This window comes from Erinaceus europaeus, chromosome 4 (genome assembly GCF_950295315.1).
Source record: "Erinaceus europaeus chromosome 4, mEriEur2.1, whole genome shotgun sequence".
In the NCBI taxonomy this organism is placed as follows: domain Eukaryota; kingdom Metazoa; phylum Chordata; class Mammalia; order Eulipotyphla; family Erinaceidae; genus Erinaceus; species Erinaceus europaeus.
This window is the reverse complement of record NC_080165.1, coordinates 42492274-42636452: the sequence shown is the minus strand read 5'-3', so window position 1 is coordinate 42636452 and position 144179 is coordinate 42492274. Positions and strand designations below refer to the sequence as shown.

The 144179-nt window shown below is 40.8% G+C and overlaps 1 protein-coding gene across 4 annotated transcripts; it reads left to right on the top strand.

Moving 5' to 3' along the window:
- The first annotated feature begins 26560 nt into the window (after positions 1-26560).
- On the top strand, positions 26561-127788 carry E2F3 (E2F transcription factor 3). Of its 4 annotated transcripts, none has more exons than XM_016189119.2 (7): positions 26561-27025; positions 114123-114234; positions 115908-116109; positions 117927-118085; positions 121346-121460; positions 122799-122934; positions 124208-127788. In XM_016189119.2, the coding sequence occupies exons 1-7, from the start codon at positions 26639-26641 to the stop codon at positions 124468-124470; spliced, it is 1374 nt and encodes a 457-aa protein (XP_016044605.2). In that variant the 5' UTR covers positions 26561-26638; the 3' UTR covers positions 124471-127788. The 4 variants fall into 4 exon arrangements, with proteins under 4 accessions (XP_016044605.2, XP_007525217.1, XP_060045286.1 ...); XM_007525155.3 differs by having other exon boundaries at positions 115890-116109; XM_060189303.1 differs by lacking the exon at positions 26561-27025 and adding an exon at positions 27506-28250.
- Positions 127789-144179: the final 16391 nt, after the last annotated feature.

Genomic DNA, 144179 nt, shown 5'->3' with positions numbered 1-144179 from the left:
TTTCATAGGTTAGAGTTCACTTCCACAAGACTGCCTCCCCTATTCCAACTTCAGAAGTCAATAACAGACCCAGGTTGTCACTTGGAGATCTCACTAAACAGTAATACATTATAGGTTGGAAGGACACCATCAGTAAATTCAGTTATTTATTTTTATTTTGTCATTTTTTAATATTTATTTATTCCCTTGTTGTTCTATTATTGTAGTCATTACTGTTGTTGTTATTGATGTCATCATTGTTAGATAGGACTGAGAGAAATGGAGAGAGGAGGCGTAGACAGAGAGGGGGAGAGAAAGACACCCGCAGACCTGCTTCACCACCTGTGAAGCGACTCTCCTGTAGGTGGGGAGCCAGAGGCTGGAACCTAAATCCTTACTCCCAGTCCTTGCACTTTGAGCCACGTGCCCTTAACCAGCTGCTACCGCCTGACTCCCTTCAGTTAATTTTTTTTAAGATGAGTATGGGATGATCCCACTCATCAACAGAAGCTGACTAAGAAGATCTGAAAGGGAAACTAAAAGCAGGACCTGATCAAATTGTAAGTAGGGCACCAAAGTAAAAACCCAGTGGTGAGGGGTAGACATGTAGCTTCCTGGGCCAGTGGGGGGTGGGAGTGGGCGGGAGGGATGGGTCACAGTCCTTTGGTGGTGGGAATGGTGTTTATGTACACTCCTAGCAAAATGTAGACATATAAATCAGTAGTTAATTAATATAAGAGGGGGAAATCAATTGTATGTCTCAAAGTTTCTCAAAAGACAAACTGAATCTTTTTAATATATAGGCTATGTATTTGATATGCGGACTCTCTCAAAAGCCTAGACCAAGTAGATTAGAAGCATCCAATAGCACAGCTATATACAAGATACTGGGTACTGTACAGCAAACCATAACAAAGGGACTTTTCAAAGTTAACCCAATTAACAAATAATGTGATGATAATATTAACTATCGATTGTCTTTTTGAACCCTAAGACAGCAGGAACCTCACATCTTCACTATAGAGCCCCTACTTCCCCCAGTCCTGGAACCCTTGGATAGGGCCCACTTTCCCGTAGGCATCTCCCAATCCAAACCAAATAATATTGCATCCGCCGATCACAACCTAACCAAAGCAATGATTGCCACCTCAACATGCTTCACCTCAGACTGTATCCAGAGACTTCACGTGTGGAATGACAACCCTTCAACTTCATTACTCGGGTGAGACCTTTCCTTTTATAGTACACTCTAATTTCATCTCAGGTAGTTCACTTTCTAACAAAGTCCCATAATCTAGATATACACCAGTTTCTGTGAGAGAGAGCTTATGTGCACACGTATCCATAAACTACTGCAAAATATATACCTGAAAGCAGAAGTACACTAGAGTTTGCAGTTCCAGATGCCACCAGGATGCTGGCTAGGCTTCCCTGGATTGAAGACCCCACCAATGTGTCCTGGAGCTCAGCTTCCCCAGAGACACACCTTACTAGGGAAAGAGAGAGGAAGACTGGGAGTATGGACCGACCAGTCAACGCCCATGTTCAGCGGGGAAGCAATTACAGAAGCCAGACCTTCTACCTTCTGCAACCCTCAACGACCCTGGGTCCATGCTCCCAGAGGGCTAGAGAATGGGAAAGCTACCATGGGAGGGGGTGGGTTATGGGGATTGGGTGGTGGGAATTGTGTGGAGTTGTACCCCTCCTACCTTATGTTTTTGTTCACTAATCCTTTCTTAAATAAAAAATTAAAAAAAAAAAAAACGAAAAAAAAAGAGATTCATCAAACTCGGAGAAATCTTTTACTTACAAAATAATTGACTCATTATAAAAGTGCATAATTCAGCAACAGATAGGCCGGAAAGATAAGAAGAAAGAGAAAGTTTCATGTGTTCACTAATCCCTAATCAATTTTTTTAAGGTTGTGTTTGTTTGTTTGTTTGTTTTGCTTCCAGGGTTATCGCTGGGGCTCAGTGCCTGCACTACGAATCCAGTGCTCCTGAAGGCCATTTTTCCATTTTGTTGCCCTTGTTATTGTTAAAGCTATTGTTGTTGTTGGATAGGACTGAGAAAAATTAAGAGAGGAGGGGAAGGCAGAGAGGGAGAGAGAAAGACATCTGCACACCTGCTTCAGGGACCCTGCTTCACCATCCCAATGGGACACCCCTCTTCCCCCCCCCCCCCCCCCCGTGATGGGACACACACCCCCGCAGGTGGGGAACTGGGGCCTCAAATCCAGATCCTTATTCCAGTCCTTACCGCTTTGCCCCATGTGCACTTAACCCACTGAGCCACAGCCTAGCCCCCAAGATTTTATTTATTAATGAGAGAGAGAGAGAGAGAGGAGGACAAGGAGGAGGAGAGAGAAAGTGAATCAGAACATTCCTCTGATATATGCTGCCTGATACTGAAGTAAGGATTTCATGCTTGAAAGTCCAGCACTTTGGGGTGAGGGTAGACAGCATAATAGTTATGCAAAAACACTCTCATGCCTGAAGCTCTGATGTCCCAGGTTCAATCCCCTGCACCACCATAAACCAGAGCTGAACAGTGTTCTGGTGTTTCTCTCTGTGTCCTTCTCTCTCTGCATCTCTCTCAAAAATAAAAATAAAATAAAAATTAAATTAAATTAAATTAAAATACTTAAAAAAAAAGAAAGTCCAGCACTTTGTCCACTCCTAAGACTGACCTAATCCATTTGAATCCCATCCTTCGGAGAACTTATAATAGCTTCATGGTTTAGGCATGACTGATTAAATCACTGACCACTTCTAACTGAACCAATTGACCACTTGTTCCTGCTCCTCTCTGTAGGTGGGCGGGCAGGGGTAGAGGGTGGGGTGGGGTACTGAAATTTCCAAATCTCTAGTCAGATTGTTGCTTTTCCTGGCAAACAGCCCCCATCCTTAGGTGCAGCCTAGAAGTCACCTCATTACCTTAACAAACACACCTTTGTCACTCTTTTTACATACTTGGGAAATTCCAAAGCTTTAGGAATTCTGCCAGAAGTAAAGATGGAGAACAAATACACATTCTTTATTATAAAGAACACTGTCACAGGTTTCAGCAGTGAAAAGGACAAAGTTCTGACTCTTAAGAATTTGTCACCAATATAAATTGGACATCCAAGTCCCCCCCCCTTTTTTTTTTCTTTTTCTTTAAAGGAACTCAATGTTCTTCCCAAAAAGAATTCCATACATTCCTCCTTATCCCCACTTCCTTTCTGCCACCCTCCCTTTCCTCTAGAAAGTCATTTCTATTTATTTGCAAACATATTTTAATGTTTGTTCATCTGAAATATATTAGTCCCTGCATATTTCTGCTATTGGTTCTAAACCAGGCTATAATAAAACATGTCTGTGTAACATGTGTTTGTTGCATTATTTCATTGTCTTCTGCTTATATTTAACATGACATGTTGGAAATATAACTTCATTTATTTATGTATTTATTTTTATTTTCCCTTTTGTTGCCCTTGTTTTTTTTGTTTATCTTATTGTTGTTGTTATTGATGTCATCATTGTTGGATAGGACAGAGAGAAGTGGAGAGAGGAGGGGTAGACAAAGATAGACACCTGCAGACCTCCTTCACCACCTGTGAAGCGACTCCCCTGTAGGTGGGGAGCCAGGGCTCAAACCCAGATCCTTACTCAGGTCCTTCCACTATGCGCCACGTGCGCTTAACTAGCTGCGCTACCACCCAACTCCCAGAAATATATCTTAAGGCAGAATGCTTGTGTGTACAGCAGAGATATAACTTGATGAACAATATAGACATTATCAATCAATTGAAAAATAGTTGCAGAGACATTCCTAGATATATAAAATAATGTCCTTGTGCTCAAGAAGCATTTAAACTTCCTGTGAGGGGTAATTCAGCAGAGGTCTATCCTCTCCCTTTAGTAATCTGAGAAGAGGCAAAGGAAAGATTTTATTTATTATCCTTTTTTTCTTTATTGGGGGAATTAATAGTTTACAGTCAATACAGTAGCTTGCATGTCTCAGTTTTCTCCATATAAATTCAACCCCCTCTAGGTCATCTTCTGCCATCATGTTCCAGGACCTGAACCCTTCACTTCACCTCAGAGTCTTTTACTTTGGTGTAGTACACCAATATATTGTTATTATTATAATAACTGGAGCACTGTTCATCTCTGTCTTGTGGTGATATGAGGAACTGAATCTGGGACTTTGAAGTCTCTGGCATGACATCTTCTTTGCATAGTCATTATGCTACTTGCCCCCTCTCCCTCTGCACACAAAGGAGTAATCTTAAAGGTGACAGAAAAACCCTCTTCCTTTCTAATCTCCTAAATAACAAAAATACAACTGCAATAATTTAAATTTTCACTTAAGCTGGCAAGATAGCTCATCTGGATAGTGTACCTGTTTTGCATGGGTCCCAGTCAAGTTTGAGCCCTGGTCTCATTGCACTGAAAGAAGTTTCAGTGTTGTCATGTCTTCTTCCCTCCTTTTCTGTCTGTCTCTGTATCTTCTATCTGAAAAAGTTATCCTGGTCTGGTAAAGCCCTGGCAATGACAATAAAGAAAAAAAAAATGTCTAGTTGGCTTTTTTATTAAACAATTTATGAATCAATACAGCATCTCAATCTAGAAAGAAGAAAGTCTCTTCAAAAAGGCGTACAAAATGGAAGTTTAGTGGCGAGGTGGAACACACCTAGTTAAGTGCACATATTACAGTGCAGAGGGATACAGGTTTAAGCCCCTGGTCCCCACCTGCAGGGTGGAAGCTTCAAGAGTGGTGAAGCAGGGCTGCTGGTGTCTCTCTGTCTCTCTCCCTCTCTGTGCACCCTTCCCTCTCAATTTCTGTCTCTAAATATTAATAAATAGATAAATGTTTTTTTTAATGGAAGCTTATTTTGGACGGAATTGTTTTGTGGTACCAGAATCTTGTATATGCATGATTCCACTGTTCCCAGTCTGATTTTTTTCACTCATTTAATTTCAGATTGGGGGTGGGGATGAAAAGATATCACAGAACAGCCCCACCATCCAGGGAGCTTTCCCAGTGCTATACATGGTGCTGGGTAGTGGGACCAAATCCCAGACCTTGGACATGAGTAAATCAGCTTTGCTCTACTGGGTGACTTATCTCCCAGCTCCAGAACAGAAAGTTGTTGTTTATAGTCAGAGAGAGCATGGGGAAAAACAAAGCCAACTTCCATGAGGGGAAAATTGGGAGGGTTTGTTTGTTTGTCTGCTTTTAGATAGAAAAAAGAGGTAACAAGGTAGAGAGAGAGAGAGAGAGAGAGAGCACTATCATGGCACTTAAGCTCCCTATAATGTGGTAGGGGGCAGGTTCAAATCTGTGTTACACACATGGTAAAACCACTGCACTATCCAAGGGACCTATTTCATCAGCCCAAGATGAGGCGGATTATCTCAAAGGGCTGACTGTGGTTAGTTTTATTCACTTAAATTTCCAACTTCTAGATAGGTTACAACTTCACTTAGGTTAGGTATTAAGTCTTGCTGGGGAGTGTCATAAATGACTCCATTTTTAATCTGTTGTTTCTTTCCTTTTTTTTTTTAAATTAGTGATTTACAAAATTACAAAATAACAGGGGTACAATTCAACATCTTTGTCACTACCAGAGTTCTGTGTCCCCATTCCGTCCATTGGAAGCTGCAATAATCCTCCCAAGGTCACAGATATTGGTTAACTACTATTTCTATAACTATGCGTCTATCTATATATCTATCTATATATACTTTTGCCTATTTTTCTATGGTTCTGCCTTCTCTTCCTTTTAAAGTTACACCTATTACTACTCCTGAGTATCTTTCCTTTTTTTCATCTTCTCTCTCTGGGTCCTGATGGAACTGGAGTTCAGAGCTTTCTTCTTTTTATTTTTTTTATTATTGTCTTTATTTATTGGATAGAAACAGTCAGAAATTGAGAGCGTAGGGGAGATAGAGAGGGAGAGAGAGAGACACCTGTAGCCCTGCTTCACCACTTGCAAAGCTTTTCCCCTGCAGGTGGGGACCAGGGGCTCGAACCTGGGTCCTTGTGCATTGCAACATGTGCGCTCAACCAGGTGTGCCACCACCTGGCCCCAGTTCAGAGCTTTCTAGTTGCCGTCCCCTAACATTTCTCTCCCTCTGGCAGTATGGACCAAAATTCTTTTGGGGATGCAGAAGCTAGGAGTTTTGGCTTTTGTAATTGCTTCTCCATTGGACATAAAGATTGACAAATTAATCCATAACCCAGCCTGTTTTTATCTCTCCCTAGTGGAAAAAGTGGGCTGAGGAGAGGTGAGGTTCCAAGACACATTGGTGAGGTCATCTGCCTATGGAGTTCACAATGGAATCATAGTAGTATCTGCAATTTGGTGTCTGTAAAGCAGTAAGTTATAAGGCAGAACAAAATGTTTAATAAATAGGAACCAGAAAGTAGTAATAGAGCAGGTGATAATAGGGGCTTTGTGTGCTAAAAAGTTAGAAATTCTATTTTAGGTATGATCCTAGGGGCCACAGCTTCAGTGATTTTTGCTAGGGCTTGACAGCTAACATGGAGGTGAACTAAAAATATTATATGGAAAGATAGTTTCTTTTTTTTTTTTTTTAACAGTTTCAAAGTCTTCCTCACAGTGAACAATCTCACACTGTGTGTGTGTGTGTGTGTGTGTGTGTGTGTGTGTGTGTGTGTGTGTGTGTGTGTGTGTTGCAAAAATAGGATTAACAGGTACTAGAAATAAGCTTTTCACTCTTTCTCATGAGCTTTGGGCTTTCATTCTTCAGTATAGTGGGCCAGAACAGCACCTCTGAGTGGAACCTCCTCCCTCCCTGCTCTGGAAGATCACCCTAAAGCTGGGTGGTCCAAGTGAGAGGATGATCTCTCCAGAAAAGGAAAACCTCTGTTTCTCTTTCAGTCTTCCTTTTTACCTCTGAAAAAATGGTATTAAAAAAAAAAAACTAACTTTGGAAGGCCATTCAGCAGAGATATCACTCCTCTGTGATACCTTGGTGCTACATTAAAAAAAAAAAAAATTTAAAAAAAAAGACCTAGAAAAGTTTCACTGGCCAAGCCTGGATCTCATCCCTACCTTTAGAGGGAGGTAACATGGCTCAACGTAACTAAATCCCATAGCTTCTCTCCTTTAGCAGAATAGGAAACAAAAGTAGCAGATGCTTTATATTTCCTATATACAGGTATCACACATAAACTCACACAAGATCCATATGCATCTGTTTATCCAACAAATATTTACTAAGCATGTTACACGTTACTATGTGATAAGCACTGAATAGGCAAAGTGGATTTAAGAAAAAGAAAAGCTACTTTTACTTAGAAAATAAAAAGTGGCCCAGAAGGTTGTATAGTAGCTACTGTAGTAGCCAGTATATTAAATTTGCAAGTATGAGGCCCAAAGTTTGATCTCTAGCATCACATACACCAGAGTGATATTTGGAATCTCTTTCTCCTCTCTTTCTCTCATAAACAAATATATATGTGTGTGTGTGTGTGTGTTTCTTCTGTTTTCACAGTTTTTTTTATTTATAAAAAGGAAACATTGACTAAACCATAGGATAAGATGGGGTATAAATATATTTTTAAACCTACTCTCAAGATGTTCACTTTAGTGAGAGGAATAACAATCTAAAACAATAAGAGATTAAGTATGATTTAAAAAAAATTTTTTTTTATTTATTCCCTTTTGTTGCCCTTGTTGTTTTATTGTTGTAAGTTATTATTGTTGTCATTGTTGTTGGATAGGACAGAGAGAAATGGAGAGAGGAGGGGAAGACAGAGGGAGGGGGAGAGAGAAAGATAGACACCTGAAGACCTGCTTCACCACTTGTGAGGTGACTCCCCTACAGGTGGGGAGCCAGGGCTCGAACCGGGATCCTTGCTCCGGTCCTTGTTCTTAGCGCCACCTGCGCTTAACCCTATGCGCTACAGCCCGACTCCCTAAGTATGATTTTAATTTATAGGCTATACAAAGGAGACATCTAAGTCAAACTGGGCTGTCTGATCTAATTCATTATAATGTCTCATCCAGCTAGATCAGAGGTTAGCAAATGTATTTCCTTAAAGTGCCAGAAAGTAAATATTTACTGCCTTGTGGGTTAAACTATCTGTTGCAATTACCTTATTCTGCCCTTGTTGCCTAAAAGCAGCCATTGATAATACATAAACAAATGTGTCAGGATGTGCTCTAATAAAACTTTATTAGTAAAGCCAGAACTCAAATTTCATTTAACCTTTCATGTCATGGAATATGGAATATAGTCTTCTTTTTGACTTTTTTTTTCTACCAAAACACTGCTCAGATCTGGTGGTCCAGAGAATTGAACCTGAGACCAGAAAGCCTCAGGCATGAGAGACTCTTCACATAACCATTATGCTACCTATCCCCACCCAATGTAGTCTTCTTTTGATTGAAAAATAAAAGTTTATTTATTATGGGAGTGGTGGGAGAGAAGACCAGAGCGCTGCTCAGTTCTAGCATAAAGCAGTACCAGGGATTGAATGTATGACCCCTGGAGCCTCAGGCATGTAAGTAGGTGTTTTAACAAGCTGAACGATTTCACAGCCTTTGGATTTTTTAACAATTAAAAAATTGTAAAAGTGTAAAAAAAAAAAATCATTGTTAGAATGTAGAATGTACAAAACCAGACAGAAGGTCTGATGTGGCCCAGGGGCTACAATTTGCTCATCCCTGACCTAGATGATTATTATTTTGTTAACTTTTTTATTTTTATTTATTTATTGGGTAGGGACAGAGAGAAATTGAGAAAGGAGGCAGAGATAGTGAGGGAGAGAGACAGAGAGACATCTGCAGCCCTGCTTCACCACTCGCAAAGCTTTCCCCCTGCAGGTAGGGACCATGGGCTTGAACCTGCAACCTTACAAACTATAATGTGTGTGTTTAACCAGGTGCGCCACTGCCTGGCCCCCTCACCTAGATTATTGCCACAGCCCTGGCTCCACCAGTATGTACACCCCCCATCCTACAGTTAGAGGAATCCTTTTAAGACCAAATCTTATCATGGCCCATACCTGTCTTTTCATTCATATGACATTTCATTGCCTTCAGGATGAACTCCAAATGTCTTGATAACTGCTATAAAGTTTTAAGATCTCCTGCTGAGTGAGATTCATTTCCTCTAGCAACTCATGTATTCATGTTTCCTACTTTCAACTGACATTACCTAAATAATACCAACCTATTTACTCCTCGAGGAAATGTTACCTAAGTTGCCCCCCAAACACAGGTTAGATGTCTTTCTGCAGTAGGTAGAGATAGCACAGTGTACTGCCTCCCAATCAGACTACGTCTTATTGTTATTATCATATCATTTATAATTATATTATGATTATACTTCTCTCTTTGCTGACCTTTATCTTCAAGTTTAATGACTGCACTCTTAAGTCTACCTGTTCCTCATTTATAGTCACAGATTACAAATCCAAGTCTGGCACAAATTATGTGCTCAATAACCACTTATTAGATAAATGAATACTACCGGAGAGGAATAATCTGAGGGGGCTTTACAGAAATATCTCCTGAGCCAAGTCTTTAAAAGGTGAGCGGTAGCTTGTGATGTTGAAGATTAGACTTTTTTCTTTTCTTTTTTTAAGCAAGGTTAACTGGTACTGTAGGCACAGAAGTGGTAGAGCACATTTGAGGAAGTCTAGATCTCTGGCATGCCTGGAGTGCAGGCTGCCTGTTGGAAAATGACATGAAATGAGGCTCTAGAGAAAGAACTCAAGAGTTTGTAGAATAAGGTAAGAAATTTTGTCCAAATTCTCCAGACAATGAGAGCCTCAGGTGAACAAACTTTGATAGATTTACATTTCAGAAATTTCACTTAGATCTCATTCCCCATGTCGATTGTCTAGATTCAATTAAAGTGTCTGGGAGAAAACAGATAATATCATTTTGGCAATAATCTTGACTGGAGTTTAGTGCCAACCTCACATTAGGAAATAAGTTTGGGGTCTTCAGCAATAATGTACATAAGAAATTAAGGAGTTAGTTGTTAGTGGGTGTGTGTATTTGAAAAACAGGGGAAATGGCCAGGATGAAGTCACAATACACCTATATAAGTTATCCTATTCACTATCTCATATCTGAGCTAGTTTAAATGAAAATTTATTTTAAAAATTAAGTTAAGGGTGGGGGGTTAGATAGCACAATGGTTATGCAAACAGACTCTCATGACTGAGGCTCCAAGGTCCCAGGTTCAATCCCTCACACCACTATAAGCCAGAGCTCAGCAGTGCTCTGATTAAATAATAATAATAATAATAAATAAGGTAAGGGTTGAAAAGATAGCATAATGGCTATGCAAGCCACTTGAAAAAAATTTATTTATTATTTATTCCCTTTTGTTGCCCTTGTTTTATTGTTGTAGTTATCACTGATGTCGTTGTTGGATAGGACAGAGAGAAATGGAGAGAGGAGGGGAAGACAGAGAGGGGGAGAGAAAGATAGACACTTGCAGACCTGCTTCACCGCTTGTGAAGCGGACTCCCCTGCAGGTGGGGAGCTGGAGGCTGGAACCAGGATCCTTCTGCAGGTCCTTGCACTTTGTGCTACCTGCGCTTAACCCGCTGCGCTACCGCCCGACTCCCCCAAGCCACTTTTATGCCTAAGGCATCAAATTCCCAGGTTCAGTCCCCAGCACCACCATAAGCCAGAGCTGAGAAGTGCTTTGGTAAAATACTACTACTACTACTACTACTACTAATAATAATAATAATAATAATAATAATAATAATAATTAAAATTAAGTATAATTTCATATTTTAAGACTTACTCTATTTTTAAATTTTTTTTAGTATTTATTTATTCCTTTTTGTTGCCCTAGTTGTTTAATTGTTGTAGCAATTTTTAATTTTTATTGTTGTTGATGTCGTCGTTGTTGGATAGGACAGAGAGAAGTGAGAGGAGGGGAAGACAGAGAGGAGAGAAAGATAGACACCAGCAAACCTGCTTTACCGCCTGTGAAGCGACTTTCCTGCAGGTGGGGAGCTGGGAGCTCAAACCGGAATCCTTTCACCAGTCCTTGCACTTTGTGCCACCTGCGCTTAATCTGCTGCTCTACCACCCGACTCCCTATTTATTTCTTATGAGATAGAAAAACAGAAATCAGAGCACCACTCCACTACATGTGGCACCAAGAGTCACTAACTGGGAGCCTCAGACATGTAAATCCAACGTCCTACTGATGGAGCTAGTTCCCTGGTCACTAAATATAACTTTAGATTTGGCTTATTAGTCACACTAACTACATTTCATGTGATCGTTAGCCACATGTGATTAATGGTTACTTATTAAGCAGTGTAGAATTACAGAATATTGGGAGTCAGGGCGGTAACTCAGCAAGTTAAGCGCACGTGGAGTAAAGCGCAAGGACGGGCATAAGGATCCACAAGGATCCTGGTTCGAGCCCCCAGCTCCCCACCCTCAGGGGAGTCAGTTCAGAAACGATGAAGCAGGTCTGCAGGTGTTTATCTTTCTCTCCCCCTCTGTCTTCCCCTCCTCTCTCCATTTCTCTCTGTCCTATCCAACAATGACGATAACAATAGCAACTACAACAATAAAACAAGGGCAACAAAGGGGAATAAATAAATAAATAAAAGAATTACAGAATATTTCTCTCAGTTTAGGTAGTTTTATTAGTCAGTATTATATATAATAATTGAAGTTGTAGTTAATGTCATGGAAGTCCAGGAAATTCCACAAAAAGTTAGCCATAAAACCAGCCTATGATCTGGAAATTCTACTCTGAAATATACATCCAAAAGAATTGAAAGCAGGAGTGTTGTTGTTACTACTTTACTATTTATTGATTTTCATGAGACAGGAAGAGAGATAGTGGGCGTGCCACTGTCAGATAACTCACCTTCTGGCAAATGGTGGTGTTGGGGATTAAACTTTGAACCTGTTTCCCCAGTCCCCATAGTACTATTATTACTCATGATAACAAAAATGTGAAGACAATTGAGATGTATAATAGTGATTACTAGAGACTGAAGACTGCTATAAAGAATTCTTGTCCCACACCTATGGACATCTAATCTTTGACAAAGGGGCCCAGACTATTCAATGGGGAAAGCAGAGTCTCTTTAACAATGGGTTGAAACATGCAGAAGAATGAAACTGAATCACTGTATTTCACCAAATACAAAAGTAAATTCCAAGTGGATCAAGGACTTGGATGTTAGACCACAAACTGTCAGATACTTAGAAGAAAATAATGGCAGAACTCTTTTCCACATAAATTTTAAAGACATCTTCAATGAAACGAATCCAATTACAAAGAAGACTAAGGCAAGTATAAACCTATGGGACTACATCAAATTAAAAAGCTTCTTCACAGCAAAAGAAACCACTACCCAAACCAAGAGACCCCTCACAGAATGGGAGAAGATCTTTACATGCCATACATCACATAAGAGTTTAATAACCAATATATATAAAGAGCTTGCCAAACTCAACAACAAGACAACAAATAACCCCATCCAAAAATGGGGGGAGGACATGGACAGAATATTCACCACAGAAGAGATCCAAAAGGCCGAGAAACACATGAAAAAATGCTCCAAGTCTCTGATTGTCAGAGAAATGCAAATCAAGACAACAATGAGATACCACTTCACTCCTGTGAGAATATCATACATCAGAAAAGGTAACAGCAGCAAATGCTGGAGAGGGTGTGGGGTCAAAGGAACTCTCCTACACTGCTGGTGGGAATGTCAGTTGGTCCAGCTTCTGTGGAGAACATTCTGGAGAACTCTCAGAAGGCTAGAAATGGACCTACCCTATGATCCTGCAATTCCTCTCCTGGGGATATATCCTAAGGAACCCAACACATCCATCCAAAAAGATCTGTGTACATATATGTTCTTGGCAGCACAATTTGTAATAGCCAAAACCTGGAAGCAACCCAGGTGTCCAACAACAGATGAGTGTCTGAGCAAGTTGTGGTATATATACACAATGGAATACTACTCAGCTGTAAAAAATGGTGACTTCACCGTTTTCAGCCGATCTTGGATGGACCTTGAAAAATTCATGTTATGTGAAATAAGTCAGAAACAGAAGGATGAATATGGGATGATCTCACTCTCAGGCAGAAGTTGAAAAACAAGATCAGAAAAGAAAACACAAGTAGAACCTGAAATGGAATTGGCATATCGCACCAAAGTAAAAGATTCTGGGGTGGGTGGGTGGGGAGAATACAGGTCCATGAAGAAAGATAAATGACCTAGTGGGGGTTGTATTGTTAAATGGGAAACTGGGGAATGTTATGCATGAACAAACTATTGTATTTACTGTTGAATGTAAAACATTAATTCCCCAATAAAGAAATAAATTAAAAAAAAGAATTCTTGTTTAATGGATTCAGTTTATTTTGGGACTAATAAACAAAAGGCTCTTGGCTTAAATAGTGACAATAGCTACACAATACTGTCAGCATATTTAATTTCACTAAAATGTACATTTATAAATGGTTAAAGAGATAAATATTTTTATTATAAAAATATTTTTTTAGAGAGAATTTTCATAACAGAAAGGAGGGCTAGGTGGTAGCTCACTTGGTTGAGTGCACATGTTACAACACACAAGCCCCTGGTCCCTACATGTAGGGGGAAAGCTTTGCCAGCGGTGAAGCAGTGCTGCAGGTGTCTCTCTTTCTTCTCTCTCTCTCTCTCTCTCTCTTTCTCCAGGGTTATTACTAGGGCTTGGTGCCTTCATTATGAATCCACTGCTCCTGGAAGCTATTTTTTCCCTTTTGCTGCCCTTGTTGTTTATTGTTGTTGTTATTGTTGTCACTGTTGTTGGATAGGACAGAGAAATGGAGAGAGGAAGGGAAGACAGAGAGGGCGAGAGAAAGATAGACACCTGCAGACCTGCTTCACCGCTTGTGAAGAGACCCCCCCCTACAAGTGGGGAGCTGGAGACTTGAACCAGGATCCTTACACCGGTCCTTGCACTTCACGCCATGTGTGCTTAACCCGCTGCAATACAGCCTGGCCCCCTCTCTCTTTCTCTCTATCTCCCCCTACCCTCTTGATTTCTGGTTGTCTCTAACAAATAAATATAATTAATTTTTAAAAGTTTATAGGAGAAGAATGTTGAAATTACTTTTTTTAAAGGAAATAAGGCCATCAGTAGGATCTAGTTCCTGAACAGAAATAGCACAGAGTAGTAACAATATGAAGAATTATGATTAAAGGTACTATAGAGTTTTCTCAGGGATTTCATTGGCCCCTCTGTACCTGTTGCTGTTTCAACATCTTCCTAAGAACACACATAAATAAAAATAATTTCTACACTTCTGAGAACATATATAAAAAAAAAGTGCAAGAATCCGGGTTTGAACCCCTGACTCCCTACCTACAGGGGGTCGCTTCGCAAGCGGTAAAGCAAGTCTGCAGATCTTTTTATCCTCCTCTCTGTCTTCCCCTCCTTTCCGTTTCTCTCTTCCTATCCAACAGCAGCAACAACAACAATGAGAAAAAGATGGCCTCCATCAGTGAAGTCACAGCGCAGGCACCAAGCCCCAGCAATAACCCTGGAGACCAAAAAAAAAAAAAAAGCAAAGTAAATCTGAATAAGATGAGGCACCTTTGTTCTTGAGTCTCTCCTTAACCTCCCACATGAAAACAGGAAGGAATTTAAGAAAGGAAAACCAAAAATCTAGAGTAATGTTTGCAACAAAACTTAGTCACAGTGCAATTGCATCAATTCCAAAATACAAATAAGTAGAGACAAAACACTAGCTTCCATAGGAGCTGTGTGATACTGGCACCTGTGTATGAGGAAGGAGGAAAGAACTAGATGGTGTTTGTGGGCCTAAGAACAAAAGAACTAGCAGATTTTCACTGGGGTGTGCATGGGCTAAAAGCCACAGGACTTTTGCCTTCCACAAATAGGTGAGATCAAGGAACTATAATAGGAAGGTCTCAAGGGACTATAACAGGTTAGCCAGCAATAGTGTCCCTTTCAAAACTGACTCTTAGGACTCCCCAACTTTAACAATAATTCTTTTAGAATCCGACTGGGCTTTATTTCACACAAAATACAATGTGACTGCAGAAATAGCAAACTGGTAAGTCAAAGCTGAAAAGACACTGCTCTATCTTAAAATTAAATTGTAGGAGGGCAAGTTCTTAAATGAATAGCAAAACAGTTAAGTATGCTGGAATAATTCTTTTTCTAGAGTCCATACTTTTGGAATTCCCACTCTCTGTCACCCACGGGTCACACCTGCAGTGCACAGTGGAAATAAAAAGCAGAGATACAAGGTAAGATAGCTCACCTGAGAAAGTGTCTGCTTTATCATGTGCACACTCCAGGTTTGAGCCAGGTAAACTTCAATTTTGTGGTGTTTTCTTTTCCTTTTGACTATCTGAAAAAATCAGCCTGGGGGTGGGGAGGGGTTAGTGCCATGCCTGGTTCAGTGTACAAATTACAGTGCACAAGGAACCTGATTCAAGCCCCAACTCCCAGTTCCAACCTACAGAGGAGAAGCTTCATGAATGGTGAAGCAGTGCTGTGTCTTGCTCTTTCCCTTCCCCCTCAATTTCCATATCTCTCTCTCTCTCTCTCATAAGTAAAATATTTTAAAAAGAAAAATCAGCTTGGAGCGGTGAAGCTCTGGTGGTGCAGTAACATAACAATAACAACAGAATAGGTACAGACTCTCTCATACAACTTACACTATTCTGAAGAAGTACAAGTCCATTGCTGCCATCATTTTGATAAACAGTGGGACTCATTTTCAAAATGGGGTACTAAAGAAATATTTTATAGAACTTCTGCAAGAGTAAAAAAAAAAATTATCAGGACAAGAGAGGAGAAGGGAAGGAAAAGTCTGGCTGTACTGAAGTGGGAAATCTCAGAAAGCCAGCCTTAGCATTTATGACAACAGAAGATTTTTTAGATAAGTAAATTAACTTACCTAAACCCTCCTCACTCTGAAAGCCCAAGAAAATAAATTGCACAAACAGGTAAGCACAGAAAATCACTGAGGACAAATGTTGTATAAATTACTATAAAAGAAAAAAGAAGGGACAATGAATAGCACAGTGGTTTATACACCAGACTTTGACGACTGAGGCAACAGAGGTCCAAGATTCCATTCATCACCATAAACTATAGCTGAACAGTGCACTGGTTAAAAAATAATATATATCATCTCCCCAGACAATAACTTGGGTCCACCTGCATATCAGAGGTCAGGCTCAGGAAAAAACTAATACAGTCATGGGCCCTTTGGAATATAACTAAAATAGGCCTACTAGCTATCTTCAAAATGGAGACCCCAAATCTTCATCTGCAATATTCTTGGTTCATGATTAGTCAACAATTTGTTCTGCTTTATATTTTAACTCTTTTTTCAGTCACCAGGTTCCAGATGCTACCAGGATGTTAACTGGACTTCCCTGGGCAGATGACCCCGCCAATGTGTCCTAGAGCCCTGCTTCCCCAGAGTCCTGCCCCACTAGGTAAAGGGAGAGACAGGCTGGGAGTATGGATCAACCTGCCAGCACCCATGTTCAGCAGGGAAGCAATTACAAAAGCCAGACCTCCCACTTTCTGCACCCCATAATGATCCTTGGTCCATACTCCCAGAGGGATAAAGAATAGGAAAGCTATCAGGGGAGAAGGGTGGGATACAGAGTTCTGGTAGTAGGAATTGTGTGGAGTTGTACCCCTCTTATCCTGTGGTTTTGTATTTCCTTTTTATAAATAAAAAAAATTTTAAATTAAAAAAGTAATAATATATACTATGGTCTTATCAGTGTTTCCATTTTATAAATAAAAATTAAAAATAATATATATATAATAATAATGAGAATCAGAAGCATGAGTGATTGCAAAGATCACAGACAAGGGACAGTCATAATTATGTACTTCATATTTGTCTAAGGAATCTAACCTGAGTCTGATCTTAAGTGTGTATTCACTTACAAATCCACAGGAAATGCTGCTGTGTAACAAATAAGCACAAATTTGATGATTAAAAAAAACTCCAACATGCTAGAGGTCAAAGAGGTGTCAATAAAGTTAGTTCCTTTGGAAGCTCCTAAGGGAGAATTTAGTCTAAGACTCTCTTAGTTTCTGGTGGCTGAGGCAACCCTTGATGTCTTTTATTTGTTAATATGCTACTTCATTCTCTGCCTGTTTTCATAAGATCGACTCGGTTTCTCACCTCCTCTTAAAAATGTCTGATATTTAATTTAGGACCCAATGTAATGCAATCTTGTCTTCAGGTCCTCCCTTACCTTAATTGTTCTTCAAAAAACCCTTTTCTAAGAGGTTAGTTCATAGGCTTCTTAAGGACATATATTTTGAGAGGGGCAATTAGTTTAACCCATTACATTTTTTTAAATGAAAAGCTATAATACTGATGAAAGGGACTAATAAAAACTATGGGTGAAAAGACCTGGTAGCAAAATGATAATAATAAGTTAAAATAAAATAATAAAAACCAATTCTTTGTAATTGGGCAAGACTTAACTATAATACCCAGAGGTACATATTTCGGCAATGAAATTCTTCAAAATTGTATGGGAGTGAATACTAAAAATATCAGGCTAATAATTACTTAGGTGGGAAAGGGATTATTCTCAGGGTGGGTCATATGAAAGGAACTGCAGGTCAAGTTCTAGTTCTTAACCTGGATGATGGTTACAAGAGGGTTCATCTTATAATCATGCATACATTCAAATTTGTTTCCTTTTTTTTTTTCCTGTATCTGCATTTTTGGTGACAATAAAAGTCTGTTTCAAAAGGGCAAGAAAGTGTGCAACTCTGAAGATAATGTTGTTCTTCTCCGTCTAATATATTTTGTTTGAATTACATCACTTGTTAACTGAACAGGACGAACTTTAGTTAAAGAAAAAAAGGCAATTTTCAATCACAGTACAGTCTAAATAAATAATTATGCTAACAATGGTAACATTAGTTGTTCAAAGATAATATATACCATGGATTTCCTATGACAAAAACCCAAGAAGTCAATTTCTATGCCACATAGCCAAGAAGCAGAGATTGCTAGCTCATGAATCACTAAAAACTGCATTTCTCAAGCTGTGTTTCATGGATCACCTGCACCCCAATTATGCTGTTTAGAATATCTCTCTTGAGGGAGTCTGGCGATAGCGCAGTGGGTTAAGTGCATGTGGCATAAAGCGCAATGACTGGCCTAAGGAACTCGGTTCGATCCCCTTGCTCCCCACCTGACGGGGAGTCGCTTCACAGGCTGTGAAGCAGGTCTGCAGGTGTCTATCTTTCTCTCCCCCTCTCTGTCTTCCCCTCCTCTCTCAATTTCTCTGTCTTATCCAACAATAACGAAATCAATAGTAACTACAACAATAAAACAATAGAGACAACAAAAGGGAATAAAAAAATATATCTCTCTTGAACTCCAACCAGATTTATGTTTGATGAACACAACTGAAAGCAATACTCCAGGATCAAAGAGATAGTTCACCTGACAAGATGTACCTAGCCATGTACCCTGTCATAATACCACATAGTGCTTCCACACTGAAGCACTAAGGAAGCTTCAGTTGTATTCTTGCACTCATTCTCTCTCTCTCTCTCTCTCTCTCCCTCTCTCTCTCTCTCTCTCTCTCTCTCCCCTTCTGCTCCTACCAGTAAAAAAGCAGCACAGACGAAGTGAAATCACATACACACAAGACCCTGGTTCTGGAAAAAGAGAGAGCATGTGTAAGCAGTGTTCTGTGCTGAAAGTTATCTACACTTCTTCACTTATTTAAAAACACACAAAAATTCCATCCAAAAAGTACCTTCCTGATCAAAGAATTAAAGATAAGAAACTATACACTGGTTCTTAAACTACTCTTTATAACAACTAATGTTCATTTTCAAGGTTAAGCACCTAGAAATTTTGTTATTAGTGTTTGATGTAGTAATGGCTTAAAGAGATGTTCCTCTTTCTTCCTAACCAAAGAGATCAAACACAGAACATTATTTCTATGTGGACAGCTAATTGAATTGCAATATAAAAGCCTTTAAGTCCTACACTGTTTTCTCCAAATCCTAAAATGTAAAACTGAATACTCCAAATCCAATCTGGTAACCAGATTTAACTAAACTAGAAATACAATTTAAACTTCAATTCAAGTTCCTGGGCATGTAACAAGTTTTCTTCGTCTCCTAAACCTATATTTTTCCAATTAATGACATTTATGTTAATTTTCCACAATACTTTTTAGAACCTTTTTTTTTTTTTCTTTTTTGCCTACAGGTTTATTGCTGTGGCTCAATGCCTGCACTATGAATCCACTGCTCCTGTTGGCCATCTTTTTTCCATTGTTGTTGTTGTTGTTGCTGCTGCTGCTGTTAGATAGGATAGAGAGAAATTGAAAGAGGAAGGGAAGACAGAAGGGGACAGAAAAATAGATACTTGCAGACCTGTTTCACCTTTTGTGAAGCTACCCCCCTGCAGGAGGGGAGCTGGCTACTCATACCCGAATCATTGCATTGGTCCTTGCGCTTCGTAGTATGTGTGTTTCACTCGGTGCGCTACCGCCTGGCCCCCGACAATATTTTTTAATAGTATTATTCTTTGGAGTTATTTATATAATTGTATCAGTGTTGAAAACATTGAATTTTGAAATAAACAATGAATACTTTTTGAGAAAACTTTAATGCCAAACTTTACATATTGTGTAGTAAATATGTACATAAACATGTGTGTATATGTGTGTGAATATATTTATGTGTGTGAAAATAGAGATTCAGAGATTGTTATGGTAAATGACAGATGAGAAGGGGCAAGAAGATTAGAAATAGCACCCCTTTTGGCACAAGAAGGACAAATTTCACTATAACATTGAAAACAATGCAAAGAAGTTCAAAGTGATAAAGTTGACTCTGGCCCTCAATTCATAGTGTTCAAAGAAAATAAATTAGGGGGCACAGAGCAAAGATGGTGGCTTGAAGACAACACCCGGTGTGAGCTGCTTTCAACCTGGGAATCTCGGCCACCAGGTTCCAGATGATACCATGATCCAACCGGACTTCCCTGGACAGACAACCCCACCATGTATCTTGGAGTCCCTCCTTCCCAGATCCCTGCCATACTAGGGAAAGAGAGAGGCAGGTTGGGAGTATGGATCGACCTGTCAATGCCCATGTTCAGTGGGGAAGCAATTACAGAAGCCAGACCTTCTACCTTCTGCATCCCACAATGATCCTGGGTCCATGCTCCCAGAGGAATAAAGAGTAGGGAAGCTATCGAGGGAGGGAATTGGATATGGAGCTCTGGGGGTGGGCATTGTGTGGAAATGTTCCCCCTATTACCCTGTAATCTTATCAATATTTCCATGTTATAAAAAATTAAATTAAAATTAAAAAAAAGAAATTGTATTAGGAGAGGAAAGGTGTTAAGACCCATTCTTGGAGCCTCAAATGATACTGATTACTGATACACTAGGTTCGGCACAGCCTAGGGATCTGGTGCTTTTTGTTTGTTGTCTATTTATTTGTTTTGACAGAGCACCACTTGTCTGACTATTGGTGGTCCTGGAGATTAAAACTGAGAATTCTCATCTCCAAGTCCTGTGTGCTACTGCTACAATATCTCCCAGCTCTGCCGCTGAGTAAGATTCACAATTTTTTTTCAGGGTCTCTAGCCCAGACTGGCAGTTTCATTGTCCAGTAAGGAATGCAACTGTGGCAACCCACCCACCCCCAACCATACCCCCACCCCACCCCCTTGAGTCCTTTACTTTGGTGCAATACACCAAATCCAGTCTAAGTTCTTTGTGTTTTCCTTTCTACTCTTATTTTTCAACTATCATCTATGAGTGAGATCATGCCATATTTATCCTTCTCTTTCTAGCTCATCTCACTTTACATAATTATAAGAACATTTTAAAATTATTTTTTTATTATCTTTAGTTATATATTGGATAGAGAAAGCCAGAAATTGAGAGGGAAGGGGGTGATAGACAGGGAGAGAGACAGAGACATCTATAGCCCTGCTTCACCACTTGCAAAGCTTTCCCCCTGCAGGTGGGGACCAGGGGCTTGAACCTGGGTCCTTGTGCACTGTAACATGTGTGCTCAACCAGGTGCACCACCACCTGGCTCCAATATAAGGACATTTTTTTAAGTATTGGATTTAGTGTTCACCCAGGTAATCCAGAAAAAAAAAATCTCAAAAGATTCTTACTACATCTACAAAGACCCTTTCCTAAATAAGGGCACAATCACAGATGCTAGAGATTAAAGATAGAAGAGATTTGGGGGGGGGGGGTACCATCCAACCAGCAATACTGGGACAATTAGCTGCCTTAGGCAACTGACAGAGCAAGAGATAAGGGAGTGAGTGGTGGTTGATAAGAGCAGCCTGGCTCTAGTGCTAAGAAATATTTTCTAGTACTCATCTTCCAGGAAGGTTAGGACAGATAGGTTAGAAGGCTAGAACTCAAGAACCAGTAAGAAATTGTTCGCTATAATATGAATAGGTTGTAGTAGAATAAACAGTAAAATTAATTGCATTTATCATAGCTATTTATTACCCTGAACTTCTAAAACATTCTATAATCCCTAGTAAGTAGGGATTATCTGCATTCCTATTTTGAAACAAAAGTTAAATAAATCAACATGCAGGGGCAGTAGAAAAATTAGAGGCCAGGAGCAAGAATGGACCAGCTGCAAAAGCAATCACACAAATAAGGAGGATCACACTTAACCACTACCTGATATAAGGACATTTACTGGCTTTCTTTATTTTAACTTTGGAGGGTAGAGGTAGATAGCATAATAGTTATGCTAAGAGACTGTCATGCCTGAGGCTCCTAAATCCCAGGTTCAATTCCCCGCACCACCATAAACCAGAGCTGAGTCCTGATCTGGTAAAAAACAAAACAAAATCTTCAATTTAACTTTATAATATGGATTCTCATTTAGTATATGAGAAACAGGTTTTATGTTTGTTTGCAATGCAGTGCTAGGGGTCAAACCTAGGATTTCATGATGCAGTCTTTTGAGTCACCATAATGGATCAAATTTTATTTTCTATTTTTATGAGAGAAAAACAGAAAGAAGAAAAGAGACCAATGCACTTCTCCAACATCCAGAATTCCACTTCTGTTTGTCCTTGATACTCTTATGTAGTAACAAAGACTAAAGCCTCTTTCTTCTCAATTTCTCTGTGTCCTATTAAAAAAAAAAAAAACTTTTGGGAGTCGGGCGGTAGCACAGCAGGTTAAGCGCATGTGGTGCAAAGCACAAGGACCAGCATAAGGATCCTGGTTCGAGCCCCTGGCTCCCCACCTACCAGGGAGTAGCTTCACAGGCGGTGAAACAGGTCTGCAGGTGTCAATCTTTCTCTCCCCCTCTCTGTCTTCCCCTCCTCTCTCTATTTCTCTGTCCTATCCAACAATAATAACTACAACAACAATGGAAACAACAAGGGCAACAAAAAGGAAATAAATAAATATTTTTTAAAAATCTTAAAAAAAAAAACTTTTAGAAAGTTTAATGTTATATAGCCAGTAAGTAGCAAATCTAGAACTCAAACCCATATTCTTTTTTTTTTTTTTTTGCTATTAAAAAGAAATTGGGGGCCAGGCGGCAGCACATGGCACGAAACACAAGGACTGGCTTGAAGATACTGGTGTGAGCCCCCAGCTCCCCACCTGCAAGGGGGCCGCTTCACAGGCAAAGCAGGTTTGCAAGTGTCTTCCACCCCCCCCCCCCCCCCCCCGTCTTTCCCTCCTCTCTCGATTTCTCTGTCCTATCCAACAACAACAGCAACAATAACAAGGGCAACAAAATGGGAAAAATGACCTCTAGGAGCAATGGATTCATAATGCAATCATCAAGCCCTAGCAATAACCCTGGAGGCAAATATATATATATATTACTTTTTCTCATTTTTTACTAATGATTTAATACTGATTTACAAAACTAAATGTCAACATGTGTATAATTCCATACCATTCCCACCACCAAAGTTCTGAATCCCCAATCCCTATTTTGTAAGCTACAGCAGTTTTCCTAAGGTTGCAAATATAGGTTAACTATTATTTCTACAACTATCTGTCTATATTTGTATATAACTGCTTCCCCTCCCCCTTTTTTAAGGTCCCATCTTCTCTTCCTTTCTGAGCTACATATAACCCTATTACTACATCCAAATGTCCCTCTCTTTTTCCTCTTCTCTCTCCAGGTCCTGATGAAGTTGTTTCAGAATAAGTTCAGAGCCCTCTTATTCTCTTCCTTCTATCACTAACTACTTCCCCATTGGGAGTACGGATCAAAATTATTTTGGGGGTGCAGAAGGTTAGGTGTTCCTGCTTCTGTAATTGCTTCTCTGCTGGACATGGGCAATGGCAGGTCGATCCATGCCCCTAACCTATAGAACAATTCTTTTTTTCCCCCAATATTTTATTTGTTTATTTGTGAGAGGGATAGAAGGAGAGAAAGAACCAGACATCACTCTGGTACTTGTGCTGCCAGGGATCAAACTCAGGACATCATGTTTGAAAGTCCAAGGCTTTATCCACTGTGCCACCTCCCAGATCTCAAACCTAGATTTTTTTGGCTCCAGAATCCAATATCCTTTTATTAAAATAGGATACCTTTCCACAAAGGAATCACCTAGCTTCAAGTTCAGCATCTTAGTTTTCTATTTAATATATTTGCTTTTCTTTTTAAAATTTTTAATTGGTGGATTAATGTTTTACACTCAACAGTAAATGCAATAGTTTGTATATGCATAACATTTCCCAGTTTTCCACATAACAATACAACCCCCACTGGGTACTCTGCCATCATGTTCCAGGGACTGAATCCAACCCCCCCTCCACTCCAGAGTCTTTTACTTTAGAGCAATACACCAACTCCATTCCAAGTTTAGTGTTTTCTCGTCTAATCTTGTTTTTCAGCTTCTGTCTGTGAGTGAGATCATCCCATATTCATCATTCTGTTTCTGACTTATTTCACTTAACATGATTTCTTCAAGCTCCATTCAAGATGCTTTTCTTTCTTTGAGTCCTTTACTCTACCTCCTTATCTTGGTGTTCACTAAGTATAAAATGAAAAAAATGTTCCTCTAGGGGGTTAGGTGCTGGCACACTGGGTTAAGTGCACATAGTACAAAGTGCAAGGACCAGGGCAAGGATCCAGATTCCAGCTCTGGCTCCCCACCTGCAGGGGAATGCTTCACAAGCTGCTAAGCAGGTCTGCGGGTGTCTATTTGTCCCTCTCCCTCTCTCTCTCTTCCTCCTCTCTCAATTTCTGTCTTACACAATAAAATGGAAAAAATGGCCACCAGGAGCAGTGGATTCGGTGACAGCACTGAACCCCAGTGATAGCCTGGAGGAAAAAAAATTCCTCTACCAAATACCCTATATTTAAAATATATCTTTTGGTTGAGCTAGGTGGTCTGCTCTGTAGAGCACATACATTATTATTATGTGAGAGGAGACCTGGGTTCCAAGTTGCTGGCCCCCATAACAGAGAGGAAGTTTCTGGAGTGGTGTAGCAGAGTACTCTTTTCCCGAAATCCTCACTACCACCACCAAATGCATGTAGCCAGTGATGTTTTCCAGGTGTACTATACACCTTATTGCACTACTAGTTGCCTCCACAATGATCCATATTGGAAACACTAATGAAATTGGGCTTGCTAATAGATTTTTACCTATAACGAGGAACTGATGCTCTTTGAGAATCACCTGATCTGCACTGAGATAATGTCACTTTTTTGATAAACTGATAAAGGTACTGTTCAGTTTTGCTTAGAAACATCACCAAGATATAAGCCTGATGTTTAACAGCACTTTCATCAATTTAGCTTTTTCATAGCGTGACCGAACTAAGTATTAAGTAGTTCTAACTATACCTGACATCTCTTCACTCCCTTCAAAGACTATGAGTTTCAGAAATTAAAGTTTTGCAAAAAGGGTTTGAGGGAATCGTCCCCACCCAATGAGCACCAGTTCAACTACTATTCAAAATGATGATCTTACACATATCTTTTTACATTCCTGGAGGCGTCCCTTTACCTGCTTCAGCCTCCACAGGAGCAATCTTAAATTTTAAAAACCATGGATATTGCACCAACAGTCAGTATGGCAATAATTCAATAACTATTTTTTTCGGTAACAACTTCGAGCTTACTACAAAAAAAACAAACAAATAATAATTTTTTTAAAAAAACTCTTAAACTATTTTGGAATATGGTTGGGTCATTCGGTTTGCTTAAAGTCAGAGGACTTGTTCGGAAGCCAAAAACTGTCAAATGTTGGTGGCTGGATGTGCCCCATTAGTAAAGAGCAAGACGTCATCATGAGAAGTATGTGCTTGTTCGGATTACAAGATGCCGGATTAGAAACCCGCAGATCAGTTCTAGGTTAGCCCTGATTAACTGTCCTAGGTGCTTCTGGGCCAAAGGGGGTGGGGGTGGGGAGGTGTCTACTGAACGCAAACCTATACTAGTGCTCAACCTATACTACTGGTCATTCAGAGTTAATTTTTACTTAAATCAAACAGCGACTAATAACGACGCTACTAGGAATAATCTTAAATGCTATCTAAACGGTGTCTACAATCATGTCAGTTGAACCTTCAGCTTCACAGTAATCTGCCCACATGCTTCTGTCGATCAGCCTCCGCCTCAGGATCAGCCCTCGCAGCGGCATTGGTTGGATTTCCGGAAGGGAAAAAACCCCGATTTAAAGGGCTCAGTTTCCACCTGCCAGCCATCGCCCGCAAGTCCAACTTGCCTTTGATTAATATTTGGGAGAATCTCCTGCCGCTGTTCATCTAGTATAGGGACTAGCCAACGGGAAAAAGAGTTCCCCAGAGTGTCCCCTTGGTCACCTTGACACTTCCCAAAAGTGAAACTTGCGCTCTAGACTATATTCGCACTGAGTCTGCGGGGCGCTGAGTCCCAGGCCAGGTCAGCAGAGCCCGCCCGGCTAGAGGGCGGGGACGTGGGCGGAGCCTGGACCAGGCGTGGTCTTCCGTGGGAGAAAAGGAAAGGCCTTACTCCACCCCCTAAAAAAATCCTCTGTAGCCTTCAGCCAACCAAGATGCTGTATGCAAATACGACCCTGTCGCCCGGGTAACCGTGACACACGACAGCCAATGGAAACCAGAAAGTCGTGGCCCTGCACCACGATTGGGACAGAAGTGAGGAGCTAGAGGCCCAATAAGCTGTGGGAACGGTCCTTGGCGGGTTGAGGGGTGGGGATATGCAAATATAGTTTGAAAAGCCGGCGGGAAATCTGAGTTTCGCGGGAGGACCTTGGCGCGTAAACCGTATCCCTTCATTCATTGTCAGCAGCAGCTTCCTGGAGCCATTTTTCAGCTGCCGGCCGCAGCAACCGGGCTGCCGCCGCCGCCTCGCAATCCGTTGCATCGGCCGCTCCCGACGCCTCCATCCCCCCTGGGGTCCCGATATCCGTGCGGCCGGGACCCTCCTCTCTCCAGAGCCCCGATTATTTTTGGCCCCCGGGGTCCGTGCGGTGCGGAAAAATAAAAAGAAAAGAGAGAGAAGGGGCTCGGAAGCGCCGGGCGGGGAGGCGAGAAGGAGGAGAGACTTGGAAACTCCGACTGCAAATAATAAAGAAATTGAAAACAATACATTCATAGACCATAACAATAAAAAAAGAGCAGGAGCGAGAGATGAGAAAGGGAATCCAGCCCGCCCTGGAGCAGTACCTGGTGACCGCCGGGGGTGGGGAGGGGGCGACAGTCGTCGCCGCCGCCGCTGCAGCTTCTATGGACAAAAGGGCACTGCTAGCCAGCCCCGGCTTCCCTGCCGCCGCCGCCGCCGCTGCCACCGCCCCGGGCGCGTACATCCAGATCCTCACCACGAACACTTCCACCACCTCTTGTTCCTCCTCCCTCCAAAGCGGCGCCGCCGCCGGCCCCCTCCTCCCCTGTGCCACCGGCGCGGAGCAGACCGCCGGCAGCCTGCTCTACACCACGCCGCACGGACCCTCCAGCAGAACCGGGCTGCTGCAACCACCAGCACTGGGACGCGGCGGTAGCGGCGGCGGCGGCCCTCCGGTAATGCCCTCTGGTTCCCACAGCCCCCAGCCCAGGCGGGAGGTGGGCTCTGCAACCGCGTGGGGTGGTGGGCGCGCTGCCCCTGGCGCGCGCAGGGCCGAGTGTGGGCCCGAGCAGCTGTCCCTGCAACGAGGGCTCATTGTTAAGACAAGTATGCTCGCCCCCCAAACCCCCCGTGCAAGGGTCGGGGGCCTCGGTGGGACGCTCTGGGCAGAGGGCAATCTCCTTGACTCCAGCCACCTCCAACACTCCGAAACTTTTCCCGGCCCCCCCAGTCTTTTCTTGCACTTTTCCCTACCCCCACTCTCCCCTCTCCAACTCGAAGCTTCCTCTTTCTCGGGCGTAGGAAGGGGTCACGCCCCGGATGGAGAAGGGGTGGGGGAGGGAGTAGTGTACTTGGTGGGAGTGGGGGGCCGTAGGGGGCTGGGGGTTGCAAACTGGGGGGCTGTTAGACTGATCGCCCACCATTGGCTTCTCAGGCCCTTTGGCGACCGGGGGGTCCTTAGCGCGTGCTCTGGAGCTCCAGGGTCTGCCGGGTGGCGCTTGACACATGGAGGGCTCGGCAACTCCTGGCAACAAAGGGGCTAGGGGAGCCCCAGGGGACTGGGGAGCAGAGGTGGAGCTGGGAGGCTGAGTGCGGACTGGGGCGTGGGCTGTCTGGGGTGAGGGGCCGGCACCCCGGCCTGGGCGCATCCTGACGGCGGCGGTGGCGGTGGCGGCGCCCGCGTGGCCCGAGCGCCCGGGCCTTCCTCGCCGGCCCCGGGTCTGCCCTTGACCCGCCTCTCTCCCCTTGCCCCTTCCTTCCCCGCCCTGTCCCCCTCTCCGCCCCCGGGCGACGGAGGGCGGGGGCAGCCGTGTTCCCGTCCCGCCGCCCGGGTCTGTCCCTCTCCCCGGGACCCGCTGGTGACGTTTCGCACACGTGCGCGGAGGACGCGCCTGTGACTGGGGAGGAGGCGGCGGCGGGAGGGGGCGCTGGAGGGGGAGAGGGGGGCACCCACTTCCTCCTGCTCGCCGGCTCCCTGGCCTGGGACGGTCCAGGCGCCCTCGCACCCGGCCCCGGCACGGCCACCCTCCCCTCCTGTCCCTCGGCCCCCTCCCCCCCCCACGGGCGTCCGCCCTCGCCCGGAGCCGCCGAGCTGCTCGGCCCTCCCGGCCCCCTCTCCAGCCGGTCCCCCACCTCCCCCCCGGAGCCAGCCTGGTTTCGGAAATGCCCTTACAGCAGCAGGTTAGTGGCCGGGACAGCTCGGGGGCCGCGGCCGCCGCGGGGGCACCGCATTGTATCGGGGGCTGAAGCCGTGAGGGTAGGCGGTGGAGCGGGGTTCTGGAGTGGGAACGGGGGGTTGGGTGCCTGAGGGAAATGAGTAAGCAAGAAAAATCTAACTAAGTAGATGCCCCGGTCTCCGGGGTCTAGCCACCTCGGGGCGGGAGTGCCCACCCCGGGGGGTGGTATGGTGTTTACGTGCATTTGTTTCGGGGTGCCCCCATGGATGGGCTGTGGCAAAGCAGAAGGGGGCTTCTCGCGAATGGCCGAGTGGAGCTCTGTTTTCTGTTCTCCTTGTGCCGGAGGGGGAGGGGGGCGGGTCAGAGTAGGGTGTCTGTAGGATTCCCAGGCCACCCGCCACCTCCCCCCTCCCTTTGTCCCTGTAATTTATAAAGCGCCTTTGGAGAGATGATTTAGGTCAGTATGCGGCTTCTCTTTTTGTTGATACTAGAAATAAGTGTGGTCCAGAGGTCTTTCCCACCCCCACCCCCTTTCTCTTTTTCTCTCCTTCATTCCCTTCCTCTCCGCCTCTTGTCTTCACCCTCGTGGTGAGGCTTGGCCCCCACAAGGCGGGGAAACGAACCAGAGACTCCAGGAGATAAATGGTGTTTGATGATGCCAGTCTTCGGCCTCACCTCGCCTCAGCTCCGCATGGGTTTATTCATTTATTTATTTATTTATTTATTTTGGAGAGTCGAGCTTCTGCCAGGGGTCTTGAAGAAAGTTAGCAAAGAGACAGCACATTGGAAAATGAGATAGGTTCATTTAGGAAAGATGAAGATCTAGATCTTACTCTTATCAATTTCTCACTCGGTTAGATCTCATTGCTTTCCAGCCTCTGACATACTTGCTGGGGATATGTGCTAGTCTCAGTCAGAGAAACTCAAATGTTTTACTGACTAGGGTCTGCCAGCAGGGGGGAAACAGTACAGTACCTGCTTGCATATACAATATCCAGTGGGCTGGATTCTCAGTGACGGGAATATTCCATACTTTTAATAGCACTAACTACTATTACTGATTTGACCTAAACATGCTTAGACATCTTTAAAGTGTCTTTGCCCCCTACACAGTCCTTTTATTGTATCATAAGCCTAATCTGAAACAACCAACTATTGACAGACTTCTTGGATTGGATTTAGACTTATGGCAGGGAAGTTTTGAGAATGGGAAATTGTAAGACCACTAGATTGCTGGAGTTTTTTTGTTTGTTTTTTCCCTATCTTATGCTTTGTGGCCAGGTCTCCCAAACTGGCCAAATGTATAAGGAATTAATTATATTTAAAGAGACCCACACCATTTTCCAAGTTATTTCAAAACTGTACCTCCTTGCGTTGAATTTATTATTCCAAAGTCACGAAACTGAATATAAAGTCTAATTCACTTTTCTCTTATCAAAATTACATTTAACTTTTTATGAGTTAAAATTTTGTCCCTGTTCTTTTCCTTAAGCAGGAGCCATCCCCCACCCCACCCCCCAGGATGAGCATAGCTAAATGACTTGAGCAAAGGGACACTGAAGAAGAGGTTGAGAGTTCCTATTCAGTTGACCAGAGTGACAGCCCTTCTTTTTCCAAGTTCTGTCTCAAGAGCATCTAAGAAACAGAAACAAATGCTTCACCTTCATTCAATGGCAGAAAGACACAGGAGTAAAACCTTGCTAGTTGTGTTATCTCTATCATTTGCAAGTTGTATGATCTTAAATAACTTGTCTCCAAAGTTTCCTGTGACATGGGGGCAAGAATAATGTTAATTATGGGAGCTGGGCGGTAGTGCAGCGGGTTAAGTGCAGGTGGCGCAAAGCTCAAGGACCGGCATAAGGATCTTGGTTCAACCCAACATCCCCCCCCCCCTACCTGCAGGGGACTCGCTTCACAGGTGGTGAAGCATGTCTGCAGGGGTTTGTCTTTCTCTCCCTGTCTCTGTCTTCCCTATCCATCTCCATTTCTCTCTGTCCTATCCAAAACAACATCAATAACAATAATAACTACAACAATAAACAAGGGGAACAAAAGGGAATAAATATTTTTTAAAACAAGAATAATGTTAATTTGCAGGCTCTTTATTTTAGAGGTAGAATGATGATACTTGTAAGGTGCCTGCAAATAGTAGGTGTCCAGTAAATTGGTATTGAAAAACATTCTTTTTTATATAGTTTAGAGAAGATAGTGTGAGACCACCCACCCTTTGCTAACACATATGTGAGTAAACTAATGAAATATTTTCTAAAGTAGCATGTCATTTATTTATACCTCATTAATTTGGGGCTTTATAATCTATAATACGTGGGCTACCCTAGCAGTGCTGTGAACTAGGAACATAATCAGCATGACAGGCCTGTGTTGAGGTAGTAGTATTGAGATGACTGAACATGAGTTTGTGCCTTGAGTTGTGACAAATGTAGGTCAACTCAGCCTTATGTTTTACCCTACCTGTGACTCCACTAACCTGCCCAGTTTGGGGTGTAATCTATGTTTAATGACTTTTGTAGAACTGTAATCTCTGTCACACTGAGTCAGATATACCCTAGAAAAAAAAAAGATCTAAGTTTAGGGTGGGGGTATAGCATAATGGTTATGCAAAGAGACTTTCATGACTGAGGCTCTCCAGTCCCAGGTTCAATCCCCCACACCATCATAAACCAGAGCTGAGCAATACTCTGGTAAAAAAAAAAAAAAATCCAAGTTTAGTTGGTGAACTGGACAGAAACCATAGAAGACGTCATCATTTTCTGCCTCCTGCAAAAAAAAAAAAAAAAAACAAACCTGAAATTATTCATTCTACTTCTAAAAATTTGGGGATCTTATTAATGCAAGAGACAACGGTTTGTCTGTCACATCTGATGTGATTTAATCCAGTCAGAGCAGCTGCTGATTATACTTTGAGAAAGAACCCGCAGTGCTTGAAATTTCTCCATAAGAATGAGGGAACACCATAGGTGCTATAGCTGGGGTCTTTTTTCTTCTTCTTCTTCTTCTTCTTTCTTTCCTTTATACAAGTATTTAAAAAAATGCTGAGTTCCTATGGCTCTGTACTGAATAGTCTTGCTGCTGCTGATGCCAAGTTTAAGCTAGTAGGGAATTTTCAGTCACTCTATACTCCAAAATGGAAGTTTTAATATAAAAGCAATGTCCAGACTTAGGCAGTACAAATAACTCCAGTATAATCAGTACCAAGGGCGCCACTCTAATCATCCTCTGAAACAAAGCACCCTTAAATGTGTGGCACAGTGAGCTAAGGAATACAAGCTAGCAAACAGGAAAGGATTTTTCTTTTCTATAAATCATCACCTTGTGTAATACTTGGAAGAGTAGATTCTGAGATTTAATGTTGTGCTATGTAAAGCTAGCTTGAAAACAAAATATTACTCTTGAGTTTAGACATAAGTTAATAACAGCACCTGGAGACTGAAAGATAGGGAGAGGGCTTATTCTTACTCTCATTTCTTACATATAGAAATCTTTAGTTTTTGCTTCTTTTGTCTTTCTTGCTATCCCCCCCCAAAAAATGTGCCATCCATATCCATTTGGCCGGGTTTCAAATATTCATAGTTAGTTTTCTGTCTTTTTCTATCTTACCAGGTTTTACAAATACTACATTTGGATGCATTTGGTTAATGTCTGCGTTCTCAGATTAACCAATTTTTCCATTTTCGAGCATTGACTTTCTACTAATAATTTTAACTAGAATGATTGAAAAATCAACACTTGCCAATGGTCATCACATCAAGTCCCTCATAGATGCCCTTTAGACCACATTATGTAAGACAAAGAAGGTAGACTTTAGTTTTTTATTAAGGAGAACTTCCTTGAATTCTTGGAAGTACTAATAGCATGTGGCTTAATGCACATTCTTGTGTTTGTTGGCAACTTAAAAATAAGGCTTCAGGGACTGTATTTACAATTGCTTAAAAGCATTTTTTTTTTCCTTACTAATCATTTTACATGGGACTAAGCAGGAAAGATAACTGGGAAAGTGGTAAATATAGGAAACCACTAATGGTTATCTCCTTCCTCCTACACTGATGCTCTCTTTGGCTTCAAAGAATGACTTGGAAAATGTTATCTTAGACAGAAGTTGCACAACAGAAGGTATAGACAAGCAACAATTGAGATGGGGACAGGAACCTGCAGTGTTGGGTGGGGTTTGTTCTCAAGGGATAATGCCCTTTTACTTCATTAAGAAGGAAATTGGTTTGTTTTCTGTTCCTTCTACTTCAGACACTCACCCCAAAGGACAAGGTGATTTTAGAACTCAAAGGATATCTGTGTTAAATGATGTGTTCTCAGTCTCCCCCCCATAACTCAAGGTGTCAGTCCTGTGGTTGTGGCCATCACAGTTATCTAAAGTATAATTTTGAACTAGAGCTTATAAGGCCAACTAGTTGCCAGGTTGTATCTTTCCCCTAGAGCCTGTGTTGAATAGATTAATGTGTACGCTTTTTAAACTAAGGCAAGAGTTTATGTAGCAGGATTTTGATAGCAGAAATGAGAGGAAAAGAGTAGTTGACTTTACTCCACTTCCGATTATTGTAACCCAACTGATCAAGGCAGCATCCTTGCAACTTGGAAGTCCACAAGAACAATACTTAATGTTAGTAACAATACTTAATGACAACTGATGTTTTAAATGACCTTCACATTATAACATCTTGGGAGATGTTCACCAAGAACCATCACCTTACCCAATCTTCTTCATTTTGCAGGTGGGAAAGTTTAAAACCCAGTGCAGTTAAGTTACTTGCCCAAGGTCACAACCTAGCTAGTGTCAAAGCCAAAACTGAAACTGGAGACTTGAATTCTTCTTGAGAAACCTCACTCACCAAGAAAAAGTCGACTACGGCTCATGTACCCTATGTGGGAAAATTGGAATGTGGAGAGTACATTTGAAATTGCCTTCACGAGTGGTTTCCATTCTTTAAAAATGTACACATACAGAAGTGTCATTTGAGAAAACTCATTCTCAAAGATACGAAATCAGACAAGCTACTTGAGATGTTAAAAAGGTAATAAAGCAAAATGGAAAGGCTGAAATTTTTAAAAACAATAGTATTTTTAAAGCTTGATTTGTTACTTTTACATTTGATCATTTTCTGGGGAGGTGACATTTCCAGTGCTTCAAAGGTAAACCATATGCTTCACAGAAAATGGAATGTAAAAGGGTTTTCTTTCTTTTTTGAACTTTCTTCAGGAAGAGGGTTCAGTGCCATTCTAGTATTGAAGCATTTGTTCTGGACCGTCCACATTCCAAGTGGCTGCCCTGGTTTTCCGAGGTGTCCTTTGGCCTTTGCCCACTGATTTAGATTAGATACTTCTCTCTGCCTAACTGCAGGGAGATTTCAGGTTTGACAGAGTGGCTGATCAGTTAACTCTTACACAAGAAGTCACCCCCTATAAACCAGAACTAATTTATTTAAAATGTCTTCTTTTACTTATGAAGCTGAGAAACCTTAAAAATAGAATCACTTGTAGCCCTGAAGACTAAAAGTGAAACATAATCTAACATGGCTGTAGTTCATCAATTCCTTAGAGGCAGAGATAGATGGTCTGTCTATATAGTCCACAAGCCAGAAAGGTGCCTTGTAGAGACACAGTCTTAGAGCCATTGAGTAGCAGTTGTTGGTGACAACTGCACTGAGCAGTCAACTCTGTTTTCCTTGCACTGACTGCTGCATGGACAACTTAGCACTCTAGTTTCCATGAATCTGAACATGGCAGCTTTGGGCACAGTGTCATTTTAGCTCCCCTTTGTTCTCCATTTCTGACACCTCGGGGCTCCAAGAAAGTTCATCCAGAGCAACAGCCCTGAGGTTCCAACCCATCCCTTTTGATTCTTTCTGGGCCTGCCAGTCCATCAGAAGAGGAGGCTCATGTATGCATAACCTGAATTCGAGCCAGGGTGCTTGGGTTCATATTCTGTCTCCATACTAGCTGTGTGACTTTGAGTAAATCATGTAATCTGTGTCTTAATCTCTTCACCTATAAAATGGAGTACCTACTTCCTGGGAGTAGGAAGATTAAATGACTACCTATTGTAAAGTGCTGAGACCGGTGTCTGGCATATGGGAAAGGCAAGAATATGGTGGAATTGCTTTTCCCTTCTCATCTGCCCCTTGGACTGTCTTTTGTGATTGATAAGAAAGAGAAACAGGATTGGAGAGAGAGCTTAATAGTTATGCAAAGGAAATTTTATACCTGAGGCTCCCAGGTTCTACCTCCAGCACCACCATAAGCCCTAGCTGATTTATGTTCTGGTCTCTCTCTTAAGTACCATCTATATATATATATATATATATATATATATATATATATTTTTTTTTTTTTTTTTTTTTTTTTTTTAAAGAAAGAAACAACTTCATTGTGGCATATGTGGTTCCAGGAGTTGAACTCAGAACCTCATGCGTGCAAATTGGATTCTCTAACCACTGTCTTGTCTTTATGGTTTATTTTTTAGCTGGCTCTAATGTTCACTAAAATCCCCTTTCACCTCTCTGGAAAAAAATGGTGGTGATGGGGAGGAGGAATGGACCACAGGGTAATTTTTCTCTTTTAGTGTGTGTGTGGCCTCCAGGGTTTTTGGGGCCCAGTACGAGCACTATGAATCTAATGCTCCTGGCGGCCATCCCCCCCCCCCCATTTTATTGGTTAGAACAGAGTAATTGAGAGAGCAGGGGGAGAGAGAAGGATAACTGCAGAACTGCTTCACTGCTTGCAAAGCATCCCCCTGCATGTGGAGAGCCGGGGACTTGAACTGGGATCCTTGTGTGGGTCCTTGCATATTATGTGCACTTAACCCAGTGCGCTCGCTAAACTGTCTGGACTTGGGAGAAAGAAGAATAAGCTTATTATAGTAGTGATTGTATTGTGACTAAAGTCTTTTATTTCTGTGATAAAGTGTGTTAATAAAGTTTCCCTGTGCACATGAATTGCACTATTAACATGATTTTACTTTTGCATGGTAACTGTGGCTTAAAACAAAGGCAGACGGCTAGGTGTCTGAGCTACCTGAGTGTTTGAAGGCCCCAGTTGGGGATGTAGGGAGCCCTTTCTCCAGAAGCCACAGAACCTGCTTCTGGAGCCTCCATTTCCCCTTTCTCATTGCCCCACCTCTTGATTTCTTAATGTTTCTTGTCCCCCCTTACTCCTCACCTCGGCGTCTGCCTAGCTTTTAGGATGCCAGAACTGCAGCATTCACTCTCTGCTTCAGTGACTTATCAAATTAATTACAGCCTTTTTCTTAGGTATGGTGAAATCTTGCCTTTCCCGTTTTGCTTCCCATTCCTCCCTACATGGGATGCTGTCATGGGGAAGTGTTTTAAGATTTCCTTCCAATGCTTTTATTTACTCATAGCTTCTTTTTCTTCTGACTAATATGTTCATTCCTCTTGCAGCTCACCTTCCGTTTCCCCTCTACCACCGCCCCCAGACTTGGTCCTCCTCTTCCCTGCCCCTTCTATTTCTTTCCTGGAGCATGCCTCAGTTTACCTTGGTATCAATTTACCTTTGAGCTCTCGACTCTACTCCTCCCCACATCCTTTAAGGTTGGAGGAAATGTGGTTTTTCTTCTATGCCTTCTACAGTCTAGATTGAAAATATTTAAGAAGAGGCACCCCATTTGTCCTGCTGGGAATGGGGCCTAGGGTTGGGTGGGGTAAAGTATGTATGATCCACCCACTCCTGAGTTCACAATCTGTTGGGGGAGGCAAGCTTTAAACACAAGTTGATTTGCAAGCAAGACTAAACAGGAGTCAGGAGGAAAACAAGACTCTAGTCTTCAGTTGTATGATGTCCACAGGAAGTATCAGCTGGGCCACAAGAATGAAGACACTACTGTTCCCATCACTGTCAACTTATTAGGGTGCATATTTAAACCATTTGTACTGTTTCTGATTTTAAAATATTGATACCCAGGTCCTCCTAGACTCATTAGAACCTCTGCTGTGAACTCCAGGCATGGGTTGCTCTTCAAAGTGCCCTATCATATTAACGTCCATTTTCATTTGAAACCACAGGGTTAGGCAGAGACAGAAGATTGAAAAGATTCTCCATTGGCTGGAGAAGCTTTATGAAAAGCAATGGTCAGAGGACAAAGAGTAGATTACACCAGTTGAACTAGAGTAAAAGGACTTAACCTTGGACATGTTGGTCAATTTGGTAAGAATAGAGATTAATTTTGTGTAATTGCTGGGTAATTGACAGTATGAGGGGCTAGTAAGTGGTGTGAGGGCTGTCTTGAACACAGGAGAAATGTGCTGTCCAAGGGTTCCATACCAGGTTAAGTGTACACATTATACCATGTACAAGGACCCCTGGGTTCAAGCTCCCAGTCCTCACCTGCAAGGGGAAGCTTCACTAGTGGTAGGGTAGTGGTACAGGTGTCTATCACCTCCCTTTCTCTCTGCCATATCAGAAAGAAAGAAGGAACGAGAGAGGGAAATGGTCACGAGGAGCAGTAGATTTCATTAGTTACTGAGCCCCCAGCCATAACCCTGGTGGCAGTTCAAAAAAACCTGGGGAGGGGGGGAATCCACCCCACCACAGTGGTTGCAAGAGGGGAAGAGGAGAAAGGCAGGACCGTGTATGCCAAATTTTTAACCTTCTTAAAATGTCAAAAATTTGCCCGTTCTTTAAAAAGGAAAATATACAGGCCAGACAAAATAGGTCTCCAGGCCAGAAATGGCTTAGGAGCTGCCATTCAGACTTATGGGATAGTAATGGCTAATGCTTATTGAGTGGCTGTGTATATAGAGGGCACTAAACTAAGTGCCTGACGTGTGTTAGTACATTATCTACATAACAGCCTACCAAGTGGCCATTGTTACATTTGTTCTGCACAGGGAGAAACAAACAGTGAGGGGTTAAGGGATTGGCTGAGGGCCCAACTCAAAATTGCACCCAAAGAGCCTGCCTCAAAAGTCTCAACTTACTCCTGGATTTTAGCCTTTCTGTTCTCTGACATTGTGTTATTTATTGCATAGAAGAGACCCAAGATAATCTGTCAGAAAGAAAAAGGTATTTCAGGTTTACCTGATAATAAGAGTTTTGGTCCACATTGCTCCTCCTTGGTCAGGAAAGCACGAAGATATTCTGATCTGGGACATCTGGAAAATATTGTAGGCAGAGGAACACAAGCAAGGATTCTTGTAATTAGAACGACCAGGCAAAAGCAGGAGCAGAATCACCACACATTTTGCTTGTCTTCTTTGGGCAAAGCAGCCCTCTAAATCACAGCAGCCTGAGCCAGGTCATTTGCACCCCATATCCACCCTTGTGGCACTTGCTGACTTAAGTGTTTCCAGGTCATTGTTAAGGCAAACTGTCAGAAGATGGGTTACTCCGAACACAAAGGAAATGAAACTGATGGACTTTCAAAGTGTTGAAAGAGTCTTTGCGCATGAGGTCAGACTGGATACTATTGCTACATGCTAGGCTCCAACGCTGGAACCTTGGCTGCGATCAGTGGACACATTTCCCTCCAGAAGTTTACTTTGTCTTTTAGCAGGAAGGCCTTTCCTTCTGTAGAACCTGAGGTTATCAGGAGCAGGTAACCAAGCAGGCAGAATTGTCTGAGTGCAGGCAGTTGGTGGTAGTGCAGTGGGTGACGCAAAGCTCAAGGACCAGCGGAAGGATCCCAGTTCGAGCCCCTGGCTCCCCACCTGCCAGGGAGGTCGCTTCACAGGCAGTGAAGCAGGTCTGCAGGTGTATTATCTTTCTCCCCCCAGCTCTGTCTTCCCCACCTCTCTCCATTTCTCTGTGTTCTATCCAACAACGACATCAATAACAACAATAATGACAACAATGAAATAACAAGGGCAACAACAACAAAAAAGAATTGTCTGAGTAGAGAACCAAAGCATTATAGTTAAGAGTGTGGGTGCCAGCTGGGGAGATGGCATCATGGTTATGCAAAAGACCTTCATGCCTGGGGCTCTGAAGTCCTAGGTTCGATTACCGGCACCACAACATACTAGAGCTAAGGAAAAAAAATTCAAAAATAGTAAAGGGCAGGGGCATAGGAAAAATGGGCATATAGATAGTTATAGAAATAATAGTCAACCCATATCTGTGACCTTGGGAGAACTGCAGTTTCCAATGGAGGGAATGAGGATACAGAGCTCTGGTAGTGGGAATGGTGTGGAGTTGTACCCTTGTTATCTTGTAATTTTGTAAACCAATATTAAATCACAAAAAAAGAAAAAAAGTCTACCTGCTTAGAGTTGATGAGTCAGCAACAGATACAGTACAAAATGACAGGATGGAAGTGAGGCATAGATTAAGGAGCTGAGATAATAAGACTTGACTCCAGCAATGCTTAATTCCTGGGCTGAAAAGATGTATGAACCCAAGCTTTCCTCCATACACTGTATGGAGGGAATTTTGGGTTAATTTGGTATGAGATGGTTGTTACCATCAAAGTGACTAGCACTGAGCCTTGGAAATGTGGCAGTGGTGTAGAGATTTTAATGAATAATAGCAATTGGAAGAACTGGTCTTCCTCGCTTTAAAATAGACCAAGTGTGGTGCTAAGAAAACCTTTCACAATTTTCACTTCTCCCCCTCTGATAAGAAAACAAGACAATCATCAGGTTGACATTGGAGGGATCAATGCTGTTAGGGCTGCCTTGAGACCTGTCATCGGATAGTATTTATGTTTTTCACAGATCTAGACCTGGCTCCTAGCTGCTTTGGGAGGGGAAAAAAAAAAAAGAAGAAAGAAAAGAGCCACTTTGCAACCTCTCAAAGCAAAAACAAAACAAACAGCTGTAGAGCATTGTAGAAAGCTATAGAGGATAAGGAAAAATATAACTGTGTGTCAAACTAAGATGACTCTTGACCATCATTTCCTGTGTGTTTTGATTTTACTCTTTGCAAAAAAAATTTTTTTAATTTTATTTTCTTAGGCTCTAGCATAGTAAAGCTTAAAACTGAGGCGTTGAGTATTCTGTAAGAATCCTGTAAATTCTGAGTATTTTATCATTGATTTTTAATGTAACTTGTATTTAAGCCTATCTGCATCCCTCTTTGACAGATTTGATTTGGTTGCTGTATTGAGTATCAACACTTGTGATGATCACACTAATAATATAGTGAGGTATCCAACCTTTCATGTTCCTGTTTTCCTTATTCACATCTCAGGCACCCTTATTGTGGGACTAGGCTTTAGGAGGCAAGGTTTTCAGCCCTGAGAAGCATGATGTGGTGTGGTTCAGAAGGAGCATAGAATTTAAAGTCTGACTGCAGAAGCATACTCTGTCACTTAGACCCAGCAAGTGACCTTTTACAAATTATATCTTATGAGCTATAGTTACCTGAAATAGTGTTCCTGTCTCCTTCAATAGTGCTTGGATGGATTAAATGAGGGGGTGTTTATAGGAAGTGAACTCTGTAGTCTTTAGTGTCCTCTGCCTCTTCTGAATGTTGGTTGAACTTAAAATTTTTATTCACCTCCAGGAGAGCAAGCTAGTGGACACTACCTGAAAAGGGACTTTGCAGATTTTAATTCCTCATGTTCAGGGTGTCTCAGAGGTGACTGACCTGCTCCTCTGCCCTTGGGGAGTTCATTAGGTGATAGAGGAGATGAAATATACTCTTCACCAACCAAGACAAGATAAAAGACATGAATGTGTAAGAAATTATTAATGAAGTTTCCTAAGCATTCAAACTTGAGAGGGAGAACAGGCTTAAAACTGGAGCAGGGTTGTAGCACCGTTAACATTCACCAGACCCAGGTTTTAGAAGTGGGAGGCATCTTATTCATTGTAGGGTGTTTAATAGCATCCCAGGTCTCTACTCACAGGTGCTTCCCCCAATTATGGTTTCCTCCAGTTAGGACAATCAAAATTGTCTTCTTACTTTGCCAAGTATAGGGTTGGGGGTGGGGAGATAAAATCAACATTCCTCCTCACCTCTCCCCAGCCCCCTTGAGAACCACTGATTTAGACATTTAAGAAAAATCAGAAACATGACTGGGTAGTAGTGTATCTGGTAGATCAGACATTGTACAATTACAATGCACAAGGACCCTGGTTCAAACCACCAGCCTGTGTGTGTGTGTGTATGTGTGTGTGTGTGTGTGTGTGTGTGTGTGTGTGTGTGTGTGTGTGTGTGTGTGTGTGTGTGGTGTGAGTGATGGAGTAGTGCTGCATGTGTCTCCTACTTTCCCCCTACCCCCACAACTTCTCCAAATGAAATGTAAAAGAAAGGACAGAAACAAAAGGTCATATGTATGCATCTTTCATGGACAGTGTCCATTTCCATTTAAAAATATAGTGTAAGGGGTCTGCAGTGATGCACCCAGTTGAGTGCACATGTTTTGACACCCCACACACCTGCAAGGAGGACACTTCATGAGCAGTTAAGCAGGTTTGCAGGTGCTTATCTTTCTTCCTCTCTATTTCCCCACTCCCCTCTCAGTTTCTGTCCTGTCCAATAAAATAGGGAAAAATGGCACCCAGGAGTCCCAGCACTGAGCCTTAACGATAACCTTGGTGACAATAAAAATGGAAGAGTGAATGAATGTAAACAAACATAGTGTCTAGGGGATAAGCAGTGGCAAACCCAGTTGAGCACACACATTATCATGTGCACAGGCCCCCCCTGAGTTTAAGCCCTCGGTCTCTACCTGCAGGGGGAAAAACTTCACCAGCAGTGGTGCAGGTATGTATGTCTGTCTATCTGTCTCTGTCTCCTCTTTCTCAATTTCTGTATCTCTATCAAAAAGAAAAAAGAAGCGGCTAGGAATAGTGGATTCATCGTGTAGGCACCAAACGCCAGCAATAACTGGTGACAATTATTGCATCTTACAAATGCGTATATGGTGTAAAGTTTGGAAGCAAACACACCGTTATAACGAGGTGTTCATTTTGGCATGTCTGGCCCTCCCATGGGATGCCAGAGCTGTGATTTACTGCTTGCACTCTTGGCTGGTGACACAGTGACTAAAATGTGCTGTTGGTGCCACGTGGAAACCCTGTCTTTTATGATCAGACATGATATGGATCCGCCTCTTTAAATCTCTCTGTAACTTGGAGAACAAAAAGGATCAAAGTCTGCAGTTCAGAAAAGGCCAAAGGAATTTTGCATTTATCATTTACTCAACTGACTCATACAAAAACTAACTTTTTACCTTGGGTGAAGCTCCCAGAAATTACCACTTCCTACTTAAGATGGAGATATATATATATATGTACATATATATATATATACATATATATGTATGTGTGTGTATGTATATATATACACACACACATATGAGTGCTGTATATGTCTAACCTTTGTTTCCTCACCTGTTACAGACTAAATGAACTATAGTTATGAAAACCAAATGTGATAATGTGTGAAGTGTTGTGCTAAACACTTTAAAATGTCTTGTTTTTGTTGTCTCATGTATTATTATTGTTGCTACCATAAATGTTACAAAGTTTTCCTTTCAGGGCAGTTCAATGAAATGGAATAAAAAATAATGGCATTTCTGGTTCATTTGTCCAAAGTTCATAAAAGCCCAGAAACCTTCAAATTCTTTCTTGCTGAGTTAAATCAGTAATTAGCAACTATTGCCTTTCTTGCTGGCGTGTCCATATCCAGTTCCCCTTGCTCACCCACCATCAAGCCATGCTGTTTTAGTCATGGGGTGTCCTGGTCCATTTGACATATTTACAGCAAAGGCACTAAGCATTTATATGGAGGAACCATCAATGTCTACACGACAAAATGCCCCCCCACCCGCTGCCGCCTTTGTGTGGCTAGCCCTAACCCTGCTCTAGTTTTTATGAATTCTGATCTGTTCGTTAAAACATGAACATTAGTTCTTACCCATGTAATATGGGACTGGCCGCTGCACTTTTGAACTTGTTAGAAATGCAGATTTTTGGGAGTCGGGGGTAGCACAGCAGGTTAAGTGCACAAGGCGCAAAGCACAAGGACAGTCATAAGGATCCTGGTTCGAGCCCCTGGCTCCCCATCTGCAGGGGACTCGCTTCACAGGCAGTGAAGCACATCTGCAGGTGTCTTTCTCTCCCCCTCTCTGTCTTCCCCTCCTCTCTCCATTTCTGTCTGTCCTATCCAACAATGATGGCATCAATAATAATTACAATAAAACAACAAGGGCAACAAAAGGGAATAAATAAATATTTTAAAAAAGAATAAAGAAATGCAGATTTTCGAGTAGGAAAGTTTTTAACTGCCCTTGCCACACACCCCCTCCCCAATTCTGACAAGCACCAAGTTTAATAAGAGCCACTGATTTGGAAACGCTACCTTCTCATGTAGGACTGGGGGGAAGCCCAAGGTCTTAACTGTAGAGAAGATGTTACTCATAGATACTAGTCCTCCCTAATCCACAGGGAACAGTATCCAAGAATCACCCCCATCCTAAGAAGATGCCTGAAACTACCCTTGATACCAAATCCTTTCATGTATGCTTTTTTCCTGTGCATATTTGCCTAAGATTAATAAGTTAGATACAGCAAGAGATTAACAACAACTAGTAGTAAAATGAAATGATTATAGTGTACTATAAAAGAGCTTATGAGAATATAGTCTTTCCATCTTAAAATAACTCATTATACAAAGCATTTTCGGATTGTTGACTGCGGGTAACTGAAACCTCAGAAAATGAAACCACAGATAAGGAGGGAACTACTGTACTGCAACTTTAGTAACAACAGGGCTTAGAAAAGATAGTTTGGGGGCATATCAAGATGGTTTGGAACTGGTGGGTACCCTGTGATCTTTTCCTGGAAATGAGAAGACTTTGGCAGGGTCCTGAGTGCCACCACACTGAACCCAGTAACAGAAATTCTTAACCTTTTTGGGGCCTTTTACTCAGTAAACAAGGAAATGATTTCCCTCCCTTTTCTCCAAAGATGCTTGGCATGTTTGTTTGGCAACTTGTTTTCCTTTCAACCCCTTCTCTATTTCATCTCACACCTAGCACCATTAAAAAACATCTGTCTGTGGCCAAGGAAGTGACTCAGCAGGTAGAGCACAACACTTGGGTGTGTGAGGTCCTGAGTTCACTCCTCAGCACTGCATATATGTAGTACTCTGCTCTTACACTCAATAGATTAAAAATATATATAGCGAATTGTCAGCTAGCTGGACTAAGCTTGTCTGGCAGAAAAAAGTGGTTGCGCCCCTTACATGTCTGGTAGTGTGGACATTTAAAAACAATGCATGGAGTAAATGAAATGAGAGACTATGGAAAAGCATCCAGTCTGGAACAGGGCACAGTGGCCATCCACTTGATAAATGTTGGTGCCACTCCCACCCCGTTGCCAACTAATTTAAAAAGCAAGGAATCGGGCGGTATAGCACAGTGGGTTGAGCACAGGTGGTGCAAAGCGCAAGGACCATTCTAAGGATCCCGGTTCCAGCCCCTGGCTCCCCACTTGCAGGGGAGTCGCTTCACAAGTGGTGAAGCAGGTCTGTGGTGTCAATCTTTCTCTTCCCTCTGTCTTCCCCTTATCTCTCCATTTCTGTCTGTCCTATCCAACAACAATAATAACTACAACAATAAAACAAGGGCAACAAAAGGGAATAAATAAATATTAAAAAGCAAAGGCATTAAAGTAGATACACAAGATACACAGTTCTTGGCTTGAAACAGCTGTCAACTACCCAAAGCTTGATCAGCATGAATAACCACCATATAAATTATATCCAATAAAATGGGATCAAAAGTTTTGATTATTAAAATCTTTATTGTATATAATTAACCAAACAACTTAAACTTAAAAAATCACAAGTGTGGACTGAGGAGATAGCATGCTGGTTATGCAAAGAGAATTTTACGCCTGAGGCTCTGAGATCCCAGGTTCAGTTTTTAAATCAGAGCTGAGCATTGCTCAGGTAAAAGATAAAATAACACACACATAAGTGATACCTTTTTTTTTTTTTAATTCATTGGGTAGAGAGAAAATGAGGGAAGGAGACAGATACCTACATTGCTTCACAACTCCTGGACCTTTTCCCTGCAGGACTGCATATTGACTTGAACTCAAGTCCCTATGCATTGTAGCCTATACACTCAATAGGATGTACTACTGTCCAGCCCCCTTCTTTTTTTTTTTTTTAAATAAGTGGGAGAGATCAGATTAGCTGAAATAGCTGCTTTTAAGTAAACATATCAGTCATACAGCCGTTTTCAATTTATAGGTGTTAATTACTACTCCCAATAAAAGGTGTTTGGGAGCTGGGGAGATAGCATAGTGGTTATGCAAAAGACTTCAGTGCTGTGGCTTCAGGGTCCCAGCCCCAGGTTCTACCTCCAGGATCACCATAAGCCAGAGCTGAGTGCCCTGCTTTAAAAAAAATGCTTTGGAAATGGAGTGATAATCCCTCTTGAAAAAATACGTGTTGGGGCTGGGTAACACACATTACCATGTGCAAGGACCCAGGTTAAAAGCCCCCTGCAAGTGGGAAGGCGTCAAGAGCCATGAAACAGAGCTTCCCCTCTGTCTCCATCAACAGAAGAACGGGAAAAAAAATTAGAAAATCTTTTTTTAATGCATGTGAAAGAATATTATGTCTCAGTTCAATGTTGCTGACTCTTAAATAGTGTCCCTCTGGCGTCTGGTGAACATTTCCCCTACCGTTCCATCTACCTTCAGCCCAACAACTGCTGGTTACAATGACAGTTTTAAGTTTGACACTTGTGGTTGATGATATTATAGAGGCTGGAAAAGGAAAGCAAGCAGTACTCATTTCTTGCTTCCTCCCTTGCTTGAGACTGATGATCAGCTATTCTCAGTCCTCAATTCTCAAAGTTTGCTGCTCTATATAGTCAGGTGGCCAAGGTGTGGTCCCTAACCGTCAGCCTGGTGTAAGGAGTGAGGTATAACATAGGCAAGACTTCCCGTGGCCTTATGGAGCGACAGAAATCAGAATAAAATGTTGAAACTTATACAGTTGAGATTTAATAATTATTTGTTGGATGAATCTAAACATGAGTTGCTAACTACATTTTGCCAAATTGAGCTGGGTTCAAGTTCCCAGTCCCTACCTGCAGGGGGAAAGCTTCACAAGCAGTGAAGTAGTGCTGCAGTTATCTCTCTCTACCTCCCTTTCCTTCTCTGTTTCCTGTCTCTATCCAAATAAATAAATGAATTATTAAAAAAAAGAAGAAGAAAAGGTATGATTTTTCAGTTTTTATCAAAAGTATTAGACCTCATTGATGTTGGTTATTTGTAATAATTCACTACTACCCTTTATATGGATATTGCAGAATATAGTTCTTGCCATTTGATGATTACTCCTATCTCTGATTTTAACTGTTGATGTCATAAATAACACTACATGAATATCTTTGATTTCATACACATGAGTATTTCCATATCCTAGATTTCTGTATATTAAATTTTGGTGTTGATGGGTAAAGTGCTAATAGATCTGGCCAAAGAGCCTTCCAAAAAAACTGAACCAACTCATACCCAAACACTATGTAGAGAGTCACAGAGGCTAGACAGTGGCATGCCCAGTTAAGTACACATAGTACTGTGAGCAAGGATATGGGTTCAAGTCCCTGAATCCCACCTGCAGAGAGGTACTTCACAAGTGGTGAAGCAGGTCTGCAGGTGTCAATTTTTCTCCCTCTCCCCTCTGTTTCTCTCTGTTCTATCTAATGAAAAGGGAAAGAAAAAAAAAAGCCACCAGAAGCAGTGGATTTATAGTGCCAGCACTGAGCCCTAGTAATAACCCTAGAGGCAAAAAAAAAAAAAGCAAATTTTTTCAAATGCTTTTCAACACTAAATAACCGTCTACTGCAGGTTGCTAGTGCTTAGTTTTGCTAATTTTGTGTTTCCTTAACTATTACCACTGTACCATAACCACTCACTGCTACCAGCTAGTAATCACTGTTTTTTTGTGCTAGGATTTTTTAAAGCACTTAAATTTTTAAATTATTATCTTTATTTATTTATTGGATAGAGACAGCCAGATATCAAGAGGGAAAGGAGTGATAGGGAGAGAGACAAAGACACCTGCAACACTGCTTCACCACTCGAAAAGCTTTCCCCTTGGAGGTGGGGACTGGGGTCTTGAACCCAGATTTTTGTGCATTGTAACATGTGCGCTCAACCAGGTATGCCACCACCCAGCCCCTTTTTAAGCACTTTATAGGAAATTTATTTAAATGTCAACATCTCTGTGAGTTGAGTATGATTACTGTACTCATTTTATAGATAGTAAAAAAAAAGTCAAATATCCCTAGCCTGATTTGCATTTTTGTTAATTGTCTCTTTTAATTCTTTATTATTATTATTATGTTACTTTTAATTTTCTTGATGTTAGAGGAAGGGAGATTATTCCAATTTAATTAACTCAAGTGATAATGAGCAATTTATGTGTTTTTTTTTTTTGTGTGTGTGTGTGTGTCCCATCCCACTCACCCCCGGGAAGCCGAATATCCACCCTCACCCTCACTCCAGGGTTTTTACTTTGGTGCCCTACTCCAGGCAATTTATGGTTTTAACTAGTACAATTTATGGTTTTAACTAGTACTGCTTCAGGTGATACTTGAAGCTGTACTAGTTTCCCAAAGTAAAAGAATTCGAGGAAATTTCCCTTAATCAGGACCTCCTACAGAGAATGATATCTGTGTGACTCTTCCTTAAAGGTTTTTTTGCTGTTGTTTGTTTGTTTTACCATTGCACTGCTCTACTTTGACTTATAGTGGTGCTAAGTATTGAACCTGGAACCTTAAAAGTCTTTGTTTTATGCTATCTCATCAGCCCACATACTTTTCTTATTGAATTACTGGGAACTATTAATGAATTATAGGTATCTACTTTCTCTGCTAGGTGAATTCTGTAGTAACTATTTTTTCATAGTCTCATTTAAATTTTATCTGAGATGTCTGCCTATTTTATTTATGTATATGTCTATTATCAGATTACAAGTTTAGTGACTTAGTTTTGGGGAAACCTTATCTGATCCTCAAATTATAACTACTGCAATTTTCTTATACTGACTACATAAAACTGTTAGTTTGATCTTTGATCATATTAGAAAGACATGCATGTTAAAATGTTAAAGACCGCAGCCAGGGAAGTGACACAGCAATAAACCACTGGATGTGCAAACATGAGGCCCTGAGTTCCGCATGTGCCAGAGTGATGCTCTGGCCTCTCTGTCCCCACCTCCCCTTGCTCTGTTTCTCACTCTTGTGAAATAAATAAAATCTTTTTTTCCCTTCTTTTTATCGCCACCAGGATTATCGCTGGGGCTTGGTGCTAGCACTACAAAGCCACAGCTCCTGGTGGTTAGCTTTCCTCTTTTTTCTTTCTACTTTTTTTTTTAATTTCTTTATTGGGGAATTAATGTTTTACATTCAACAGTAAATACAATAGTTTGTACATGTATAAAATTTCCTAGTTTTCCATATAACAATACAACCCCCACTAGGTCCTCTGTCATCCTTCTTGGACCTGTATTCTCCCCCCACCCCCAGCCACCCACCCCAGAGTCGTACTTTGGTGCAGTACACCAATTCCTTTCTACTTTATTTTTATTGATAGGACAGAGAGAAATTGAGAGGGAAAGGGAGATAGGAAGAGAGAAAGATACACACCTGCAGACCTGCTTCACTCATGAAGCACCCTCCCTACTGGTAGGGAGTAGAGGCTCGAACCCAGATCCTTGAGCATGGTACTATGTGCACTTAACCAAGTGCACCAATGCCCAGCCCCAAATGAATATTTTATTTATTTAATTAATTAATTTTTTTTTTTAAAAAGAGCTGCTTGACTTCCAACCCTTAAAAAGAAGTATTAAGGCTGTAAATTTAGACCTTTCTCAATTGAATAGCCAAGTTAATAGTGATGTTATTTAATGCCACTTTTACTATTTTAAATGCTGTGTCTGTTTAATCTGTCTGTATCTAGACCTGCTCCATTGATATATCTCTTTCAGGGGAAATAGCCCATTGCTTTAAATATAGTCACTTCATGGTTGGTATATTTTGCTACAAATGGGAATTTTCACTCCCTTTAATTTTTTTTTCCATTAAAACTATGGCTTTAATCATTGTGCTTCTTGCAGTTTTGCAAATTAGAGTTTTGTCTTGCCCTTCCATCCTGAGTTTAGGACAGTAAGAAAAAATGATGTGGGGCCAGAATGGCATAATGGTCAAGCAGAAACAATTTCATGCCTAAGTCTACAAAGCCCCAGGTTCAATCCCCTGCCACAGTGGAAGCCAGAGCTGAGCAGTACTCTGGTCTCTGTATCCTTAACATTAAAATAAAACTGTTTCGACAACCTAATATAAAAGCTCTTGATTATCTGTAGACAAAAGTGAAGCCTAGTGGCTAAGTAGCCAGTTCAAAGCTACACTTCAAAACAGTGGTTATGACCAGGATTCCACACCAACTCCAAGTGATATATCCCTTAACCTTGATGCCACCCACATACATGGAGGCTTCTGATAGGGTATTTCTAGGCCTTTGGTTAGGTTGAGCTAATCGGTGTTACTCTGTTGTTCTGTGGAGCAACCAGTGGCACTAACAAAGTGTTTCTTGTGTGAAGTGGAAAGCATAATGAAATCTTTTATAGGGATTCACATGTTGGGGGAGCAAGAGTGGCAAATTTCAGAACATTTGATCTGATGTAGGACATGTGTAAAAGCAGGACCAGTCTTAAGATCTTAAGTGGGAAGGAAAGAATCACTTAGAGGGTGCTTTTTTAGGTCAGATGACACCTATTAACCTTCTTTCAGTTCTCTGAGAGCCACAAGTGTATTTTGGAGCAGAAAGATGAGAGGAATACAGCTCTGTACATTAAAAGATGGGGTATTCGGGTAGAAGCAGCCATAGACACAAACCTAGGAGTTCTTTTTTCCCCCTTCAAAAAGGGCAGCATGTTTTATCTCGATAGTGGAGGAACAAAGTTCTATAATGGACCCAGAAATGCCCCTCTCTGGAGACACATTTAATCTTGGCACATTATTGATCTGTGTTTAAATCAGTCTACCTAAAGTCTTCTCTTCCCACAGGTGCTTCCCCTGGTTAACTTTCTCTAAGGTGCCTTCTGGTAATTCTTTTTTTCAAAGATGAACTTTCATAAGAGAGAACACACAGAGAGAAGAGGATCAGAACTCTGAAAGAACTCTGGTTTGTGGTGGTACTTGGGACCCCAAATATACTAACACTATGCTCTAATGCATTGAATTATTTCCTTTGGCCCTTTCTGCTGACTCTAAAGGTGAACATCAGGAAAATAATTTTCTTAAGAACTTTGGAACCACCTCCCAAGCAGAAGTCAAGCTGAGTTCCCACAGAAAGCCTTGGAAAAAGTAATCCTATTTATTAGTAGTAGGATATTGATTTTGTGTGTAAAATGGACCCAGAGGTCTGTGACAATGAGTCCATTTGAAATTATAATTTAAAATGTCTAACAGAAGAGCTGTGCGAAAGTGCTTTTGTATAATCTAAATGATTAGATGCTTAGTGAATTTCTTGTATGCATGTAATTAAATTGGCAATTGGTAGGTCAAGTTTATTGTTATATTCTAAATTCAGTTAATTTACTTTTTCTTCAACTATCACTGGTTACAAGGATGAAGGAATAGCTATTAAATCTCTCAGGCTATTATAGAAACATGTAGTTGTACTCAGTTGATCATTTATTTGTTTCATCAGTCCATATTTCCAGTCTCATAAATTCAAAGACATCTTCACATCAAAGTATTCTTGCCTGCAAGACTACACTTTTAAATTTGTAAAAGTCTGCAAAATTTCCTTCTAGAAAGTTGATTGCATAGTTTTATTATTGATTTAACATGTTGGCTTGACCTTGTTTCTTCTGTCTGAAGTTATGCCTGTAACATTTGCTTCCAGCCTCTTTGCTGTTGGTATCTCTCTGACCACCACCCCCCCCAAAGTGTCTCCTGATGATTATTACCACAGGTGGTTCTGCCCCAGTTGTGCTGATGACCGGAAGTAATACTTTTCCTTAACTGTCCAGCAATATCTCTCACTCCAAGGACTGAAGTGTTAACTCTACCCTCTTGGTTAGCAATTTTTTTCTCTCCATTCCCTTTCAACATACTTTCATTTCTTCCTTCCCATCCCCCCCCCCCAATATAACTGCCCTGGCATCCTGGCTTTTTCCATTCTTGACAAATGATCTGTCTGCTGTAACTGTAGCTCCACTGTGCTGATATCTGTTGAAATTAGACCTAGAATCTAAATGTGGCTTCATGAAACTATGGGTGAGACATTTTTCTCTTCAAATAGTCTGTGGTCTACTGGCACCCCAAACCACCTACTTATATCTTCTCCACTGTGATGTGGAGACATGGGGTTATGTGTCTGAAAGAGATTTAATTCAGTTTGTGAGACAGTGTTACCTGTTTTTTTGTTTGTTTGGGGGGGGGGGGTTGGGTTACCACCATTGCTGCCTGTTTCCCCTAAGCATATTGAACTGACTTCAACCTAATTGTCCTTCTTATCGTGTAGTAGAAATCAAGAGCCCTCCCTTCACTTTCCTTCTACAGCTACTTCTTGACCTAATGAGTCTTTGTAACCCAAAGATTTAAGTATTTCATTTATATTCTATTATTCCGTCAATAGAATATCGGAGTTACCAAAACAATTTGTACTTGGTCCTTTCTATCTTAAAAGTTTAAGACAGGGGGTCGGGCGGTGGCGCAGTGGGTTAAGCGCATGTGGCGCAAAGCGCAGGGACCGCCGTAAGGATCCCGGTTCGAGCCCCCAGCTCCCCATCTGCAGGGGAGTCGCTTCACAGGCGGTGAAGCAGGTCTGCAGGTGTCTATCTTTCTCTCCCCCTCTCTGTCTTCCCCTCCTCTCTCCATTTCTCTCTGTCCTATCCAACAACGAATTGCGTCAACAAGGGCAATAATAATAACCACAACGAAGCTACAACAAGGGCAACAAAAGGGGGGAAAAATGGCCTCCAGGAGCGGTGGATTCATGGTGCAGGCACCGAGCCCAGCAATAACCCTGGAGGAGGAAAAAAAAAAAAAAAAATTAAGACAATAATTGGGCCCTAAACTACTCATACAAAATAGGTACATGACAAATGAGGTCCCATATGTTCCAGAAGTCACAGAGATTACTTAAATGGAATAGGAGGCTTCTTAATAAAGAGTGCTTATCAGGGGCAGGTAGCAGTGGGGTTACATGTGTGAGTTGGATCCATTCCTTCACTTCTGTATGCCAGCTTCTTGTCTGCCAAATCAAAATGAATTTTTTAATTGTGTAGTGTTGGGGAATGAACCCAAAGCTTCTGTGAATACACAATACTTCCCTGGCTCAATTTTTATTCTCTGTTTTTAGAGAGACAGAGGGAGACAGAGAGCCACCAAATCACCACTCCAACACCCAGTGTCCCCACCCCATGTTGTTTCTCTCTCTCTCTTTTTTTTTTTTTTTTGACGAACACAGCTTAGCTCTGGTCTATGATGGTACAGGGGATTGGACCTGGGACTAGGACTTTGAAGGCTCAGGCATAAGAGTCTCTTTGCATAAACATTACGCTATCTTCCCCCACCCCTATCCCACGTTATCCAGGTGGCGCTAGAGATTGAACCCAGGCACTTAATTATGGTAAGCTTTACTATGCGTGCATTAGCTGAGGCATTTCCCAAACTCCCAAATGTAAGTGACTTTTTTTTTTTTCCTCCAGGGTTATTGCTGGGCTAGGTGTCTGCACCATGAATTCACCGCTGCTGGTGGCCATTTTTTCCCCTTTTTGTTGCCCTTGTTGTAGCCTCGTTGTGGTTATTATTATTGCCATTGTTGATGTAGTTCGTTGTTGGATAGGACAGAGAGAAATGGAGAGAAGAGGGGAAGACAGAGAGGGGGAGAGAAAGATAGACACCTGCAGACATGCTTCACCGCCTGTGAAGCGACAGGTGGGGGGGAGCCGGGGGCTCGAACCGGTGTCCCTATGCTGGTCCTTCCGCTTTGCGCCACATGCGCTTAACCCACTGCGCCACCGCACGACCCCCATGAAAGTAACTTTTATGGTCCCTTTCTGCATAGACCTACTATTGACTTTGCCAACTAATCCACTACTTCTTGGTGAATCTCAGAGAACTTTGCTGTTCACAGTGACTGTTTATCTGCTTTACATTTGGAGTTCCACTGAAGATGGATCTTTGGGGAAGGGTGTCCCAATGATACAGGGTCTCTCCAGCCACCCATCACATTTCTTCCCATGCCAGGTTGGATGTCTTTACACATCTCCCTCTTTTCAAAATTGTACGGGTTCATGATGATGTTTGCCGTTTACATTTGCATTCCTGATAGTGCTCTTTCACAGTGAGTTGGCACCAGTTCATGTTCCAGTCTGCATAGTTCTCAGACTCGGGGTGTGGTTCCTCTGGTCTTGGAGATGGCTGCTGCTCAGCTGCAGCACGCCTGGGTGAATATTCCAGTCCTTCAGAAACTACTTGCTTGGTCCCAGGAATTTGGGCCCTGTGCCCCAACAGTCTAGTCCACTACCTTTATGATCCTGTAATAATTCTGAGAAGTACTGAAGTGATAGTTTCTGGATTAAAGTTGAGGATGAAAGTCAGAGATACTTAATGACAACCTTTCTCCTCCTCCCCTCCCCCCAAGATGAGGGAGGAGGTTGGTTGGTAAGGGCTTAGACTTTGAAGTTGCTTAGGTTAGTATCTCATGAGGTGTGAGAATGGACAGGTGACTTCATTTTTCTAAATCTGAGTCTCCTCATCCTCTCAGGTTTACAAGAGAGACTAAAGAAGAAAGCACATCAGGAACATTGAAAGCTCTCAGAAAAACTGCTTGCATTTTGGGAAGATGTGAAATTGCACCTCCAAGGAGGGGAAGAAGTAATGCAACCAGTAGAGTACACGTTACAATGCACAAAGACATGGGTTCAAATGCTGCAGGTCTCTCTTGCTATCTCCCCCTTCCTTCTCAGTTTCTGTCTCAAATAAATAAATAAATAAATAAATAGGCTGGGAAAATAGCGCAATGGTTATATAAAAAGTTAACCGCTTAAGCAGGTTCAGCGCACATGGCCCAAGCGTAAGGATCCTAGTTCAAGTCCCCAGCTCCCCACCTGCAGGGGAGTCACATCACAAGCAGTGAAGTAGGTCTGCAGGTGTCTACCTTTCTCTTTCCATCTCTGTCTTCCCTTCCTCTCTCCATTTCTCTGTCCTATCTAACAACAACATCAATAACAACAACAATAATAAAACAACAAGGGCAACAAAAGGGAATAAATAAATATATATATTTTTAAAGTCAAACTAAAAAAAAAAAAGCCTCAGTAGTGAAAGGGCCCAGGTTCAATCCCCAGCACCACCATAAACCTGAGTGGAGTGGCTCTCTGGTAAAATAAATATCAAAGACCATTTTTTCAATAAAAACAAATTTAAAAATACAAATAAAAAGAGATCTCCAGACAAAAATTTACATTAGCACCAAACTTCCTGTGTATAAAAAGAATTGGGAGGGCTGGGGAAACAGTATAGTGGTTATGCAAAAGATATTCATGCCTGAGTCTAAGGTCCCAGGTTCAGTCCTGAGTACCACCATAACCCAGAGGTGAATAGTACTCCAGTCTTTCTCTGTATCTTTGTATCTCTCTAATTTAAAAGTAAATAAATAAATAGTTTTTAAAATAATTGGAGGGGACTGGGTGGTGGCACACCTAGTTGAGCTCACATATTACAATGCACAAGGAACCAGGTTCAAGCCCCCGGTCCCCACCTGCAGGGGGAAAGCTGCACGAGTAGTGAAGCAGGGCTGCAGGTATCTGTCTTTCTCCCTCACTATCTCCCCCTCCCTTCTCGATTTCTGGCTGTTTCTATCCAATTAATAAAGATAAGAAAAGTTTTGTATATATAATTGGAGGGTCCAGGTGTTGGTGCACCTAGTTGAGTGTACATGTTACAATATGCAAAGACCCAGGTTCAAGCCCCTGTGGGGAAAAGCTTTGCAAGTGGTGAAGCAGTGTTATAGATGTCTGTCTGTCTCCCTCTATCACCCCCTACCCTCTCGATTTCTAGCTGTCTCTATCCAGTGAGTAAAATTATAAAAAGATAATGAGAAAAAGAACTGGAAACATTTAAAAAAAATTTTATTTATGAAAAGGAAACACTGACAAAACCATAGGATAAAAGGGGTACAACTTTGCACAGTTCCCACCAACAGACCTCCATCTCCCCTCCCCTCCCCTGATAGCTTTCCTATTCTTTAACCCTCTGGGAGTATGGACCCAAGGTCATTGTGGGATGCAGAAGGTTGAAGGTCTGGCTTCTGTAATTGCTTCCCTGCTGAACATGGGTGTTGACAGGTCAATCCATACTCCCGGCCTGTCTTTCTCTTTCCCTAGTGGGGAAGGCCTCTGGGGAAGTGGAGCTCCAAGACACATTGGTGGGGTTGTCTGTACTGGAAATCTTATTTTTTTTTAGATAAGTAGGCTTCTTTATTTTAATTCTACTGCAAATACAATTATAATTTTTGTTAGTTTTACAAGCACCTGAGCATGGTTTATTAAAGTTAAAATCAGAAATTTGTGTTTTAAATAAAATTCTTATATATATTTTTTTTTAGTCTTATAATGTTATATTTTAGTGTTTTTTTAAATTTTTTTTATTATTGGGGAATTAATGTTTTACTTTCAACAGTAAGTGCAATAGTTTGTACATGCATAACATTCCCCAGTTTCCCATATAACAATACAACTCCCACTAGGTCCTCTGAATCCTTCTTGGACCTGTATTCTCCCCACCCACCCCAGAGTCTTTTACTTTGGTGCGATACACCAATTCCATTTCAGGTTCTACTTCTGTTTTCTTTTCTGATCTTGTTTTTCAACTTCTGCCTGAGAGTGAGATCATCCCATATTCATCCTTCTGTTTCTGACTTATTTCACTCAACATGATTTTTTCAAGGTCCATCCAAGATCGGCTGAAAATGGTGAAGTCACCATTTTTTACAGCTTGAGTAGTATTCCATTGTGTATATATACCACAGCTTGCTCAGCCACTCATCTGTTGTTGGACACCTGGGTTGCTTCCAGGTTTTGGCTATTACAAATTGTGCTGCCAAGAACATATGTGTACACAGATCTTTTTGGATGTGTGTGTTGGGTTCCATAGGATATATCCCCAGGAGAGGAATTGCAGGATCATAGGGTAGGTCCATTTCTAGCCTTCTGAGAGTTCTCCAGACTGTTCTCCACAGAGGTTGGACCAACTGACATTCCCACCAGCAGTGTAGGAGGGTTCCTTTGACCTCACACCCTCTTCAGCATTTGCTGCTATTACCTTTTCTGATGTATTACATTCTCACAGGAGTGAAGTGATATCTTGTTGTTGTCTTTATTTGTATTTCTTTGACAATCAGAGACTTAGAGCATTTTTTCATGTGTTTCTCAGCCTTTTGAATCTCTTCTGTGGTGAATATTCTGTCCATGTCCTCCCCCCATTTTTAGATGGGGTTATTTGTTGTCTTGTTGTTGAGTTTCACAAGCTCTTTATATATGTTGGCTATTAAACTCTTGTCTGATGTATGGCATGTAAAGATCTTCTCCCATTCTGTGAAGGGTCTCTTGGTTTGGGTACTGGTTTATTTTGCTGTGAAGAAGCTTTTTAATTTGATGTAGTCCCATAGGTTTATACTTGCCTTAGTCTTCTTTGTAATTGGATTTGTTTCATTGAAGATGTCTTTAAAATTTTAGATGTCCGTAGGTGTGGGGGCTCACTTCTGGGCTCTCAATTCTATTCCACTGGTCAGTGTGTCTATTCATGTTCCAGTACCAAGCAGTTTGGATGACAATGGCCCTAAAATACAATTTGAGATCTGGGAGTGTGATGCCTCTGGTTCTGTTCTTTTTTCTCAAGATTGTTTTGGCAATTCTAAGTCTTTTCTGGTTCCAGATAAACATTTGTAGCATTTGTTCTATTCTCCTAAAAAAATGTGCTTGGGATCTTGATGGGGATAGCATTCAATTTCTATATGGCTCTGGGTAGTATATTCATTTTGATGATGTTAATTCTACCAACCCATGAACATGGAATATCTTTCCACTTCTTTGTGTCTTTTTCAATTTCATTGAGTAGTGACTCATAATTTTCAGTATACAAGTCTTTCACGTCTTTGTTTAGGTTTACCCCTAGATATTTTATTGTTTTACTTGCTATAGTAAAAGGAATTGATTTCTGGATTTCAATTTCTTCCAGCTTAATGTTTACATAGAGGAATGCCACTGACTTTTGAATGTTAATTTTGTAGCCTGACACCTTACTGTATTTCCTGATGATTTCCAAAAGCTTCTTGTTGGATTCCTTAGGTTTTTCTGTGTATACTCCCATGTCATCTGCAAATAGGGAGAGTTTGACTTCTCTTCCAATCTGTATCCCTTTAATTCCTTGCTCCTGCCTGACTGCTATGGCAAGAACTTCCAACACTATGTTGAATAGTAATGGTGATAGTGGGCAGCCCTGTCTAGTGCCTGATCTTCCAGTTTTTCATCACTGAGTATGATGTTGGCTGTAGGTTTGCTATATATAGGCTCCACTATCTTCAGGAATTTTCCATTTATTCCCATTTTTTGTAGTGTTTTGATCATAAAGGGATGTTGTATTTTGTCAAAGGCTTTCTCTGCATCTACTGATATGACCATGTGGTTTTTGGTCTTGCTTTTGTTGATGTGGTGGATCACATTGATTGATTTATGTATATTAAACCAACCTTTCAGTGCTCTTGAATTGGCTGATGCTGTCTTTGTGGCCTAACATATGGTTTTTCCTTGAGAATGACCCATGTGGATTTGAGTAAAATGTATATTCCAGTTTCTTGGAATGAATGACTCTGAAAATGTCCAATAGTTCTAGTTTATCTCTCTCTTCATTTAGCTCCCTTATGGCTTTATTGATTTTCTGCCTGCATGATCTGTCAAGTTGAGAGAGTGGGATGTTGAAGTCCCCAACTATGACTGTGTTGCTGTTAACATATTGCTGAAGCTCTTTCAGTAGACATTTGATATATTTAGATGGCTTCTCATTGGGTGCCTAGATGTTAATAATTGTTAAGTCCTCTTGATTGACTGATCCTCTGAGCATTAAGTAGTGTCCATTCCTATCTTTTTTAATCTTATTATTTTAAAGTCTATCGTATCAGATATGAGAATAGCTGTTCCTGCCCTTTTTTGTGGGCCATTGGCTTGAATGATAGTTTTCCATCCTTTCACTTTAAGTCTGTGTTTGTCTTGTTGCGTTAGGTGAGTTTCCTGTAGACAACATATTGTTGGGTTGTGTTTTCTGATCCATCTTCCTACTCTGTGTCTTTTAATAGGTGAATTCAGGCCATTGACATTTATTGATATCAAAGATTGAAGATATTTTAACGCCATTCTTGTAGAGTTTTAGAGTGTTTTGATATATGTCCTATTTGTGGTGGTCTGGTTGTTTATAGGAGACCTTTCAGAACTTCTTTCAGGGCAGGCTTGGTGATGGTTGCTTCCTTCAACTGTTGCTTGTCTGAGAAGGTTTTGATGCTTCCATCTAGTCTGAATGACAATCTAGCAGGATATAGTATTCTTGGCTGAAAGCCTTTCTCATTGAGCACTCGACAGATATCTTGCCATTCTCTTCTGGCCTGTAGTGTTTGTGTGGAGAAGTCTGCTGCTAATCTTATGGGTTTTCCTTTGTAGGTGACTCTTTGTTTTTCTCTTTCAGCCTTCAGGATCCTTTCTTTATCCTTATTCCTTTCCATTCTAAATATGATGTGTCTTGGTGTCTTTAAGTCTGGGTTAATTCTTTTTGGGACCCTCTGGGCTTCTTGAATCTTTATGTCTTTGATGTTTTTTAGACTAGAGAAGTTTTCAGCTATTATGACCTGAAGAATGCTTTCTTCCTCTCCCTCTCTTTTTTCCTCTGGTAAGCCAATAATGTGTATATTGTTCCTTTTGAAGTCACCCCATAGATCTCTGTTGTTGTTTTCAGCATCTCTTAATCTCTTTTTGAGATCTCTTACTTCTTTTTTAGTTGTCTCTAATTCGTCCTCGATCCTGCTAATTCTGTCTTCAGCCTCATTGATTCTATTCTCTCTCCCCTCTACTGTTTTCTGGAGTTCATCTATTTTGTTACCCTGTTCTGATACTGTTTTAGCTTCTTCGGCTAGTTGTGTTCTTAGCTCAGCTATTTCAGCTTTCAGCTCTCTAATAACCTTGAGATAGTAGTGTTTTCTTCCAGAGTCTCATTTGTTGTTCCTGTATTTCTGATTACAATTCTTTCAAACTCTTTACTCACTCCTGTGATTATTTCCTTAGCTAATGTTTGGATGTTGACCTCGTTATTTTGTGCTTCACCCTTTGGGGGGCTTTTAGCTGGACTGTTGTCCTGGTTCGTTTCTCCAATATTTCTTTCGTTGGTTTACCCATTTTATATACTATGAGTTCCCTCTCTTAGTACTTTTCAAATTACTGATCACTATTTCCTGGATTGACTTGTGTCTAAGTAAGATAATTAAAGGGTTAACAGTGGTGGAAGTTAACAGTTGTTTCAATAGTCTTTTAATCCCTGAGTTGGAGCTCAGTGATTTAAAAGCCTCTTTTTTTTTTTACTTCTCTGTAGGCTATGGGAGCCTGAGGGCTTCTAAACTATAAGTAGGCTTCTTAACTCAATCATTGACTCCTGACCAAGAGATAAGGCAGGGTGTGGCAGAGATAGACCAATGGTTATACAAAGAAACTTTCACAGCCCCACAGCTATGCCACTGAGGTATAGGTCTTCTCCTGAGTTTCCTGGTTAGATCTCTGTCCCCTGGTGTCCCTCCCTGTCGCTGTTACAGATTCTGAGGGCAGTAGCAATGGAGACTTAGAGTTACACTTGGTGAGTCTCCGGGGAGTCCTCTCCTCCCTTCAGCTGTCCCCTTGTTGGTGGAACAGACTAGAGGTGTTGTCTCAACTGATAGACCATCAGACTGCTACCAGCCACTTAGTCTCTCCCTAGGCTCCTCTCTGTCCCCAGCCACATGTGTTTGCACTCACCGGTGATTTGGTGGGTTCCTCTAGTCGTTCTAGTCCTGTCTTGTTTCGGTCCCGGGTGGTCTCCTTTGGTATTCCTTGTTGATCCCGGAGAGGAGAGGAGAGGAGAGGAGAGGAGAGGAGAGGAGAGGAGAGGAGAGGAGAGGAGAGGAGAGGAGAGGAGAGGAACAGATCTGCTGCTGCTTGTAGCCCTGCCCCCGGAAGTTTCCAAAATTCTACTTTTAAGATCTAATTCTGCTAATTTTCTATTTGGAAATATTTTTTAATACTATTTTATTTATTTTGGATAAAGAGAAATTGAGAGGGAAGAAGGAGGACACAGCACTGCTTCTCTACTCATGAAGTTTCCCTCCCTGCAGGTGGGGGGTGGTCCTTATAGGTTGTGATACATGTGTTCTACCAGATGCACCACTACCTGGTCTCAATTCAGGAATACTAAAACAGATAGAATTGACATAAACTGTAGGGTGCAATTTTTTTTTGCTTGTTTATTTGTTTGGTTTTTTTTTTTTTTACCAAAGCACTGCTCAGCTCTGACTTATGGTGGTATGAGGGATTGAACCCTGGACCTTGAAGCCTCAGGAATGAAGATCTTTTTGCATAACCACTATACTGTCTCCTCAGTACTGCCAAGTTTAGTTTGAATTTCAAATACTTAAGTATATATGTCCCATACAGTAGTTGGGATATGCTTATAGTAAAAAAAAAAAAAAAAAAGGTTTTTTTGTTCATCTGAAATTATAATTCAATTGGGTATTCTACATTTTTATTTATTAAACCTGATAACCGTAAAGATAGAGCTCAAGAGTGGTCCGGGAGGTGGCATAGTGGATAAAGTATCAGACTCTCCAGCATGAGGTCCTGAGTTCAATCCCCAGCAGCACATGTACCAGAGTGATGTCTGGCTCTTTCTCTCTCCTCCTATGTTTCTCATTAATAAATAAAATCTTAAAAAAAAAAAAAGATAGAGCTCAGTAACTAGAAAATACTAGATAATACTCCTTGTGTCTGGCATTTCCCTGCATAACTTTATCTTGGATGTTTTACTTTTATACAAAAGAACTAAACATGTTCTGATCAAAGAACTTTTTGCAGCTGGGGAGTTCGTTCAGCTGGTTTATTTCAGAACTTACATGATATCCCAGGTTTGATCCCAACACTGTTCCTGCCAAAGGAAGAGTTCTAGGCCTTCTCCTGAAATAGATTATTAAGGAAATATATCTATATATTATTACTATTTTTATTTTATATTTATTTAAGAAAGGATAAAATAACAAAACCATAGGGTAGGAGGGGTACAATTCCCACCACCCAATCTCCATATCCCATCCCCTCCCCTGATAGCTTTCCCATTCTCTATTCCTCTGGTAGCATGGACCCAGGGTCATTGTGGGTTGCAGAAGGTAGAAGGTCTGGCTTCTGTAATTGCTTCCCCGCTGAACATGGGCGTTGACTGGTCGATCCATACTACCAGTCTGCCTCTCTCTTTCCCTAGTAGGATGGGTCTCTGGGGAAGCTGAGCTCCAGGACATATTGGTGGGGTCTTCAGTCCAGGGAAGCCTGGCCAGCATCCTGATGGCATCTGGAACCTGGTGACTGAAAAGAGAGTTAACGTACAAAGCCAAACAAATTGTTGAGCAATCATGGACCCAAAACTTGGAACAGTGGAGAGGAAGTGTTAAGGGGGTACTTACTGCAAACTCTAGTGTACTTCTGCTTTCAGGTATATATTTTGCAGTAGTTAATGGATATGTGTGAACATATGCTCTCTCTCACTGAAACTAGTGTATATCTAGGTTTTGGGACTTTGTTAGAAAGTGAACCACCTGGTATAGAATTAGAGAATACTATGAAAAGAAAGGTCTCACCCGAGTAATGAAGTTGAAGGGTTTTCATTCCACACGTGAAGTCTCTAGACACAGTCTGAAGTGAAGCATGTTGAGGTGGCAATTGTTGTGTTGATTAGGTTGCGATCGGCAGATGCAATATTATTTGATATGGATTGGGAGAGGCATACGGGAAAGTGGGCCCTATCCAATGGTTCCAGGACTGGGGGAAGTAGAGGCTCTATAGTGGAGGTGTGAGGTTCCTGCTATCTTAGGGTTCCAAAAGACAATGGATAGTTAATGTTATCATCACATTATTTGGTAACTGGGTTAACTTTGAAAAGTCCTTTTGTTAGGGTTTGCTATACAGTACCCAGTATCTTGTACATAGCTGTGCTATTGGTTGCTTCTGATCTACTTGGTCTAGGCTTTTGAGAGAGTCTGCATATCAAATACACAGCCTGTATATTAAAGACTATTTTTTATAGACACCTGCAGACCTGCTTCAACGTTTGTGAGGCAATTCCCCTGCAGGTAGGGAGCCAGGGACTCGAACCGGGATCCTTACGCTGGTCCATGCACTTTGTGTCACCTGTGCTTAACTACCGCCCGATTCCCCATATTATTACTATTAAGAGTGATCCTAAAGATGACATAATGTTGGAGCACTGGACTTAATAACCATAGAATCTTGAATTTGATCTGCAGTACCAAAATACTGTTTTGCCCCCTGCGCTTCCCAAAAAATTAGTATATATTTATTCTAAATAAATAGATATTTTTTAAATGGAGTATTTGATCTGCATTTATTTATTTTGGTCTTTATTAATAATTTGAGTAAATGGGAGTTATAAATATCTTACCTGGTAGTCAGATGTGCCTTTCTTTAATCTAAAAACATAATTCTAGAAGTCAAAGAAATTTAAATGTGATAGGGAGTCTTTACAATTGGCTCCAAAGGATTACCTAGAACTTAAATGAGGTGATTTGATTACACAAGACCTAAAATTTTCCGGTTAATAAACAGTAGAGTCCATTTCAGAGCAAAAGGACCAGTTGCAGCAAAACAGCTTGACTGTAACAGAATAAGATTAGCTTTGAAAAAAAAAAAAAAAGAAAATTAAGAAAAGGGAAAACAACAAGCTCAACCAAAATTCTCCCTTAAAACATGAAATTTGCGTGAGTCTGCAGAAAGTGAGCATTCTCCAACATTCTTCGGTACCAATGACCTCTATATCTATCTGTTGGGAAGAAAGCATTTGTCACAGAATGCCAGCAGCTTTGCATCTTTAGATTATCTTAAGTGGATCCATCTTAGAGTTATATTGCCCTCAGTTGCCTTGATGATATTTTTGCTTCTGAAGGAAGAACCAGATATACCAGGTCTGGTTAGTTAACTGCACATTGCCTTTAGGCCCACATCTCCATTACCTTCCTGCATTTTTTAGGCACAGTTGTACCAATCTGTGTCTTTCAAGTTTACTATCCGCCCCTCTGCTCACTGAATCTTGCCTTTGGGATGCATGCAACACTGCTTATTGCTTTTCCCCAAGGAACTTGTTTAGTGCCACTCTCATAAACTGCAATCTATGCTAAAGGATTAATACTCCTTCCCTTTGAGAATGGAAGGAAATTAATAGGTAAATGTCCCTCCATGTCACCTAGAACAATTCTAGAGGACATTCTGGGATGTTTCTTGAGAGGCCTTAACAAAATTAAATCCCTTGTCTCAGGATGTGGCACGGTGGATTAAAGCCTTGAACTCTTTTTAAGTGTGTGGTCCCAAATTCACACACCATTATTTTGTATGCCAGAGCGAGTCTGGTGTGTTATCTCTCGCTCTCTCTAGCAATTAAAAAAAAAAAAATTACATCCCCATTACCCATAGCCATGATATGGTACACAAACCCTCAAATATATATACCTGCCTTACTCCTGCTTCCTAGAATCACTTCTAAATGAACAACCTGCAGTATTCTTGTCAGTCTCCATTTTTGGAAATAACTAAATTAGATACCAGTTGTATCCATTTGCAATAGCAGAATGCCACCATCTGGGTGACTTGAACCAGAAACTTTTTTTTTTTTTCAGTCTGAAAGCTGGGACATCCAAGATCAGAGAGTTAGGTTCAATCAAGGCCAACAAGATTAGTTTCCCCTGAGACATCTCTCTCTGGCTTGCATTCTCTTATTTTTGCACAAGTGTCCCTAGTGTCTTCCCTGTGTTCACATCAGCTTTTATAAGGATTCAAGTCAGACTGGATTAGAGCCTTTCCAGATAGTCTCACTTTGACTTGGTCACCTCTTTAAAAATCCTACATCAGGACATGGGCACATTCTGTGTGGGTGTTAGGACTTCAAAATATGATTTAAAAATAACAGTAATTGTAGTTGGAAAAAAAATGGTTGGGTGGTGGTACACCTAGATGACTGTACACATTAACAAGCACAAGGACCCAGGTTCAAGCCCCCAGTCCCCACCTGCCGCGAAGTAGTGTGTGCTGCAGGTGTCACTTTGTCTCTCCACCTCTCTTAGTTTCTCTGTCTTACCAAATGAAATAAATTAAAATTTTAAAAAATATTTATGAAAAAAAATAATGGAATTGTCATTGCATTGTAACATTGGTTGTAGATGTATACCAATGAAAATCAACATCTATCCTCTCTGTCCCTAGCCGTTCAGTCTCCTCTTTCCCTAGTAAACATTAGTTGATCTTACAGTCCAAAAGTTTGTTAATATTTTGTTTAGTTTATCATGTTGTTTTCTCTATATAACATGAATGGAATCAAAGTAATGTTTGTCTTTCTCCATCTAGCTTATTTCACTTATCAGAATACCCACTATTGCCAATGGCAGAATTCCATCTCTATTCAACATAAGAGATAGGCAGAATTGAACCCAAAAAAACATTAAAAGAAGAGAAGCTCCACATAGAATACAAGTTACTCCAACATAATTATTTGGCCTCATGTTTGTGATTGTTTTCACAAAACAGTTCCATCTTGTCTGTTAAAGGGTCTTGGAGAGATGGGTCTGTAAATTTGGAAGGGGGAATTTTACTTGAGTTGGCCATTTCTCTCTCTCTCTCTCTTTTTTTTAATTATCCCCTTTTGTTGCCCTTATTGTTTTATTGTTGTAGATATTATTGCTGTTGTTATTGATGTTGTCGTTGTTGGATAGGACAGAGAGAAATGGAGAGAGGAGGGGAAGACAGAGGGGGAGAGATAGACACCTGCAGACCTGCTTTACTGCTTGTGAAGCGACTCTCCTGCAGGTGGGCAGCCAGGGGCTCCAACTGGGATCCTTAAGCAGGTCCTTGTGCTTTGTGCCACGTGGGCTTAACCCGCTAAGCTACCGCTTGACTCCCCCGTTTTTCTTCAAATAAGTAAGTATTGAGTAGGGCAGAGGAAATAGAATAATGGTTATGCAAAATGACTCTCAGATTCAGCCCTCCACATCACCATAGACTAGAGCTGAGCAGTGCTCTGATAAAAAATAATAATAATTGTAATTTCTTTTAAAATATTTTTTATATTTATTTCCTTTTGTTGCCCTTATTATTTTATTTTTGTAGTCGCTGTTGGATAGGACAGAGAGGAAGGGAAGACAGAGAGGGGGAAAGAAAGACACCTGCAGACCTGTTTCACCGCTTGTGAAGCGATTCCCCTGCACTTGGGCAGCCGGGGTCTCAAACTGGGATCCTTATGCCGGTCCTTGTGGTCCTTGTGCTTCATGCCATGTGCACTTAACCGCCCGACTCCCTGTTTCAACTTTTTTTTTTCCTCCAAGGTTATTGCTGGGGTTGGGTGCCTGCATTATGAATCCACTGCTCCTGGAGGGCATTTTTTTTCTTATGTTGCCCTCGTTGTTTATCGTTGTTGTTGTTATTGCTGTCATTGTTGTTGGATAGTACAGAGAGAAACTGAAAGAGGTGGGGAGACAGAGAGGGGGAGAGAAAGACACCTGCAGACCTGCTTCACTATTTCTGAAGTGACCACCCCCCCCTTCGGGCGGGGAACCTGGGGCTTGAACCAAGACCCTTATGCAGGCCCTTGGGCTTGGTGCCATGTGCGCTTAACTCGCTCCTCTACTGCCCGACCCCAATAATTGTATTTTTAAAATAAAAGGCTTCACGGTAGCGCAGCTGAGCACAGGTTTAAACAATCAAAGATTTGTTACAGCAAAATAAATAATTATCAGTAGGGGTACAGGTTACTCATATGGCTGTTGAGGAGTCTTAAGAGTTTACCAGCTAGCTCAGTTACATGTGTTCAGTTCCCAGGAGAAGCAGCCATCTGGTACCTCAAGCACACAGGAAAACTGGGAGCCAGGAGAGAACTGTGCAGGAAGTGAGAGCACCTCTTTCCCCCTGGTGCGCTTAAGTTCCGTCCTGAGTTCAGCCTGACATCAGCCCAAATGCTAATTGCGTCCAATTCGTCAGCCATATGCTAACTGCATCACAGCTAGTTATATATATATATATATATAGAGAGAGAGAGAGAGAGAGAGAGAGAGAGGCCTCTTTATGTCATCTACTCTATATATTCTGGGTTTCTGCTAGCCTAGAGAAGCTTAAAGCCTAAAGAGACAAGACCAAGAACAGTTTAGGTTTCTTTGATACAAGCTATTGTGCCACAGACCACAGAAGTTTTAGAAGAACTATGCCATTTCAGTGGGGTTGACTTCCTTGTCACTGAGTGCTTAGGTTATTGTAAGTGTGATTAAATTAGATGAGTTTTGAAACTTCTGTCCTGAATTCTCTAATTGAAAAGTCAGTATGGTCTGGAGCATGTGAGACACTGTGGTAGACGGGGGAAGGAGGGAAGTTGATGGCAAAGTTGATTAGAGTCTTTTCCTGGGTCTTAGAAGAGATGAGTAAGTTTATATGAAGGTGTAGGAGGAAATGTTGAAGAGGTGTGTTGAGGAATAGGGAAATTTTATGTGTTTGAACCCTGGGCTTAAAAGTACAAAAGTGTTTAAGAAAGATGTATTGAGCCCTGTCCTGTTGGGACAAAGTCAGGGCCATATAGGAGAGCAGTCTTTAGAGTTGTGAGGGAAGCAAGGCCAATGCCAAGCTGCTTCCTGCTTCAGGCCCTTAGCACTTTTTCAGGCCTCTGCATTCTCTCCTTGCATTCTTGGCTTTTCTCTCTAGGGACATCACTGACACCTCTTCATCCAATCTAAATTTCCCCACCCTCACTAGTCACTTTTTGTCTTCCTTATTTATGTATGTATTTCATTTATTTATTGGGTAGAGACAGAATTCGGGAGGGAAGGGGGAGAAAGGAGAGAAAAACACATCTGTGCCACTGCTTCTCCACTCATGAAACTTTCCCCCTGCAAGTGGGAACCAGAGGCTTGAAACCCATCCTTGCACATGGTAATACACGCAACCAGTGCACTCATGTCTGGCCCTCATTCTTTTTCTGTTCTTAACATTAACTACTAGGGCTGGGGACACAGCATAATGGTTATGCAAAAAGATTCTCATGCCTGAGGCTCTGAGAACCCAAGTTCAATCCCCAGCTCCCACCAGAAGCCAGAGTTGAGCAGTGCTCTCTCCCTCCTTCTCATTAAAATAAAATAAATAAAATATATATATTTTAAAAGATAACTGCTATCTGAAGCTAAGATCTGTGTTCACCCAAGCTAAGAACATCACCTAACAACAAGTACTTGACAACTATTTGCTAAATGAGTGATGAACTTGAAATAATCTGAGATTGGGTGGACCAGCTAAGGTGGGGAGTTTGGAAGGTTACCAGAGGCTGCCTCAGCCCCTCCCTAATGTCAGATTTATGTATTGACTCAATTCAAACATTTATTCAGTGCTTAACTCAATTTGTGCTGTATATTGTGTTATTTCGATCTCAGAACTATAAATAAATAAATAGTCTGAGAATGCGTCCTTAAGCTTCAACCAGAATACCAAGGAATAACAAAAAAGGATTAAGAGGTCTGGTAGAATTATGTAAAAAAAAAAAAATTCTATCTCATCTTAAACTGTTAGTGAGAGTTTCTGCCAAAAATGTTGACCAACCACTACTCTAGGCTTATGGATCCCATTCGAGTTTTCTTTTATGGATCATTTGTAAATTCTAGTGTGAGAGATTCTGTTTTCCATAGTTGAGTAGGAAGAGGCACTCACCTTGTCAAGACTGTAAGAGGATATTGCAGGCTTGGATGATTGAGCAGAAAAAAAAAAAAATCATAGGACAGCTGGTCTAAACAAGCTTGTCCTGTCTTGTGGGAGGGACAGAACTTTTCCAAATGAATTTTTTTAAAGACCTTAATTAAAAACAGCCTATTTTTCACTTGTGGCAATAATTTACTAAAGAGAAATAACCATGAGCAAATGCATAAAAGGAGGAGTACTCTAGGAAGTGGAATTCCGGTGAACTTGAACACGAGGGAGTCAGTCAAAGAGCCTCAGATTAGTAATAGTTGATGACCTAGTTGGTGAGTTAGTGAGTGGATTGGTCGCTCAGATGTAAGAATCTCAGGACTTAAAACACTGATTTGCGGCATGATTAGACTTAAACTGTAAAGGCAAGTTATCAGAAGAAAAGGGTACAAGTAATGCATTTCAGCTTTGCCCCGCCTGTGCCACTTAAACTTTAGACCCACCAGATGTGCTTTCTCCTTACCCACTCCCACTCTCTTATTTGCAGGTTTGCTTTCCCTGTTTTCAGTTACTCGAGGTCAACACTGGTCTGAAAATATTTGATACAGTAAAATATTTTGTTACAGTATACAGTATACTATGGCTCTATGTTATTATTATTTTTTTTTGGTTTGCTGTGCCTAAATTAGACTTTATCATATATGTGTACAGGGGAAAATGTAATATAAAGCAGACATCTCTAATGGGAGGGAGGGCTACTGTATTATCAAGGTATTCTATTTGCTCATTCTCTAGAAACTAAATAGAAAAACCACAGGTTTCTCCCAAAATGCCTTTATTAAATTTAATGTTGTGTGGTGGGGACTTCACTTTTTCATTAAACATTGAGCAGAACCAATGACTTTGAAACAGCATGGATCCACTGACTGGTGCTACAGAAAGCCTATCAAAACTGTCACAATAGTTTTCATAACAACAGAAAGAAAGAAAAAAAAAAGACTCATACCCACACTGGAGGCTTGAGCAAGTCTCAAATCATCCTCTCATATGGATACGGCAAGTTAGGTTGGAGGTGGGCTCAGGGGTAAGCAGGGAAAGCTCTGAGGCCTTTCCATCTTCTTGCCTCCTGGATAGTGCTGGTCCCCCCTCCTAGAATAAAGTCTGTGATAGGCTTTATATTATTCTTCATTATTCTGTTCTAAAGGGGTAAGGGAGCAGGAACTGGGTAGAAAACATGAACCCCTCTTGGGTGGCCTTTTATTTTTCAAGTAAAAAATAGAGCTAGAAGCACTGACACTCACCATCTCTTCCTTCAACCCTATTTATCAATCTCAGGTCAGTCCTCCCCGTAGGGCCTTGTCAGACACCCACCCTCCTGTCTTTAGAGGACTAGAGTCTCATTTTTCTGCTCTTCAAAATTAGCAAAGACACATCCTTATAATGAGAGCTTGATAAATGGAGAAGGGGCAAGGAATCTAGAGTGACCAGTTCCAGTCTTGGGCAGTAGAGCCAAGGGCACAGAGCTAGAACCCTAGAGTTAGAGTTAGAGGAGCACAGCACTGAGATGCAAATAGGTATGACCTTTGATGAGAAGATGGGGAGAGGCCTTACTCAGTTATTCCAGAAAATTCTCATGGTGTTCTGTATTTATTCATCCCAGCAACAGCTCTTTGAAGCTTAGTGGTGTTATCTATTTTATAAAGGAAGAACATGAGACTTAGGTTGGCTATAACTAGTCCAAAGTGATACAGGAAATCAATAGTCTGCCTTATATATATATGGAAGACTTGAGTATTGGTTGGTCTTTTAATAGTGACCCTTAACATAAGAAAACTTGTGGGGGGGGGGGGGGGCGGGTGGTGGTGCATCTGGTTGAGTGCACATGTTACAGTGTGCAAGGACCAGGGTTCAAGCCCCCTGGCCCCCACCTGCAGAAGGAAGGCTGCAGGGCTGCAGGTGTCTCTCTGTCTCCTTGCTCTGTCTCCCTCTTCCTCTCAATTTCTACCTGGCTCTATCAAATAAATAAAGATCTAAAAAAATATTTTTTTAAAAAAACCTTAGGGCTGGGGAGATAGCATAATGGTTATGAAAAAGACCCTCATTCCAGAGGCTCTGAATTCTCAGGTTCAATCCCCGGCGCCACAATAAGCAAGAGCTGAGCAGTGTTCTGATGGGAAAAAATAAAATGAGGCTTACCAAGGTAATTATTAATGTAGAAAAAGGAGAAGAGCTAGGTGGTATCGCACTTAATTAAGCGCACTCATTACAGTGTGAGGACCCAGGTTTAAGCCCCTGGTCCTCACCTGCAGGGGAAAAGCTTCACGAATGATGAAGCAGGGCTGCAGCTGTATCACTGTCTCTCTCCCTCAAACTCCCCCTCCCCTCTAAATTTATCTCTGTATCTTAATATTTAAATAGACTATTAAAAGAAAAAGGAATAATGAGCCTTGATAAGATTTACTGAGTTTTGAGCACCATGATTAAAGGGTACTGGAGGGAAGAAGAATGGCCTCCTTCTGTTATTATTTAATAATGAGTTAGTGGTCCGGAAGGTGGCGCAGTGGATAAAGTGCTGGACTCTCAAGCGTGAGGTCCCAAGTTCAAGCCCCGGCAGCACATGTACCAGAGTGATGTCTGGTTCTTTCTCTCCTCCTATCTTTCTCATCAATAAATAAATAAAATCTTTTTAAAAAATAATAAAGACAGTTATTATTATAGCCCTTTCATTCTTATGTGCACTTAACCCACTGTGCCACCATTTGTCCCCCCAATATAGCTCTTTCTTTCTTTGCTTTCTGATCCTTCTCAACTTCCTCTGGGAAAAGAAAGAATTTTACCAAAATAAGATATTACACTGAAGAATTGTCCTAATGAAAGATTTTTTTTTTTCATAGTAATAGAGATAGGTCCTTCACCTAATTGGTAATACCTCCCTCCTCCCTTAAACAGAAATACAAGGCAGGAGAAGAAAAGAATAATGACAAAAAAAAATAATGCTACCTGCATTGAAAATTCCTGAATTCCAGTTTAATTCCACTAAGGACTTTCAGGTTGTAGAAATAAGGTCCTAGGTTCAATCTCCAGCATTACCATAAACCAGAGTTGAACAGTGCTTTGGTTTAAAAGTCCACTTATAGAGAGTGAGTTCTTGGTGAACGTAGTTCAGATGGTAAATTAAAAATCAATCATTATCAGCTGCAGGTGATTGGCAATTTTTTTAAGAGAATTTCCCACTTGTCATTTCAAATGAATAATTTTCACCTGTGTGGTAAGACTTCTTATTCTAGCTCCTAATTCCTTGGATCTATCTGAAGATTATAAAAATCAAAATTGGTACTGAAACTAAAGAATGGTATAGCCTACAGGAAACATTAAATAATTATAAAAAATATTTGGTCTGAGGGGCCAGGTGGTGGTGCACCTGGTTGAGCACACATGTTACAGTCCACAAGGACCCAGGTTTGAGCCCCTGGTCCCCACCTGCAAAGAGAAAGCTTCGTGAGTGGTGAAGCAAGGCTGCAGGTCTCTCTCTCTGTCTGTCTCCCCTTTCCTTCTTGATTTCTGGCTATTTCTATTCAATAAATAAATAAAGATTAAAAATTCAAATTATTTAAATATATATATATTTGGTCTGTAGCATTTATATATAGCTTTACTCGGGTTGGACAAAAGTTGACAAAATAACATGTTAGAGTCATAATTTTATTTCATTAGGAATAGTGGTGGTGAAAAGCCATTAATTTGGAGAAGCATATACTTCCTGGAAGAGAAAGTTGCTACTTTGAATTCTTCTGAGTAGGCATGAGCTGGAAAAAAAAAAAAAAACTGAAGCCATTTATTTTCATAAGGAGCTTGACATTGAAGCAACTCTAAAGATTCACTTCTTGTTCCTTGAATAAAATCAGTTTTGCTTGATTAGGAAAACAGTCATAGAGAAATTTCTTGCCCAGGGTTAGAGCTGGGGACAAACAGCTTTGGGCATTACCAACTTTCTCTGTATCCTCAAGCCATGCTTGGTTAAAAGATTTATTTAATGACATGTGTTGACTCTATTTTCAATTGTGAATACCATAAGTTTGACCGTGTAATGTGATCTTTTTTATTTGCTTTAAATTAACTTTAGCCTTTAGCTTGGTGCGGTGGAAAGGGCACACAGCCTGGATCCAAAAGATTTGGGTTCAAGTTTCAACTTCGGCATTGGCTTTGCTGTAGCATTCTGAAAGCCCTGTTTTCTTAGCCTGTAAAATGGGGTGACACTACTCCACCCAATTACTTTACATAATTGTGAGGATTAATCATAAATGGCTTTGTAAAAATATAAAGTGCTATGTAGTCCTAAGAATCTTTAGGCTAAAAAGGTATTCTCGTTTCTTTTAGTCTGATTTGCATGACCTTACAAATTCTCTGTTTTCACTCTTAATGATTTTTATTTTCCCTCTTTAGAATTTCTTTATGCTAGGAATTTGACATTTCTCTTACTTCATCTTAAAGTGTGTAAATTTTATTTATTTTTAATTTTTTAAAAAATATTTATTCCCTTTTTTTGTTGCCCTTGTTGGTTGTTTTTTTTTTTTATTGTTGTAGTTATTGAGGCTGGCAAACGCTAGAAGAAGAAGTTATTGAGGTCATCGTTGTTGGATAGAACAGAGAGAAATCGAGAGAGGACGGGAAGACAGAGAGGGGGAGAGAAAGATAGACACCTGCAGACCTGCTTCACCGCTTGTGAAGCGACTCCCCTGCAGGTGGGGAGCCCCGGGTCTTGAACCGGGATTCTTACGCCTGTCCTTGCGCTTCTAGCCACGTGCGCTTAACCCGCTGCACTACTGCCCCATTCCTTTTTTTTTTTTTTTAATCTTTATTTATTGGATAAGGACAGCCAGAAATCAAGAGGTAGGGGGTGATAGAGGGAGAGAGACAGAGAGACACCTACAGCACTGCTTCACCACTCGCAAAGCTTTCCCCCTGCAGGTGGGGACTGCGGGCTCCAACCTACATCCTTGTGAATTGTAATACATGCGCTCAGCCAGGTGTGTCACCACCCGGCCCCAGTTTTATTTGTTTTAATATTTTATTTATTTTTATGAAAAAGAGATACAGGTAGATACTAGAGCTCAGCTCTGGTTTTCTGGTGGTGCTGGGGGACTGAACCTGGGACTTCAAAGTCTGCAAATCTTTGTTTGATAGTGGCAGAAATTGAGAGAGGCAGGGGAGACAAGAGGAGAGAGCGGGAGAGAGAGAGACTGACTCCTAGAACACTGTTTCACCTTTTGTGAAGCATTCCCTCTACAGGTAGAGTCTGGGGCATAAGCCCCAAACCAAGTGCACTACCAACCTGCCCCAGGCATGAAAGTCTTTTGCATAACTGTTATACTATCTCCCCAGCCCAAGGATGTAAAATTAAATGTAATTAACTACAGTGCAATTTGCCAGTCCTTTTCCTTATTTGGGGAAAAAAAAAAAAAACCTTTTTTTAAAAGTATATGCTAACTGCATCCTGTTTAAGCCATAAAATACTTAAGCAAGTATCCTATCTCCTACAGGGAAAATGAAAGGCTGAGTATGGTTTATGATGCAATCATCACCTTAAAACAACCTACCTAGAAAAAAACAAACTAACAACAACAAAAAACCTACCTAGGCAAAATCCTGGCAGTACAGATTGAGAGATTTGGTAATTGTATCCATTTCTTCTTCAGTGAATATAGCTGATTTGGGTGACCGGAGCAACCAAGTGAATTTTTAGGCATGGATTATCTGGTTAAGTTAGCCAGATAATTGCCAGATGTCTCTTGTTCTCTGCTCTGTAGACCCCAACCTGTTTACTCATGCAAGTAAGTTGCTGGTTTTCATTTTCAAACAGAAGAAATGATTTGTTCGTTTGATAATTTAATTGAGCCTATTCTGCTAATGATTCAAAGATCCTCAGCCAAAGGAGTTACCCACTAATTGTCTTGATTTGGGGACTTCTTACCTTGTTGACTTTGGGGAAGACTTAACTATGGTATAAGAGATTTGGAAGTTGATGGTATGAGGTTTGGAGAAACATTCAGAATTTATCTCCAATTCAGAACAAATATTTTTCTACTAATTTTTCTTGCTAAATAGAAGCTCCAGCTGTATAAATAGTGATTTTTGTTTGAAAATATTTCCTCCCTTATTTCTGAAACCACCGGGGGAATTAAATTATACATAAGTAGCAGCAAAGAGTTATTTTGTCAATCTGAAACAGAGTGCAAAGTTGCTCATATTTTAAACTGAATTCTAGAATGTAGAATCGTAACATGTTTTAGTATGTGTTGAGGAAATCATATCTCCTTGTATCTTTATTTTACTTGCTTGTTTATTTGTTTACTTATCCCTCTTTATTATCCACGATTTGATGGTTAATAAAATTACAGGGGGGAGTCGGGCTGTAGCGCAGCAGGTTAAGCGCAGGTGGCGCAAAGCACAAGGACCGTCATAAGGATCCCGGTTCGAACCCTGGCTCCCCACCTGCAGGGGAGTCGCTTCACAGGCGGTGAAGCAGGTCTGCAGGTGTCTATCTTTCTCTCCTCCTCTCTGTCTTCCCCTCCTCTCTCCATTTCTCTCTGTCCTATCCAACAACGACAACAACAATAATAATAACTACAATAAAACAACAAGGGCAACAAAAGGGAATAAATAAATAAAATAAATTTTAAAATAAATTAAAAAAAATTACAGGGATGTGGTTCCACACTGCACTCGCCAACCAAGTTCTGTTTGCCTACCCCACTCTCCATAACCACCATACTTCTCATAGTCTTCGAGACAGTTTGGTTACTTTTCTTTCTCTCTTCTTTCTTTCCTTCTTCCTTTTCTTCTTTAAGTTCCTGTGTTTCAATTCTCCATAAATCACCTCCAGTTCTATCTGTTTTGTCCCAAAGGATACAATATCATTCATCTCTTTTAGCTGAGGATAGCATTACATTGAATATATCAGGGTTATTGCTGGGGCTCGGTGCCTGCACCTCAAATCCAATGCTCCTGGAGGCTATTTTTCCCCCTTTTCTTGCCCTTGTTGTTTTATCATTGTTGTGGTTATCATTGTTGTTATTGATGTTGTTGTTGTTGGATAGGACAGAGAGAAATGGAGAGAGGAGGGGAAGACAGAGAAGGGGAGAGAAAGATAGACACCTGCTTCATTGCTTCTGAAGCGACTCCCCTGCAGGTGGGGAGCCAAGGGCTTGAACCAGGATCCTTAATGCCAGTTCTTGCGCTTCTTGCCATGGGCACTTAACCCACTGCGCTACCGCCTGACCCCTTGTCCTGTAACTTCTTTATCCAGTCATCTGTCAATGGGCATTTAGATTGCTTCCACTCCTTAACAATTGTGTGTAATGCAGCTGTGATTATTAGGATATATGTACCCCTTCAAATTAGAGTTTTCATGTCTTTTGGATATATGTGTAGGTGTTATAGTGTGGGAATGTAAGGTATTTCTAGTTTTATTCCTTATTTCATTTGCCTGTTTCTGTACTCCTATTACAAAAAGTTACTCTTTTTTAATATTTTATTTATTTATTAATGAGAAAGACAGGAAGAGAAAAAAAACTAGAAATGTGTTGGTACATGTGTTGCCGGGATCGAACTCAGGACCTCATATTTGAGAGTCCATTGCCTCATCCACTGCTCTACTTCCCAGACCAGAATAGAGTTAGTCTTCAGCCATCTTTCTTTTTTTATTTTTCTCTTAATAAAAAAAGAATTCACATTGTACTTGAACTCACAAGCCTCATCCCACTACTATGATAACTACTGATACTGTTCTGTTTATATGTTTATATGTTTGTATGTTGTCAGTAAGAACAGCTGGAGAAAGCATTGTCATATCAGGTATCCCGGGAGCTTAGTACTTCCTAATCTCATGTTATTGAGTTGTAGAATTCTTCATCTATTTTTATTAGTGATTTAATAATGAATGATTCACAAGATTGTGGGATAAAAGGGGTTCAGTTCCCAACATCAGAGTCCCATATCCCCTCCCCTCCATTGGAAGTTTCCCTATTCTTTATCTTTCTGGGAGTATGGACCAAAGATCTTTATGGGGTACAGAAGGTGGGAGGTCTGGGCATTGACAGGTCGATCCATACCCCTGGCCTGTTTCTTTTTTTTTTTTTTTTTTTTATTTAAATTTTTAATTTAAGAAAGGATTAGTGAACAAAAGCATAAGGTAGGAGGGGTACAACTCCACACAATTCCCACCACCCAATCCCCATAACCCACCCTCTCCCATGATAGCCTTCCCATTCTCTAGCCCTCTGGGAGCATGGACCCAGGGTCGTTGAGGGTTGCAGAAGGTAGAGGGTCTGGCTTCTGTAATTGCTTCCCCGCTGAACATGGGCGTTGACTGGTCAGTCCATACTCCCAGTCTGCCTCTCTCTTTCCCTAGTAAGGTGTGACTCTGGGGAAGCTGAGCTCCAGGACACATTGGTGGGGTCTTCAATCCAGGGAAGCCTAGCCAGCATCCTGGTGGCATCTGGGACCTGGTGATTGAAAAGAGAGTTAACATACAAAGCCAAACAATTTGTTGAGCAATCATGGATCCCAAGATTGGAATAGTGGAGAGGAAGTGTTAGGGAGGTACTCACTGCAAACTCTAGTGTAATCCTGCTTTCAGGTATATATTTTGCAGTAGTTTATGGATACGTGTGCACATACGTTCTCTCTCACAGAAACTGGTGTATGTCTAGGTTATGGGACTTTGTTAGAAAGTGAACTACCTGAGATGAAATTAGAGTGTACTATAAAAGGAAAGGTCTCACCCGAGTAATGAAGCTGAAGGGTTGTCATTCCACACGTGAAGTCTCTGGATACACACTGAGGTGAAGCATGTTGAGATGGCAATCGTTGCTTTGGTTAGGTTGTGATCGGCGGATGCAATATTATTTGGTATGGATTGGGAGAAGCATACGGGAAAGTGAGCCCTATCCAAGGGTCCCTGGCCTGTTTCTATCTATCTTTCTCTAGTGGGATAGAACAGGGCTCTGTAGAGGTGAGGTTCCAGGATACATTGGTGAGGTCATCTGCCCAGGGAAATCAGGTTGACATCATGGTAGCATCTGCAGCTTTGTGACTGAAAAGCATTAAGATATAAAGCAGAACAATTTTTCTTACTTTCTTTATTGGGGGATTAATGTTTTACATTTGACAGTAAATACAATAGTTTATACATGCATAACATTTCCCAGTTTTCCACATAGCAATACAACCCCTACTAGGTCCTCTGCCATCATCTTCCAGGACCTGAACCCTCCTCCCCACCCACCCCAGCGTCTTTTACTTTGATACTATATACCAACTCCAGTAAGCAGAACAAGTTGTTTAATAATCAAAAACCTAAAGGTAAAAGTATAGCAGATGAAATTTGGGGTCTTCATGTTGGAAGGAGCTAGGAAGACTGTTTTAGGTATATTCTAAAGGGCCCATGCCTTTACTATTTTTTAATTAGTTAATTAAAATTTTAATTTATTTGTTGGGGGATTAATGGTTTACTACTTTACTATTTTTTGACTGAACCTAACAGCTAACATGCAGGTGGACTAGGATTATTACCTGGGAAGATGGGTCAGTGCTGGGCTGGGCTAGCTTCACGGGCGGTAGAGAGACGACCAGGGACTCGTGGCTGAGCTGGGAAGCAGTATCTCATTTATTAATCAGATACATCGCCTTTTATACATCTCTTCACCGGAAGTGCCAAAGGAAAATAAATTGTCTAGTAGAGGGGGGTGGAGCAAAAAAAGCACAAAAAGAACATAGAAAGCTTCCGTCTAACCAGTGGGGATTAGACCAATACCCTGCAGGCAGGGCGGGACCCAGGTAAAACAGTGATTATGTAAATAGACCACTTCATAAGTAATACAAGCGAACCTAATGTGATGATCAAAACAGAAGGTCTTAGAAGCAGAATTTAGAAGCATACCAACAGGTCAGAGTTTAGGATAGGTCTAAAAAACACTGGATAAGGGCAGAAAAAAGCAAATCAAGACCCTACCATGATTTGTGTCATTTAATGCTATTTACAAATAACTATATCTTATATACTGACATGACCAATTACTTGTAGACTCCTTGGTCTAAGATTATAGGTGATTTAATATTTCAAAAGGCAGTACAGATCCTGGGAAAGGATGACAGAGAACCTAGTGGGGATTGTATTGTTATGTGGAAAACTGAGAAATGTTATGCATGTACCAACTATTGTATTTACTGGCAACTGTAAAACATTAATCCTCCAATAAAGGGGAAAAAAAACACCATGTGACATATCTAAATTTAATTCCTTTTCATGACCAATTAGTATACCATGGTATATTGATGAATACCCTATTTTATTTATCCATTCAGGGATGAATATATTCATGGACATATGGGTAGTAACCTTTTTTTTTTTTAACTTTTCTGAATAATGCCACTGTGATTACTAGTATAGAAATGACTGTTTGAGCTCCTGCTTTTGTTTCCTTGGGATATATACTCAGAAATGGGATCAAGAGACCATTAGGTATTTTTAAACTTAATTTTTGGGGAGAAACCACTACATTTTCCAGAGACTACACCATTTTATATTTCTATCAGCATTGCACTAAGAGGGGAGCCCTTATTTTAATTCCTCTGTCACCTAACCTCTGTTTGATTCACCTATTCAATACTAAGTTTCCCATGAGTGAGTAACTATCTTTGCTCATTGGTGAATTAGCTCTGGTTAGGGAAAGGAACAATTTTGTTTTATTGTTTATTTGGCTGGCTATCTAGTCTATTTATGGACTCCAGGAAGACTTTCTGTCTTATTTGACCACTGCTGTGCTATTGTATTATTCACATAAAGGGAGTAGCATAGTAAAGTGTGCTCACCTGGCCTCCTCCAGAAGCAATCTGCTATTGTGTCTATCCATTCACCAGGTACCAGTCTCCTTAATAGCGTCTTCTTAATAGCCACTAAATGAAAAATTTATTTTGTGCTGCTTACCCAAAGGAAAGACTCTCACATGTCGCATATTATTTTACCTTGTTCACGTCTGTACTTTTAATTTCTTAAGCTAAGTTTAGAACTGTGTGAGTTCCTACACCAGCCAATTTCTAGACTTTTTTTTTACCAGTATGTAGCTACAAATTAAGCAAAATTTAGATTTTTTTGAAATTCTGCTTAGTATCTTAAGTTATTTATGTTTGTGTTGATGATATATTTGGAGATCATTCTTTTTATTGTGCAATATCAAGAGTGTAAATTTCTCTAGCAGTCATTTTTTTTTTTGAACTCTTGAATCTATTTTTTAAAGTCACACTTTGAAGCATGAGAGAGAAATAGCTTGAGAGCACCGTTACCTTTTTTTTTTTTTTTAATAAGGAAACCTGCACGTCTGTCAACAAAGAACAACGAGAACTGGACCTGTATGAAGGATGATGAAGGACGTGGTGGGGGTTGTACTGTTACATGGGAAACTGGGGAATGCTATGCAGGTACAAACGATTGTACTTACTGTTGAATGTAAAACATTAATTCCCCAATAAAGGAATACATTTAAAAAATAAATAAATAAAAGAAACTGAGAAAAGCTGGGTGCTGCATGACAAGCTTGTGCAGGCTTGGTAGGAATCAGCCTGCAACCAATTAACGTAAAATAAATGTAACTCCCTGCCCCCCCCCCAAAAAAAAAAAAAAAGAAAACTGGACCTGTCCAAGAATTCCCTGCTGGGGTGTAGTGGGGTCAAGGCCATTGTAGGCTGGGCATTGCTGCCCACGGCAGGTGGACATACACAAGCAGGGTAACTTTTTCTGTAACTTTTTTGTATAGATTAGGATAGAGCCGTTGTTCTTTTTGTCTTCGTGAAATCAATTGTGCTATACCTGTATTATTCTGCATCATAATTACGCTGCATCCCAGTTAATACCTTCACTTTGCATAATATCTACTTTCTTAATCAGAAATCGTCAAGGCAGGGATAATTATATTTAACAGTTAATTGTGTGTACTATTTGCATCTTCCATCAAACTGAAAATTGGGTATTGATTTGTCTATTTTTATCATTGCTTAGCTTTTCAAATAAGAATAGGATAAATAAATATAAGAAATATAATAATTGGGGGCTGGGCGGTGGCACACCTGGTTAAGCACACATAGTACTGAATGCAAGGACCTATGCAAAGATCTGGGTTCGAGCCTCCAGGGACACCCTCCACCTGCGGGGGGGACACTTCACAAGCAGCAAAGCAGGTCTGCAGGTGTTTTTTTCCCTTTATATTTCCCCCTCCTCTCTCAATTTCTCTCTGTCCTTTCCAATAAAGTGGGGGGGGGGGGGATGGCCACCAGGAGCAGTAGATTCGTGGTGCTGGCACCAAGTCCCAGCAATAACCTTGGAGGCAAAAATAATAATAATATAGTTATAAAAAATGTGTAAAGATAAAATTATTTGTGCCCTCATTATGTCTTATACATTGTAGCTACATACCTTATATCTGTGGTGTGAAACAGTATGTATAAGCAAGGAGATTTTTAATATTACTCATTCATAACAAATTTTGTATTTGTGAAGTAAACTTCATTCAGATCCTTGAGGTGTCTATTTTTGAACAGGTATATATTTATATATAATCAATATGGTATATATTATATATATGACCATCGGGCAGAGTAAATGTTTATCTATTTTTTAATATTTTATTTATTAATTTATTGGCTAGAGACAGAAATTCAGAGGGAAAGGACATAAGAAAGAGAGATACCCACAGCACTGCTTCACAGCTCATGAAGGTTCCCCCTACCCCCACCCCACAAGTGGGGTCTGGGGAGGGGGGGTTTGAACCTGGATCCTTGAATACTATAATATGTGTGCTTAACCAGGTGCAACAGTGCTCAACGCCTAGATTTATCTATTTATTAATGGTTTATTTCTTATCTATTTCCTCCAAAAGAGAAGTACATCTTATTAGAGAAGACAAAAACATTAACACTAAAATTATCTGCTCTAATTTTTATTGCAGCATTATTTATAAAAGCTAAAATATGAAAGCAACCAAAGTTGCTTACCACTGGTCGATGATTAACTAAAGATGGGGTTTATTTATACAATGGAGTACTATTTAGCTGTAAAAGATGAACATTTTTCACTGGCAGCAAAATGGAAAGTTAGAAGGTATCATGTGGATAACCTAGAAAATGCAAGTGCAGTCAGTACTTTTCTTGTTGTTGCGGTGGTCTGGTGTCGGGCTGCACCGCGGAGAAGAGAGCAGACGTCCAGAGCAAAGGGGTACACAAATCTTTATTATAGGATGGGGAGGAGGTTTGGTTCAGACCACGTGGAGCCAGCCAGCAGTGGCCAACCACGGGAGAGCAGGGAGCCAGACCTCAGAGAGAGAGCCCAGAGAAAGAGAGGGGAGGGGTGAGGGGGCTTTTTATTGGGCGACAACCAGGGGTGACGTGTAGGGCCAGGATTGGTTGAAAGGGGGCACTCTAGGATTTAGCGGGGCATAGAAAAACCTGGGGGCGGAGCCTGCATCAGAATAACTCCTCAGCAACATTTTCTGCTTAGTGATCTACTGTACCTAACAACTGATGGTTTCTGACATCCTGACCATGGGTCTTTCTAATGACACAATGGATAGAATTTTCCTTAAGTTTAATTTCAGAAGGTTGTTATAAAGAGGTTTTCACTTGCCGGCTCCATTCTCTGTTCAGGGTAGCTTACAGATAGTAGTTTAGGGAATGGAGTGAATACTAAAAAAGCTCGTCTGTATTCTAGCCTCTTTTGGGTTTGGTTGTCATGAGTGCTCTGGCTGCAGAGCTTAGACACATCCCCAGAGAAATGTTAACCAGCTCTCCAAGGAGAGGTAGTACAAACAGCCATGTTCCTCTGCTTGCTAGTGTATATTTTCCCATAAATTCCTGGTATGGGGCACTAGTCTAGAAGGTTGGCTGACTTGTTTTCTTGCATAGACATAGAAATATAAATCTGGTGCCTTGACATGTGCCAGAGTAAGTCAGTTGGTTTTTGTTTTTATTTAAAATATGTTATATAATACTTAAATAAATTTATAAAGCAGCAGTCTAAACATAGAGGGTGAATCATAAACATGTGATTTTAAGGTATTTGCCAACCTCTTCAGGGAGAGTGACCTAAAGGTCCTATGAAGCTGTGGATAACTATGATTTCTTAAAATACTCCATGTAGTTTATTATGTACATACCTAAAGTTCTCTTTATTTTTAGTTCAATTTTTAAAAGAATAGGTTTGGAAGTAGAGGAAAGGCAGGTTGTATTTCTTGACTCGGGGAATTTTACATTCTTGAAGTCTATAATTTGATGTGTATGCTGCTTACTTATAAAAACCCAGGTGGAGTGGCCACAAAATGGAAAGCAGTCTATGGCAAGCATCTGAGAGATTTGCTAAAAGCATGGGCTGCCAAGAAATGTAAATTCATGGGCTAGGGAGATAGTATAATGTTTATGCAAAAAACACTTTCACACCTGAGGCAGGCACCAAAGGTTCCAGGTTCTATCCCCAGCACCACCATAAGCCAGAGCGGAGCAATTCTCTGGTAAACAAAAATGAGAGAGAGAAGAGAGGGAAGGAAGGAAGGGAGGAGAGGAGAAGAAATGTAAATTCAGAACTAAAGAAATAGCTCAGCTGGGTAGTGTGCTGCTTTGGCGTGTATTCAACCCAGGTTTGAGTCCAGCTCCCACCACATTTAGGAAAGCTTCAGTGTTGTGTTTGTGCAGAACTCTCTCTTCCTTTTTATCTCTTATCTTTAAAAATGTTAATTCAGGGGAGTCGGGCTGTAGTGCAGCGGACTAAGCGCAGGTGGCGCAAGGCACAAGGACCGGCATAGGGATCCCGGTTCGAACCCCGGCTCCCCACCTGCAGGGGAGTCGCTTCACAGGCGGTGAAGCAGGTCTGCAGGTGTTTATCTTTCTCTCCTCCTCTCTGTCTTCCCCTCCCTCTCTCCGTTTCTCTCTGTCCTATCCAACAACGACAACAACAATAATAACTACAACAATAAAACAACAGGGGCAACAAAAGGGAATAAATAAATAAATATAAAAAAAATTTTTTTTTCAAATGTTAATTCAGTTCACCAAAGAAGATATCCAAAAGGCCAACAAACATATGAAAAAATGCTCCAAGTCATTGATTATCAGAGAAAGGCAAATAAAGACAACCATGAGATACCACTTCATTCCTGTGAAAATGGCGTAACAATGTACAAGGACTTGGGTCTGAGCCCCCAGTCCCCACCTGCAGGGGAGAAGCTCTGCAGGTGGTTAAGCAGTGTTGCAGGTATCTCTGTTTCTCCTTCTCTATCTTCTATCCTCTTGATTTCTGCCTCTCTAGACAATAAATCAAGATAATAAAAATACTTTAATAAAAAAATGTCAACTCACTGACTTAATTGGAAGAGAAGATTTATATAAATTGAATGATCAGTAAAGCTAAAAGATCAACTTCTTTCATGTTCAGAGATCTGTGATAGTAAATGCTGTTCTGAAGCCTTTGGCTGCCAAGCAGACTCCTGGAGGTCAATGCCATTGGCCCAGCCCTGTCACTTGACTCATTTATTAAGTACTTTTGCTTTGTTTTGGCATTGTGCTGAAAACATGCAGAGAAAATTGTTCATATAAGCCACTTTTACGGGGTTTTTATTTCACAAGTTGTTTATATAAGATGGTACACTTCAGACGAGATCGGGCATGTTCAGGGTAGTATGGCCATAGATAAGATGGTACACTTCAAAGTCCTGCTCTCTAGCCTGTTTGCAGCCAACAGTCAGGATCTTCTATAGGCTTCCATTGGTTTGTTGTAAATTCTATAGGCTTCCATTGGCTTGTTGTAAATTCTATAGGCTTCCATTGGCTTGTTGTAAATTCTATAGGCTTTCATTGGCTTGTTGTAAATTCTATAGGCTTCCATTGGCTTGTTGTAAATTCTATAGGCTTCCATTGGCTTGTTGTAAATTCTATAGGCTTCCATTGGCTTGTTGTAAATTTTGTAGGTTTCCATTGGCTTGTTGCAAATTTTTTTTATTGTATTAGTGTTTTAATATTGCTTTACAAAATTATAAGACAACAGGGATATAATTCCATATCACTCCCATCACTAGAGTTCTGTGTCCCCATCCCCTCCATTGGAAACTGCATTAGTTCTCCTAAGGTCACAGATAGGGTTGACTATTATTTCTAAAACTATCTATATTGATATATATTTGCCCGTTTTTCCCTATATTCCTGTCTTCTTTTCCTTTCTAAGTTTACACCTGTTGCTACCTCTGAATGTCCTTCCTTTTTTTCCTCTTCTCTCTCTGGGTCTTGATGGAATTGGAGTTCAGAACCCTCTGTTCATCTTCCCCTAACATTTCTCCCCCTTTGGGATTAAGGACCAAAATTCTTTTTTGGGGTGCAGAAGGTTGGAGTTCTGGCTTCGGTACTTGCTTTTCCACTGGCCTTGGATGTCAGCAGGTCTATTCATACTCCCAGCCTGTTTCTAACTTTCCCTAGTAGAGTTCTTGAGAGGTGAGGTTCCTGGACACACTACTGAGGTCATCTGCCTAGGGAATTCATGATGGAATCATAGCAGCATCTGCAATTTGGTGGCTGAAAGGCAGTAAAATATAAAGCAGGAGGGGGCCCAGCAGTAGCGCACTGGGTTAAGCGCACATGGTGAAGTGCAAGAACCTGCCTAAGGATCCTGGTTCGAGCCCCTGGCTTACCACCTGCATAACGTCGTTTCACAGTCAGTGAAGCAGATCTACAGGTATCTATCTCTCCCCCTCTCTGGCATTTTTTTTTTTTATCCATACATCAGTTGATACACACTATTTGTTTCTAGACTTGAGTATTGTAAATACTATTACTATGAATACTCCTATGAACATTTGATTCCAGGTTTTCAGATTTGTTGAGTACATTTATTTAGGAATGGAATTGTGGAGTGATGTGGTTATTCTGTTTCAACAGTTTTGTTAACTGCAATTCTGTTGGCTGGAGCATTTTACTTCCCAATGAAATATATATTTTATAATTTATTTCTTTATTGGGGAATTAATGTTTTACATTCAACAGTAAATACAATAGTTTGTACATGCATAACATTCCCCAGATTTCCATTTAACAATATAACCCCCACTATGTCATTCATCATCTTTCATGGACCTGTATTCTCCCCACCCACCCACCCACCCACCCCAGAGTCTTTTACTTTGGTGCAATACACCAATTCCATTTCAGGTTCTACTTGTGTTTTCTTTTCTAATCTTGTTTTTCAACTTCGGCCTGAGAGTGAGATCATCCCATATTCATCCTTCTGTATCTGACTTATTTCACTCAACATGATTTTTTTCAAGGTCCATCCAAGATCGACTGAAAACGGTGAAGTCATCATTTTTTTACAGCTGAGTAGTATTCCATTGTGTATATATACCACAACTTGCTCAGCCACTCATCTGTTGTTGGACACCTGGGTTGCTTCCAGGTTTTGGCTATTACAAATTGGCTTGTTGCAAATTCTATAGGCTTCCATTGGCTTGTTGTAAATTCTGTAGGCTTCCATTGGCTTGTTGTAAATTCTGTAGGCTTCCATTGGTTTGTTATAAATTCTGTAGGCTTCCATTGGCTTGTTGTAAATTCTGTAGGCTTCCATTGGCTTGTTGTAAATTCTGTAGGCTTCCATTGGTTTGTTATAAATTCTGTAGGCTTCCATTGGCTTGTTGTAAATTCTGTAGGCTTCCATTGGCTTGTTGTAAATTCTATAGGCTTCCATTGGCTTGTTCTAAATTCTATAGGCTTCCATTGACTTGTTGTAAATTCTATAGGCTTCCATTGGCTTGTTGTAAATTCTATAGGCTTCCATTGGCTTGTTGTAAATTCTATAGGCTCCCCTTGGCTTGTAAATTCTATAGGCTTCCATTGACTTGTTGTAAATTCTTTCACTGTTTATATAAAGTCAAGGTTTTTGAAATTTTTATTTTCATTTTTTTTCCCTTAGAAGCAATGGCAATTAGGTTATTCTAAGCCTTGTTTTCACACACTTGGCGATATACAAGCTTCCCATGTCAAAACAGAGACCTGCTTCGTATTTCTTAGAGCTGCACAGTACTTGATTGTAAGATGTGTCTGTGTTATTAAATCAGTCTCCTATTTATAGATGCAAGGTTCTTTCAGTCTGCAGCTTTTACAGGCAAAATTGTCGGCATAAAATCTTGATAACATGTGCAGATATATCTATAGGGTCACTTCCTACATGGAGGATCGGAATTTTGGCCAGAGGCTATGTGCACATGTACTTTTGATAGTGTTGATTACCTCCTTCAAGGAACTATTTCATTTGCACTCCCAACAATAACTTATGATTGCCTCAGCAGCAGAGTGAGCTATCGCATGTTTGGAATTTTGCCAATCTGATAAACAAAATAATATCTTGATATAGTTTTAACTTGCATTTTTGTTTTACAGTGTAAAACTAGACTATATATATATATAGTTTGAACCTTTTTAAGTTTTATTTATAAAATGGAAACACTAATAAGTCCATAGGATAAGAGAGGTACAATTCCACACAGTTCCTGCCACCAGAACTCCATATCCCACTCCCTCCCCTGATAGCTTTCCCATTCTTTAGCCTTCTGGGATCAGGGACCCAGGGTCATTATGGGGTCTAGAAGGTGGAAGGTGACATCTCATATATTTTAAAGCCAGTTTTAGGGTTTCTTTATTTTTTATTTTATGTATTTATTTATTCGTTTATTTTTGGAGAGCTATGTATTCCTGTATGTGATGTATTCTTAGGTTGTTGGTCTTTTTGTGTAGATTTATAGGACTCTTTAATATAATAGGGAGATGAGTTTGCTCTAAGTCTATGATATGATGTCCAAATATTTTTCTTAGTTCATCATCTTTAGCCTTTGAGTTATTTGCCCCATATAGAAGCTAACTTTTAACGTAGAATATTTTCCCATTTTTTCTTTTATAGCTTCCAGATTTTTGAGTCACAGTTGGAAAGCATCTTCCCCACACCCCCCTTCCACACACAGAGGAATTGATTTTTTTTTTCAGAATTTCTTGGTAAGTTTTTTTTTTTTTTTAAATACTGGTTCCACTTAAGTTTTATCCTGCTATTCTATAAAGTTAAGATTTAGAAAAGAAGACTTCTGGGTGCCTCACCTGGTAAAGTACACACTTTGCCACGCCCCCAGCTTCTATCTGTAGAGGGCGTATCTGTACAGCTTCTATCTGTACTGCTCACTGTACATGAGCAGTGGAGAAATGCTGCAGGTTTCTCTCTCTCTCTGTGGCAATAATAATAATAATAAAATAGAGAGAGAAAAATGGCCACCAGAAACAGTGGAATTGTGCAAGCCCTAGTAATAACCCTGATGCATATAAAATAAAAATACCTGTTTGTTTCTGAGAGAGGAGGATTGAGAGAGTCACAGCATCACTCTGATTAGGTCAATGATTCCCATTGTCATATTGAAAAACCCAGCAAAACTGGTTTCAGTTATATGGTAGGAAGGTTTACACATTTGAATACTTAATGTTATCTCTATTTGTTATCATTGTTCGTTCTCTCTCTTGTTCCTCTACTTTGAAAATTATTTTTTATATTAGATCAGAATACATATTTACCTCTAGTGACTGTTAGTCATCAATATAGTGCAGGAGAAGTCAAATTTTCCATAAACAACAGAACCTTCTAATTGCCACCCAGGGTTCAACTTAGAGCAATAGTCCTGAAATTTTGCTGGAGTTTAGAATCAGCTGGTCACTTTCAACAATCTTCCCCACTACATGACACATAATTGTTTTGAGCTAAGTCAGTGTAAGTGGTTTTGGTTTTTTTTTTAATTAATTAATTTATTTATTCCCTTTTGTTGCCTTTGTTTTATTGTTGTAGTTATTATTGTTGTTATTAATGTCGTTGTTGTTGGATAGGACAGAGAGAAATGGAGAGAGGAGGGGAAGACAGAGAGAGAGAGAGAAAGATAGACACCTGCAGACCTGCTTCACCACTTACGAAGCAACTCCCCTGCAGGTGGGGAGCTGGGGGCTTGAACTGGGATCTTTACGCCGGTCCTTATGATTTGCGCCACCTGCGCTTAACCCGCTGCGTTACCGCCCGACTCCCAGTTTTGGTTATTTTTAACAGTAATTGTAACATATCAAATATGGCATATAATACAGTGATCCTGCAACAGCTCAATACCACTAGAATATGTAATTTTAGTTGAGTAAATATTTCCTTAAAACTTAGATCACCAGGCCCATTGGTGGTACACCTAGTGGATCACAGTGTATGTTACCATGTACAAGGACCTGGGTTCAAGCCCCAGATCCTCACTTGTAGGAGGGAAGCTTTATAAGCGGTGTAGCAAGTAGTGCAGATATCTCTCTGTCTCTCCCTCTCTTCCTTGCCCTCTTCTCTCAAATTTCTTTCTGTCCTATCAAGTAAAAAAATTGAAAAGAAAGGGAAAATGGCTACCATAGGATTCCTCATGTGGGCACTGAGCTCCAGCGATAACCTTGTTGGCAATTGAAAGAAAAAAAAAAAACTAAATCACCTCTGTTTTGGATGAATGTTTTTCATCCTTTGAACAACGTAAATTGCAATATGAGTTTCTCTCTGCTTCCACTGTATTCCTTTGTAATAATCATGCTGGTTTTGTTGGCTACAGGAAAAGCAGCAGCGCCAGGAGGTCAGTCTTGTGCTTTCCCGTTGGCTTTGATGTATTTAGCAGATTGATTCACTCTTTGGTGACTTTGACCTTCTGCTATCTTTGAAAGCTGTGGTCTGTTTTAGACCTATCAGAGACTGCCTTGTCCATGGCAACAGTTGACATTCCCTATCCTCCCAGAAGTCCATAATTTTAATGGGCCCTGCTGCTCAATCTTCCCCATAGCAGTCATACTTGGCTAAAAAGGAAGATGAAGACTGAGTACCAAACTTTAAACATTCTTTTTTCCTGAAGACAGGGCACTTCTCTTACTAAAGTAATTTTGTGCAGTGATTTCAAACAAGGGTGTCCCGAATGCTTTGACAGAAATACCAGTTGGTCATACACAGTTTAGAAACAGGGTAGGGACAGAAAGAGACTCTCTTAGTCCTTTTATAACTCTACAGCCAAACCCTTAGGAATCTCGGGGGGGGGGATTTAAATATTTTACTGTAAACTATTAAATCGCAATCAAGAGACCTCTAGTAGGCTTAGTTTTTGCTTGGGGTTCAGTGGTGGCTTTGAAGATTTTTCTTTATGTTCTTAACTGCAATCTAGTAAAAATTCCTGTTGAATTTCACATTTGCTAAATTCTGATCAGTATCTATGTATAATCAGGGAATGTCACTCAGAAATAATAGATGCAATATTTTTAAAGGATGAAATTCAGGGGTTGGCGGTGGCTTACCTTGGTGAAGTACATATTTTACTGCTAGCAAGCACCCATGTTCGAGCACCCATGAATACCTTCAGTGGGGAAGCTTTACAAATAGTGGAGCAGTGATGCAAGTTTCTCTCCTCTCTTTTTCCAGAAAAAAAGAAAAAAAGGGGGGACGGGGTGAGATGACCATACAGGCATCAAGCTGCAGCAATAGCACTAGAGGCAAAAAAAAGCTCGGGGCTAGGTGGTGGTGCACTTGCTTCAGTGCACAAGGACCTGGGTTCAAGACCTCAGCCCCCATCCACAGGAGGAAAGCTTCACAAGTGGTGACGCTGTACTGCAGGTGTGTCTCTCTAGTTCTCCCTTTCTATCTCCCTTCCCTCTAAATTTCTCTCTGTCCTAGGAAATAAAATAAAGTTTAAAAAAAAAAAAAAAACACTTCATTGGTAGTTGAGGTTTCAGAGGCTCTCCCAGACCTAGGCAAAGATTCCATGGATATTTCTAAATCCTCTATTCAATTGTACAAATGAGGAACATGAAACTCAGAAGGCTCTGTCAATTTTTTTAAAGATTTGTTTTATTCATTTCATGAGGTGCCAAAGCACCATATGTGTCACCAGGGGCTGAACTGGGCACCTCAGACATTGCAAGTTCTCTACTCAGTCAGCTGAACTGTTTTTAAGTTGTATTTTGCAAACTGACAAAAAAGAATTACAGGGAGTCGGGTGGTAGCACAGTGTTTTAAGCGCATGTGGCGCAAAGCGCAAGAACCGGCGGAAGGATCCCGGTTCGAGCCCCTGTCTCCCCACCTGCAGGGGCGTTGATTCACAGACGGTGAAGTAGGTCTGCAGGTGTCTATCTTTCTCTCCCCTTCTCTGTCTTCCCCTTCCCTCTCCATTTCTCTCTGTCCTATCCAACAACGACATCAGTAACAACAACAATAATAACTACAACAATAAAACAACAAAGGCAACAAAAGGAAATAAATAAATACAAAAAAAATTTTTTTAAAAAAGAATTACATACTAATCTGGTAGAAGCAACATTTATTTTAATGTTTCTGTTCTGATAGTTCTTATTTTATTCACCTTTATAAATCTCTGAGAACATTATCATAAAGATCATTCTCCCAATTTGGAATATGATTCAATGGCCATGTCTCTCTTCTTGCTTTTTTATGAAGTAACTGCCTCCACACTCACATATTTTAGTGAGCAATGCTATGTGTAAGTACAAACAGAAATAGATTTTGTAAAAGATTAATGTCAGTCCGTTGGTTTAAAAAAGTACTAGAGTAATTACAAAGTTTGATTTAATCACGTTTCATAAAACTATTGGTTTTTTAAATCAGTTAATTTTATTTATAAAACTCTTAACATTTTAAGATCTGTAAACAATCTGATTTATTAAAATCAAAAAGTTTTATTTGTCACACAGTTATTTGTTGTTTTTTAATAACTAATTGCAGGGAAAAAAAGTTGACCCTTGGTAATAGGAGTCTCTAGATGAATTCACAGGTAAAACTTCATGTAGAATTCCTTAAGATTTATTTGAGAATGGGGGGTGGGGGGGAAGACTACAGGTCCAAAAAGGATGACAAAGGACCTAGTGGGGGGTTTTATTGTTATGTGGAAAACAGAAGTGTTAGGCATGTACAAACTATTGTATTTACTGTCGAATGTAAAACATTAATCCCCTAATAAAGAAAAATTTTTTAAAAGCTTCACTTGAGGAAATACATCAAGAAATGCAATGCATTTCAGATCTGTGAACTCAGTTTGCCCACAGGTGAGATTTCCAGATTAAGAATCAAGAGAAGTAGGGCTGGGTGGTGGCGCACCTGATTGAGCACACATGTTAAGAGTACACAAGGACCGGGGTTTGAGCCTCCAGTCCCCACTTGTGGGAAGAAAGATTTGTGAGTGGTGAAGCAGTGCTGAAGGTATCTACCTTTCCCTCTCTATCTCCCCCTTCTTCTTGATTTCTGGCTGTCTCTATCCAGTAAATAAACAAAGATAATAAAATTTAAAAAAGAATCAAGAGAATCAGTAAGAACACCTGATTTATGTATGACTCCAGAGATAAAACAGAGGCGGCTTCTTCTCCTTCTCCTCCTCCTCCTCCTCCTCCTCCTCCTTCTCCTCCTCCTCCTCCTCCTTCTCCTTCTCCTTCTCCTCCTCCTCCTTCTTCTCCTTCTCCTTCTCCTCCTTCCCTCTCCTCCTTCTCCCTCTCCTCCTTCTCTCCCTCCTTTTTTTTTTTTTTTTTTTTTTTGCATCCAGGATTATTGCTGGAGCTTGATGCCTGCACTAGGAATTCACTGCTCCTCTGGCTATTTTTTTCAATTTTTTTTGATAGGACAGAAAGAAATTGAGAGGGGAGGGGAATATAGAGAGGGAGAGAGACACCTGCAGACCTGCTTTACCACTTGTGAAGAGATTCCCACACACACACACCCCACCCCCATAGGTGGGGAGCCTGGGGATGGAACTGAGATTCTTGCGCGGGTCCTTGGCACTTCGTGCTATGTGCACCTAACCCAATGTGCCGCTGCCCAGCCTCGCAGAGGTTTCTTCTCTATGTGACCCCCCACACACACACTCCCTTACCTACATATGAGCTAGGGAAAAATTATTCTCCAAAATAATCTGTCTCTACTTACCAAATATATAAGGCAGAGGAGATAGCATAATGGTCATGCAAGGAGACTCTTGTGCCTGAAGCTCCAAATTTGCAGGTTCAGTACCCCGCCTATCATAAGTCTCTCTATGTCTTTTACCCACTGTAGGGGTTGTCAGTCAATGGGGTCCACAGGGAGCAGTAGAGTCATGCAACACAAAGCTTTTTCTACTTTGATGACTACTCTACCCTGTAAAAAAAATAATAAAGAGGGGGGCCAGGTGGTAGCCCAGCGGGTTAAGCGCAGGTGGCGCAAAGCGTAAGGACCGATGTTAAGTATTCCAGTTCAAGCCCCCGACTCCCCACCTGCAGGGGCGTCGCTTCACAGACAGTGAAGCAGGTCTGCAGGTGTCTATCTTTCTCTCCCCCTCTTTGTCTCCCCTCCTCTCTCCATTTCTCTCTGTCCTGTCCAACAACAATGACAGCAATAACAACAACAATAAGAATAACAACGGTAAACAACAAGGGCCATTTCTCTCTGTCCTATCCAACAACGACAGCAATAACAACAACAATAATAATAACAGTCAACAACAAGGGCAACAAAATAGCTTCCAGGAGCTGTGGATTCGTAGTGCAGGCACTGAGCCCCAGTGATAACCCTGGAGATGATAAATAAATAAATAAAAATAATAATAAAGAGAAGGTTCATACTTGATGTTCTCTGGATTGGTGGCTCTTTTAATCCTAGATCCACATATGGGAATACCTTTACTGATAAAGCAGCCTATTCTATTCACTGATCTAATTTAGAACTGGCAAACTTGTCTCTCAACTTACTTCTCTATAGTCTATGCTTTAGAAAGCTCACAACTTTTGGAGATGAGTGTCTACCTTTTTGATTTCTTTTAAGAAAACTGAGTTCTCATCATAGAGCCAATCCATAGCTTGTCAGTGTAACTTTACTCAATTTTTCAAGAATTCATTCTGTAAACTCCCAAGTTTCTCAAATATATAGAGACAAGCTGATTATTTTAAAGATTTTATTCATTGATTAATGAGAAAGATGAAGAGATCTAGAGTATATGATACTGAACAGAACCTCATGCTTGGGAGCTCAATACTTTTTCCACTGTGCCACAGACCAGTTTTTTGTTTGTTTGCTTGTTTTATTTTCTTTTAATACTGTGATTACACTGGGGACACAGTCGTGATTTTTGTGTGATAATGTGTTTTTAATCTCCTCCTCTGCCATATTATTGAAGAATGCTTTTCTAGAAGTTAATTAGAAAAAAAATGATTTTTTAAAAAAAGAATAAGGGAGATTCTTCTGCTGTGTGTCTTCATGTGTTTTTTTCCCATCTCACAGGTTGTTTTATGTTTACCTAGTTGGTTTTCTTAGAAGCTGGGTTCTGTGTAAGATTTTCCACAGTGTCTCACTCTTCAGTAGTCTTTTAAATAGTTAGGAAAAGGTCTGGTGGGAGGAACGAACTCACAGGAATTATATGGAGAGATTTATCAATCCCAGGAACAATAATAAGAGCTATGAAAACCAAGTACCACCCACTCCATTAGGTGACGAAGCCATTTTGAAACTCCTACCACCTACATACCATGTTAAACTCTATGCTTCTGAAAAGTCGGTGTATCAGAGAACTGACTTTATGCTTTACATTCATAATTTTTAATGCCAAGAATTTTTTTCCATGAAATGTATGATTTTGTTACTAGATCCACTTTTCCTTAACTAAAAGAATCTATATTAAAGCACATGGTAAGCATTAGATACATTCTAGTTTTCTTTTTTTTAAAATATTTATTTATTCCCTTTTGTTGCCCTTGTAGTTTTATTGTTGTAGTTCTTGTTGTTACTGATGTCACTGTTGGATAGGACAGAGAGAAATGGAGAGAGGAGGGGAAGACAGAGAGGGGGAGAGTAAGATAGACACCTGCAGACCTGCTTTACCGCTTGTGAAGCGACTCCCCTGCAGGTGGGGGGGGGGCTCCAACCCGGTTCCTTACACGGGTCCTTGCGCTTTGCGCCACGTGCGCTTAACCCGCTGCGTCACAGCCCAACTCCCCCATTTTAGTTTTCTTTCCAGAGATTTAGGAGTGACATAATTATAAAGAAGTGGAGAACTGACCGGTTCATTATAGAAATGACCGGTAGGCCTACTATCTGAAGAGTACTATTCCTTCCATCCTTATTCAAATTCATTTAGTTTCACCCTCTTTCATTCTTTTTTTTTCTCATTTTTTTTAAATATTTATTTTATTTATTTATTCCCTTTTGTTGCCCTTGTTGTTTTATTGTTGTAGTTATTATTGTTGTCGTCGTTGGGTAGGACAGAGAGAAATGGAGAGAGGAGGGGAAGACAGAGAGGAGGAGAGAAAGATAGACACCTGCAGACCTGCTTCACCGCCTGTGAAGCGACTCCCCTGCAGGTGGGGAGCCGGGGTTCGAACAGGGATCCTTATGCGGGTCCTTGTGCTTTGCGCCACCTGCGCTTAACCCGCTGCGCTACAGCCCGACTCCCACCCTCTTTCATTCTTAAGGAGTCATCCCTGCCCTTGACCCCAGAAAACCACCCTCTTTCATTCTTAAGGAGTCATCCCTGCCCTTGACCCCAGAAAACCAGCCATCTCAGAACTTCTCCCATCCTTCTCACACTCGTACCTGTTGGTTCCTTAATATTTTCGTACATTTTCTGTTCTTTTCCTTTTTTTTTTTTTTTTTTGCCTCTAGGGTTATTGCTGGGGCTCAGTGCCTGCACCAGAAATCCACTGCTCCTGGAGGCCATTTTTTCCCTTTGGTTGTCCTTGTTGTTTATCGTTGTTGTTACTATTATTGTTGTTATTGCTGTCGTCATTGTTGGATAGGACAAAGAGAAATGGAGAGAGATGGGGAAGATGGGTTGAGAAAGAAAAACATCTACAGACCTGCTTCACCAGTTGGGAAGTAACCCCCACTTCTGGTGGTGAGCCGGGGCTCGAACGGGGATCTTCAAGCTGGTTCTTGTGCTTTGCGCCAAGTGCGCGCAACCCGCTGCGCTAGCATTTTCACTTTTAATGATTTTCCACTTTTATTCTATTTTCACCAGATTGTACTAACTTTACCAATCCTTCAACTTCCTACATATTCATAGACTTTCTTCTTTTGCCATTTCTACATTTTTTTTGCCTCCAGGGTTAACACGGGGACTCGGTGCCTGCACTACGAATTTACTGCTCCTGGAGGCCATTCTTCCCATTTTGTTGCCCTTGTTGTAGTTCTTTTTTTTTTTTTTTTCCCTCCAGGGTTATTGCTGGGCTCGGTGCCTGCACCATGAATCCACCGCTCCTGGAGGCCATTTTTCCCCCTTTTTGTTGCCCTAGTTGTTGCAGCCTCGTTGCAGTTATTATTGCCATCGTTGACGTTGCTTTGTTGTTGGATAGGACAGAGAGAAATGGAGAGAGGAGGGGAAGACAGAGAGAGGGGGAGAGAAAGATAGACACCTGCAGACCTGCTTCACCGCCCGTGAAGCGACTCCCCTGCAGGTGGGGAGCCGGGGGCTCGAACCGGGATCCTTACGCCGGTCCCTGCGCTTTGCGCCACGTGCGCTTAACCCACTGCGCCACCGCCCGACCCCCCCATTTCTACATTTTTAAGTGTTGCTTTATTGTTTTTACTCTTCCCCCTATTAAATATGATGCTTAGGCTGGAGGCTTAGCATAGTGTGTGTGTGTGTGTGTGTGTGTGTGTGTGTGTGTGTGTGTGTGTGTGTGTGTGTGTGTTAGATTTTTAAAATTTGTATTGATTACTTACATTTTATTTTGAAGCTCAGTTAAATCTTGGGAATAATTTAATATTTTAATCCTTGCTCTGTTGAGTGGGACCATAACAGTATTTATTCTAAAACTGTTTTGACTTCACCAATGAGACACTAGCCTATACTTGAACTTCTAGTCTGGGATTCATGAATTCTAAGTGCCTTTCAATTTCTTTCCTTTTCACCGGTCTGAATGGTGGTTAACTTTGTATTGAGCACATGCATGTGCCTATGCCTGCAGTTTCTGGCCTGTGGGAGCTCAGGACCTGCCTTGTTTACTCTCAGGTGTGTGTTATTGGGTGGTTTCCTCCCATTCAATACCAAATCCTCAAGAGACATCCTCTTCAGATCTCCCAAGATTTTCTCTCGGTTTTGGCACTCTGTTTAAATTCTAACTACTTTGATCTCTTCACACTCTTAGCTCTATTATCTTATCTTGGGGTGTCCCCACCTGTTGCCCCCTTCATTGTACTGTCGCTTGGATACTCCAGTTACTTTGATATCTTCAGACTCTTAACTCATTTTCTCAACTTGGGGTGCCTCCCACCCGTTTTCCTCTTCATTGTACTGCAGCTTGGATACTCCTAACCCCAAATACCACTGTTTGCAATTAAGTAGAAGTCAACTGAGCTATAAAGCAGCATTTGTTGTTCCATCGCTGGGGAGCCAGACGACCCGAACTGCCCCTGCGGCTACAGACAGACTATGACCCACATAGTCAACGACAGCCACCTCTCCAGATTCAAAGGAGGTCTCGAAACTTTACATTAGGCTCAACCTGTCGCTGTTGACTGGCTACGGAAGAAGGGCAAACGCTAGAAGAAGAAGAAGAAGAAGAAGAAGAAGAAGAAGAAGAAGAAGAAGAAGAAGAAGAAGAAGAAGAAGAAGAAGAAGAAGAAGAAGAAGAAGAAGAAGAAGAAGAATTTGTTGTTCTTCAGGTCAACAGTACAAGTATTCATATTCCTGACTAGCAACTGTTAGCTTTCAGTTCTTTATATTTCCTTAATAAATAAATTGTGTGTATGTGTGTGTGTGTGTGTGTGTGTGTGTGTGTGTGTGTGTGTGTGTGTGTTACTGGGCTGGGGAGATAGCATAATGTCAGTGCTAAAACCTTCTCATGCCTGAGGCACCAAACTTCCCAGGTTCAATCCCCAGCACCACCATAAGCCAGAGATGAGCAGTGTTCTGGTAAAACAAACAAAAAATTTTTTTTACTGTTTTAAGAGGAAGTTCTTCAATTGATTCTTGAGTTCCTAAATCTTCCAGCAATACTCTTAGTGTTCATTTATCATGCACCTTCACTAGGGAATAGTTTGTGAAACTGTGTTCATCAGAGTCAAGTGTCCTCTTGTTTTTTGGAGCCAGAGTAATAGTTAAATGCATACTCTTTCAGAGACTTAAGGTACTAGCACTGTGCTACATACCTATTTTTAGTAACTACTGTCTGAAATAAGCCTGTGTGGACTCAGTTGTTTAAATTTAGTAGTTAACAACAGGTCAACAATAGCCCAAGAAAGTTTGTAGGGGGAGGATTTGGGATATGCTACTTTTTAAATTTTTTTTATTGGGGAATTAATGTTTTACATTCAAAAGTAAATACAGTAGTTTGTACATGCATAACATTTCCCAGTTTCCCATATAACAATACAACCCCCACTAGGTCCTCTGTCATCCTTCTTGGATGTGTATTCTCCCCACCCACCCACCCCAGAGTCTTTTACTTGGTTCAATATGCCAATTGCAGTTCAGGTTCTACTTGTGTTTTCTTTTCTGATTTTGTTTTTTCAACTTCTGCCTGAGAGTGAGATCATCCCATATTCATCCTTCTGTTTCTGACTTATTTCACTTAACATGAATTTTTCAAGGTCCATCCAAGAATGGCTGAAAATGGTGAATAATAGCTGAGTAGTATTCCATTGTGTATATATACCACAACTTGCTCAGACACTCATCTGTTGTTGGGCACCTGGGTTGCTTCCAGGTTTTGGCTGTTACAAATTGTGCTGCTAAGACATATGTGTACACAGATCTTTTTGGATGTGTGTGTTGGGTTCCTTAGGATATATCCCCAGGAGAGAAATTGCAGGATCATAGGGTAGGTCCATTTCTAGCCTTCTGAGAGTTCTCCAGACTGTTCTCCACAGAGGTTGGACCAATTTACATTCCTACTAGCAGTGCAGGAAGGTTCCTTTGACCCCACACCCTCTCCAGCATTTGCTGCTGTTACCTTTTTTGATGTATGACATTCTCACAGGATTGAAGTAGTATCTCATTGTTGTCTTTATTTGCATTTCTCTGACAATCAGAGACTTGGAACATTTTTTCGTATGTTTCTTGGCCTTCTGGATCTCTTCTGTGGTGAATATTCTGTCCATGTCCTCCCCCCATTTTTGGATGGGGTTATTCATTTTCTTGTTGAGATTTGCAAGTTCTTTATATATTCTGGCTATTAGCCTCTTGTCTGATGTATGGCATGTAAAGATCTCCCATTCTGTGTGGGGTCTCTTGGTTTGGGTAGTAGTTTCTTTAGCTGTGCAGAAGCTTTTTAATTTGATGTAGTCCCATAGGTTTATGCTTGTCTTAGTCTTCTTTGTAATTGGATTCATTTCATTGAAGATGTCTTTAATATTTATGCAGAAAAGAGTTCTGCCAATATTTTCTTCTAAGTATCTGATAGTTTGTGATCTAACATCCAAGTCCTTGATCCACTTGGAATTTACTTTTGTGTTTGGTGAAATATAGTGGTTCAGTTTCATTCTTATTCATGCATATTTCAACCCATTTTTCCAACACCATATGTTCAAGAGACTCTGCTTTCCCCATTTAATAGTCTGGGCACCTTTGTTAAAGATTAGATGTCCATAGGTGTGGAGGCACTTTTTTTTAAATGAGTTTATTTATTTATTCATGAGAAAGGAGAGAGAGAGAGAGAGAGAGAACCAGACATCACTCTGGTACATGTGCTGCCGGGGATTGAACTCGGGACCTCATACTTTAGAGTCCAAAGCCTTATCCACTGCGCCACCTCCCTGATCACACAGTATATGTTACTTTGTAATGAGACCATGGAATGACTGCTCTCTTTAAAAAACTGATCTGTGGAATTCATAGTTAAAACTTTACATATACTTCTTTGTACCTACATACCATCCTTAAGTTGTGACTGGTTAAAGGCATAAAAAGGGGAGTAACTTCATGAATAATTATTGGTTTCAGAGGGTAAGGTTTAGTCAAGTGAGTACTTCAAATTTGCTTTTTTTGTTTGTTTGTTTTGTATTTGTTCTATCAGTAACTTCTCATGTATAACAGAGACGTAATTCTGTCACCTGAAAAGATGATTGGCTTAGTAAAATTTTTAGTATTTGGTAAGAGCTATGTTGATAAACTTTCTAAGAAAGCACAGTAAATAATCCTAAAACACTTCAAATAATCCCAGGAGCTAAATCTAGGCATCTACCTGTTTTGTAAATATGTTTTTGCTGGGTGTCAGTGAAGCCATTCATTTATGTATAGTCATTTCTTTCCTGGCTACAATACCCCACCACCACCACCTAAAATATTTACTACCTGGCCTTCTACCAAAAAAAATAATAATAAGTGTTTTTCAATTCCTAGTTGTTTACACTAGTGTTAAAGTGAAGTAAAATCGTAAAACCAAGAATTAGGGCTCAAAAAAAGGAAGTACAGAAAAACTAAATGATACTTTAGTGGGAGCTTCAAGTACACTACTACAAAGAGGCATCTGAGTGGCAGAATTGCAGCTGAATATGGCTTAAATACTTTTGCCAATCTTCAAATTAGAGATTCAGATATCTGAAGATAAGAACTCTTAAATTCCATTTTTATGGGCAATAAAAACTTATTTAAGGTTAGTGACAATTTAAAGAAAAACACATTACAAATTGGGTAATATAAACAAATTGTACACCCCTCCCCCCCTTTTTTTTTAAGTTAGCACTTTAATTGCAATCTTCCCTGCTGTTTATTTTTCTCTAAAAACGCATAACATTTGGGCTTTGAAGGGAATACTAAAACTTAAGCATTGTGTGTGGGATAAAGATGCTTTGCCTACTCATTTAGTGGACCCTTTCACTCATCAATTGCATTTCTCATCATTAAAAATATCGCTGGGGGGATCAGGTCGGGTGGTAGTGCAGTAGGATAAGCACACGTGGTGCAAAGTGCAAGGGCCAGCTTAAGGATCCCAGTCCGAGCTCTTGGATCCCCACCTGCAGGGGAGTTGCTTCACCGCTTGTGAAGCAAGACTGCAGGTATCTTTCTCTCCCCCTCTTTGTCTCCCCTCCTCTCTCAGTTTCTTTCTGTCCTATCCAACAACAACAACATCAATGGCAAAAATAACAATAAGGGCAACAAAATGGAAAAAAATGGCCTCCAAGAGCAGTGGATTCATGGTTCAGGCACCAAGCCCCAGCAATAACCCTGGAGAAAAAAGAAAAAAAAAAGTCACTCATTTTCTGTTTCATCTGAGTCACATTTGGTCTGTATATTAATCAAACCCTTTTCTTAAGCTTCTTATCTATTTATAGAGAAACAAAGAAAGAGGAGAAATACCACAGCAATGCTCCACCATTCATGGGACTTCTCCTGATGCAGAGTTCTCTCTTATTTTGCTGGGCCTCAAACCTAAGCCCATGTACTTGGTGAAGCATGCACTCTGCCGTGTCAGCTAGGGTTTTGCTTAAGACCAACATTTGATTATTTGGGTAGACATTATTTGATGCCCCAACCAAAAACCTGTTAACTAGCTCTATTATGTGAATTATGTTATTATGTTAGTGTGAATTTGTTTTTAAAAGTGTCAATATCACATGCTGATAAATGAGAATGACAAATGGGGTCATTGTAATTACTTTACTGATACAGAATGTACCTTACTTGCATGAGGTCGTGGGTTTGTCTGGCATCAGTTAAAACACAAATAAATTTAAAAGGGGCCAGATGGTAGCACACCTGATAAAGCATGAATGTTACCATGTGCAAGGTTCAAGCCCCTTCTCCCAACCTTCAGTGACTTGGCTTCACAAATGGTGAAGCAGAGCTGCAGGGATCTCTCTCTCTCTCTCTCTCTCTCCCTCTCCCTCTCCCTCTCCCTCTCCCTCTCCCTCTCCCTCTCCCTCTCCCTCCCCTCCCTCTCTTTCTCTCTCTCCCTCTTCCATATAAGTTTCTCCCTGTCTATTCAATAACAAAATCAAATAATTTTAATAATAATAAATTAAAAATACATAGAGGGCCACTTTTGGTTCAGAATGGTAGCTTTTCATATATTTTTATTATTTTTCCCTTGAGGTCCTCTCAAAATAATTGGCAATCTTTTTTTTTTTTTAATCTTTGAAAAATGAGATTGGGGCCTCATTCAAAAGCCAAAAATTTAGGTCGGTCATAGGTAAGTCACATGTTTGAAACCCTGAGCTTGAGCCTGGGTAGCAGAAGAGGAGAACAATTAAATTTAGATTGCTGGGATACAAAGGATAGACCAAGTAATCATTAAAGTCGAATAGAAGAAACTGCGGTCTGTGAACTTGTCAGTTTGTTCTGGACAACCCTGGAAATTCAGGTTAAGACAAAAAAAGAAGAGTAAAGGGAAAATACAGGGGCTGGACAGTGGTGCACCTGGTTAAGCACATATATTACCAAGCACAAGGATCTGGGTTTGAGTCATCCCCTCCCTACCTGCAGGAGGTCCGCTTCACAAGCAGCTAAGCAGGTCTACAGGTCTCTCTCTCTCTCTCTCTCTCTCTCTCTCTCTCTCTCTCTGTCCTCTCTCAATTTCTGTCTGTCCTGTCCAATAAAAAAATGGGAAAAAAAATTTTAAAGGGTGTTCGTGTGAAGGTTTTTTTGAAAACATTATTTACTTACTAGCACAGGATAGAGAAACAGTATCACTGTGGCACAGGGGATGCTGGGCATCAAACTTGGGACCTCATGCTTCCAAATTCAGTATCCTACTCACTCTTTCACCCTCCAGGCCCAAATTGTGATAGTGTTTATGCAGAATAAATGCCCAGAACCCAGTCTCAGCATAGGTAACAGCCATGACCCAGGTTGGCCCAAATTCTAGGAAAACTAAGGAAGAGCACTGGGTTTCTTCAGCTTCTCCGAAGGAAATTGTGTGCTTCCCATCTATACTGAAGTGGGGATTTCCTAAGCCTGGGAGGGGAGGTTCAGAAGCTGGTTCAGAAGTTCAGTGAAGTGACACGTCTACCTCATGCATTAGCACTGTGTGCAAAAAGGGAAATTGCTGAATAGCATTCATTCAACAGACCCAGAGAACAGTCTAGGGTCTTGAGAGCATAAGGTTCAAGGGTTCCAGGCAGTGGTCTTGGGCAGTGGCACACCTATGCACATGGCTCTGGAGTCGAAATACCCCTCACTGCCCACCAGCAGCAAGGAAGCTTCATGAGCAGTAAAGATAGACAGGTGTCTATCTTTCTCTCTCCTTTTTATATACCCCTCCTTTCTCAGTTTCTCTCTTGGTGCTGTCTAATAAAACTGAAGTGAAAAAATGGCTGTCAAGAACAGTGGCTTCTTCATGCAGACACCAGTCTCCAGGAATAACCTTGATGGCAATTAAGAAAGAAGGAGGGAGGAAGGAAGGAGAGTTAGAGAGTTCCAGGCATAGGCACTTCATAAAATATCTGAATATCTGATATAACAGAACTGGGAACAGTTGAGGCTATAGCTTGAAGGAGATTGTACCAAAACACAGGGAAAAACTGAAATTGGAAATCCCGAAGTAAACAAAGACACGTTAGCTGCTATAGTGTGGCCACATATCACCTAATGACAGGGATATATAGGGTCTAAGAAATGCATCCTTAGATGATTTCATTGCAGTAGTGTCATAGAGTGTGTTATTCTCCAAACTGTTCTCCATTTTGTTGGCATAGCGATTTAGCAGGGCACGTTATGCTGGAGGAGCTGGGTCCTCTATGACTTCTTTTTTTTTTCCCCCTTTAGTTGCCCTTGTTTATCGCTGTTGTTGTTGTTATTGCTGTTGCTAATGCTGTCGTTGTTGTTGGATAAGACCTAGAGAAATATGAGAGAGATGGGGAAGACAGAGTGGGGGAGAGAAAGACACCTGCAGACCTGCTTCACCACCTGTGAAGCGATCCCCCTGCAGGTGGGGAGCCAGGGGCTCAAACTGGGATCCTTAACGCAGGTCCTTGCGTTTTGCGCCAGGTGCGCTTAACCAGCTGTACCACAGCCGGGCTCCCTATGACTTCTTTATTGCTCCTCTATTACACTGGCCCTGTTTGCTAGCATATCATTAGGTGATAGGAATTTGGGGACCACCATTATGTATCCATTTCACTATTGATCAAAAGATCATTGTGTGGAAAATGGCTGTATTTGGTTTGGCAGTGAACAACATACATTTAGTCAAGCCATACAACACTGGTTTATTAATTTGATCAAAAATATTGATGTTGGGTGGATGATAGGAGTGGTGTGCAGGCACACCTACCATCGAGAAGTGAAAAGTTGTACCCATATGTCAACAACTGCCCTGCAAATCATATTTCCCTCAATAAAATGACTAGGAAAAAAAAATGAAAGGGCCAGATAGTGGTGCATCTGGTTGAGTACACATAATACAGTGTGCAAGGATCTGGTTTTGACGCCTCAGTCCTCACATGCAGGGGAAAAGCTTCAAAAGTGGTGAAGCAGGACTACAGGTGTCTCTGTCTCTCTCCTTCTCTATCACTCCCTTCCCTCTTGATTTCTGGCTGACTCTATCCAATAAATAAATTAAAATAATTTAAATTTTTAAAATTTATTTATTGGGGGATTAATGGTTTACAGTCAACAATAAAACATAGTAGTTTGTACATGCATAACAGTTCATACAACAATACAGCTCCCACTAGGTCCTCCTCTGCCATCATGTTCCAGGACCTGAACCCTCCCTCCCACTCCAGATTCTTTTATACCACCTCCAGTCCAAGTTCTGCTTAGAATTTTCCCTTCTGATCTTGTTTCTTAACTTCTGCCTACCCCCCTACCCCCCTACCCCAGAGTCCTTTACTTTGGTGTAATACACCAGATGTAGCCCAATTTCTGCTTTGTGATTATTATTCAATTTTTTTTTTCTTTTACCAGAGCACTGTTCAGCTCTGCGGGTGGTGCAGGGGATTGAACCTGGAGCTTCAAAGCCTCAGGCATGAGAGTCTGTTTGCATAACCATTATGCTATCTCCTTTGCCCCCTATTTTTTTTTAAACTTGATTCGTTTCATTGAGGGTGTCTTTAAAATTTAAATGGAAAAGAGTTTTGCCAATATTTTCCTCTAAGTATTTGATAGTTTCTAGTCTAATATCCAAAGAGTGTTGAAATCCCTTACTGTTACTGTGCTGCTGTCAATTTATTGCTGTAGCCCTTTCAGTAGCTGTTAATAATCATTAAGATCTTCATTGTTGGTGTATTGCACCGAAGTAAAAGACTCTGGGTGTGTGTGTGGGGGTGGAGGTAGGGGAGAGTACAGGTCCAAAAAGGATGACAAAGGACCTAGTGGGGGTTGTATTGTTATGTGGAAAACTGAGAAATGTTATGCATGTACAAACTATTGTATTTACTATCAACTGTAAAACATTAATCCCCCAGTAAAGATATATAAACACCTTCACTGACTGATCCTCTGAACCTTAATTAATGTCCATCCCTATCTTTTAAATTTTTACTTGTTTTAAGGTCTGTCATGTCAGATTGAGAACAACTGTTCCTGCCCCTTTTTGTGGTCCATTGGCTTGTATGGTAGTTTTCCATCCTTTCACTTTGAGTCTATGTTTGTCTTGTTGGTTTAGTTGAGATTCCTGCAGACAACATATGGTTGGGTTGTGTTTTCTGATCCATCTTCTTACTCTGTGCCTTTTAATAGGTGAATTCAAGCCATTGGCATTTATTGATATGAAGATATTTTAATGCCATTATTCTAAAATTTTAGAGTGTTCTGATATATGGCATGTTTATGATGTGATTGCTTCTAAGAGACCTTCCAGAGCTTCTTGCAAGGCAGGCTTGATGATAGTTGATTCCTTCAACTGTTGCTTGTCTGAGAAGGTTTTGATGCCTCCATCTAGTCTGAATGTCAATCTAGCAGGGCTTAATATTCTTGTCTGAAAGCCTTTCTCATTGAGCACTTGATATATGTCTTTCCATTCTCTTCTGGCCTGTAGTGTTTGTGTGGAGAAGTCTGCTGCTAATCTTATGGGTTTTCCTTTGTAGGTGACTCTTGGTTTTTCTCTTGCAGCCTTCAGGATCCTTTCTTTATCCTATTCCTTTCCATTGTAAATATGATAGGTCTTGGTGTCTTTAAGTCTGGGTTAATTCTGTTTGGGACCCTCTGGGATTCTTGAACCTTTATGTCTTTGATGTTGTCTAGTCTAGAGAAGTTCTCAGCTATTATGTCCTGAAGAATGCTTTCTTCCCCTCTCTTTCTTCCTCTGGCAAGCCACTAATGCATATATTACTTCTTTTGAAGTCATCCCATATGTCTCTGTTGTTTTCAGTATCTCTTAATCTCTTTTTCAGATCTCTTCTTTCTTAGTTTTCTCTAATTCATCCTCAATCTTGCCAATTCTGTTTTCTGCCTCATTTATTCTATCCTCTCTCCCCTCTGTTGTTTTCTGTAGCTCAGCTATTTTGTTACCCTGTTCCGATACTGTATTAGCTCGTTCAGCTAGTTGTGCTATTAGCTCAGCTATTTCAGCTTTCAGCTCTCCAATTACCTCCAGATAGTGTTTTCTTTTTGAGTCTCATTTGCTGATCCCCATTTCTGATTATCTTACTTTCAAACTCTTTCCTCATTCCTGTGACTAATAGCTCAGTTAGTGATTGGATCTTGACCTCAAAAACCTTTGGGGGTGGTTATCTGGACTTTTGTCCTGTTTCATTTCTGCAATGTTTCTTCTTGGTTTAACCATTGTATATGGTGTGTTATGAGGTCCATTTGACTCACTAATCACACTTGCCTGAATTGACTGACCAGGTAGAGTAGAGATCTAGATGAGAGTAGAGAAATGTAGCTGCTGCTACTCTGTGCTGGTTATTGATGACCAGCAGGTGGTGTTATTGTGATCTCTTGATATCTTTTGTTTGTATAATCTGCAACGGGAGGGGTACGGTTGGGGGGTGGGGGGTTGCTTTGGGCTGTCTTGTGGTCACAAGGTGATAAGACTATCAGGAGAAAAAGTTGAAAGACAGGTGGGTGTGCTATCACAACAGATGTCTATATAGTATCCAAACCAAAGTGGCTAAACCAAAAAAGTGATTATACAAGTTTATTGCTTAGAAAGATCACCAGGAGAAAGAACGTGGAGCCACCAGAGGGGTAGCTATTATAAACCCTCCATGCTGGTGCTGCACCAGGAGAACTCCATGGATCATGGAGCAGTTCTGAAGTCTCCCTTTAGATAAAAAGGATGATAAAATTTGGCACAGAGACTGCCCAGCAATATTATGCATTAGTGAGGTTCTGAGTTCATTCCCTGATGCCTCATCATGTGGGGATGGGGCGGGGGAGGACACATGCTTCTGTTCATTTTTGTCTTGAATTATTCTGAAAAACAAAATGGATATAGAAAGAAAAGCAGTTATTTTCCCTAAATCACTTCTTGTTGGGGTTCATGGGGGCGGGGGGGGGGGGGTCAGCCATCCATGCTCAAGCACACATCAGACCCACAACTTCTCTTCCAAAAACTGAGTCTGTTTAAAATTCGTTTTAGAAATGTGCATGGATATGTCCGTTAGATGCCCAAACTGGTTGTTATGTAAATGCAAATTAGTGGAAGATCAAAATACCCTTGACGTGTTTATAGTTTTAACATTAAAAGAGAAAAGCAGCCAAGTCTAGAATCTGTTCCTAGTAAGACAGTGAGAAGTGAGGAGGGGATTTAGCTGGGACATTGAAGCATGAGAAAAGCCATGCACACAAGGAAGAGAGAGTGACACTGCTCACCAGCTGGTAGAAGTTAGGCTGTGGAGCGAACAAACTCTTCATCAAGATGAAGAAAGGCACCCTTTCCACTCCTGTTGTCACATGCCTTACCTTTTTGCTTCTCACCTTATAAGAATAGTCTGCAGGGAATTGGGCGGTAGCGCAGCAGGTTAAGCGCATGTGGCACAAAGCGCAAGGACTAGCATAATGATCCCAGTTGGAGCCCATAGCTCCCCACTTACAGGGAAGTTGCTTCACAGATGGTGAAGCAGGTCTCAGGTGTCTCTTTCTCTCCCCGCCACTGTCTTCCCCTCCTCTCTCCATTTCTCTCTGTCCTATCCAAAAAAAAAAAAAAAGGGCAACAAAAGGAAAAATAAATATTTAAAATATTTTTTTAAAAAGAATAGTCTGAATTTGTTAGATTCTTTTTTTTTCCACCAGGGCTTTCTTTATGGCCAGGTGCCCCACTCCTGGTGGCCATATTTTTCTTTTTTATTTTTAATCTTCTGATATTATTTATTTATTACTGGATGGAAATAGAAGTGGGGGGGGATAGAGAGGGAGAGAGACAGAGACACCTGCAGTTCTACTTCACCACTCCTGAAGCTTTCCTTCTGCAAATGGGGACCAGGGACTTGAACCTGAGTCCTTGATCACTGTAGGTGCACTACCTCCTGGCCCCATTTTTTTCCTTTACCTTTTTTTTTTTTCTTCTTCTTCTTGATATGACAGTGAGAAATTGAGGGGGGAGAAGATTTTTTTAAAAGCCAGAGAAAGAGAGACTTCTACAGCACTGTTTCAGTTCTGGTGAAGTTCCACCCTGCTCATGGGGGCCAGAGGCTTGAACCCAGATCCTTGCGCATGGCAACATGCAGTCAACTGGATGTACCTAGTTGTTAGATTCTTAACTTGTCTCATACAGAAAGCCAGAGAAGATCTTAGAGCTTTTCATCTTAGGTAACCTCATCTCAGTAAGAAGTTTGGCGTTAGGTATAAGGTTATTGTCATGGTATGTAAGGGACTATATCTGGTCCTTTCCTTACCCCCAAGCACCTTCACCTTAGATCCTGCCAAGTCTCAGCTAAGACAGCCAACCCAAGCTCCCCCAACTTCCACTCTCTTCTCTATAAATCAGAGTCCATCTGCCTTCCAAGACTTCTTTCCTAATTCCTTAATCCACTGGGTCCAAATGGGATTCACTTGTGGTCTAGTCTCAAATTTGAAGGTTCCCCCCTCCTCTGGATTATTTAACTAGCACTGGTACTCTTGGCTTTCCTTCTTCCTATGTTCAAAAAGCCTTCTCTAGGGTAAGGGAGATATCATACTGGTTATGCAGAAAAGTTTCTCATGCCTAAGGCTCTGAAGTCACTAATTCAATCCCGTACACACCACCTGCATACAGTGCTTTGTTTATTTATTTATTTATTTTCATTTTATCAGATAGGACAGAGAGAAATTGACAGAGGATAGGGAGATAGGGAGAGAGAAAGACACGTACAGATCTGCTTCACCACTTGAGAGGCAACCTGTGCAGGTAGGAGAGCCTGGGCTCCAATTGGGATCCTTGTGCAGATAGATGCTTGTGCTTGTACTTGTGTGCGCTTAACCCAGTGTGCCACCGCCTGGCCCCCAACAGTGTTTTCTTTAAAAGGAAAAGGGGGGGTGTTTGTTTAGTTTTTCAGATATTCTAAACTTTTAATCAGGAAAATGAAAAGGCATGCACCAGAAAAGTACATGGGCCATCCAGACCTCATGCATGCAGAAGCTGATGCCCATTTTCCAAGGCCCTGCCTTCACTTCCTTTCTAAGCCATCACTCTTACATCAGCTATGACTTCCAGATGTGGTTCCTTTTTCCTCTTCCTTCTCTCATGCAGAAACAGGACCTGACTCCCTCAAGTGTTCTCCAAATTCTCGGGGGTGGGGCAAAATAAAAGCCCTCTCTTAATCTTTGATTTTGAGGCAAAATTTATCATGTCAAATTCTTTCTCATGCCCATTATCTCCTTTAAATTGCGGTAAATGGAGCTTGTTTTAATGTTCACAGCATAGAGGAGGTCAGGCCTTTTGCTTGATTTATCCTCCTCCTGTGGCTCATATGGTAGATAAAAAATATTACTTCCTTCCCCACTGCTAGGCGGGGCCATTTCTGATAGTGCATCCCTTTTATGTTTTGAACCCATATAAATTGAATGGTGCTAAAACTTTTCTCCAGTCTAAAAACAAACTTCTTTTGTTTAACACAAATGGAAATGAATTTTGTTTTCTTATTATGTAAGTAAGCCACATTCACTTTCAAATGTTTTAGAAATATAAAGCTAAAAAGATTAAAATACCATATTACTATCACCCAAAGATTAATGCTCTTAATCTGTGCAGTTTGAGCCCTTAGATACACTCTATGCATATAATTTCCCCACAAAAATACAATTTTACCGTTTTTGCCTGCTTTTTTTTTTTTTTTTAATTCCTCCAGGGTTATTGCTGGGGCTCCGGTGCCAGCAACTCGAATCCACTGCTCCTGGAGGCTATTTTTTTTCCCTTTTCTTGCCCTTGTTGTTTTATCGTTGTTGTGGTTATTATTGATGTAATTGTTGTTGGGTAGGACAGAGAGAAATGGAGAGAGGAGGGGAAGACATGGGGGAGAGAAAGATAGACACCTGCAGACCTGCTTCATCACTCGTGAAATGACACACACACACCTGCAGATAGGGAGCCAGGGGCTCAAACTGGTATCTTTGCATGGGTCCTTGTTGCCTGCTATTTTTTTTTTTTAAATCCTACACCTAATAGAGGCTCCTCACCATCAGTTGCATAGCATCCCACTATAGAAATGTAAATTACTTGACTGAATCTTCTGAGACTGGGCTTTTCTGTTATCGTCTCCAGGGTTATCGCTGGGGCTCAGTGCCTGCACTGCAAATCCACTGCTCATGGAGGCCATTTTTCCCATTTTGTTGCCTTTGTTGTTGCGCCTGTTGTATTTGTTATTTTTATTGTTGTCATAACTATTGTTGTTGGATAGAACAGAGAGAGATGGAGAGAGGAGGGGAAGACAGGAGGGACAGACACCTTCAGGGCTGCTTCACCGCTTGTGAAGCGACCCCCTGCAGGTGGGGAGCTGGGGGCTGGGACTGGGCATTTTTGTTGGACATATGTGGGAAAACAAATATTAAAGAAAATGAATATGTTGTTCTTCTAATAAGCAAATCCTAGAAACAACATAAATGTTCTTGAAATATACTCCAATAAGTTTAATTGCTAATTTAAAAGTTATAAATTGAATATGTCGGCACATTATCCATAATGAATAAACATAGACATATCACTTTGTGAAATATTACCGTTCTATAAGCATGAAGTCATTACTTCATATTTAACTTTACTTCTTAGAGATAAGCTCTGTTAGCATTCGACATGTATCTTTTTTAGACTTTTTCTGGATTCATGGGAAACCTTATAGTCATATCTTTAGTTTTGTCTCTTTTTTTTCACCCATGAGATTACATTATACACATATTTCTGCAGCTTTTTTTTCAACCTTAGATTTCTTTATAGAAAGTCTACTTTCTTGAGAGACATCATAATGCTGCTCAGCTCTGGCTTATGGTAATGCAAGGGATAGAACTGGAGCCTCAAAAAATACATAAATCTTAGATAGAGCTGCCTTTGGGCATGGCTTAAAGCCATTGGGACTCAGTCTACTCTTTCCGGCTCATAACTGTACTTTCTTCTGATATTTGATTTATTACCTGAAACTTTAAGTCAATCCGTGACTTCTCTGCTTTAGTGTAAGGTGAGTATAGGAAAAGCTTACACCCCATAATGCCACTATGAGTGTTTACTGGGGAAATTATGATATTAGCTCCAGACTTAAATCCTTCCTACCAGCCTAACAATTCCTATTGGAAAAGAACATGTTGAACAAAAGCAAGCCTTCTCCTCCCCCCTCCCCCCAGACTTGTAGACAGAGTAGCTGTGTGAGCTAAGAACTGTGGTGAAGTTCCTTGTGAAAAATAAGGGCTGCAAATGTCAGGCAAGCAGAAAGTTTGAATGTTCCCCACAGCCTTGTACTTGACTACCTGACAGTGATCCTTCCTATTTTCATAGACACAATTTCAGCTTTACAACGCAACTGGTTCATTACAGAGAGACATGTCATCTTAGGTGAGGCTAAGCTTCAAAAGTTTTTCACCTGCAGTGAAATTTAACCTTAATATTATCTCAGGAAGATGCCATGTAGGCATGTCCAGCCTTTACTTCTGTTTAGGACCAAATAACATCCTTCCACTACTAATAGAAATAATTATTAATGGAAATAATTTAATACTAAGATCTTCATAAACAGTAACTCAAAGGCAGAGAGTAACAGAAAGGCAGAGAGCGTCACTCTGGCATATGCCATGTTAGGATCGAACTTGCAATTATAAATCCAATGCTTTAGCCACTGTGGCACCTCCCAGGCTTTGAGAAAGGAAATTTTCATCTACCTTGTTGCTAAACACAGAGCAAGGGGAGGACTTCAGCCCTCTCTTTCAGTTGTTTGTTTGCTTTGCCAACTATGTATGCTTGAATTTGCTAAGGTAAATAGTAAACTAAGACTGTTCCATTCTATATCAAAATTATTGGTCCTTTCCCAAAAGAGTGTCCAGCTATTGAAGTCGCCTTTCAATCTAAGACCTACAAGAACTGTATGATCCTTTCAAGTCCAATTTACTCCCCAGTCACTAGACAATGGAGGAATAATAACAGGACAGCCCAACAGAAACATCCATTTACGACAGGGAATGTCACATCACTACCACTACCACCCTCATCATGTTCTTCTCAATAGGAACAGTAGGCACTTGGAGACATGATTGGGTACGAGTGACTTATTTGTGAAGTCAGTGTGGCCACCCCAATGTCTATCCTTAGGAAGAATTTCCTGGGACTGCTTGTCTTATGTGGTGGAGTATATGTGCATGAATTTATAAGCTTAGCAACTGATTTCCATAGAGGACAAAGTTACATAGGCCTTTGTTTTTCTAAACAGAGATTCTCTGACAGTAGAAGAATCAAGTTCTTTAAAATTAAGTAGATTTTCCTGAATAGGATAGACAGCTCAGCAGTAGAGTACTTTTTTTTTTTTTAAGCTAGAGACGGGTAGAAAGAGATCATAGTACTGTAGCTTCCTTCAGTTTGGTGGGAGCTGGGCTCAAACCTGGGTAGTGCACATGGCAGAGCTGTACACTATTGAAGTAAGTTATTTTACTGGCCCTAGAATGCATGTTTTGCATGCATGAAGCTCTGGGCTTGATCCCTGACAGCAAATAAAATAATGTTCTGCCCTCTCTGTCTCTCCTTCTCCCCACTCAATGCTTTCTCTCTAAATGTAAAATAAAATACAGTAGGTTTTCTATCTAGTATTTAGAGTTGGTCAGTTCTGTGTTTTGATGCTTGCTAACCAGTCACACATCCTGACTAGTCCTGATCTTTGAAGTTAGGCTTCAGTTTCTTGACATTATGCCTCTCAGAATTTCCCTAACCTGCAATTCACTGCTTCCATAGACTTTTGTCTCTAAGAAATTTGAAGCAATAGCCTGGAATTGAGAGACAAAACTAGCATGCACCCCAGACTACTTCTGTGAGAACTTTTTTGGGGCTCAACAGTTCCAGGTCCCAGGCTTTTTTTCCCACTTTCTGTGCTCTTCAGAATGGGCTGGAACACAGCTTTGCGTCTTCTTAGATTGCTTTCTACAGAAGAAAAAAAAATAATACAGCACAGCTATTCCCTTCTCTTTTAGGTAAGCCAGTCACAAATAAAGCTTGTGCCTCAGTATTGATTTCCTTTTTTTTTTTTTTTTTTGACAGATAACTCATACTTTATTTCAGCAACATATTTACAGTTGAATATAAATTAGAGGCCTGCTTGTACACCAAAGCCAGATCCTTTGGGTGGTTCTGTCAGAGAAGTAAGACCCCCACCCCCCCAGCTGACTCACAGGAAAATTGTCCACTCCTTGACCCAGGTTTTGGAATTTTGCCTGCCTTGAGCTCATCAATAATTTCTTAGTAATGATTTCCTTTAGGCCACAAAAAGTGACTACATTCTTTGCCACTCTTTAACAAGACTTGCTAACTCCAAGTTGCACCAACACCCACCTTGACTCAATGAGTTCTGTAGGCTGTCACTTGCAACAAACTTTGCCTCCAGGGTATTGCTGGGGCTCAGTGCCTGCACTATGAATCCACTGCTCCTAGAGGCCATTTTTTCCCATTTTGTTGCTCTTGTTGTTGTTGTTGTTGTCACTGATGTTGTTGTCGGATAGGACAGAGAAATCGAGACAGGAGGAGAGAAACATTCTGAGGTGACCTCCCCCCCCACTGCAGGTGGGTGCTGGTGGGCTCGAACTGGGATCCTTGCGCCAGTCCTTGGGCTTTACGCCATGTGCACTTAACCCGCTGCTGCTGCCCAACCCTCAGTTTTTTGTTTTTAAGACATAAGCTGACCCACAGTTTTTTGTTTGTTTATTTTAAAATTTGTTTATATAAGGCTGGGAAGATAGCATAATGGTTATGGAAAATATTTTTATGCCTGAGGCTCTGAGATCCCAGGTTCAACTCTCAGCACCACCAAAAGCCAGAGCTGATTAGTGCTCTAGGCTGGCTCTCTTTTGCTTTCTCTCTAATAAGTAAATATAAAAATTAAGATTTTTTTTTAATTTGGGGGGGTTGTTTTTGTTTTACTTTGTACAAGTAATTAAGGAGAAGTGAGTGAGTGAGTGAGTGAGTCGGGGTAGATAGCATAATGGTTATGCAAAGAGACTCTCATGCCTGGAGCTCCAAAGTCCCATGTTCAGTCCCCCACACCACCATAAGCCAGAGCTGAGCAGTGCTCTGGTTAAAGAGAGAGAGGGAGTCAGATGGTAGTGCAATGGGTTAAGCGGGTTAAGCTCAGGTGGCGCGAAGTGCAAGGACCAGAGTAAGGATCCCGGTTCGAGCCCCTGGGTCCCCACCTGCAGAGGAGTTGCTTCACAGGTGGTGAAGCAGGTCTGCAGGTGTCTGCCTTTCTTTCCCCCTCTCTGTCTTCCCCTCCTATCTCCATTTCTCTCTATCCTAACAACGACATCAATAACAACAACAATAATAACTACAACAACAATAAAAAACGGGCAACAAAAGGGAAAATAAATAAGCATTTAAAAAAGAGAGAGAACCAGAGCATCAGTCTGGCATTTGTAGGACCCAGGACTGAACTCAAGACCTCCCACTTTACCTACTGTGAAGCTCCCATACCACTGCTGCACAGTTTTAAATGGTGGCCTCTGACCCTTTTCTATTCTACATTCTGTTTCCCATAGTGAAGTCTTCATTTTCAGGCAGCTTCTGGCTACCAGCTTACCAACCTCACTAAGAAAGCATGTCCCCTTCTTGACAATATTTACAGGGAAAAAAATTCTTAGCAAACCCTTTCTCAGTTTGATCATGTGCCCTCCCTCAAACCCAGTCCCTGGACAAGGAGGAAAGATGGGCCACAAGCTTGGGTCACTTGTGTGCATAGGTGTTCAGTGAATAACCAGGCTGCTTTTATTCTGAGAATGACCACTTGCAGTTTTTGACTAATTGTATTACTACCCATCACTCTTTCAGTGAAAGAGAGTGTGACTGAATACCTACAGAAAGAAGCCCAGGCCCTGTGCCAAGTACTGGGAATAGGTACAGATATAAATGGAAAGTCATCATTGACTTAAAGGAAATGAGAAACTGATAAGTAAAATAGCTCTTGTGTCCAGTAGCCGTTATAAATAAACATGGAATATTTGGGGAACACAGGAAAGGAGTATTTTTAGCATCTAGTCCCATACATGGTACATACGCTGAGTCAGTCAATGAATGAACAGAGTGACTCCTGATGCATTATCCTGAGGAATCTATGGATTTGTCCATCTTGAGCATAGACAATGATGACAGTAAAAAGAGTTTGCATGAGTGCCCAGCCCCATAACCCAAATGCTGGCTGTAGGGAATGACTGTGTCCTAAGGAAAGTGAGGCACAGGTGGCAAGCAGTGGCAGTAACTCAGGGCACAAGGCAGGGACTAGATCACATGCAGCCTCACCCCTTGTGCATCTGACTGGTGACAAGCAAAATGTGCTTTCTTATTACAGGCAAAGCGAAGGCTGGAACTAGGAGAAAGCGGTCATCAGTACCTCTCAGATGGTTTAAAAACCCCCAAGGGCAAAGGAAGAGCTGCACTACGAAGTCCAGATAGTCCAAAAAGTAAGGGTTCTTTCATCTCTTTATTCTCTTGGGTGTGTGCTTCCCAACTTGCAGAGCTGGTGGCTGAAAGTATGCCAAGGTGTGAATCATTTGGGCATATTTTGTTCTTTTTTATTTCTTTCTGTTCCTGTTCAACAAATAAAGACAAAATTGGAAACACACACACACACACACACACACACACACACGAAACACCCAGGGGAGACTTACAGTTGATATATTACCTCATTCTGACTTAAGAGAGGCCTCTTTAAATATGTACATGATGAGAGAGATAACTCACAGGGCAGGATGACTGTAGGGCCTGGCACCACATGGCATTGTCATACCAGAGGAAGCTCCAGTGCTGTGGTGTTCTCTCTCTCTCTTTCTCTCTCTCTCTCTGTAGCTGAATAAAAAATACTGCAGGAGCAGTAAAATCACACATGCATGTAGCACCAGCTCCACAAAATAAACAACAAATACATGTATTTCACATTCAACCCAAAATACAAGTACCCTGGCACCGTTCTATTTAATTTTAACTTTTCTCTTAATGGACAGTACTTGGGAGATTAAGGCTAACTGAATGTAAATGAGCTGTGCCCAAGTTGTGATATCAGTTAAAGTCTAAATCTCTAGCTAATAATGTGGTAAAATAACAGCTGGTTGGGGAGCGGTGAGTTAGCTTACTTGGGAAGATAGATACCCGTTCTGGTCATGTGCACAACCCAAGTTAGATCCTGGCCCCACCACACCAAGGATGGTGTTTTTCCCTTTCTCCCTCTGTGTCTCTGTCCTCTTTTTCTGGAAAAGTTGATTGAGAGAGAACGAGAACTGAGAACAATTGCTTGCAGCTTGTTTCCCTTTTCCTCAAATGTGATCACTACTCCTGTTGGGAAAGAATGAAAAGAACCAAATAGTTGCATCCCAGGAGGTGGCACAGTAATGTTCTGCTTCTTTCTCCTTCTATGACTAAGAAATTCTAACAGTCTTTGTACTCTTCTTGCCCATAGTTTGCTCTTTGGCCATTCCAGAAATTGTAATGCTCAATTGAGTCCTTTACTTGTGTACGTCTAAGACAATAGATATAATATTAAATAAAGGCATTATCATTCAAATAGCATTGGGAGATTCAATTAAAAGGTTTTTCCAAATAAAGTATTACTTGAAAACCTAATGAACAAAATGAATAAGTTTTATACATACAAGGTCACTGAACCTGAAAGCTCTGTTTAGATGGGTCTTTCTGAGTCTCTGCCAAGAAATGTTGGAGGAATTCAAACCTGGCCCCATCAATCTAGCTTCCATACGTGCTGTTCCCATGAGACTCCAACACTTTTTCATTCATTCAAGAGATATTTTTGAGCACCTACTACATGTGGGATACATCACTAGATCCAGGGAGTGGGTAAGCCAAAGTAGAAGCTATAGTAATTCACAGTAAAATAATCAAACAAGAATTTTTACTGCCCTGTTTTTTTTTTTTTTCCTAAGAAAACAGTTTCAGAGCTTCCTATAACTTAAAAAGAAAACAAACAAAACAACAAAAACAGCTTTGCTTCCAGTACTTGGGCTGCAGAGGGAAAAAGGGCTTGCTTAACTGCAGAGAAACCCTTCATTTCTTTCCCTTTCCCCCCTATTCCCGACCCGCTTGGTTTTTGTTTTTCTTTAAGCTCCCAAATCTCCCTCAGAAAAAACACGGTATGATACATCACTTGGTCTGCTCACCAAGAAGTTCATTCAGCTACTGAGCCAGTCGCCTGATGGAGTCTTGGATTTGAACAAGGCAGCAGAGGTGCTGAAAGTACAAAAGAGAAGAATCTATGACATCACCAATGTACTGGAAGGCATCCACCTCATTAAGAAGAAGTCTAAGAACAACGTGCAGTGGATGTGAGTAGAGGTCTCAGCCTCCCATTCTCTGACTCTGCTGGGATCCATTCTGACTGTTTTGAGTCTCTCTCTCCTTGTCCAACCTTGATAACTAAATGTGTGCTTACATATGTTATCTAATAAATGTTAGAGGTGTCTTTGGCTTGTCTCTGTAGGGATTTGGAAACTAAAGTATGGCTGTGTACTGACACCTCTTTATGTATATGATCAGAACTCAGCAGCCAAGTACTTCCCCCATCATTACACTGGCAGATTAACTCACTTACTGTGTAAATCAAGGCAAAACTTAAATATTTGCCTATTCTGTAAAGCAGGGATGCTGACATTTGTCACCGGTTACACCCACATGTATAAAAATGTCATTTATGACTAAATGTTTGATAATGCCATTTGTGAGTTACGAGGACCTAAGCAGTCAGTATTTTAGAAAGGACCATTAAAAAACATTCCGGGAGGAATAAATCTTATGAGGTGACTGAAAAAAATACCTCAAATTTTATAAGGTAAACAAGTAATTTGGGGGAAATTTGAGGTGATTTGCATATTCATTTTGGCCTCTTAAGTATTGATGTTTTTCTTGAACATAATATATGTCTGTTTCTCTGTCTTCCTTTTTTCTTTTTCTTCTTATAAACCCCTTACCTGTTATTTTAGGTAACTTTTCTTTTAATATTGAACCATTCCATCTTTCTTTTGACTATTTGTTTGTTTTTTACGAGAGCACTGCTCGGCTCTGACTTATGGTGGTATGGGATTGAATCTGGGACTTCAAGGCCGCAGGCATAAGTGTCTCTTTGCATAACCATTATGTTATCTCCCAGGCCCTGTATGTCTTTCTGTATCCACTCTCCCTGCCCCCTTTCTTCCTGTCTTTTTTGTCCCTCCTTCCTTCCCCCCCATCTTTGCCTCCAGGGTTATCACTGGGGCTCTGGTGCCTGCACTATGAATCCACTGCTCCTGGAAGCCATTTTTCCCATTTTGTTGCCCTTGTTGTTGTTATAGCTGTTGTTGTTGGATAGGACAGAGAAATCAAGACAGGAGGGGAAGACAGAGAGAAAGATAGACACCTGCAGACCTGTTTCACCGTCCGTGATGCAACTCCTCTGCAGGCAGGGAGCTGGGGACTCAAACCCGTATCCTTACACTGGTCCTTGGGCTTAGCACCATGTATTCTTAACCTGCTGCCCTCCTGCTGCCCCCCCCTTCTTTCCTTCCTTCCTTCTTTCTTTCTTTCCTCCCTCCCTCCCTTCCTTCTTTCCTTCCTTCCTCCCGTCCTTCCTTCCTTTCTTCCACCCTGGGAGTTATATGGCAAGAAAGAGCTTCTTCCTCTTGCCCTTTACATTTGAGTCTTCTGAAGAAACAGGCCTCAGCTGAGGGAAAGAAACCTGAAAATAGTGTTTTTCCAATTAATTAATTTAATGTGAAAGATGAAGAGCTGCATAAATGAAAAAAAATTGTCTAAGTGGCTGGGCATGGCATACCCTGGTGAACACACGTTACCATGTGTTCCAGCCCCTAGTCCCCACCTGCAGAAAGCTTTACAAGTGGTGAAACAGTGCTGCAATTGTCTCTCTTTCTCTCTCCCTTTCTTCCTTGCCCCTTCCCTTCTCAGTTTTCTCTGTCCGTGTGTGTGTGTGTGTGTGTGTGTGTGTGTGTGTGTGTTAAAATCCTGGTTTTAATACCCAACTACCAAGCAATGTGACCACTTCTATCTAGAGAGGACATTTACCCCAGGATTGATTTATCTGCTCTCTCTTCAACCTTGCCCCTTAACCTCTCATGAGTAGCCATTAAAGAGCTTGTGTTTGGGTTTCTAGGGGCTGCAGCCTATCTGAGGATGGGGGCATGCTTGCCCAGTGTCAAGGCCTGTCAAAAGAAGTGACTGAGCTCAGTCAGGAAGAAAAGAAGTTAGATGAATTGATCCAAAGCTGCACCCTGGACCTCAAACTGTTAACCGAGGATTCAGAGAATCAAAGATATCCTTTATGCAACATGTTTACTGGGAGTCAGTATTTCCCAGACTATTTCCAGAGTTCACGATCTAATACTTGCCTATTCTACCATGGTAGAGTTTTACACGTGTGTGTGTGTGTGTGTGTGTGTGTGTGTGTGTGTGTGTGTGTGTGTGTGTGTGTAAATTCACTTTTGTCTTAGAAGTCACTATGTAAGAGTAGTCACCTAACGAAATCCTACCATATCTATTTTTGATAGTCAGGTGGTAACTGTTTTTTAAAAGCATTTTTTCCATGTGTGTTTGGGACTTAATGATGTACTCATTTTAAAGCAACACTATTATAAGTTACTTAAGGTGCTGATATTAATATTAATGATAATATTCAACACATTTGCCTTTGACTTCCAGATTTCTGGTGGGTGTTTGTTAATTGTTACTGTTGGGGTTCTCACATTCTATTTTCTTTTCGACAGATATTAGAACAATTGCAATTTATTGGAGGTATCTATCTGATGGAGCTATAGTTAAAATGTTCAAAGGAGTATAGAAAAATCTTTCTATACAATTTAGAATATAAAATTTTGCAAAATACTACTAAACCACCAACATATAGATATTTCTAGATAATTGTTCATTTCTTATAAACTAAAGGATTAGCCTTGTCAGCTGATGATTAGTGAGATGGAGAAGAGGTTTAATGATTTGAACCCCCTATAGTGGCCAGAGTGGGCTTATGGGTAGAGGAACAAAAATAGCTCTAGTTTGACTGTTTCCATCATTGTTTAGGTGGGAACCCCATTGAGGAGGCAATGTGGTAGTTACACATGATTGTCAGCTTTCTGGAACATGTAGCTTATATCCTTGTCACCTACACTAGCTTTCTCTGGAGCCTTTGTGGAACAAAATGAAAGCGTCTTTGCAGGGTGCTGCTAACCCAAGAAGCAAATTCAGAAGGGAGCCACAGTGGAAACACTTTTAAGTTTGTAAAATTAGAGAATATGTTTGCACAACTCATTTCAATTCACCATTCAGTTCCCAATTTGGTACAGCTTGTTCACAAATGTGTTGAAATTTTCCTTCCTGCAGCTTGTTGAGTAATTATTTTTTTTGTTTGTTTGTTGTTGTTTTTTTTCATTTAATGAGTTCTTGTCATGTCACTTTTTGACAGTAAGCTGTGGGCTAAGTACCTAGTTATCAGGTTTTTGTTGTTGTTGTTGTTTTTCCAGCATTCTTAGTAAAAATTCAGGACTACCAAGTTTTCTACAAATGCACCAACCAGTTGGCTACCTGGAGGTATTAAATGGTGACCAACAGCCCAGAAGCCTGCATGAGCCATCTCAATAAGTGTCATTCTAACTCAGCTATTGTCTTAACTGTTGAAACTTAAACAGACATACTTGACATAAATGTTTCTCAATATATATTCAGATTTGAGGTGGATGTGCTTTTTCTCTGGACAGTGGGTTCATAGCTTCCTTAGGTTTCTAAATAGAAAGCTACTATTTGAGGGAGTCGGGCTGTAGCGCAGCGGGTTAAGCGCAGGTGGCGCAAAGCACAAGGACTGGCATAAGGATCCCGGTTCGAACCCCGGCTCCCCACCTGCAGGGGAGTCGCTTCACAGGCGGTGAAGCAGGTCTGCAGGTGTCTTATCTTTCTCTCCCCCTCTCTGTCTTCCCCTCCTCTCCCCATTTCTCTCTGTCCTATCCAACAACGACAACAACAATAATAACTACAACAATAAAACAACAAGGGCAACAAAAGGGAATAAATAAATAAAATAAATATTAAAAAAAAAAGAAAGCTACTATTTAAAAGGAATTTGTTTCCTCAAATCTTTCTCTAAACCCTATTTCTGTATTAAGCATACTAGGTTGGCTCTGTTCCCTGAAAAAATGCCTTCATTGAGTTGTTATTCACTACTTTATCTTAGACTTTTTTTGTGTGGATTAATATTTTAACATTTATTTATTTTATTCCTTTTTTAAATTTTTTATCTTCATTTATTTGTTGGATAGAGACAGTCAGAAATTGAAAGGGGGTGATAGAGAGAAAGAGAGACAGAGAGACACCTGCAGCACTATTTCACCACCTGTGCAGCTTTCTCCCTGCGGGTGGGGACCGGGGGCTTGAACCTGGGTCTTTGCACACTGTAACATGTGCGCTCAACCAGGTGCGCCACCACCTGGCCCCTGTTTGTTTATTTTGTGAGAGCACTGCTCAGCTCTGGCTTATGATGGTGCTGAGGATTGATCGTGGGACCTTTGGTGCTTCAGGCATGAAAGCCTTTTTGCATGACCATTATGCTATTTTCCCAGCCCTGTGGATTAATATTTTTAAACCAACTGACCAGAGATATTGTATGTCAATTATGTTACTCCATGGCCCTTATAAAAGAAAACCATGTGGCCCATCTTTTGAGTGCCAGTAAAATTTTCTCTCTCTAGACAAGGTTGCATAAATACAATTATCATACAATAATTATCTCCTTTCATGATAGCCTCTTGGGTTTGACTGCCAGTACATTTAAAAGAATTATGTTCCTAGAAGTAAGTATCAAAGTATTAAAATATTATAGTACTACCTTTTCCTAAATCAGTGTTTCTCAAAAAAAAAAAAAAATTCAAGTCACAAAAAATTGGGCAGCTACTTTTCTCCTTGTGAGCACTAAGATAGTGGTAGAATTAAAATTAATAATGCCTGTGCAATATTCTGAGTCCTACTACTAATATACCTGTTTGCTGCTAGTTCACTGAGTTGGGTAACTGCTAACACTTATAATCAAATAGCAGGTAGAAATCAGGAATTTTAAGAAAATGTAATTAATAGAGCTTGATTTGTTTCTTGTAAATTGGAATTTGCCATCATTTAATTTATAGAACAGAATAGAATATTTTATTGGGCTTCATGCAATACCTGTGCTCCAGAAGAAACCTTGCTGACCAAGAAAAATCCCTGACCAAATTGGGTTCTAGTTTTCCTTTGTTTCTTATAACTATTCTGTTTCTGTCATCATTTTAATGACCTAAATAGCCATCAGCATTTTAGAAACAAGTGAGAGAAAGCTGTACATTTTTTGTGTGTGTTTAGGCTATCAGCTGTACATTTTGTGTGTGTGTTCTAGGCTATTAAAAAAGTTCATGTGGATCCAAGATATTTAAATGCCTGAATAGATATTTAAAGTTATAAAATATTTTTAACGTATTTCCATGTATCTTTTTTTGTTATCTTCATAATGGTTATTTATAGCTGCAACTAGATGGAAGATTTCCTTAACACTCATACGTTAGCTTATGTAACATATCAAGATATTCGAAAAATTAGTGGCCTTAAAGACCAAACTGTTATAGTTGTGAAAGCCCCTCCAGAAACAAGACTTGAAGTGCCTGACCCAATAGAGGTAAGAAAATGGTGACTAAATATATATGCACACACACACACAATAGAATACTACTCAACTACTAAAAATGGTGAATTCACCTTCACCCTGTTTGGGATTTGGATGGAGCTTAAAGGAATCATGTTAAGTGAGATAAGCCAGACAGAAAAGAATGAATATGGGATGGTCCCCACTCATAGAAGTTGAAAAAGAAGAAAGTGAAGCACAAAGCAGAGCTAGAACTGGATTCGGAGTACTGCACCAAAGTAAAACTGGGAGATGGATGGATTCTTAGGTCTACCGTGGGGGCTGGTGGAGGGGAGGGGGTGGTAGGGATACAGATTTCTGCTGTTAGGAATGTTGTTAAAATATACTCCTATTAACATATGTATATATTTAAGCTGTGCTTTTATTTATTTTCTTTTTTTCTTTTTTCTTCTTTTTTTCTCTTTTCCTTTTGCCTTCAGGGTTATCTCTGGGGCTCGGTGCCAGCACTATGAATCCACTGCTCCTGGAGGCTATTTTTCCCATTCTGTTGCCCTTGATGTGGTTGTTATTGTTATTGTTTTTATAGCTGTTGTTGTCATTGTTAGATAGGACAAAGAAATCGAAAGAGGAGGAGAGAAAGATCAACACCTGCAGACCTGCTTCACCACTTGCAAAGCAACCCCCCTATAGGTGGGGGGCTCGAACCACGGTCCTTGCATCAGTCCTTGCCCTTTGTGCCATGTGTGCTTAACCCGCTGCACTACCGCCCAGCCCTTTATTTTTTATTTTTACCAGAACACTGCTCAGCTCTGGCTTCTGGTGGTGTGGGAGATTGAACCTGGGACCTCAGAGCCTCAGGCATCAGAATCTCTATTAACTCATAATCTTATAAATCACTATTTTTTTTCAGTATATCAGGGGGAAAAACTGTAATTTTTAAACATTTTTATTTTTTATTTTTTTTGGATAGAGAGAAAAATTGAGAGGGGAGGTAGAGATAGAGAGGAAGAGAGACATATACAGCTCTGCTTTACCACTCATGAAGCTTCCCCCCTGCAGGTGAGGGCCAAGGGCTTGAACCCAGGTACGCCACTGCCTGACACCCCCCCCCCCACACACACACACACACACACAAAAAAAAAAAACTTTATAAAGCCAATGAACTGGGTAGGGAAGGTCCTCAGGTTGTAGCTTACCATCTATTACCCTAGAAGATGGGTATAATGAGATAGAATAGATAGAATGCTGATGACAGAGCAGTAAACAATGAGATTTAGTATCTTCCCATTCTTAAAGGAAAATTACTATAGTCTCCATTTGTAAAAAAAAAAAAAAAAAAAGTTGGCTCAATTGTCTCATTTCTGTTCATAGAGCCTACAAATTCATTTGGCAAGTACCCAAGGACCCATTGAGGTTTATTTGTGTCCAGAAGAAACTGAAACACACAGTCCAATGAAAACAAACACCCAAGACCACAATGGGAATACCCCTAAACCCACTTCCAAAGGTAAAAAATATATATATAAATAAATAAATAAACTTTGTCATTTGGAAAGCATGATAAAAATAAAGGTGACTAGAAGGATACTGTTTTAGAAACACAAGTCTAGGCAAGAAAGAAAAACTTATTACGGTAATTTTTTTTTTCAGAGGCATTCTGGTAAGTTTACTGAATAAAATAATGATGGGGCAGATGACTTCTTCACACAGTAATAGAGCCCCTTCAGCCTTTTGCTGTCAGCGGGAACCATTTTTCTTAGTGTTTTGGAAAACCAGCTGAAGTGAGGAGTGAAGCTGTGAGCTGTCTGGGTGAATCATCAACTACACTTGGCCACACACCTTTCAATGATGCTGCAGAGATCATTATAGAGGGAAATGAAGAAAAGAGAGAAGGAAGGAAGAAAGAACGGGGGGGGGGGGTGGGAAACTAGGAAGAGGAGAGGCAGTTTCAAAGGAATCTCTTTGCTGCCTTATCAATTTTTTCTCTACTATCTACCAACATGGCAGCAAGAATAGGAATGATTTAATACTGAAGGGGGAAAAAATAGCATTTTGAGTGGTAAATGAGAATTTTTTTTATCCTAGAAATATATATGTGTGTGTGTGTGTGTGTTTATTTGTTGCCGCAAGGATTAGCACAAGGACTCAGTATTTGCACAGCTCCACTACCACTCCCAGCAGCCTTTATTTTTCTTTTTTTGATAGAGGACGAGACATAGGGAAGGAGAGACACCTGCAGCACTGTTCCACCATTCATGGAGCTTCCCCCTCCTGAAATTGGGGAACAGGATCATGAACCCAAGTCCTCACTGGTGGTAACATGGTCTATCAGGTGTGCCACCCGACGCCTCAAAATAAATATCTTTTACATGTTTAAGAGCACCTTTAGTAAGGTGGTTGTTCAAAATGGAGTAACACTGATGACTGTCTACTAGCAATCCACCTATTCAGTGTGGATGTTTTCTGGTTTCTTTTCTTTTAGACAGTGACTGGTAAAAGAAAGAGAAGTTTTTGAACTTGTTAATCTCTGATCTTCAAGCTATATGTATTGTTTGTTCACTGTGGGTATCTTAAAGAAGATGAGTGAGTGGCTTAGATAAAGCAAGCAAAGACAGGAGTCTGCTAGTGAAAGATGTGATCTGTATCACAGTCTAATTGTTGATAGTAGAAGGTGTGTGCATTTTATAGTAGCAACATATATGTTTTTGTAAAAAAAAAAAATTAAAAAAAAACTAATTGGATCCTTTTTATTGTTGTTCCCACCAAATGTTTCGTTTCAGACTTGGCTTCAACCAACTCAGGACATAGTGATTGCTCAATTTCTATGGCAAACCTTTCTCCTTTGGCCTCCCCTACCAACCTTTTACAGCAGACTGAGGACCAAATTCCTTCCAACCTTGAAGGACCATTTGTGAACTTACTGCCTCCCCTGCTCCAAGAAGACTATCTCCTAAGCCTTGGGGAGGAAGAAGGCATCAGCGATCTCTTTGATGCTTATGATTTGGAAAAGCTCCCACTGGTGGAAGACTTTATGTGTAGTTGATTTTGCTTTGTGTGAACTCCCCTTATAAACCAATATTTTTTTATCATCGAACCAGAACATCTGTCATGCAGTGTTGTCCCTTCCTACCTTCTTCCTCCAAGATAGTATCGTGAAGTAAGCTACAAACTTCAGAACAAAGCTGACATTTTAATGAATTTTTAAAAAAATTTTTTTTCCCTTTTTTGGTCTAAACGCACAGTTGCAGGTTCCCTTGGGAAAGCCTTGCTTTGCCCCAGGCTCCAAAATCTCCTGGATGAGTCAGCAAGTGAGAAAATGTGCAATCAGGTGTCTCTCACCATAACCTTCCCTTCCCTCCCAGATTGGTTTGCTGTGCCTGACAGATGGGCTGTAGACTGGGGTGGGTCTGGCCACCTGGCCCACTCGAAAACAGCAATCTTCCTTAATAGCATTTCAAGCCGTGCCTTCTCCACAGAATGCATGTCTTTGGGGTCTGCTAATATGGAATGGAACTGCAGGAACTGTAAACTTGAAGTCATGCAAAAGTATGAAATGGATTTCTTCAGCTCTTCCTAGGAATATTTAAATGATTGTCATAATTCAGTTTAAGCTATGGACTGTGTGTCCCACTAGGAGGTCCAGAGAACCTCTCTCCGCAGCCTTTTTGATAAAGAATCTGATATCAATTACTTGTTGCAAATACAGAGGAATAGTAGAGTTCTGCCACTCTGAGCTATTGTGGATTTTCCTGTCTCCAGAAACCACTTCCACTCCCCTGCCTCCTGATGTATTTGTACGTTTCAGGTTGATTTGTAGCAAATGCCTACTTAGGAATTATGAATTGTTTTAGGTTGTTTTTTTTTAAGCTGCCATTTAAGCATTCCTGTGGTACTCATCACCATTTCAATTTGTTTACTTTATAAGCAGTTTTTGCTAGATTATTTAAGCAGAGGGAAAGAACCTCTACTGATCAGAGCAATGTAAACCTGTGAGATCAAAGGTTTAACAGCCTCTACAAGAAACATGGCCCCATCTTGCTTCCTTTCCCAGGAGGGGGAGCTTACTGACATGGGTGGCCCATTTGAAAGGAGAACCCAGTCAGATGACTTAGCAACTCCAAGGAGCAGCAGGTTACGGATCCCTCCTCCGTCCTTGGGTTTCCCGGGCCTCTGTGACTGGGGAAAGGGCTCTCTTACATTTCACTCAGGGAGACCACTTCTCAGGATGGGGTCAGATGGAGAGGCCTCTAGGGAGAAAGACATCCCCATTGTGTGAGTGGTGTTCTGTCAGTGGCATTTTACTCAAGGTGGTATGAGAACCAGGAGCTCTCACTGTGTAGGGAGCTGCAGCAGTTCTAGCCGGAACTCATTCCCCTTCCTCTGTGAAGGAGTAAATCGCATCAAGGGGAATCGGCACATAGAAAGTGAATAGAGAATGCCAGGGTGTCTTCAGAAATGGTGTCCCCAAGTTGGAGGCTTCGTGTCAGCTATAAGTCCTACCAGTGATGTCCAAAGTGGCTTTTCTCATGGCCATCTCCCGCAGGAAATGTGATTCCTTCCGTACCTCAAATCCATTCCATGGATGCTAGGAATGGCGGGAGTGAAGAAGTCATAAAAAGAAAAAAAAATTTTTTTTTAAACAAACCTGAAAAGGGACAGTTAAATTGAAATGCTATGTGCCTCACATAGTAGGCACTCAATTCACATGCCTTTCATTGAATTGAAAAAAAAAGTCTCCCTTAGGATAAAAATAATAACTTAAAAATCACGAAAGCCCCAGCCAGTTTACTCTTGGTAGGTTTCCACAATATGCAAAGTGGTGGTGGGGTCAAAACAAGTGACACCAGCACTTTAAACTATTTGTGTAGGTATGCATGGTTGTATGTTTGGGAAGAAAAACAAAGGTGCAGACTATCTTCCTTTTTCTTCGGCCTCCATCCCCAGCCTCCTCCCCTCACACACACTGGACTTGGTACAAAAATATTGGTGTGATTCAAAATGAAGCATTGGGGTGGGGGAGGGAGGGGGGACTTTGTGTTAAGTGCCTACTGGAAATGCACTGTGGGGTTTTTTCCTGTATGGGAAACCTAGTTTATGCCAAGCTTTTCCCCATTTCACATACTTATCTCATCTGGTTAGCTGCCTCTGCTTCCAGCTTTGTGTCATTCTCTTTGCCAGCTGCACAAAGCTGATTTTTTTTCCAAAGTCTAAAGACTGAGCTCACCTGGCTAGGTTGTTGTGTGTTTGGTTGAGTTTCTTGTTAAACCTTTTTTGTAATATAATGCCATATTTATTGTTTTAAAAATGAAAGGAATACTAACAAGTCTTAAAAGTTCTTTCATGCATAAAATTTTCTTTTCCAGTGAATAGACCTAACTGGTGTACTATAATTCGATGTCCATAATGTACTGTTTGCATTAGTTTTTTTTTTTTTCTTGACATAGTATCTGGCACACAAAGTGGGTTAGTACTACAGTATTTGTGTTACTTTACGTACTAAGTATGCAGGTTTCCTGGTACCCTTAAGTTGCTGCTATTAAAGCTCACACATGAAATAGCTAAAAGTTACAAGTGTGCGAATTATGACTGCGTGAGCCTTAGAAAATAAAATGTATAAAGGGCAACACATGAGCTGTCAAACAGTGTTAGGTGTGTGTTTATATGTACAGATTTGTGCATAGCAATTGTTCTATTTAAGTTGATATGTAGTCTTCTCACATTTTCATTATATAGCAATTTTGTACAAAAAGAGCAATTAATTTGTAAACACTGCCAGAATATTTTCTAGCTGGTTTGTAATTTTTTAAGAGTGTTATTTTGTTTTTCGTTGTTTTTCTTTGTGTGTGTGTGTGTGTTTCTTGTTTTCATTATTTTGTTGTTATTGTTGTAAGTGTAGATCTGTAAATAAAATTGCAGTATTTAAAGCTTTAGCTTTCAGGAAAAAGAAAGTAATAAACTCAGTGTGTGCATGACAACTCGTGAGTATGAGAGGAGGGACTTGAAGGAAGATGCCTTGTAGGATCAGTTGGGTAGCAATTGTCAGAATATGGGAATTTCTTTTCCTATTGGGTACACAATTTTGTCCACAGGAAGTATTCCTCCCCAAATTGGGAGTAGGCAAACTACTAATCAGTTTAGCTTTGTGTTGTATGCTAGTTGGAAAAAAAAAAAAAAAAAAAGGAAAAAGAAAAGAAAATATGTAATATAATGTAAAAAAAATTAAAAAGCTTTTATGATGGATTTTGTAAATGGATTTGTTACAGGGTAACCTGTTCTCTAGCTGTGATCTTACCACTTCAAATGGGTGTAATTTGAATAAATTTTGTATGGTAAAGGATCAATAAAATGATTTTTTTAAAGAGTTCAGACTTGTGAATGGCTTTTCTTAAAATCATGTACCTACGTTAGTGTATTTTCTAAAGAGATGCTTCAATAAGTGAAATGAAAAGATAGAACAAAAACTCAAAGCATCATGTTTATCCTGTTGAGCAAATTTTTGCTGTGCACCCATGCTCAGCGCCTTAAGAAGCAGAACCTTGTCTTTAGGCTCTTTCAACTAGAATTCACAAGTATGGGAGGGTTTTTCACACTGAAAAAGTGACAAGTATATATCCCTCATAAGGAGTATGAAGACAGTAAATTTTATTTCTGAAGACCATTACTAGGGACTGGCAAGACAATTCACCTGGATAGGGCACCTTCTTTGCCATGTACATGAGCCAGATTTGAGCCCATCTTCTACCTCTTTGGAAAAAGTTTCCATACTGTGATTCATATTCTCTCTCTCTCTCTCTCTCTCTCTCTCTCTCTCTTTCTCTCTCTCATCTTCCTCTCTGAAAAACCCTGGCAGCTACAACAAATAAACATAAAGGAGACTTATATAGCACACGTGGCGCAAAGCCAAGGACCAGCATAAGGATCCTGGTTCAAGCCCCTGGCTCCCCACCTGCAGGGGAGTCGCTCTCTGTCTTCCCCTCCTCTCTCCATTTCTCTCTGTCCTAACCAACAATGACATCAATAACAACAATAATAACTACAACAATAAAACAACAAGGACAACAAAAGGAAATAAATAAATATGAAAAAAGAGACTGATAATTAAATCCCTTGTTCTAGATTCTGAATTTGTTGTAGCAGCACCTATGAGCATAATACAAGTTTTTTTCTACGAAGTTACTTTTTTTTTTTTTTCTACTTAAACAGAAATTTTCTCAATTCTGGAGGCTGGGAAACCGAGATCTATAGCCATAGTTGGTTTCTCTTGTGGCCTCACTTCCTAAGGCTCCTTCCTGACCCTTCTTGTGATCACCCCTCTACACTGTGTTGTACTCGTAAGTCTGAGCTTAACATCTTAAAACTCCAAAATCTGTTGTGTACACGCACAATGCACAAGAGGATAAAATACAAAAACAAAAAAAAAATTTACTGTTTCACCCCCCAGCCTATTCACCTCAAAGATAACTACTATTCTTGTGTGTATCCTATCAAACCACTTATTTCCTCTCTTTCTCTCTCTTTCTCTCTCTCTCTATATATATCAGAGGTACGTGTCTTTTTAGTGTATCATGTCTAATATGCTGATCATCATCAACTTTCTTTTCCACTGAATATATCTTGCATATGTGGTCCAGGAAGTGGCACAATGGATAACACACTGGACTCTAAATCATGAGGTCCCGATCTCTGGAGCACATGTACCAGCATGATGTCTGGTTCTTTCTCCTATCTTTCTCATTAATAAATAAAATCTTTAAAAAAAAAAAAAAAAAGTGCATCTGTTATCAGATTTATGCTTATATTTTTTTTTCCACTCAAAGCCACAGTATTCTAATGATTAAAGTTTTGTGTAATAATTTACTTATCTAGCTAATTTTCTGTTTGAGAGCTGTGTGTTTTTTGTTCTTGTTCGTTTTGTGTTGCCTTTTGCTATAAGGGAAGTAATGAATAAGGTCTACTGAATGTTTGATATGACCAGATACTTTTTTTTTTTCTTATCTATACTTCAGCTGAGGTTTCATACTTGTGTGATCCTCCCGCTCCTGGTGGCCTCTCCTCCTCCCCCCACCCCAAGTTAGATAAATGAGAGACACAGAGAGGAGAGATACATCACTCATGAAGCTTCCACTTTGGTTCTTCCCTGAGTTCCATGTCAGGAACTCGGGGACTGGTAAAAGTGACACTCCACTGGGTAAGTCATCTATTGACCTACTTTTTTTTTTTTTTTTTTTTTTTTTTTAGTAGGGAAAGAGAAGAAGAAATACCTGCACTACTGCTTATGCAGCTTCCTCCTTGAAGTTAAGAACAGGGTACTTGAACCTGGGTCCTCTAACATGCTAACATAAATCTCTTCCCACTCCACTCAACATCCTAATAATGTAAAATACATTGAATATTTTACTGTTTATGGCCTGTAGGCTTTTTTTCTTTCCCAGAGCACTGCTTAAATCTGATTTAAGGTTGTGCTGGGTACTGAGCCTAGAACCTTAGCTTCAAGCATTAAAGTCTTTTATGGATAACCACTGTAATATCTCCCCAACCCTACTGGTGTCATCTAATACAATGTCAATACTACTTCCATTTTTTTATTATCCCCAGAGGAAACTCCACACCCACTAAACGGTTACTTCCTACTCCCAGCCCCTGGGAATCACTACTCTGTGTCTCTACGAACTTGCCAGTTCTACATATTTCCTATAAAAGTAGCATTGTATGTTGCCTTTTGTGTGTCTTTCATTTAGCATAATGTCCTCAAAATTCACTCATGTAGTATGTGTCATTTCTCCATTCTTTTGTGTGTCTAAATGACATTCTAATTTGTCATTATACCACATTTTGTATACTCACTGGTCAGTTGAAAACATTTGAGTTATTCCCATGTTTTAATGATTGGAACACCAAGACAGTGTTGTTGAATAGGACAAAGAGAAATTGAGAGAGGAAGGGAAGACAGAGGGGGAGAGAAAGATAGACACCTGCAGACTTGCTTCACCGCTTGTGAAGCAACCCCTTGCAGATGAGGAGCTAGGGGCTTGAACCGGGATCCTTAAGCTGGTCCTTGTGCTTTGAGCCATGTGCACTTAACCCACTACACTACCACCCAGCCCCTCATTTTGTAACTTTTACTGGACTTTCCCCCTCCCACATTTTGCATTATATCTTTTATTCTTACTAGAGTCTTATTTTCCTAGAGTTTGGGTGTCTAGTTCCCGTCATCCCATGTAACTTTTCTCCTACCTAGTGATCTGCACATTTGATTAGTGTAGATATTCTGAAGGTAAGCCAGTGGTACAATCTGAATAAAATGATAAAAGGGTATTTTCAGGGGTCAGGCAGTGATGCACACATAGTCAGAAGCACAAGGATCCAGGTTTGAGTCCCCTGGCTTCCCACCTGCAGGGGGATTGCTTCACAGGTCTGCAGATGTCTGTCTTTCTCTCCCCCTCTCTAGCCTCCTTCCCCTCTCAATTTCTCTCTATTCAATAAAATGGGGGGAAGGGTGGGGATGGCATCAAGGAGCAGTAGATTCGTAGTGCCAGCACTGAGCCCCAGTGATAAACCTGAAGGCAAAAAGGGGGGGGGGTATTCTCTCAGGTAGATTGATAAGGAACAGGGGTGAACTGGCAAATAAAACAAGGGTTGGGAGTGTCTGGGTGCACATGGCTAGGTGCATATGTTACAGTGCATAAGGACCCAGGTTTAAGCCCCTGACCTCCATCTGCAAGGGGAAAGCTTCACAAGCAGTGAAGCACTGTTGAAGGTGTCTCTCTGTCTCTCCTCCTTTACCTCCCCTTTCCCACTTGATTTCTTTCTGTCTCTATCCAATAAATAAGTAAATAAGCCAAGTATTAACCAAATACAACAGCAGTCAAAAAATCTCAGACAAGATAAATGTGAATCAATTGCACAACTGCATCCTCCAAAAAAGCAAGGAAATGACTGGAATATATAATAAATGTTTTTTATTTACAGTCTCACCCATATATTGTTTTAGAAATGGACTCTACTCTGAAGAGAAAATAGAAATTAATCTCAATATTATTAAGGGAAAAGAAAACCATTAGAGAAAAATCAATTGCCTTTGCTCAGTCTTCACTAAGAAAAATGGTTCTTCAGTTATGCATCCATTCACTCTCTGAATAGATGTAGTGATTACTATGTGCCAGTCACTATTCTTAGTGTTAGAATCCAAACAAAAATAAATAAGTAGGAAATCAGGTGGTGGCGCAGTGGGTTAAGTGCACGTGGCACAAAGTGCAAGGACCAGCATGAGGATCCCGGTTTGAACCCCCGGCTCCCCACCTGCAGAGGGGGGTCACTTCACAGGCGGTGAAGCAGGTCTGCAGGTGTCTATCTTTCTCTCCCCCCTCTGTCTTCCCCTCTCTCCATTTCTCTCTGTCCTATCCAACAATGACATCAAGAACAACAACAATAAATCAAGGGCAACAAAAGGGAATGAATAAATAAATATTTTTTTAAATAATAAAAAATAAATAAAGGTCTGGTCAGCAATAGAAAGTAGAGTTGGAAGGAGAAAGAAGTGTTATCTTGGGGAAGTGCTGGACTAGCGTGGGGGTGCCTCTTCCGGGAGTGTACTCTCTAGGCTAGAGAGAACTCAACCGGAGCCAGCCTGGGCTGCTACTCACTCAGCAATGCAAGGGAGATGACAGGAACCAAACACATGGCGAGACAATGCAATCAATGTCTTTATTGCTCAGACAGCCAAGGCTTTTAAAGGGCAGGCCCAGAAATGGCAAGTCGAAATGGAAATGGCTAAGAAAGGGGTGGGGAAAGGCAAAAAGGGGGCTGGGAAGGTAGAAACTTCCTTAGCAATTGTTGTGAGGGTTTTAACTGGTAGGATTAATATTACCCTGCAGGCAGGGAGGGTCTTGAAGGTAGAAAGAAGATAGATCAAAGGAATGGAATGAGTGGGGATCTTTCAGACAACAATGATTATGTAGATAGGCCATAGTATCAGGAATGTAAGGTGCTTTGTGAGCCCTGCCAAGCAAGCTCAACCACATCCTCACAATTTCCGGACAGGTAAGTAAGTACTGTGTGCCAAATATTGAATAAGCTATTTAATTTGTCAAACCGTGTTGGGCAGGACAGACAGAGACACAAGTGGGCATGGAAGAAGGTTGTGGCAGTGTAAAAGGAGAGATTCTCTTATGCAGTGGTCTACAGCCAGTTTTCAGCCCCACATCCATCCTTCCAGATGCAGAAGCATTTGCAGTAAATACATTGTCTATGTAATCATAATTCAGATGTGAGTATATCAAAGGATTTCTTTTTGTTTTTTCTTTTTTCTTTTTCTTTTTTTGCCTCCAGTTATTGCTGCAGTTCAGTGCCTGCACTATGAATTCATTGCTCCTAGTGGCCATCTTTTTTTTTTATTTCTTATTGTTGCTGCTGTTGTTGTTGTTGAATAGAACAGAGAGAAACTGAGAGAGGAAAGGAAAACAGAGAGGAGGAGAGAAAGACACCTACCTGCAGACCTGTTTCACCAGTTGCAAAGCAATGCCCCTGCACGTGGGGAGCTGGGGGCTGGAACCCGGATCCTTGTGCCAGTCCCTGCACTTTGCACAGGATTTATTTTCTAACATCTAAGGAGCTGTAGGGTCTCCCTCTAACAATTGATAGGTCTAAAGTCTTTATATCATGAAGAGCAATGACAAGATTAAATGGCATGCCATGCACTGGGATATTAATAAGAATTCCTGCGTTAGCCACTTCAAATTAATTACCCAAGAAAGAATCAAGCACAAATTAAAAAGAGGTAACATTAGGGGATGGGCAATGGCACACCTGGTTAAGTGCACATGTTATCATGCATAAGGACCCAGGTTCAAGACTCTTGGTCTTCACTAGGAGGTGACATGGTGCTACAGGTCTCTCCCTCTCTTCCTTCCCTCTCAATTTCTCTCTGCCCTAACAGATCAGTTAAGTAAATTATTTTAATGTGACATTGTGCCAGACATTGTGTGGTGCACCCGGTTGACCGCACCTGTTACAATGTGCAAGGACGCAGTTCGAGCCCCTAGTCCCCACTGTAGAGGGAAAGCCTTGCGAGTGGTGAAGCAGTGTTGCAGGTGTCTTTCTGTCTCCCTCTCTATCACCCCCATTCCCTCTCAATTTCTGGCTGTCTCTATCCAATAAATAAAGATAATGAAAAATAATTTTAAAAAATAAAAGAAGTAATATTTGTTGCAAAATGTTTAGGTGAGCCGTAAAATGCATAGAGCAAACTTTTCTTTTTGACCTTAAGTATGGGACAGAAGGGTCCATTTATCAGAATCTTCAGAAATGTTATAACAATTTCTGGGCATCAGAAACCATTTTGAAAATTCAGTTGTGCTTCTGTTAAGATGTATTGGGACTGGACATGTATCATGTAATAAAGTAAGATTTTGTTCCTAGGATAGGGAAAGATGCATTTTCTTTCTCTAACATCATCTTCAGTGGTTGACTATACACATCAGGCAAACAGAAACAGATATTAAAACCAAGAAAATTACAGAGAGCTAGGATCAAGACAGTTAAATAGGGGTGTCAGAAAGAAGAAAGAGAAAGGACCTAATTCATATTTGAATAAATAGCAGCCAAGAATATCCCTAAACTGAAGGCAGTAGATCCAGCAAGCTCTCTAAGCTCCAAATAAAGCAGACCCCAACCAAAGAACAATGAGATATATAATTAAAATATCAATAATAGTAATCCTGGGAGGTAACACAGCATGGATTAAATATTGAACACTCAAGCATGAGGTCCTGAATTTGATCCTGAGCATATTCTTTCTTTCATAAGTAAATGAACTTATACATATTATTGTTGTTGTTGTTACCAGAGCACTGTTGATCTCTGGCTTATGATTAAAGAGATTGAATCTGGGACTTGGAAGTCTCAGGCATGAGAGTCTCTTTACATAGCCATTATGCCATATCCCCAGCTTCTGAATAAATAAAATTATAAGTTAATGGCAAGGAGAAAATTTTAAAACCTAGAGAAAAATATGTATACAGATAAACCAGAAACATTAAATGAGGCCTAGTTTGTCAACCCAGAGAAAGGCATGTCAACTGGTAATGGTCATAAAATTGTAGAATTTGAGTTTGAAGGGTAATTGATATCCAACAAGGAGATATGACAATTCAACATTCAAGTCTCTTCATCAAGGAAATTATCTGCAGAATCTTAGGTGAACATTCTTTCAGCTGTCTTTTTCTTTTAAAATGTGCTGGGCTGAGCTTCATGGGCAGGAGACAGACGACCAGAGACTCATGGCTAAATGGTACGAATTTCAGTCTTTATTCATGTGTAACGCAGCACAATCTAAGGTAAGCTATCCCCAATCACAATCCTGTCCTTATATATATTCGCCAAGTAGGGTGGAAACAGGATGTGACATAGAGAGGGTGGAGCAAAAAGAGATTGGTGAAAATCAGGGTGTGACAAGGAGAGGGGGCAGAGCAAAAAGACATCATGAACCAGTGGGGATTAAACCAATGAAACAGAAGGGGTTTTGGGTGGTGCTTAGTTAACAGTGGTTATGTAAATAGAATACAGTGTTAAGCAGGGGGGATTAACCCAATGAAACAGAAGGGGTTTTAGAAGCATACCAACAAAAACGTTTATTCATTTCTATATAATGAATAAACAAATGAGGAGAAGGAGAGAGAGAGAGAGAAACAGCATCACTCTGGCTCAGGTGATGCTGGCAATTAAACTCAAGACATCCTCTTTGAGAGCCCAGCACTTTTATCTATTGTACCACCTCCCAAGCTGTTCAGCTATTTTCTTAAGGTCTCTTAATTCCTCTACACAGACACACACAACAGAAACCTGTTGCTTCCCTATGTTCGCCTCAGAAACATGGCTAGTCTGTCATGATTACTTCATTGTATTGAATTAGCACAAGCTTCTGGAAGATCTCTGTTTATACTGCCCACTAGCACTATAATTCTATCTACTGTTCCCTGCCATGCATGTTTATAGGTGTATGCTGTCATTCTTCTCTGTTCCTCGGTAACAACAAATAACAACAAATTGGAAGAGATGGAAGCCATCAGACACATAAATTCAGAATATTTCTGAATTATGTTAAGTGAGCTAAGTCAGAAAGATAAAGATGAATATGGGATGATCCCACTCATAAACAGAAGTTGAGAAAGAATAACAGAAAGGAAAATTAAAGCAAGATTTGACTAAATTTGGAGTAGGGCACCAAAGTAAAAACCCTGGGTTGAGGGTGAGGGTGAATGTTTGGCTTCACAGGGCAGGGGAGAGGGGGGTAGAATGGGACACAGTCTTTTGGTGGTGGGAATGCTGTTTATGTACACCTAGTAATTTGTAGTAATATAAATCACTGTTTAATTAATATGAAAGGGGAAAAATTGATTGAATGTCTCAAACTTTTTAAAGCACAAACTGAATCTTTTTAATACATAGGTTGAGTCTTTGATATGTTGACTCTCTTAAAAGCTTAGACCAGGGAGAACAGAAGCAACCGGTGGCACAGCTATATACAAATAATGTCAAAGGACACAAATTATGGTGATGTTGTGTATGATACAGCATATCCTAACAAAGGGATATTTCAAAGTTAACCCAATTGCCAAATAATGTGATTGTAGCAATAAATATCTTTTGTCTTCTTGAACTCTAAGACAGCAGGAACCTCTTGCTTCCTCTATAGAGCCCATATTTCTCCAGTCCTGGAAACTCTGGGGTGGGGCTCACTTTCCTGCATGCTTCTCTCGATTCGTACCAAATGATATTGCATCTGCCGATGCCAACCTAATCAACGCAAGTAGTACCACCTCAGCATGCTTCACTTCAGACTATGTCCAGAGACGTCTGGCATGGAATGTTAACCCTTCACCCTCATTTCCTTTCCTTTCATAGTATTCTCTAATTCCATTCCAGGAGGTTTACTTCTTAACAAAGTCCCAATACCTAGATATAGACCAGGTCCCATGAGATAAAGCATATGTTTACATGTATCCATAAATTCAGGCAAAATATATACCTGAAAGCAAAAATAAACAATAGTCTACAGTGAGTCAGTATAAAGTTCATAATGAAATAGTATCTATATAGACTTAGATACCCTCCTCACCTACTTCCTATTACAGTTCTCTCACTCACTCCAAAGCTAACCTTAGCAAAGCAAGGACTGCAAAAGCTGAATAAGGGCAAGTGACTGGCATACCTTAACGATGACTCTTTAGTCATCAGGCCATCTCACCAGCTGGGTCCCTAATCAAGGAATCCTGAGATTCCCAAACAGACATGAAGGGCCTAGACCTCAAATAAATCTCTCTCTCCATTGTTACCGGTCATTTCTATCAGGAACAACACAATAGACCCCTTTGTGGGCCCGCATAGGACCTTGCCATCAACTTGGATCAACAATGCTAAAGAATATTCCATCTTCTGAAGGGAGGCTGGACAATATACTCTATGCTACACCTGAGGAAGGTGATATTGGGACATCTTGGAATGTTCCTACTCGTGAGCTCAGATCTACGGGGGTGCAGAGGTCACATAGGTTCCTAAGCTGAATATGGGCACCAGATCACATCAAATTGGTGCGGTTTATAGTCAACAATATTTATACCCCTTTCCCATATTAGGCTTTTAGCTGGACTGTTGTCCTGGTTAGTTTCTCCAATATTTCTTTCTTTGGTTTACCCATTTTATGTATTATGTTATGAGTTCCCTCTCTTAATACTTTTCAAATTACTGATCACTATTTCCTGGATTGACTTGTGTCTAAGTAAGGTAATTAAAGGGTTCACAGTGGTGGAAGTTAACAGTTGTTTCAATAGTATTTTAATCCCTGAGTTGGAGCTCAGTGATTTAAAAGCCTCTTTTTTTTTTTTTCTTCTCTGTAGGCTATGGGAGCCTGAGGGCTTCTAACTTAATCACTGACTCCTAACCAAGAGATAAGGCAGGGTATGGCAGAGATAGTCCCGTGGTTATGTAAAGAGACTTTCACAGCCCCACAGCTATGCCACCGAGGTATAGGTCTTCTGAATTTGCTGGTTAGATCTCTGTCCCCCAGTGTCCCTCCCTGTCGCTGTTCCAGATTCTGAGGGCAGTAGCAATGGAGACTCAGAGTTGCACTTGGTGAGTCTCTGGGGAGTCCTCTCCTCCCTTCAGCTGTCCCCTTGTTGGTGGGACAGACTGGAGGTGGTGTCTCAACTGATAGAGCGTCGAACTGTTACCAGCCACTTAGTCTCTCCCTAGGCTCCTCTCTTGTCACCAGCCACGTGTGTTTGCACTCACCGGTGATTTGGTGGGTTCCTCTAGTTGTTCTAGTCCTGTCTTGTTTCAGTCCCAGGTGGTCTCCTTTGGTATTCCTAGTTGATCTGGGAGAGGAGAGGAGAGAAACAGATCTCCTTTTCCCATATTAGGGAGCTACTCTCTTCCCTGATCCAGCTTTCTGGTCCTTTTTCCAGCCATGACATCATCTCTCCAGACAATAACTTAGATTCACCTGCATATCAGATTTCAGGCTCAGGGGAAAAAAGAAAAAAAAATCTAGTATAGCCACAGGCCCTCTGGAATATAACTAAAATATACCTACAAAATGGAGGGCCCCCAACTCTTCATCTGCACTATTCCAGCCTTTAAGTTCATGATTGGTCAACAATTTATTTGGCTTTGTATGTTAACTCTCTTTTCAGCCATCAGGTTCCAGATGCTAGCATGATGCTGACCCAACTTCCCTGGACAGACAACCCCACCAATGTGTCCTGGAGCTCCGCTTCCCCAGAGCCCTTCCCCACTAGGGAAAGAGAGAGACAGGCTGGGAGTATGGATCAACCTGCCAATGCCCATGTTCAGCAGGGAAGCAATTATAGAAGCCAGACCTTCCACCTTCTGTACCCCGCAATGACTTTGGGTCCATACTCCCAGAGGGTTAAAGAATAAGAAAGCTATCAGGGGAGGGGATGGGATATGGGGTTCTGATGGTGGGAATTGTGTAGAGTTGTACCCCTCTTATACTTTGGTTTAGTCAATGTTTCCTTTTTATAAATAAAAAATTAAAAAAAAGAAAACTGATTTGTTTTTATTTTTTACTGTCTTTATTTATCTGATAGAGATAGCCAGAAATCAAGAGGGGGAGGTAGAGAGGAAAAGAGATAGAGAGACACCTGCAGCCCTGCTTCATCATGAAGCTTCCCCTCTACAGGTGGGTACCAGGAGCCTGAACCTGGGTCCCTGCACACTGTAACATGTGTGCTCAACCAAGTGCACCACCACCCGACCCCCAGAATATTTCTTAGTAATTATTTTTCCTTAGTCTTAGATTAAAAAAAAAAAAAAAAAAGCAGTTGCTTGGTTTAATAGAGGAAGAAATAAGTTGGCAGCAACTTCTAAATAGGGTGTTCCATTTCCCATTGAAAGACTCAGACTTCTTTTTCTGTACAGATCACCTTTCAGCTTCTGAAACCTTAAAGATAGTTTTCTGCATAACAAAGTCAAGCATTTGTCTCAACTGAAGCCTAAATCATGCTGTGTATTTCATTCATTACAATTATAAAAGTATGCTTGTGTGCCTGCTCTCTTGAGAAACCATTTGTAACTGGTGACAACAGCTGCAGAAGTAACTAATCACTCTCAGAGTGACAGAATAATCATGGCCACTGATAAAAACAAAAGAAGAAAAGCATTTAACTGTAAGGCATACTCTGGAGACCCAAGAATCAAGAAAGAACACTGCATTTCCACAAGAGAACTGAAACAATGACATCGGTGAATAAAAATTAAAATGTCAACAAAAAGCATATTTTAACGCAGTGTGGGGGGATGAACACAGAGCCTCATATCAAAACATGCTCTTTACCAATGAGTAGCCATCCCTAGTACAGTATCTTTCTTTTTTCTTTTCTCTCTCATTCTCTCTCTTTCTCTCTCTTTCTCTCTCCTATTCTATTTCTCTGAGAAATGGGGGTGGGGTGGGGTAGTGGAGAGAGGAGACACTAGAGAACCACTCTGTCACCTATGAAGCTGTCTCTGTGATTTCTGTGGTTTCCCTTGTGGACCAGGGTTCAAACTTAGGCTCTCTCACATAGCAGAGTGTGCAGACTACTGGATGAGCTGTCTCCTGCAAAGGGAGCATGGTTAAATGGGTTAAGAACAGCTATGGAGATGGTATGTGCTTTAAAGTAGGGGTAAGACAGAAGACCCAAGATGTGTAAAAATAATCACAAGCAGTGGTCTGGGAGGTGGCACAGTGGATAAAAGCACTGGACTCTCAAGCATGAGGTCCCAAGTTCAATTCCTGGTAGCACATATACCAAAGTGATGTCTGGTTCTTTCTCTCTCTCCTCCTTTCTCATTAATAAATAAAATATTTTTTAAAAAAATCACAAATAGGGGCCGGATAGTGGATAGTGGTACACTTGACTGAGTACACACATTACTAAGTGCAAGGAGTTGGATACAAGCCTGTAGTCCAGACCTGCAGGTTGGAAGCTTTGCAAGCAATGAAACAGTGATTCCAATGTCTCGATTTCCCTCTCACTCTCTCGCTCCCCTCTCAATTTCACTCTGTCCTGTCAAATAAATAAAGAAAAGAACCACAAGTTAATTCCATCATTTGGGACGGAGGTTAAAGAATAGGTCTTCCTTTAGTCAAAGATACCATGGTCACTAACAAGTTTGGGTGAGTAGTAGAGGCAAAGAAAGACAGGCATAGGTATAGGGTGTGATAAAGCAAAGGAGAAGGTTGAAAGTAAATTGGATTCCCTCACCTGGTTCCTGGAAGGAGATAAATAAGCAGATAGAGGGTCAAAAATTAGTTGTCGGTGTAGAGGAAAAAAAATGTGGATGAAACTCCAGTCAGCATGGCAGATTAAGTAGCCAGAAGACTGTCCTGTTATAAAACATGAATATTGTGTCCAGATTTCATGGAAACATACTTTATTAAAATTCCAAGAGGTGCTGGGTAGATATGGTTATAAAAAAAAAAAAGACTTTTGGAATTGGCATATTGCACCAAAGTAAAAGACTGCGGAGGGCGGGGAGATAGTGGTCCAAGAAGGATGACAGAGGGGTTTGTGTTGTTATATGGAAAACTGAGAAATGTAAAAGAAAAAAAAAAGGCTTTCATGCCTAATGTATCAGAAGTCCTAGGTTTGGGAGTCAGGCAGTAGCATAGCGAGTTAAGTGCAGGTGGAGCAAAGCTCAAGGACCACGGTCCCCAGCTCCCCATTTTCAGGGGAGTCGCGTCACAAGTGGTGAAGCAGGTCTGCAGGTGTCTATCTTTCTCTCCCCCTCTTTGTCTTCCCCTCCTCTCTCCATTTCTCTCTGTCCTATTTAACAACGATATCGAGAATAACTACAACAATAAAACAACAAGGGCAATGAAAGGGAATAAATAAATAAATATTTAAAATTTTTTTAAAAAAATTTTAAGTCCTAGGTTCAATTCCCAACTGAACCTAGGTAATAAGTAAAATTTCAAGAGTCAGAATGGGAGGAGCCAAGTATAATTTTTTAATATTTATTTATTTCCTTTTTGTTGCCCTTGTTTTTATTGTAGTTGTAGTTATTGTTGTTATAGATGGCGTCATTGCTGGATAGGACAGAGAGAAATGGAGAGAGGAGGGGAAGACAGAGGGGGGAAAGAAAGACACCTGCAGACCTGCTTCACCACCTGTGAAGCAACTTCCTTGAAGGTGGGGAGCCGGAGGCTCATACCAGCTGGTCCTTGTGCTTTGCACCATGTGCGCTTAACCAGGGACATACCTCCCGACTCCCTAGAAATCTTTTTTTCAAAGAATTTATTTACTTCTTCATGAGAAAGATAGGAGGAGAGAAAGAACCAGACATCACTCTGGTACATGTGCTGCAGGGGATCAAACTCAGGTCCTCATGGTTGAGAATTCAATGCTTTATCCACTTCGCCACCTCCTGGACCACTAGAAATCTTTTTGTAATAATTACTACTTCTTTTAAAATATATATGTATATATATATATATATATATATATATATTATGGAAATAGTTTTTTTTTTTTTTAATCAGAGCACTGACCAACTTTGGTTAATGGTGGTGCAGGGGATTAAACCTAGGACTTCAGAGCCTCAGGCATGAGAATCTCTTTGCATAACCATTATGCTATCTAGCCCTAACACATATTTTATTTTTTTATTATTATTTTTTTATTTAAGAAAAGAGACATGAACAAAACCATAGGATAGGAGGGGTACAACTCCACACAATTCCCACCACCCAATCTCCATATCCCATCCCCTCCCCTGATAGCTTTCCCATTCTCTATCCCTCTGGGAGTATGGACCCAGGGTCATTGTGGGTTGCAGAAGATGCAAGGTCTGGTTTCTGTAATTGCTTCCCCGCTGAACATGTTGACTGGTCAATCCATACTCCCAGTCTGCCTCTCTCTTTCCCTAGTAGGGTGGGTCTCTGGGGAAGCAGAGCTCCAGGACACATTGGTGGGGTCGTCAGTCCAGGGAAGTCTGGTCGGCATCATGCTAGCAACCGGAACCTGGCGGCTAAAAAGAGAGTCAACATACAAAGCCAAACAAATTGTTGAACAATCATGGACCTAAAGGCTGGAATAATGCAGACAAAGTGTTGGGGGGGTACTCTCTGCAGACTTTTGTGTACTTCTGTTTTCAGGTATATATTTTTCCCTGGTTTATGGACATGTGTGCACATATGCTCTATCTCAGGGGACCTGGTCTATATGTAGGTTTGGGGACTTTATTGGGGAGTGGACCACCTGGAATGGAATTAGAATACTATGAAAGGAAAGGTCTCACCCGAGTGATGAAGCTGAATGGTTGTCATTCCACACCTGAAGTCTCTGGACACAGTCTGAAGTGAAGTATGCTGGGGTAGCACCCGTTGCATTGATTAGGTTGCGATAGGCGGATGCAATATTATTTGATATGGATTGAGAGAAGCATGCAGGAAAGTGGGCCCCACCCTAAGTTTCCAGGACTGGGGGAAATATAGGCTCTATAGTGGAAATGTGAGGTTCTTGCTGTCTTAGGGTTCAAGAAGACAATGGATAGTTATTGTTATCATCACATTATTTGGTAATTGGGTTAACTTCGAAAAGTCCCTTTGTTAGGGTTTGCTGTATAATACCAGGCATCTTGTATATAGCTGTGTCACCAGTTGCTTCTGCTCTCCCTGGTCTAGGCTTTTGAAAGAGTCAACATATCAAAGACTCAGCCTATGTATTAAAAAGATTCAGTCTTTTTTTTTTTTAAAGTTCTAGACATACGACCAACTTTTCCCCTCTCATATTAATTAAATAGTGGTTTATATGACTACACTTTAGTAAGAGTGTACATAAACAGCATTCCCACCACCAAAAGACTGTGTCCCATCCCATTCACCCACCCCCGCCCCACCGCACCCACACCCCCCCACACACACACACCCACCGCCGCCAGGGAAAGCCGAATGTCCACCCTCCCCCTCACCACACGGTTTGTCCACCCTCCCCCTCACCACACGGTTTTTACTTTTTGAGAAGGGAGTGGGAAATAGAGACACAGACACACCTGTTGCCTCACCCATTGTGAAGTTTTCCCCTTGCATGTGCAGACTAGGGGCTTGAACATCAGTCCTTTAGCACTTTAATGTGTGCGCTTAACCAGGTGATCCACCACCTGGCCCCGCTACTGCAAATCTTATAATCTTGTTGGCCATATGCTGGGTCACAAGGAAGTCCTTAACAAGTACATGAATGTGAGAATTACAAAATGTATTGTCTCAGACTATGATGGTATGATGCTAGAAATCAACTACAAACAGGAAAAAAAAAAAGCTCCCCTAAAGTCTAGAGACTAAACAACATGTTTCTGAATAACACGTGGATCACTGAAGAAACTAAACAATAAATTGAGAATTTCCTTGATATCAATGAAAATGAAGAAACCAGTTGTCAGACCCTATGGAATACAGTAAAAGCAGTCCTGAAAGGGAAGTTCATAGCAATACAGGCCCTAACAAAGAAGAGAAATCACTAATAAACCATGTAACAACCCAACTGAACCAACTAGAATCAGAGCAACCAAGATCCAAAGGTCAGCAGGAGACAGAAAATAGTTAAAGCCAGAACAGAAAACTACAAAATAGAAAACAAGAAGAGGCCAGGTGGTGGTGCATGGGGTCACATGCACATAGTACCAACCACAAGGACCCACACACAAGGATCTTGGTTCAAGCCCCCAGCTCCCACAGTGAAGGGGGTCGCTTCACAAACCATGAAGCAGATCTACAGATGTCTGTCTTTCTCCCTCTCTATCTTCCCCTCCCCTCTCAGTTTTTGTCTGTCCTATTAAAAAAATAAAAATAAAATGGCCACAGGAGCAGTGGATTCCTAGTACAGGCACCAAGCCCCAACAATAAATCTGAAGGAAGGAAGAGGAGGGGGAGAGGGAGAGAGAGGAGGAGAAGGAAAAGAAGAAGAAGAAGGAGGAGGAGGAGGAGGAGGAAGAGGAGGAGGAGGAGGAGGAGGAGGAGGAGAAGGAGAAGAAGAAGAAGAAATCGACCAGGAAGATTAATAAAACCAAGAGCTGGTTCTTTGAAAGGATAAGTAAAATAAACCACTAGTTACACTCATTAAGAGAAAAATGGTAAAATCACTCAAACGAAAAAGGAACTATTGCAACAGACCAGGCAGAGATACAAAGGATCATGCAAGGCTATTGTGGACATCTATATGGAAACAAATTCAACAACTTGGAAGAAATGGACACATT

What these genes read in the sequence shown, in the direction of transcription:
- E2F3 (XM_007525155.3), top strand. Translation starts at nt 26,639, where the DNA reads ATGAGAAAGGGAATCCAGCCCGCCCTGGAGCAGTACCTGGTGACCGCC. An exon ending in GCGGCGGCGGCGGCCCTCCG is followed by an intron (nt 27,026 to 114,122) that starts GTAATGCCCTCT and finishes TTCTTATTACAG; the next exon opens with GCAAAGCGAAGGCTGGAACT. An exon ending in GAGGATTCAGAGAATCAAAG is followed by an intron (nt 118,086 to 121,345) that starts ATATCCTTTATG and finishes TAACACTCATAC; the next exon opens with GTTAGCTTATGTAACATATC.